The sequence below is a fragment of the Coloeus monedula genome (genome assembly GCF_965178545.1).
Source record: "Coloeus monedula genome assembly, chromosome: 14".
In the NCBI taxonomy this organism is placed as follows: domain Eukaryota; kingdom Metazoa; phylum Chordata; class Aves; order Passeriformes; family Corvidae; genus Coloeus; species Coloeus monedula.
This window is the reverse complement of record NC_138794.1, coordinates 17616093-17759793: the sequence shown is the minus strand read 5'-3', so window position 1 is coordinate 17759793 and position 143701 is coordinate 17616093. Positions and strand designations below refer to the sequence as shown.

Below are 143701 nucleotides of genomic sequence, written 5' to 3'. Positions count from 1 at the left end.
CAGCATCCTTTAACTTTGCAAAGAGCAGACCTTTTGTTCTTTTGACTTACATAAGTGACTGATAGCTCATTAATGTCCCTGACAAAAACACACAGCAACAACAAAAACATTATGAGTAGAATAAAGGGAAGAAAAGCCACTTAATGCCAGATCATAATTTCCAGACAAGCAAAGGAAATACATATTTTTGTGTTATATTCTGATCTTGATTGCTCAAATGCTAACCCAAGTATAGTTATGAATGTAGAGTTGTAAATATAGATATTCTGACTCTCTGTATGCATTACAATCCTAAAGTACAATATAAAGATACAGTCAAGACAAATAAATGTGGACTTTAGTGGGGAACTACCCTTTCCACCCTCTCTTGCTTGCACATTCCATGTAATTTTTATCTACATTGTTCAGTAATTCTAAAAATGCAGCACTCAAATCCCAGCAAGTGCATCAGATGAGATTAAACAGCTCTGATAAAAGAAGTTCCAATGCTCTAGTTTTAGATCAAAGATCTAGTTTTCAGACCATCTTTTTTCCAAAGCAGAACTTGATCCTCCTTCCCTTCCTTAGCTGAAAGAACTCTTTTTCTAACAGGATTTAGACCTACATCTGTCATTGTATGAGCCAAATATTTATTTACTAATAAGAGCAATTTCATTCTCCATGCTGCAAGGAGCTAAGGAGAACTGAAGGCAACTGAAGGTAAAGAAAACCTTTGGTAACTAAATAGTGTGTTCTCAGCATCTGTGTACCAGAGGACATGATGTGAATTGGAAGACCATCATTTTACTCCAAGGAAATATCTTTGAAGAACATAAGGAATTCTTCTGCCAGGATGGAAGAAAGATTGATAATTAAACAGTAATATGGTTTCTATTTTAGCTCTGTGGTAGTCATGGCAATTAAACACTGATTTTTTTTTTATTATATGGCATAATAAATGCATTTTATTTAATATGCTGTGTTGGAGAGAAAAATATATCCTTACACTAGGAAAATATCATAAACAAATGGGTCCCCGAAGTAATGCAGCATATTAGATCAAAATTATGTGGCAAAGCTCCAACATTTATGCAGCCAGTACTAACAGAGTAAAATTAATTCCTTACCCCCTGCCTGTTACCCCAAGCCTTTCTTCAATTCATGCCTCAGTCTAACACAGTTTAGATTCTTTCTTGCAACTTCTTTCAAACAGGGTATGACGTTTCTTGATTTCTTCTGAAAATGCTTGTAATAGCAAATAAGGAGTCTCAAGACTTCTTGAAAGATCTTTGGATAGAGAAACAGAAGCAGAGCCTTACTGAAGCACATCAGAGAGAGCAAAGGAACAGAAAACATTTCTTAGGTAGGTAGGGAGATTTGAGAAGTGTGAAGATGGGAATTTTGAAATATTTGAAGCAATATGGGCAGCAAAACTGAATGAGAATGAATTTCAGGTCCTAAAGATCCCTAAGAAAGCTCTGAGGGTGGAAGAAGAAAGAAAGGAGAAGATAAACATCTCTTTTTCTTTTCTTCATTGTGATCTTGGTTTTGAAGAAGTAAGATGTAAGTGGGGGTTTGCAGACTCAGATCCAAGGAAATTTGCCAAGCATAAAATAAAATAATCTAAGTTGAATCTTTGTTCACTGGAGTGATGAAAAACTCAAACACAGTGGAGAGGCAAGAGATCAAAAGAGTCTTCTCACTAAGGGATCTTATTCCTACCTTGTTCCCTTTTATAGCTGCTGAGCACACCTCAGCCAATCCCTTCAAATAGTTTAGCTTCTAAAGACCAGTTGTCTGTAGGAATGTTCCAGGGCTTTAAAATTAGGGACCACAGACAAGAAAATGTAGCTTATCCCCTTCTGTCTCTCTCCAAACTGTAGAACCTTTCGTTGCCTCCCAGAAGGGTTAATTTTGGCCATATCAACTTCTACAAAGGACCAGAGATCTCACACCACCATTACTCCCAGAAACACCTCATTGCTGAGATTTTGGCTGTCAGATAGTGAACCCATGTATTTCAAAGATCTGTACATTCAGTCTCATCAAATGTCAAGAGGGCTTGAAAATACTTGTCCTGAGGACCAGCTATTGTCATAATACTTAATAAAGCAAAAGAGGCCACTATGCTCAAAAAAAGAGGTAGGAGAATGAAACTGTCGATCATATTGAATAGTAAAAAACCCAGAGAGAATGATCCCAATGGATCACTCAGAAACAAATACCATATTTTCATAATGGCCACAGTAAAATCACACATTGCAACCAATGAACGTAATTCCAGCTTGCCACAGACGGGAAGGGGATCAGTGTGGGGAAATGGAAACCAGAAGAGAATTAACAAGGCCTTTGCATATAAGTCAGGATCATTTGAGATAAGAGTAGGGAGATGAGATCATTGTAACATCAGGTGCTGGAATGCTAGCAAAACATGCCATGCTGGTTTTCTTAGTTTAGGAGGGAAATTGATAAATTGGACAGGGTTAAAAAAGCACTCAAATAATGGTTCAGTGAAAGCTTTCTTTACATTGAAAGGCTCAAGGTCTTCCAGTGGTTTAGCTTAACAACCAGAAAGTTCTTCTAAGAGGTGGCTTGATCAGTGGTGTTAAGAGAAGTATTTGCAATAACAAATTTTAGGCATATTATTTAGGTTCTTTTATACACAATATGTAATGACTGGAAGTCGAATCTACACATACAATTAAAAGTAATGTGTGTATTTTAATGGCAAGGAAATTAACCACTAAATCGACTTACCAAAAGTTCTGAGTTCCTACAAATGGAAATATTTTAATAAGAAGTGAGTTGTTCTAATTTATATCCTATTTGGAAAAATAATTAATCCAATAAAGTTCAACAGGCTGTATTAAACAAGAAAAAAGGTTAGATGGCTTTAAATCTTTGAATCACTCTGGTTTCTTATCCAGCTTCATTATTCTTCCCCAGCAGGGCAAGTTCACATTGCTGCTTGCAGGAGGCAATTGTATTATGAGCAGCTTTCTTGCTTTGCTCGGAGCAGTGCACTTTATTTAACAGCTGCCTCATTAGCTTGTTGCTTAAATAATAAACTACAGAAATGTATTGTTAGAAAGCTGGAAAAGTTATAGTTGAGAATACATTTTGTACACTGCATTACATATAAAGATGCAAAGCATAGATCAAAGTACTTTGCCTCCTATAGTTTTGTGATAATATAAAGAATTCCAGTGGTTGAGTCAAAAGAAATTATGCAGCAGTGGAGTATTCATTCATTAGAAACCAGTGTGATTTCACTAACAGCATACATGTCCTCATAAGGGGTGGGTGAACAGTTCCAAGATGTCTGGAATAACATTAACACTTTAAAAGCTTTTTGTTTATACTTGGTTAGGTTTGGGTCCTGTTTCTGTTTCAGATGCAATCTTAAAAACAGAACTCCATCTGCTTTAGAGAAACACTGGGGACACTGTTAGTTTTTTAAAGTGCAGAGGTTTAGTTAGTGTGACAGTTCAAAATAAAACCTCCCTGCTTTGATGTTTTCTTACCCTCCACTCCAGGAGCCTGTCTTCCATGCCCAAACTGATGAGGCATAACAGTCTAATCAACTATTTATCTGGAATTCACTAGTAAGAACATGTGCAATGAAATGACTCTGAACTTGAGCTGAACTGTGCTACTGTGTCTTTACTCAGGTCTGGATACTGGTAAATTAATGTGGAGTGACTACTGAGGAAAGACTCAGTGAAGAGAACTCTAACAGAAGTAAGTACAATCTAAATAAATAAGCCGTGCATGATTGATGGCGGGCACGGCGAGGCAGTTGCAGAGATGCTGCTCAGAATGCCCACAGTTACCCTGCTGCCAGCTGGAAGGTCACACACAACTGGGGGGATGCTGGCTGACAGCAAATGTGCAAATCTCTGTATTTCTAAGAAACTCATGAAGACAATTCTGAATCTGACTCGGAGATGATCAGGGAATTGGGGAAGGTGGCAGAGATAGGGGAGGAAATTACATCTTTTTCATAAACAGGAGAGATTAAAGCGTATCTTTTAGGAGAGATTAATGCATATCTTTCCTGCTATATACCATGTGACCATGGATAAGAAACAATATTATGCACATGCCTAAAAAACAAGATTCTCCAGGAATGAGATGCCTTAATCTCACTTTCACCAGAGAAAATCTGCAATAAATCAAGCAAATTCTTTCATGATGTTGTGAATTTCCAGAGTAGAAGTGGCCCATTTGTGATTATTCTACCATACACGTATGGTAAAAGTTTTAACAATCAAATGCAAGTCAGAACGTGCATACATCTCCATTTGTTCTTAAAATAATAACAAGAATGGAAAAAAGCAATATATTAAATGTAAGGTAGAGGATTATGAAAATGGTAGTCTTCCAGATGAATTTAAGTAAGGAAAAATAATAACTCATGCTACATGGTAACAAAGAAACCTGTTAATATGGTGCATGTATTGAGTGGGTTCAAAGTTCTTACCAAAATCAGCTCATCATTAGCTAGTTCTCGAGTCCAGTATGTTTTGGGACCATCTCCCTCAATAAGAGTTTGTTTGCAATAGATCTTGTTTTCATTCTCCCAAGTGGCCAAACTCTGCAGGCAAGAAAACCATTAGGAAATACATTAATTATAGTCCCCAGCAGCATGAGACAGAAACAACAATGAGCAATAGTGAGAATAATTGCTCCACTAAAGGAACAACACAGAGATAGATAAAGGCAAAGGAAAAAAGTCATCAGTGGAAAGTGGTGAAATAAAAATTAAGGTGTGATGGGGCATTTTGGAAAGAGGTATATATTAATAACAAAGTAATTGCAAATGTTTTAGTCTCCATCAAATGCTTGATGTTGAAGAGTGTAATTTAGGAACATGCTAATGTAGTGCTTACATTCCCAAGCATCTTTGTAGACATATGATTTGTTCTGACATGTTATTTATCACTACAAAGTCCCCTTAGAGTAAGAGCATAAACAATTCTATATATCATGTTGTGGTCATAAATAATGCAGTATTTGTCACTTACAATCTTTCCTGCTCTATGGCACCATGCCAAGTTAACTGTGTATTAAACATATTGAGCTAACAAACTAGAATAAATCACAGCCAAATTAAAGAAATGTTGTCAGAATTCAAGTGTTTGTGGCATTACTTTTTAAAGGTTGTGAGTCTGGAGATTGAAATACCCTTGGACATTTTTCAAAGTGTTTGAATAATGAATATGAAATCACTGAAAAGTAAAAGAACCCAAAACTACAGGATTTTGTTTAACTTTCACAAACAGGCAAGCCCTGACTCTGTTGCTTTTCACTCTAGCACTGAACTATTACTCCACAGTGCAATGGAACAGCTGTGCAGAAGTATGCCCTATAATGAATGTTCAAGTAATTGCTTTATAATGACACAGGGGAGACATTTATTAGTCTGTGATTATATACATGTACATATACATACACATATACATATACATACACATATACATATACATATGCATGCATGTGTATGCATATGTATGTCTAAATTCAAGTTAACACTTTCCAGACTTTCCAAGGGAAAAAACCCCTTTACTTTGATTTAAAATTAGCTGTTTACTTTTAAAATATTTTTCAAAACAATAGATAAGCCAACAAGCCAGCTCAAATGGCAGTTGTAGAAGCTGTGTCTTGAAGTACAACGACATATGATTCCCTCTTTGTCTGCATGAACAACGTATCAAATTAGTTGGCAGTACAAAACCCTCCACCCCATAAAGTATATCAAAATCTATCACCAGTCAGCAGTTTTGCCAGATACTGGAAATTACATTCTGGAGTATTATTTTATTATCTGTCAGTTTCTGCTCTGTGGCCACATCTTGGTTATATACACACAGCAGTACAACTTATTCCTGAGAGTGGACTATAAATAATTTCACAACATATGGAAAAAATTTACTACTTCACAAAACCCATTTCTTTCAGGTTTTTCCAACTTTCATAGCTTACAGCCATAATTATTGTTTTTCCATCTGTAGCAATAAATCCTTCTCTAGAAAGCGGGTCACATTTATTGTATATGCATTATGTATGAAGACACTACAATACTACTTTTGCCGAACAGGATAAATTAACAAAGCCAGCAGCATTTCCTGAACAAACCGTTAAATATATGATAACTCATCCTAGAGAGCAAGTGGATGTTCTAAATATTCACTGACTCCCAGAATCTGCTTCCTTTTTCATAAATTTATGTTGACAGCAATTGCACTGAAGACAGTAAGTTCTGAATTTTTAGTGATGCAAACAGTCTCAAAAGCTGACCAAAGAATTAGGAGAGATTATATTTTGGAAAGTAGATTATTTCATCAGCATTGGATACTTTTAAAACGTGATCCTCATTTGAGACTACATTCTGATACTCTTTCTTTGTACTTCTTTTATAAGAATTTTATATATACTCATATGTTTTAAAATAAGCGTGAGAGTAATGTGCTCAAAGAAAGCATAACTAACCCATGCCTTCAATAATGCTTTTCAAAAGGCAGCTATGACCACAGCCCAGTTCCCCAAACCTCAGATCCCACATATCTACACCAGCAAGAACCTGGTGTCAGAGGCTGCCGAGTTACATCCCCCTCCATGGCCACAGAAGTGGTTACAAAGGTAGAGGAGCAGGGTCTCACATGCAGAATCAAGCCCAAAACACTCCAGTGAATGCCCTCTAATGCACTTCTGCTCAAGGAGATGGTATAATACCAGCTGAAAGCCTGCCTTATACTGTTAAAGAGCTATCTGATCAGTGAACTGGACACATGCACTTGCAAGGGTGTGAAAGAGGATTTCAGCCCCAAGCTGCCAACTGTCTGTGGTCCTGCTTGAGAACTCATCTGATTCAATCTAGGACAAAAGCTATGTCAGATTTGTGCACTAAATCCTGACTCTTGAGGTCTCTCTCGCTCCACCATTTCCCATCATTTCCCTCTGTCAGGGACAGAGGCTGGGGAGAGTTTTCACTGCAGCTGAGGTCTTCAGGGGAGAGAAAAGCAAAAAGAGCAGAACTAAACCCTGCCAAGCTGGCAACCAGGTATTTGAACTCCGCTTTTGGGACCTGTCATGTGCTGTTGCCTTCGGATTTCAGTTTTATCCTGCAAGAGGGACAAGAAAAGTGGTGACCATCAAGAACCCCCTTCTTCTGGCAAGAAGAGGGTGGAGGGCAGCAATGCCACTGTCTGGGGACACGAGCAGCAGATGTGTCTGTCCAGTCTAAAAAGAACTTGGTCACGCACACACACACACACACACGCCCCAGCTCTCCTCCTACCCTGCACTTTCGTCCATCCACCGTCTCCTCCTCAAAGCTCTCCCCGATTTTGAAGTTGATCTCAGTGGTACGGACAGTGGTGGAAGTTTTGATGTAGAACTGGTCCCCGTCCTGGCGGATCTCCACATGGGGTTTGGAGGCAGCTGCCACCGCCACTTTCCTGAGCATGGCATTGACACCTGGGCGAAGCGGGGAGGAAACAGAGCTTGAAGTCGCCAGAGGTACCCTGGGCTGACCTCGTCCAGCATCACGCAGATCGGGGAGCGGGCCGAGAGGCCGGGGCACCGCGCGTAGCCCTACTGCACAGCTGCGGCGCTCGGGAGCTGCGGCGCTCCGGCAGGCTCCGCACGGCCGGCACACGCGGGCTCTCTCAGACATCCCCGCGGGAGAGCGCCGGGCCAGCCGCAGCCCGGCTCCCCGGAGCAGGACTGCCGGCGCTCGCAGGTGAGGCGGGGACCGTGCCGTGCCTTGACCGCCCCTCCCCGGTTACGGCTCTCAGCCATCGCCCGCACCGGCAGGAGCTTCTCCTGCCCGCGGCTGACGCACGGAGCTCTCCCGGGAGACACCGGGCACCGGAGCGCGGCTGCAGCTGCCACTCCGTGTCCCCTCCCGCGGGACACAGCCCGTTGCCCGGCTCCCCCGCGCCTCACCCAGTGCCTTGAGTAGCTCGTCGAAATTCTCGCTGCTCCTCATCTTCCAAGTGCCGGCGAAGTTGGGCATGGCGAGGCGGGCGCTGCGGAGGGCGGCGGGGACGCGGCGCTGCTGCTCGCTCTCCGGCTCAGGCACCTTGTGAGTGGGGCGGACCGCGGCGGCAGCGCCAGGGAGAGCGGGGCACACCCACCCGGCCCCCCACCCCTTCCCCCGGGCCAGCACCACGCCGCTAGACAGCCGGCCCCCTCCCAGTCATGGCCATCCATCCATCCATCCATCCATCCATCCATCCATCCATCCTGCCCTCTCCATCCATCACTTCTTGCCACCTGCCTTGCAGCCTCCACAGCTGCCTTCTGGGGCTGCCCAAGAATGAGAGCCCGATTGTCACTTGTCCCACAAATGAGGCAGACAGTGAGGACTTGATGAAAAGCCCCAGCGGCAGGCAGAGAAGGCAGAGGGCAATCCAACCAGGCGCACTCTCTCCAGGCTCACTCCGCGTTGATCCCACCACGGCAGGGCCGAGGCACAGCAGCCCATTACAGCTCAGCCCCGGTCTCCTCGCAGGCACGGCTCTCCCAGCTGCCAACCTACCCCCAACACGGCTCACTGGGACAGCTAGCAGGTCTAAGGGGTGCCAGGGAGCACAGGCCTTTCTGGGATAGGGAACTGTTGTGAGGAAGTTGTCACGGCCCCTGAGCCGAGTCTCCCCTTTGAGAAGGGTGAAGGACAAAGGGATGCACGATGCCTACAGCATTCGCCGGCCACAGCCACGCATTCCCTCAGTGCTCTGTGGCACTGTTGGCAGCAGGAGGATGTAGGTGCAGAACTGGCATCAGAAAGAGCAGTGCCAATGGCGGTCACAAGCTTTTATGGAGAAACACAGCAAGCTATTTCACACTCACTTAAATTAACACCAGTGTGCTAAAGATTTGAGTGCTGTTCTGAGCCTCTCACAATTTCCTGACCATTTTCATTGTCTTTGCTTTGAATCCCTCAGTTTCAGGTCAAAGATGCCAGATTAAAGTTCCTTATTGCAGCTGATTTATCCACATGATAAAGTGGAACAGAATTTGACAGGTTAAGGTGCATGGAGTTTTTCTGCTGCTGTTGTGCATAAGGAAATACTCAAAACATTCAGAGGCCTGTGATTTCCCACTCAGAACAGAGCCAGATGTACTTTAATTATAGGAAAACCTTTGCTGAGACAACTTCATGGAACATTCACAACCATTCTTCACTTGTTAGACTCTGTAAAATGAACACATAAGTTACTTGAGGTATGTATAAAATGTGTTTACTCCTAGAAAATTAATAGATCTGGGAGTTACTTTAGTATGTTAGGCAGGATTCTATTTATGCTGAAATTTGCTCTCATTTTTTATTCCAGGAAGAATTTCACCTGAGTAAGAACCATAGAGCAGAACCAAGTACTTGTCTGTTGATTGTCACTCTTTTTCTACTGATTTTTGTTTCTGCCTTTTCAGAACACCCTGGAGACCTGGCATCATTCTTTAACTGAAATATTTTGATGAAAAATCTGGGTTTTTTTCCAGGAAATGAACATTTCATTGAGGAATATCTGTTTTCAATAACAGGGTTTCTCTAAAAAGAGAAACAGAACAATACAAACCAAAAGCAAAAGCCAGAGCACAAAGCATTCTTCAGTTGTTTTAGTAAATGACTATAAATTAGTCCCCATCTGAAAAACTTTCTTTAAAGATTTCAAATTGCCTCAAAGAAAAACACTGTGAAAAAAAAGACACACAAATAATTTCCTATTGCAACTAGGTTTAAGACTTTCAAATGTAAGGCTGCAGGCCCAACAAACACATACCAAGTCTGTACATTGCTATGAAACACTGAAGAAAAACCCTGCTCAGTCCCTCAGTTTCAGCTTCCCAACTGCATAACTGAAAACATGCTACCATGGTCCAGCTTTGCTTCCAGAATCCTGCAGAATGTATATACCTGCAGCCCAGTGGAAGTCCTTAGCTACCTATGACAGAGAGTATGAACAGCATAAACCAGTTGGGAAATCCTTTCTCTACCTGAGAAAAGAAACTGACTCAAAAGATTTTAGGGAAGGACAATTTATTCTTTAAAGGACCATTTAAGTTCTTTCGCTTGCTGTCCCACTCATACAAACAAGAACTATTCCAGCAGATGTCACCTGAGAGAGTGTTTCTAAGATGGAGGATGCATGTTCTAGGTGTCGGACTGTGGACATTGACCTATTCCATGAAGACCACAAGGAAGCATTCAAAATACCCTTCATCTAGAAAGTGCATCAGGCTGGAAAGAAGTGCCTTCAGACAATAAAGGCTCCATTCTGTAATGGCAGCACATTGAGCTATTTACCCTAAATACAAAGATACTGAATTACATTTTTATTTGTGTTATAATCTTACCTAAAGACCATGAGGCACTGTTCCACCTCTACAATACGGCTTCTAACACAAAAACTCAGTTCACTCTAGAGTGTCTAACTGCCTCTCTGTGTCAAAGTGTCCAGATTCACACCTCATTTATATAGAGAGGTGGTTTCCTTCCAGCACTGCATGATACAGATTTAGCAAGTATTTAGAATTAGACCTCAAAGATCAACCCCAGAAGGAGTTGCTCCTCTCTGAGAGCGAGGGTCCACTGCTGCCAGCACAGGCGGGACACAGGCATGTGCATTTCCAGAGCCAGTCTTCCCTCTCACCCGCAGTTCTTCATGTATACACAGTAGTTGAACTGATCAGCAACAGTCATTCCCTCTTACCCTTTGAGTTACACTTTTTTTGTATTCTTTCTGCATGCTGCTTCTCTTTTCTCTTAAATAATTTATGTTTTTCCTCTTTTTATAAAAAATAAGCCTTCATGTTTCTCTGGCTTTACTAATTAATTTAAAAGTCATCATGAGCTAAACTCCAAACTCAAAAGCAACCTAACTTCACTCCAACAGTTTAAAAGCAAAACATCTCTAGTATTTAACTCAATTAAGACAGCCAAAGCTCAGTGAGAAAAACAGTCTTTTTGGTTTTCCATTTGGTGTTTCATGAAAACATTGTGGATTGTAATTCCATTGCATGGTGGAACACAAATCCCCACTTAGGCTGATAAGGCAACACAGTGAAACGTAACTTAAATGGAAACAAACTTCACATGGTTATGCACTAGTTACACCAATTAATTATGCATATATTAATGATATAAAAGTCAGTAAGAGCTGAGTTTCTATTTTACAAGCTGTGATCCTATCAGTTAGCTCAATGTTATGAGATTCATTTGCATGCTGAACTGTTTGAAGGAAAGGGAAGGAAAAGATAAGGAAGAAAATATGGAAAGAAGCTTAAAGGGAAGAAAAACAGAGGTGTGGTGCAAGACCCATAAGGTATATAGCAGTGTTATAATAAAAAAAAATAAGACAGAATGTGAATTGGGATCACTTTACTGCATGTCAGATCACCCAAATGAAGGACAGAAATAATGCCACTCTGGCAGACATGACTCAAGTCTCTACTGTTATAAAGTGAAGATCAGAAAGCTATACTGATTTATATTAGCTGAGAATGTTGTCCATGGACTTTACCTTAGCCCACTTCCTAGATCCTTTTTCCTACCGCAGCAGCAATGATGTTTATCAGGTCATGCTGAAATAACCCAGACTAAATGACAGTTTTACTTTTCTTTCAATCTCCTCCTGCATGTAATTTCCCCATTAATGTTATGAAAAACAGTTTGATTTTCAAAATATGCCCCTCAGCACTTCTTCCCCTTGGCATTTATTTTATTTACCTGAATCCCCTAAGGCTGATCCTTTCCTACAGATGGACCTAATTAATCTTTCCAATGGTGCCCTAAGACAAAAGAAAGTAATATAAGTACAGATGGGACCAGGGCACTCCATCATCTATACAAATAAGTGACCAGTAATGTGACCAAAACTATCCCCTTGAGGTTATTGACTGACCACTGGGAAGTCACACAGGGCTCCGTGTAAACAATAGATTTTATTTACTAAGGTGGTACCCTAAGGGAAAAAAAAAAAAAAAAGAAAAGATTGGTTTAAGGGAGAATATAATAAATTATTTCTGACCTGAATAAATTATACAACTGGAAGGTAAATTGCCATCGTAAATTTATCCGCCAAATTAATTTACAGTGGGCCTCTAGCATGACAAGAGGTGAAATGTAATATGAATGTATGCAACATCAACAGCATTTCTGCAGTGTTGCATTGTATCTGCTACAGCACTCTCATTTCAACTCTCAAATTGAAAGAATACTGACTATTCCGAAGCTGAAATGTTAGAGGGATTTCCAATGCCAAGTTATCCTTTTTGTTTCTGAGACTTAACTAATAGGAAAGTAAATGAATTCTTGCATTGTTAGAGGCAAACAGTAAAGTGTTTGCCAGTTTTCTGTTCATTAAAAAAAAATAGATATGATAATCTTAATTCCTCCTCTATAATATTCCCTTTCATGGGGAACTAATTGATCTGTGTTCCACAAACGGGCTTTAAGCTGGCCACCTGCTCTATCTTCTGATCTGCTACAAGGATACAATAAAACTGAGAATTTTTTTCCTTAACCAAGTAAAATTTGCTACTCTGACTCTGAAAACAAAGCGAGTTTGACTGTCTTTTCACTTGGGCATTAATTCTGCAGATTGCTGAGCAATTTGATCCTGATCCAGCAATGCATAGTAGCAATGCTAGTAACACAGTCACCATGAGCTGCGCTTTAGAGGTGTTCATGGGTGTGTTTTCCTGGGCTAGTACCAGAATAAAGCCACAAATATGAGGAAAGAGGAAAATCAAGATCATTCAGTCTCAGACTAATGTACTGTCTGTAATATAAATTAATTTAGAACACTGTTTTGGAAAAGGACTTAAAAACTGGTAAATAATTTTGTAGAAGGGCCATATTGAATAACCAACAGCCAATATAGATTTTTAGTAGCTGGACCTTTTAATGTACATTTAATCATTTGTAACACAATGAATTTGAGCATTGACTGAGAGTGTAAGGAACATAAGTGACATTACCTTCTGTCCAAACTGCCCAGCTGCCTCCTGAAAGTCAGATTCTGCCTGTGGCTTGGCAGCTGAAAGAGAGTCATCAATCCCCAAACCCCTCTGGTTCAGACAAAGCAACATGGCAGAAAGTAACAGCTTAGAAGCAACATTAACAATCTGCCAATTTTAAAATACAGTATTGTATGAACAGGAAGAAAAAAATCTATTCACATTATTAAATAGAGCTTTCTGTTTTATTGGGCAAAACAATGTACTTCAGAAAGAAAAAACTAAACAAGGATTTATTGATTTCAGAATCTATGGCCTGGGGTGAAAGTCATCCTCCGTGAAGAGCATTACACAAGTTTTAATGGATTTTTTTTTGTGGAATTATTTGTCAAGGATGGCTCTCTGAAAGAAGAAGGTCCAGAAAAGTTCCAATAGGTTCTTGACAAACTAGCAAATAAGATATTAGCCTCCTTTTCTATCTCCCCAGCTTTCCTTTCCTTTATCTGAAGGAAGCTATTCATATTGATTTGACTAATTTTGGGGGTGCTTCCCTTCAGCACAATACCTTCACTTCAGACAAGATAATGAACATCTCTTTAAGCAGTCGAGTTACCACACTTGATCACAGGCAGCCTAAAACAAGGACTAAGCCAGGACAGTAGAGGATCCGAGACAGGAGCTTCCTAGGCTCCTGAGATTGGGACACACTGGTCTACATAAATCTCTAGGAAGTAAAATCAAGCAAGCTCCAAGCCAAAGAGTCTTTCATAGGTATGTCCAACAGTCAGGAACAAAGTTCCTGTTCCCCTATCGGACACTTTTAAGGAAATACCTCATAGGATGTATTTATTAGATGTCTCCAAATGTGCACTTCAGTCAGGCAAAGGATAGAGGTGTCGATAAAGCAGCTCTTAAAACCCAGCCTTTCCTTTGAGCTATGTCTGGTATGGTAGTTTGTCTGGTATGGTAGTTTCCTCATGTGGTCACTACAAAAATCTGAACAAAGCTGGAAAAGTGAGACCAGTGCTCTGGGTGTCACAGCCTTGCTTTGCTACTTCAGGCTGTGACATTGCTGAAGTTTGGTTGCTAAATTGGAAATGCTCCCTATGATCACTAATGCAGAAAAGTTGCTTCTTTTTCATTAAGGGGTTACCATGACGTTTGAAACCAGGGATTTTCATAGAGGCTTTCAGGAAACCAGCAATTCTCCTTTTCTTGAACAAAAGGCATTAATAAAGCTGTAGCTGTCAATAGAAAAGTAATCAAACTGTGTCAGCTCTCTGAAGACAATGCAGGTCTATTAAGATTGACTTACTCAGGCAGATGGGCCGAGCTGATGTGTGGTCGTTAGAGATTCTTAAAGGATCTTCGTCTCCAGGGATAGAGGACCATGGTATTTTTTCCAAATGTCCAGAAGAAGAATGAGTGAATTCAAAGGAATATATTCTCATTTAGGTCTGGACTGAACTCCCAACAGGGCCATGTCCTGAAGCTATAGAGGCCATGCCATTTGCACAACCGCAGGTTTTGCTCTGGTGCCCTGACCTTTGTGTATGTGCTAAATTCAAAAGCTTTCCACTACATCTGGCAGACAAAAAGAAGATGAAGAAACTTCATTTTCCCTTTCCTAACAAAATAGAGTATTTAGCATTCCACATAAATTAGAACCAGGAAATAGGGATCCTTTCCATTAATTCAATTTAAAATTCCAAATGTCTTTGAAAGGTTTTCCATCAGCCTGTTTTGAAGCAATAATACATCTAAGCATTTGAGCTAGTTCTTACCAATATAAACAGCTATAACTGTACCAAAGAAGACACAACGATTTATACTATGAGAAGATGAGGTCTAGAAATATGTAAGCCGTATGTGTTCTAACTCCTATCAATTCTTCTCCCAGCTTTGTTTTGTCCCGCTAAACTTTGCTCAGAAAATGACCTTGAGTACAACTGCTCCTTCTACTGTTAACCCTCTGACCTTCTAAACTAACATCCTTTGCTCTTTCTAATTCAGAAGGTTTCTGGGGCTTATTAACTGAACAGGCCAAGTGACCGTTCCCAACAGAAACCGAAGTCCCTGACAAGGAGGTCATTGTTTTCCAGGCTTCCTCCCTAGTACTAGATCTGCAGATTTCAGACTGAAAAGGAATAATGCAGACATTCTTTGTCTAAACATTATCTGGAAAGCATCAAGATAACTCAAGCCACTTCCTCGCCAATTAAGATTAGAGGGGTCATCTCTAGGGACCTAAGTGATTATGGCCAGTTTTCAAACTTGGATGATGAAATTTGTAGCAAGCTATATCATGAGGCATCTAAATAAAAGAACATCAGTCGTCAGAATTAAAAATTATTTGAACTAATGTCAGTCAAAAGAGAGGGTACTCAGCACCCCTATAAACTGGATATTTTTACTTATGTCCCTCACTATATACTTAGATGAATAGCTGAAAGCAATCAAATTTGGAAAGTGTGAACAAATTTCTCAAGAGAAGATGCTGTCATTAGGCTTCTAAGTTTAGAGTTTAAGATCCACGAGGTCCTTGTATAATACATCCTGGAAAAACAGAAATTCTGGCCGAGATATAGGGGCGTACTACTATGGGCTTCAGTCCCTTAGGAACAGCAGATCATGTTCATGCAACCCATTAGTACAAATAAGTAATTTTCTACAGCATTTGTATCACTTTTCCCAAGAGACCCTCCCTTACAAGAGGCCACTAAAAAGCTAAGAATCTAGGAAATCAATTCTCTATGTTTTAAAATATCTTTGAACCTCTCTTATTTTAAAGGTGATGGCAGTAAGTGTACTGGTTCCCTGAGGAGGCTGTAGTTTCTCCCAGCAGCACCACCTAGTGCAGAGCACGCTCCCTGTCACTGCACCCACGGAGCTCCTCCATCTGTATCCCAGATGCATTCAGCCTTGAGCAGTTTCCTGTGAGCATCTTCCATCAATAATGCTAACAGGAAAAACATGGGAGAAGGACAGGATGTTATGTCAAGAAATTTCGAGACATCAACTCACAAAGTAAGGCTAGGGGAAATACTACAGCTGAATTTCAGGAGGGTATTTTTAGAAAAGCTGACAAATAGCTCATTACATAGGTAACACTGTTAAAGGGGAATTGATAAACTTTACACTTGGTTGTGCTGATGCAATCTCTTTACTTTTGAGGAGAGCTGACAGAAAAAAGGACCACAGTGAAGCTGCAGGAACATTAAAATTTTTATTTTAATGTAATACTGGTTTATTTTGCAAAGAACAGCAACATCTTTTCATGTCAGAAACCTAAACAGCAATACCAAACCACAAATTTTTAGAGCAAAAAGTTAAATACTTCCTTTGTACCACTAATTACTGTGGGTCACTGAATAAAGACCACTCTCCTCATCTGAACTCAATTTCTGTCATATGGCTATTGCTTTCCAGGCATACAAGAGATTTTCCCTTTAGAAAAGACAAAAAGAAATGCATTGTTTTTTATAACATTTAGAGTGTTTGCGACAGGACAGATAGTTTATAAAAGCACAAATGCCATTACATGCACATTTTAAAAGCAGTAGTCTACAACCAAAAAAAAATTAATAGTTCCATGTAAACAACCAGACTTAAATCATAAAAGAGCCAATGACCACAGACAACACTCATCTTTTTCAGCTATGCACTGTTTTGTAACATTGCATTAAAGAGGCCCTCCCAAGATTAAAGTCCCCATTATGTCATATGCTATAGATGTAATTCTGTCTACATTTTCCCATTCATAAATAATGGTGAATGCTATTTTCTTGGTAGAAACAAATCAATGTCCATATCTGAGACCCAGGCTGTTAAATCTCTGCTAAAATGAAGGCTACAGGCCTAAGCAGAATCTCTGAAGAGAAACGGAGCCCATATGTCAGAGACACAACTTCAGATTATCACAGCTGGAAATGAAGAAATTGTGGTATATTGATTAATTTTGATTTTGCTTAATGAGCTATGACAGAAAGCCACTAAGATGAATGCATCTTCCTTTCTGGAACAGGAGGGGTTCTGCTCATAATACCACTGACTTTGAATGGGGTCTCGCTAATGTTTTTTTGGATTTGTTTCTGAAATTCCGTGATCTACTGCCAGTAATGAAAAGACAGACTAAGCAACTGAAAGAGTAATGGAGGCTACTTTCATGAACAAAGAGATGTTCCAGTATCAGAAGCAAGCTTACTTAGAGGCCTGTGATCTAAAGCAGCAGGAAAAGGAAATAATATCAAGGCAATTAAACTGTATTCAGGAGCTTGTTGTGCTCCAGGAATCTGAACTCACTGTCTAGTAAGGACTTGAACCACTATAGATTGTGGCATAGGTGTAGCATAGGTATGGCACAGGTGGCAGAATGCCTAAGCAGACTATGGGATACCAAATACCCCTGCTTCCAAGTGCCACATATGGGAGATGCACCTGCAAAGCAAGAAACTGAAGAGCAGAAGCCTTGATCAATGGAGGGAACTAAGAACTGGATAGGATTCAGCACCTTGTTTCAGTCGCAATGGACTCACACTCTCCAGACAAGGCACACAAGGACAGATTGTGACACCAGCTACAATTACCTTTGTCCACTGTTACACATGTGACAGGTTTGCTGGTCTAATCAAAAAAACCCAAACCTCCCTGTGAAAGAACAATACCTTGCTACTTATGATTTCGAGATGTCCCAGTTCTAGAAGCATTATTTGCCTTTGGGATGTGGGCTAAGCATCATGGACTTAATAATAAAACACTTAACACATTAGAACAATTATAATAATGAAAAAAATGTTTACCATCCCTTTGAAGGTAAACAGCATATAAACTCCAGACTTTGTGCTGTTAAATAGGATTTTCATTCTGATGATTTATTTCTTGCTTCAGAAAGACACTGAAGACACTGCCTGTAGCTGTGATTAGACAGTATATACTTTCAAAACGATCTCTAATGTGCTTCCCATGTTTTTTAGACTAATGACTGTGACAGTGTAGTTTGGTGCTGGCTAAAGGTTTCAAATTCCATTTTATCTGACAGTTGTAAAGGCTTGGTTGTACCATACTCACATACCGTGAGGGGTATGACACTGGCCATATACAGTGTGCCGCACCACGAGTCACTTTGGGCAGGAAGAAACCCCGCAAATACATGAAATGTATTAGTAGTTTAAGCCATTCTCTCCCACATCTGAAATGACCTCTATTGCCAGTTCAGCTGACACACTTTTCACATGGAGTTCCCAACCTTGGAAAAGGGTAGGCAAAATGTAGGTGAAGAATTTGACCAGTCATATTGTATGATCCTGATGAGGGAACCAGTCTGTGCAGTCAGCTCCAAAATGTCTTTCCTTCCTGTAGATGCTGTGACATTAATTACATCTGACAAGAAGAATAGGTGGGCCACCATGTTAAATACAAAACAGACTCACAATAGCAATAAAAAGTGAGACAGGAACAGGAAGGATAAGTGATATACTGAAAAGACAAACTGGCAGCTGACTACCTGTGTGGGATTCTAATTGAAGTTGTACCCAATCTATGCCTCCTCGAAGCAAGAATCAGAAGCAAGAATTAAAAGCCCTCAGTACCTTGCAGGATCTGTAAAACTTGATTTCTTTTTTTTTTTTTTTTGGTGCAGATCTTAGCTCTTCACAATAAACCCACCAGTAAACTGGAAAAAAAGATCTACAACATGGTGTCCTGATTCTAAATGTGTACCAAAAATGGAATGCAAATAGATGTAAGGCCAGCTAGAGCTCATATAGCACTAATTAAGTGTATGATAGTCCCTACTATTATATCTAGAAACCTGTTTACTGCTGCTTGTCACAGCCCAGCAGCAGCACACCAGCAGCCCTGGTTTCAGAATAGATTAAAACCTTTCATTTCCCGGCCTTGGGCACTGACAGCAAGAGAAAAGAGAAGGTCATTTACTCATGATACCACTGGTTGTTTTGGAGTAGCTATGCTGGACTGACTCTGTGATCTGTAGATACCACGAATGTTGTAGTGGATGAGAATATTAGGAGAGCACTGTGTGCATGTGTAGAAAGATTATGGGAGTATTAGAACATTTACTTCACAAAGCCATCAGGTGTACAAGCCAACACATTCAGACAGTTTTTAAGTTCTTGGCATCTCCCCCAGGCTAATTGTTTCACTTGTGGAACAAAAAGAAATAACTGATATTTGGAATATTATCAGAAAATTATGAAGAAAAATCACGCCCCTTTGCAATTTAAAAGAATCATACTGTAGGAATCTAGTGCTTTATTACTATATATCTGAATATTATGTTTACATAAAACTGATACAATTTAGAGGTGCCACAAACTAAGAAAACAAATCATATCTGTCCATGATTTTCTTGCAAATTCCTGTAAATGTAAATAATTGGAGAGAAAACATTATTCTGATATTCTTTTCAACTTGTTTACTCTGTGAAAAGTAGGCTCCAGTAAATTTTGGTGTTTTGCTCAAATACTCTCTGCAGCCAGCTCTGCCTTGTAGGATTAGTTTCAGTTTGGAGATGGGAGGGAAAATCTTAACCAGGACTATGCATGTACATATGGTCACCCATGAGCATGCAGTAGCAGTGCCACAGCATTTAGTTGTTCCACATCCCCTTTTATATCTTTACCAAATAAACAGTACAGAGAAAAGCATGTAAAAAAATAAGAGAAGTGGTAACAAAACCACAGACTTGCGGGAGAACTCCCTGCAGCACCTACTTCAGTTTTAAACTCATTGCTTTAAATTGATTTGGTTTTCTGCCAGCTATATCACACCAGGGTGCCTATTTTCAGCAATAGCATGAAAGCAAACTCACACTTTTAAGTGAGATGCCAGAGTTGGAGTTAGTAGGGAGAAAAAAAAGGAAATTAAATTTTAAAACTCCTTGTTATATCCCCATCTTCACATGAAAGTACAATGCCAGAATAACCCTCTGGATCAGGCAAAAATAGAAAATAAAGATGAGACTACTGCACTTCACACTTGTAGAGGAAGCCCTGTGGCATAAAGCTCTGCATGAGGAATGTGGCAGAAACACAGACTTTCACTGCAGATGCTAATATGATCTGCTGCTTTAGGAAATCATTATTTCTCTACCACTTGGATCAGTTCTATGAAGATTAACTCATGCCAGAATGGATATCACTGTACTGATATCTAAGAAATTCATCTGACAAAAAACCAAATTTATGTCTTTGACATACATATACTTATGTAAACCGCACTTCCTCATCATTTCTCCCTAATACACAGAACAGTGCAAGATAGAATAATAAAACTTTATCTATGAGACTGATTTATGTCCCTCACTGGAGATACTCAAAAACCATCTGAATGCAATCCTGTACAATACTCTTCAGAATGACCCTGCTTGAGCAGGGAAGTTCGACCAGATGACCCACTGTAGTGCCTTCCAATCTTAGTTATTCTGTAATCTGGTGATTTCACTGTTACACAAGCTTTTAGGAAAAGGCACTGTTTTATCAGGAACATTATGAAAATTCAGCTATTTGCTATCACTTTCATTAAATGCATGTCACATTCATTCATAAAGAGTATTTTCCAAAAAGCTTAGAAAGGCACTTTGATATGAATGCACTCCTAATGCAATTGAAAATAGAGGAATCTACTCGAAGGAAAAAGATAAGGAAAAGCAGAAAATTACTTATTTATGTCACTTTCAGAGTTTTAGATATATTTTCTTATATTGGAAACGTTTTTATACTTTTTTTTACATTTTACATTTTTGTAGAGAGAAAAACATAAAACATTGGTTTTAACCCTACAAAATTTTAAAAACAAACTATATTAATCTCCAAGTTTTTAGTTATTATCCACTCCAAAGCAGTCAGTGCTTTCTGATAAAGCATAATACACACAGAGAAAGACCTTGACACATGACACAAATAGACAAACCAAAGAAGTATTATTCTTCATCATGGCAATGAATCTCAACTGCTGTTGTAGGAAAGTCTAAATCTTGGACTTGAAAGGACCTGTTTTGTTCACTGAAACTGTTAAATCCAGTAATTTCTCTGTGGCTGCAAGAGCTGCAAGAGGTATTTGTAGTTTATTTAATGATATTTAATTAAGTCTCCATTAATGCTCATTCTAAAATAGTTTCATCATTACCAAGAACGACTGCTATTAGCTGCAAAGAGGGTAGCCCATGGCATTGAAAGATCAAAGAGTAGTAAATCAGCTTATTAGTTGAGCAAGGCACTTTTAAATCTGTCTATAACTGTCTCTGAAAACTTTCTAAACTTGCTAATAGTGCAGTATTATAGTTCTGATTGCATTTAAGTTTATTTAATTATGCTAATTATTCACAGTTTTCTTGCCCTGGTTGTTACAAACCATGAGCTGATGGATGTTACAAGAGTCAGGGCATTCATGCACAGGCATCTATTTACTTCATTTCTAATGCATGCTAACATTATGATACATCTGTTCTTGTTACTTGACTGTTTCAAAGGATACTGATTTTGACATCGATCCAATTATTTCATCTGGAGATTATTTATTATATAATAATAATTCAGAACAGATTTTCCTGGCCTACAGACTCAGGCTGGGCTGTCTGCAATCTCTCAAGCGTGCCCAATGAAACCAAAGAGGCTGCTCCAGGAGTAATATACTGTTGCCTGTGAAAAAGAGAAGCAGACTCCAGCCCATTGTTACAAGATTATTGCAGAACCTATTGTACTGAGTGCCAGATGATAAAAGAGCCAGCATTTGTAGCTAGGAATAATCTTGAGAATGACGGCAAGTAGCTTATGCCTAGCAAGATACAGTTACAAAAACAAGTGAGTCTTTGCAGATGAGTCAGAATTGTGATAGCAGAATTGTAGACAGAACAATCCAAATCAACAGGACAAAGAATAGAATACTACAGCAGCAGAGACTCAAGTCCCAGGATGAAAGTTTAGCTGCCGTGTGGCTGTCATTATCATAGAGATTTTACGAGGAAGAACTCTAAAGGCTTTAGAGATGGGGAGATAAAAACACAGGAAAGAGGAAAGTCAAAAGTGAAGTTCAAGTCTGAGAAACAAACCTGAGAAATACTCTGAATTACTATGTTTTCCTCAGTGACTGGGAAAGACATAGGGGAGATAATGAGCTCTTTTTGGCTAGCTTGAACCTCAGCTAGTTGTGAGGCCTTAACGAAGAAAGGCAGAAACAAGTACAGTGATTCCAACTGAAATTATGTGGGAAAACTACATTACTCAGAGATGTGTAAGAGAAGAGATTTACTTCAACAAATATGCTTTGATAATTACAAGCTGTTACTAATTTTACACTCATTTTACAAGGTCACTTCTACCTACAAATACAACTAAACAACTAGAGCTACACACAGGATGCATTTCCTTTGAAATAGTGGGGAATCAGAAACATCAAGGGGACATTCACCTTTACAGAGATCTCCAGAAGAAGTCTGCAGTCACCTACTACAGTGGAGTCCTTGGATTCATTCTCAATCCTCAAGTTTGTTCCTCCTTCTCTTTTCACGGATATGTTTAGAGTTCTCTTTTCTGCAATGCTTATTGTCTTGTGGTGCAGACTTTATTTACATTCCACATGAATCCTTTATCATGTACAAGACTCACATAGGATCCAAAGGGATGCCAGTTCCACATTCCTGGACCTCTCATATCAGTGTTTTTAATGATAATAATTTTGCAAGAAAATATACACCTAAACCACAAGTACTGTGCCTACAGCAATAATATTTCTGAGCGTGTGTGTTCACCTTGAATGCACTGCAATGACGGGATAAAACATGTCTGATCAGAATTCAGTACATGGTGTATGTTTCAGAACATAGGTCATGGAGACTGGTTTCATCAGAGATGACAACAAAATATATCCACTCTAAAAAGGAAAGATTATAGCTGTTCCTGAGAGGAGTTTGGCATGATATAAAAAAAATTGCTGTCTTGATTGGATTGCATTAGGGCAGAACCCTCTAGCAAACACTGGGATTTCTCATCTTTTGCAAGTAATTACCCGAAAGAGTAGAAGGGGATGAAGGAAACTCTGGAAAAAGGGTAAACATGTTCTCCAGCACCATGTATGCAGCACCATCAGTTCATGGAGAGCAAGAAGCAGCAACATCATGGATAGCAGAGAGCATCACCTCTGCCTTTCCCTCCAACCCTCCTCTCCACCACAAATGTGGTGAAGTTCCAGCTCCCTGGAGCCCAGTATCTGCCCATACTGTCCAGTTTGTCTCCTCTTGCCTCAGCAAGGAGATTTACATGGCTTGCACTAGCTGGATTTCACCACAGAGAAGCAGGTAAAGAAACAAGCAGTAGACAAGCATGTTGCCTGCCTTCTTGCACAATGCAGCAGTCTGGGAAAGTTCAGATGAGCCTGACCGGATGGTCATTTCCACACTAACTCACTGTGTATCTCAGATTTCCCTGGCTGTTTTCCCTTTGCTTATGGACTGCCTCCCAGATCTGTTTTACCAATTGAAACATAGTCCAATTAGGTTTCCAGCAGTTTGCTGAAAAGTCAGTCAATGAAGAGCCTGGAAGGACTTGAGACTGTTTTCCAGTAGATTAAATTTCTCCAAGGGCAGAGCCTTCCTTTGCTGCCTCACACCTCCCTCTTGAAAACATTGAAACATTTGGGGAACTGTCACATTGGATTTTGTTACCATACTCTAACGCAAGGAGACCGGAAAGTGACCCAATTCATACAAAAAGAAAAAAAATCAACAGACTAGCAATAACAAAAAGAATTTGTGCAGACAGCAATGCAGAGATGGCAAAACAAAAGGGATTGTGTTTACTTAGCAAGCTGATATTTTCTTGAAGGAGCTAGACAACGTAATTCCTCACAGGCAAGCTCACTATGTTAAAAACTGAGTTTTGTCCACTTGCATTTGGCAGAAATCTAGCTCTCAAATTTAAGATGATCATTACTCAAGGCAGTCAAAAACCCTTTTGCTTTTATTCAGTCTCTCTAAGGTAAAACTGTCCACTGAGACCCATGACGTACAGTCTACATGTCTTTAAATCAGCACCTTATCAGCAGTTACTATAACATATTTCTATTACCACATGTGATAAACCCAAGAACTTCCCATCTCTGGAAAAGAGGCCGTTATTGCTGTGATTTGCACAGAAGAACAGGTGGATACACAATGCAACATAACTGGCCACAGCTGCCATTGCACTGGGAATAAACAGCCAGCCAGGTTTACCACTCTTCCATACACAGGCTCAGGAGGATGATCCTAGCTATGCAGGGCTTAGGGCTCCAAAGGATATCAGATTCCAGCTCACATTACTGAGTGTCCTTTAGCTTTTGTGCATTCCTCTCCCAGAAGAGGCCTTTTCCTGGGCCTTGCTTGGTTTCTCAGAAGACAAAACCTGGCACAGGAAGCAGCATATGGAAACAAGAGATGACTGGTCCTTCATACTTACACTAGAAATCTGTAATTTGTTTTTTCTTCACATTGTAAATTATTCCAATTCTAAACACGTGCTGGAAAAGCTGCTTTTCAAAATCTAAAACTGCTGCAAAGGATCACGTGCCAATATTTAGACCACCGGCTGTGAAGCTGAATTTCCCATTTTCTTTTCTGATGTTTGATAGAGCACCTTTTATATCAAAAAGTGACTCTTCTCAGAGAGGGCCCCATAGCCCACACATATTTTGTCAAAATGTATGGAGACTCTACTAGGAGCAATCCCCTCTCAGGAACTGACATATCTGACCTAGGCAAAACATCCGTCTAAAATATCTCCTTAAAACTGATTCTTCATGATTTGGGCAACAATTTTCACTGAGACAATCTTCTCTGAGGAGATGGGAGAAGGCTTTTATTACCTTTGTCTCCTGTAATTAAGACTGAGAACCAGCAAAATACTTAAACATCATGATTCCAAATACTTGTATTTCAATGCTAAAACACTTAGTGTATGCTTAAATACCGTGCTGGATCAGGACTTGAGCACACTTCTGTGTACCCAGTTTATCAGTGCAAAAGAGCCAGAAAAATCCCTCCACTTTCTGAGCACTCTCATAAAATCCCTGTTTATAATGTCAGTCCAGACAGGACTACTGCTGTCCCTTCTCTTATCCAATACTGATCTACTGGGCCAAAACTCTAGTTCTCTGCTTTCTAAGACTGTGTTTGTATTGTCTGTTTGCACTAGACTAGTGAATGCTGTGCTGGCCAACACTCACATACTTTTACTACCACCTTACTTGGTGTTCAAACCCCTATGATACAGCTTTTGCTGTTAAACTGCCAGTTAGGGACTTGTACCACTCCCATACACTCCATCTGTGATCACTGAATGTCACAGGAACATCCAGTGGTGGCACTCAAATTGAAAATATCCCAGTTATTTTTATGATGACTGTAGCATTTCAAACAATTACCTGCTAAATCTCTGCCATTAAACAACATGCTAACAAAGACTAATAAACGAGAGCTAGTGACTGCCCTTCATGGAATCTGGTGCTGCCTTGCAAGGGCGTAAAAGATCACTCTCTTCCTGACCTCAGAAGTTTAGGGGTCAGTGAGTAATTGTTTTCATGCAGGATCAGCTCTGGCCTAGGTGTCATTACAGAGATGTGCATGACTTCCCTCCATTAGGCAGCATCAAGAGCTGTAGCTAAGTGGGTCACAGATGCAAATAGAGCTCAGTGCAGCTGCTTAAACTCATTGTTCTCTTTCAGCTGAGCACAGAAAGCACTGACTCCTGTGCACTACAAAAGCCTCTTCACTAGCACTTGTCAAACATCATACAATGAACACATTTAGGGTTCCTCACCCTTAGTACCTCTGAATCTACCCTCAAGGGCCAAGACACCACAACGAAAATTGCACTCTCAGTATTTTCAATGCATCAATCTCTGCAAGCAAACCTTCCCACAAGAGTTTCCCAACATGTTTATTGAGAATTTGCACTTCAGTGTGGAAGGGACGCTTGCATTTTAAACAGCATTTCAAAACCACCAAACTGGAAAAATCAAAAAGCACAGGGTTCCAGGTGTCACTTCAAAAATTAACTCAAATATCAAAAGTGTCAAAGGAAAGGTTTTCTTGCCACAGAAAACACAAAGAACTGAAGATTTCCTGGTATTACAGCATCCAAATTCCAGTACAGTGTTATGTGATCTCAGCAACAATCCTCCAGTCACAGCAGTTGATCTGAAGTTCACTGAAATCAGGAGTTTTCTTCCTCTTTTTTTTTTTTTTTTTTTTGGTTCTATGTCTGACTTAGAAAGCTTGAAACCCAGAAGACAATTACCTTACATACAAAATCTCTTATTTCCTCATGCCATGCTTCCGCTAATGTCAGTAACACATCACTAAACATAGGTGGACCAAAGCAGTCAAACAATCACCTCATCACACATCTGATTTTTTTTTCATTATATGAAACACCCATCACTGATACAATGTCAAATGTGAATGAAGTACTTATGATGGGAACTCAAGAAAGTGTCCAGCATTTTATATGAGGTATTTATGGAACCAACTCAGTAGAGACTTGAACATGTGTTCAGGACCTAGTAAAATCTATGAGACATGAACACATGGTCTTGCTGTGCAGAAATAGGATGTTGAATCACCACTGTAAAATGGGCTTTCACAGCCAGCAACGACACAGTGATTTAACCAACTTGTATGGTTTGAGTCAAGCATCCCATCCAGAGGTAGCTGAACATAATGTTTTATGATGTGCCATACTTAGTCCTCCTCCCTCTGACTTCCATGGGAGCCAGAGCTTGCAGAGCACTGGCATTTATCCTCCAGCACAACTCCTCTGTGTAAGGTTAATACCATCAATTTGATTCACAGGCACTTGTGAGCCAGACAGGCAAACTGAAGAAGAAGAAAAAGCCTCTCTCACAAGGAGACAAGAACACGAAAGAGGTTGCCCAGCAAAGTCATCAAAGCAAACAGCATGAATGAGACAGTGTTGATGAAGACAGAAGAGGCATTGAAGGCTGCAATAACAAAGCAGGGCAGTGACATGAAGATAAGTGGCAAAGTAATTGTCTGCTTGAGCCAAGTGTATCCATACAGTCCGTCTGCCAGCAACCCATGCAAATGGACACCAGAAGATCTAAGTACGTATTTATCTAAGTATATTCCAAATGGTGACACAAAAATACATAGGAACAAATAGTTAGTAAACACAACTACAAGTTTTTGAGAGTATCTGAGCTAATTATTATGAACATTCTTTGCATCTACTGCAAATGAACGAAGAGCTTTCTTCATGGGTTTTCTTACTAATTATTCTAAAAAGCTAGAGTTGTGTCCTTTACATTTGATCCTCTATAAGTTTTTAATATAAAAAAGAGTCTGGATGTTACAAAGGTGCCATATTGACAGGCCAGTTTTAGCAGCTAAGTGGATTATCAATTTATAAAGAGAGTCCCTAAAAAGAACAAACTTAATAATGTTTTACAGTAGAGCAAATAACATATCCAGAGACTGGATCTACAGTGCTTTCAGTGCATCCTTAGTGAATTGTAAATAGTTTGGTCAGGCAGAGAATGTCCCATAGCAGGTGAAGGAAAACCCCTTCCCTCCTGTCTGTCTCCCAGTTCAGCAACCTATTCAAGCCTTTGTCTGTATGGACCAGAAAAAGGAAAAAAAAGGTGCTCTCTCTTGTCTTCTTTACTACCACTCATCATAACCTCACATGCCTGAGATGCAAGTAGAGCCAGCATTCTGCGTAAAGTGCAGGGGATCCTTGATGCCTTCCTCTTCCTGCTTTGTGAGAACAGCATCTCACTCTGCACAGGCAGTGACTGCAGACATTCACTGGCACTTGAAGATTGAACAGCCCTTGGCTGAGGGTTGGCACAGAAGAGCCTTCCATTACACATTATGTATGGATACCAAAATAAAAAGAACACAATCAGGCTTAGAAGAGTGCCTTAGATTAGGTGATGAATACTTAGTTGCTCACAACTAAACAGCCAATTATTAATTGACAGCCAAAAGTGTTTTCCTAGAGCTCAGGTAGTTCAGTTTTGGTGCATAAGGTCATCAGGTCATCCCCAGCTATTTCATATATCTGAAGCCACAATAGCAAGGGACATACATTAATATTGGTAAAACATGTAAAATTCATCATCCTGGAGAGAAAAGTTTTACTGCTAGACTTGATGTATGGGTTGAAACTTCTGCTTTCTGTAAGTCAGTCCCAACTACATGCATGATGTTTTAAAGGGCCTTGTTTCAACCCTGATGAATGAGCACCAGATGCTTATTTTATCATAGTTGCATTCTATATGGTCATTCAACATTTTAGGCTCATGTTAAGGTCTGAGAAATTCTCTCTGATCCACGTCTTGCTCCTTAAAAAAAAGAAAGCTGTGAGGGAGAATAAAATAAAGAATAAAATATGATAATTCTGATTAAGTTAATAAATGAAGGAAGAACTGAAGTTTTTCACAAAGAGAAAGAGAAGATAGGTAGAAAATAATGTCTGGGTTCATTTATCATCAAGACCAATTGTTAGAAAATCTCTCATGAAGAACAATGACTTTTGCTGGGTTTTTGCTTATTTTTTTATTTCTTTCAAAACAACAGTGCTCTGAAAGGTTCTCTTTGACCTATACATGCCATTAGGAGGAGGTTAAAAGGTCTGTAATTACATCTAACCATTCTGGCTTCTCTGCAGGTGACACTGGGGATGAGGTTCCTTCCATGGGGAAGCAAGCCTAGCTTTTAGGATTTATTTGTTTAATTAACTGTTTCATTTTCTTCTTTTCTTCCTAGAAGCAGCTGCTCATTCACTCCAATCTCACTGCCCACCTTATCCATTCCAAAGGAACCCGATCCATTCTGAAGGAAAGTACTCTCCAGGCCAAGCTTTCCCCTGACTAGAACTCCACCAGGACACCTTGAGCAGGAACTGCATACAGTCAGCCAGAGAAAGATTTCCTTCTGCAAGTGCTAAGTATTATTTTCATTCCTGTTAGGCCAAGTCTCTGGCAGTTTTGATTTTCCTTTCCATTTTTGTCTGTCCCAAGTACTTTTCCTTGCTTGTTGAATGAATACATTGAAAAACTTCCTTTCTTGTTAGCAAAACAATTTAGTATTTAAGTGTAAACTTGAAGCAATGTCATTGTGTAGGTACACACTGAGCTAGAGCACATAGCAAGAGGCTGAGAAACTGGTTCCATTCTTCCATCTACCACTGACTAAATTCATCACCTTACTTCAGATTTCACCCATCTGTGAAATGGGATAATGATCCTTTCTCATGGGATAATGATCCTTGCACTCATAGGGCAAGAATGTCATTAATATTTGGACTTGGCTTCTTGATTCTTGAAGAAGAGATTTTCCATTATATCATTTCCCTGTTTTGGCCAGCCCTTGGACTACAGATGTGACTGTAGTTCCAATTCTGTATCCTATAAAGTGTGGTGACTGGGTTTGGTGCCATCACTTGCAACATGCAATGCCTTTACAAAGGATGTTTTTGGAAATAAGACAGGAGCTTTTTTAAAGCAAAGCTTTGATTTGAAACTCTTCAAACTTCAGGAAGGTTTATACTCGACTCCAAATCCCAATTCAGCTGCTTGGAACCATCAAAAAGAAGCTTATCAGTGAAAAAGCATATGAAGTTGCAAGAAAAGGGAAGGGGGACAGTAGCTGACAAAAAGATATAACAAAGAAATAAATGAGCAGAGGAAAACCAACAAAAGCTGAAAGTTCATCAAATCTGCATGCAAGGAACTGGAATTGTTTCAAAAGTGGAACTGAAGGCTGTATTAGGATTTGATTTTCTGTGGCTCGTCTTTTGCCTCAACTGCCCCAATGCTAATGCACTACAATGCTGACACATGCTATACAAAAAAGGTGTAGGTACTCTGAGTGACTTGATGGAGTAGACAGAGATCTGAAATGCATGAGCAAACACTGCAAACGCCATTCCAATTCACTCCCAGGAACACAGTCCCTTAATGATTTCCTAGAGACACAGTACGCAACATAAGCAGAGGATTCTTTGCTTCTGCCACAACTGTTCAGAGTCCCCAGACACAGAAGGAAGTGAAATGATCAATTTTTCATTATGAATGCCAACCTCCTGGAAAGAGGATGGAGATGCTCTTGCTGCTGCTGCCCCACAATGGCAGATGGTATATACTTACATATATATATATACACACGTGTAAATCTGCACACAGGCTCTGTGCTCTGTCACAAGTCGCCCTTTGTTTCTGCAGCACATGTGGGTGACTGATCCTACACTGAACCCCAAGATGGAAAAACAAACCCAAAATTGATGGATCAGTCCTGAATGGAGCCTGGAATTGAATCCAGCTCTCTGCAGGTACAGTTGTATTACACAGTCCCTTTTCTAAACTGTCATGGCCTGACATTAGCAACCACAAAAATACATATTCCTGTATTATCCACTTTGGCAAACACCACCACATAACTTAAGTATAATTCTCATCTTCCTCAAACCCACAAGCAAATGAATTATTTAGTGTGGAGCAGGGAGAGGAGTTGACATGTCTGGCATTTGAATGCTGCAGTGTTCATGTACCTGCAGACCTGGAGCTCCCAGTTAATTATCTAGCCTTCCTGTTTTATGGAAGTTCATGCGTCTTCAAGACCTTAACGAATCCAGGCTTACTTGGCATTCGTCTTGTGTGTGAGGCTGGTGTTGAACTGTGAATGCTGATCTGAACTGGGATTGTAGTAATCCGAACTGGGATTGTAGTAACGGGCCACAATGGCACTCAGCCTGTGTTTTTAAATTGTCTTTCTCTCAATGTGTTCTCTGCAACTGAACTTTGGGCTGGGAAATGCCTTTTGCGATGTTTATGTGGCATCCAAAGCCTTGACCTAATTCACTTCTATGTGTAAGCACAAAATGAGGGTGATCATAATGGGTTTTAATACGTCAGGTTTCTTCCCTGTAACATTGTTTTAAAAACTGTCATTTGAACCCAGAGACACTCCTACGGCATTGTTGTCATTAGGGCTGAAATATCCATACAGACACAGTGCTCCAGAACAAGGACAGACATACAGAAACCTGCTCTCAGTTACTATTCCACAGAGGCAATTTATCTGTAAATCAAACATGTGGCACACTTTGCTTCAGATTGTCCTCTTGATGCACCAAAACAGCATCTAATCAGCTTTCACTCTAACAAATACAGATGTGTGTCATAAGTAATGTAGGAAATAACCCACAATCTCACTCTGCACTCTCACAGGAGAACAGTAACAATCTTTTGCCGTGAAAGCCTAAGGTGATCAGTGTACAGAGTAAATACCAGTGCACAGAGAGAACTTTGCATGATACAAAACCTCTGGAGGGATTAGAAACACTTTGTCTGTCAAAGACTATGTTACAATACTGCAGCACTCTATAAAGAACTGCAAAACAAAGCTTGATTATTTGAACATAAGGTGAAAGTATTACATTTTAAGTGCAAATTTAAATGGAAGAATTCTTAGAAGAATCCTGGCAAGAAACAGAAATAGAACAACGTCTTTTATTGTGGAAAATGTTTACCGTTGTGTCATTAGTAACGAGAAAATAAGGATTTCTGAAATTCAAGACATTAAAGCCATATGCCTTAAAATCTTCTCAAAACTCAACCTAATCAGAGAACTAAGGATTCTGTAATTATATGTAAAAGTCTGTAATTATGTGTAAGAGTTTTACCCAGATTTTCATTCTTGACTGCAGAACTGTGTTAAGACACATTCAGAATTCCTGTTTTGGTTGTTACTCTGCTTACTCAGACAAGTTCTATTGATCTCAAAGAGCTTTGTGTACACATAAAAACTGATTAAGAGCTGTGAAAGACCACTGATCCTTTGTCTTTAATTTTAAGCCTCAGGGAATCTGATTTATTCTCCTGAACTTTAATTCTGAAATTTTTTCCGCTTCTAACTCAAGCAGAGGCAGCAACTTGAAAAAATTCAGCTTCCAAAACAAAAGTCATACCTTTTTTTCCTGGTCTGACACAGATGATCAGTAGGGAAACTTCCTTTCTGGAGCACAAGGAGTGGCTGAGGGACCTGTGGGGACTCAGCCTGGAGGATGCTCAGGGGGGACCTTCTCACTCTCTATAACTCCCTGACAGGAGGGTGTAGCCAGGTGGGGATCAGGCTCTTCTCCCATAAACAAGTGACAGGACCAGAGGAAACAGCCTCAAGTTGCGTCAAGGGAGGCACAGGCTGGACATCAGGAAGAATTTCTTCACAGAAAGGGTGGTCAGGCATTGAAATGAGCCGCCTAGGGAGGTCATGGAGTCACTATCCCTGAAGTGTTCAAGAAATGACTGGATGTGGCACTTTGTGGTCTGGCTTAGTTGACAAGGCGGTGAACTAAGGTTGGGCTTTATGATCTTGGAGGTCCTTTCCAACCTTATGATTCTGTGATTCTGTGAAGTTAAAGCCTTCTGTGCTGTGGTGAGAGCCATGGGCAGTGCTGCAGCCCCAGGAGCGTGGGGTCGGTCCGTGCTGTGCTCAGCCTGCCCCTTGCCTCCTCCACACCTCAGACAACAGGCAGCCAGCTCAGCCTTCCGTCAGGAGCTTCCTACACGGCTGGGCAGGCGGACTTGAACGCACCCCTCAGTCCTTGGTGTGTCCCACAGCTTACACCATCCCTGCCATCGCAGCACCGCAGGGCATCACTGGCAATGGTATCACACAGCGAAGATGCTGAGGGCTTCTGACAACGGCGGCGCCAGCCCCGCGCCTGGGGCTCCTGTGGGTGAGCGGGACGGATGAGTGAGAGGCGAGGATGAAGATATAAGCTGTGGGACACAACTGCGGGACGCGGGGCCGGGGACTCAGCCCCGCTGTCCCTGAGGGCGCTGAGGGTCAGGACGCGAGGCCGGGGACTCAGCCCCGCTGTCCCTGAGGGCGCTGAGGGTCAGGACGCGAGGCCGGGGAACTCAGCCTCGCTGTCCCTGAGGGCGCTGAGGGTCAGGAGCGAGGCCGGGGGACTCAGCCCTGCTGTCCCTGAGGGCGCTGCAGGCGGCGCGCGCCGTTCCCGCCGGCGGGATGTGTCCGCCTGGGCCTCCCGGCCACAGGGCGGCGATAGAGGGCGCGGGAGCCGGCGGGTACTGGGGAGTGGTGCTCTCGGTGGTCACTGAGGTCATCAAGGCGCGACGGCGGCCGGAGCTGTGTCTTTTTCCAGAGCGCTCCCGTCGGGATCGTTTTCAGAAAGACATGACCACACAGGTAATTAAAAACAGCGTTAGCTAGGCTAACTGCTGGCTTGAAGTATATATATATATATATATATGTATATATATCTATAGGGTGCTGATGTGTAATATTAATTATTTTTTCTTTTTAGTACGGTATTCTCTTCAAGCAAGAGCAAGGTGAGCAAACGCTAACGGGTATTGAGCAATGTCGGTGTTCTGGGATGATGTAAATTTGATAATGGCAGGTATCCGTGTGAGGAGACCTGATTATGTTTATATTAGGCATAAATCTGAGTAACTCAGAGGTAGCTGTGCTGCTTTTTCAGCAGTGACGTTGGTCACACAACACAGTGCATGTTTTGGAGCAAAGAAAACAGTGACAAGGCTCTCGAAGCACTCAATAGAACCGAGGAGCAGGGGGGTCTATTGCCAGCATTGCAGTTAGCCATTTCAGCATTACCAAAACTGTTTGTGGTCTTCTATCAAAAGAAAATATTTAATTCCTGTGCTTATATTCTCTTTTAGCTCACGATGATGCCATTTGGTCAGTTGCCTGGGGAAAAAATAAAAATGATGGTTCCGAAACAGTGATCTCTGGTTCTTTGGATGATCTGGTGAAGGTCTGGAAGTGGTAAGTGTTCCATGTTAACCTGTTTTAGGCCTTGGAAGTAGTCAGTGTGGAGCAGTCTTGAATTTCCACCATCTGCAGGGATGTTAGAAGTTGCCTCATGGGAGGGGTAGCCTGGCACACAGAGGTGCTTCTTTGAGCAAGCTTATCTCCAGTGGTGTGTGCTTTCTCTTGGAGTGGTGGCATTCTGGTGTGCTTTCATTTCCAAAGAATGAGAATCCTTTTGAAAATGCATGTCAGAGAATACTTGATGTATTTCTAAACCAAAGAATGAGAAATGCATCTTTTGATGACACAATGCCCTTGGAGATGTGTATTGTGAAAGCAGTAATGGGAATAGTGGAAAAGAAGAAAAGACATCTTCCTTTTTTATTGAAAAAGAAAAATCCTGATAATTCTTAAGGAAGTGTGCTTTTGCAAAGAAGTTATTCTGTCTCTTAGGCAAAGCAGTGTGAAGGATGTGCTTCACTTCAGTGACAGGTTAGCTTGGCTGTGGTGGCTGTGAAAATGTCAATCATGGCACTTTGTGCTGAGCTCACAGGTGAACATCAGCTCTGTGAGCACCCATAGACTGGTGTGTGATGGACATTTTTTGGTGGGATGAAGTACCTGCTTTGCAGGAATATGGTAAATGATTGATTTGTCAGTTCTTTGAGTACAGAGAGTTTGTGTGTAGCCCTTCACATTTCAGGGGTGGACTTGGATTGCCTTGTGTTGATCAAGTGGAGGAATGTGGATTGTTTGTTTTGTGTTTGAGTTTGAGGATGGTTCAGTACCCCCAGCTGTTCCTAATGAGGCTTTTCTTTCTCTTGCACCAAAGGAATGATGAAAAGCTGGATCTGCAGTGGACTTTGGAGGGTCACCAGCTGGGGGTGGTGTCTGTGGACATCAGCCACACGGGCGCCATTGCAGCATCCAGCTCCCTGGACGCCCACATTCGCCTCTGGGATTTAGAGACTGGCAAACAGATCAAGTCCATAGATGCTGGTCCTGGTAAGATACCAGTGCTGAGCTGGCTCTGCATGAGAACAATGCTTACTCTTCCTGGCAAATACTGAACAGTGGGGGAGTGGGGTATATGAGGGGATTAAGGTGTTTGGGGGCTTTAATCTTTCTCTATTTGCAGAAATCATAGTGGTTGGGGATTAAGGTGTTTGGGGGGTTTAATCTTTCTCTGTTTGCAGAAATCATAGTGGTTTTATGAACTCAAGACAAAGCAGCATCAGACAATTTTGCATTTATTTTTACACGCTACTTGTGCTTTCTCAGGTACACATAGATTGGCTTTTTGCTGTATGCATAAAGCAGAATGGAAACCAGCTTGCTCTTACACATGTATTGATAAAAGGATATTTGGAAGAAAGAATTCAGGTGCTTATTCAGATTGATTTACAAAGAAACTGAACATTCTTCATCACACTGCAATGAATTTGAGTCATGCATGTGATCCTTTTTTATCCAGCACATCCAATCCTGAGTGAGCAAGTTAAAACAGTTATCAATGTTAACAATGCTAATGATTTCCAAGATGGAATTAGGCTCCAAGGGCCTAAGGTCTTATTCCAAATATTTCATGAGTACATTGGAAGTCACAAATTTAAGAACAGTCTTGCAGTGTTTTAAGCAATTAATATTAAGCTTATAGAAAAAAACCTGTGAATTACATCCTGCCAGATAAATACATTGCACTGCTATAAGAAACAGTGGGTTTTTACATTCAGTTGCGGGAATGTTATCTGTGTTATGTTTGTATATCTGCATTTCTCCTGCATCTTCTATGCTTTGCTATGTATTGCTTTTTTCAGTAGTTTCAATCTTTTGGTACTAGGAGAAAAGTAAGAATTTAGGCTTAACTGATGCAGTCTTAAATTCTAGATTTATTGTTACAGGAGGGCCTCATAAGATCAAGGTCTTACTAGAAAATGTAATCTTTTACTAAGTGTAAGTAAATGGCTCAAGATATGCTCCATTAATTACATAGAAGGGGTAATGTGATAAGCTTGTACAGTCTTAGAGGGTTAAATGTCTGAACAGATGCATACAGAACTGACACTGTTGAATAAGAACTAGAAACAGGATCCAGCTAACTGGTTTTTTTCTTTTTAATACAGTTGATGCTTGGTCCCTGGCTTTTTCACCTGATTCCCAGTACCTTGCAACAGGAAGTCATGTGGGGAAAGTAAATATTTTTGGTGTTGAAACTGGAAAGAAAGAATATTCTCTGGACACCAGAGGAAAGTTCATCCTTAGCATTGCATATGTAAGAAGCACAATTGATAATTTCTTATGAGAAATTGCTACTGCTGTAATGTTGTAAATAGGTATTTTTGTTTCCATCTATCAGTTTATCTCTACAATAATACTAAGTGACAGCTGTAGGTCCAAATACAAATTGTGTGACGTTTCCCCCATGCACATCTGGAAAATACATTTTAATCTTGCTTATAGTCTTCAGGATTTTTGGAGTCCAGGTATCTTGCATAGATCATTACTTGTGAAAAGTTGGCAAGGGAATGTCAGGGGTTACACAGCATAAATGCACACAGATGTTGAATCACACTTTTTGTGTTTTATTACAGAGTCCAGATGGAAAATACTTGGCCAGTGGAGCAATAGATGGCATTATCAATATTTTTGATATTGCAACTGGAAAACTTCTGCATACGCTAGAAGGTATGGTTTGGTTATTTGCAACACCCAAATTCTGGCCTCATTTCTGGCAAAATCAAAGGATAATGCAAGTCAGAATAAGCTACAACAGCCCTGGCATCAGTGAGTTGACATTTTTGTCCATTAGACAGTATTTAGTTATTTAGTGTGCTCTAACCTAAACCACTTAAAATATTAGAGGCAAACCGTAAACTCAGGCTTGCATCATAAATGCCTTTTTTCAAAAGATCCAGTCAGTAATGCTTAACTAAATTCTTAAATTGTAGTTCCATGTATTGCAGAAAGTACAAGGGAATGAAGCTAAGCCAAATGTGGGCTGCCATGCATATGGTTTTTCTTTTTCTTATGGTATCTGTTCTATAGCAATTTATTGCTGTTTTAAAAAATAACTGAACATTTTATGTTGTAGAACGCATGCATTTTCCTAACAGATACATGGGCTTTTAATGCTCTTGCAGTTTCTGCCCAATTGTAACCAAAACCCCAACAACTTAAATATGCAATCATACTATAAAATATGACATAATTTCTAAAAAAGATCCACAGCTGAAAAAAATACGATACTCTTTGTGTTGCAGACATGTCTTAACATTCAAAATTGAGAATTGCTGTCCGTTTCCATTTTCTGTTGTAGGAAGAAGCCTCTAGAGAGGAAGAGGCTTCAGAGGCTGCTCTCTTTGAGCAGGGAGTGCTGTTGTGGTATAGCTTGCCAAACACTGGCATTAGCCAGAGTAATAGCACGTCCTAATCTGTGTCCCTGTGCCTTGCAGGCCATGCGATGCCCATCCGCTCGCTGACGTTCTCCCCAGACTCCCAATTACTCGTCACCGCGTCCGATGACGGCTACATCAAAATCTACGATGTGTGAGTGGGGACTCTGCCAGCCATGCTGGCAGGAGAACACCTGTTTAGAGAGGCTGATACTGTTAAAACTAGATCAGACCCTCTGCTCTCTAGAATTCCTTTCAGCTTTTGGTGACTTTTTATATAATAAATCATAAAATACTACATCCTTAGATAGTTTTTTAAAGTGTATAGGTAGAAGACAGCTGCAACTTGAAAACAAATTACTTTCCTCATGTTTGCCTGTAAGCAACAAGCTAATTGTTCTGTGTATCTTTCCTGTGAGCTTGTGTTCACCCTTCCTAAACATCTGTTCTGTACATAAGAAATTATATTTATGACCTATTTCTGTTGCATCTTGCAATACCTTGGAAGACCCTGGGGAGGAAAAGGCCCTGCTTCAACGGTCTTCACTCCCCTAAACCTGCATTGTTTTGACCTTGGTGAAACTATTTTGTCCTCCAGTGTATCTTCTTAGTGACTTATTCTTATGTTAACTATTTGAAATGGAAAAAACATAATCTGCTGTAAGACCAGTTCAGGTTGGGTGAACAAATGTCCAGAAGTCACCTTCCATTGAATCATTCTTGATTGCACTAGCTAGAGTATACTCCTGTTGCTTTTTCCCTGGAATTCACAAAGCAAATGTTAACATGCATTCTTTCCACAGGCAACATGCAAACTTGGCTGGCACATTAAGTGGTCATGGATCCTGGGTTTTAAACGTAGCATTTTGTCCTGATGATACCCATTTTGTTTCCAGGTATTGAGGATTTTTAATTGTTTGTGATTACTGAAGAAAAAAAATTATAAGGGAAGATGGATCATAAAAATTAAATGTGTACAAATTAATTGCAGTGGGATCTATAATGAAATAACATAAAATTTAAAGCTCAAGAGCTTCAATCTGTGATGTGATACCAGCTGTAGTGAGAGCATTCTACAGAGTAAGTCATCTCACTGCACTGTAGTTCCTGACAAGTGAAAAACACCTAAGAGAAGGGCAGTTTGATTCTAAATAGCTGAAAAATTGCTGTTGAATCAAGAAGTACAACCTAATCTAGTAGTACATTAATCTACTTGAACTTTAGTATTTATTCTTAAAACAGCTGAGGCAGTTGGGGGACCAAGTATATGTAACAGGAATTTCCTTATCCAAAGAACTTGGCCGAAAGAATTTTTTGGCCAAAATGCGGGTCTTCATTTTCACATTGCAGATGTTGGAACAGTAAATTTCTTTTAAAGGTAATGGAACCTGGCAGAAGATGCAGTCCTTTGCTACTTCATCCCTGTATTTGATGGGTCAAAGAAGGTTTCTTGTGTCTACCATATGAGACCTTTTAGTGTTTGCATTAAACTTTAGTTAATCTATTAATTTAAACATTGATCAGTATTATTTTTCTTCCAGTTCATCTGATAAAAGTGTAAAAGTTTGGGATGCTGGAACGAGAACCTGTGTCCATACCTTCTTTGACCACCAAGATCAGGTATGGCTGCTATTCCCTAAGTCACCATGTTCCCAGGAGAGCTTGTGTAGTTGTGCACATTTGTGTGTCACCTTGGTGCTGCAGCTCCAGCCTTGCAGTAATGCAGTAAATTTAGCTTGCTGTAATGACATTTTAGAAGTTGTTTGTGGTTATTTGGCACTTAATATTGAACTAGTATTCCCAAGTGTATATGCTGATCTCTTCCAAGTAATTAACGTTTTTCAGGCTCAAATAAAGGCAAGCCTGAGTGGCCAAAATCTTACCAGACTCTGTTAGCTTTGTCTCTGGTCTTACTTATTTCTGTCACTTACACAGCATATGCATGTGTAAGGGTGGAAATACTTATCTAAAAGGATGGAATTACCTAAACAGATGCTTGAAAGCAGCCTTGAAACTTGGGACTTTTTCCTCCTCCACTGTCTGTAATACTGTGGTTTTTGTATTTATTGCTGAGTGCTAGCTACTTGTGAGGGAAGGAGTTAGGTTTCTACCTATTTACTCTTTGTCCAAACATCAGGTAATAGAACAATATTATATTTTAATGGATCACTGAGTAAGAAACAAAGGCTATTCTTCTAGATTTTATTTGAACTCTTTCTTCTGTAGTACTGTTTTGCTGGTAACCTTCTTTTCAGTTACCTACAGGTATGAGGGTTTTAATACTGAAGTACCAAGTGGGATTTGATTTCCCCTGTTGTTTTAGCTGTTACCTATAATATCATTAAGTCTGTGGCAAACAGAGATGTATCAGTTATTGGGAATGCTGGGTTTTGGTATTAATGCAAAATATTAATAATACAAGAATGCCCAAAACATACTGTTGTTAATATACCCATTCTGCATTTCACATTAATGTGCTGCTGGGTAGCCTTCACCCTTCCTGATGTCATTCTGATGGAGAAGGGTGTCACTTAAGAGCTTGTGTAACTGTCGTAAATCAGAGGACTGACCTGAATTTTTCTGAGTAAGCTTTGCACTGGTAGGGAAATGGCTCTCTGAAAGAGCTCAAGGATAAACCAGATCATTCGTCAGTCTGTCATGATGTGTCAGTCTGCATGACAAATACCTCCTCTCTTGCTTTCCTGCACTGTAAAATACTATTTTCAGAAAGGGCTGCAGGATGGGCAAGAGTGAAAATGCTTGGGTTGATTTATGCAAACTGGGGCAAGTACTTTTCAGCCCTTACCAAGTATCTCTGGCTTGTGTAATCCTGTCAGTGGGAGTGGGTGTAGGAAGTCGTCAAGCTCCTAGATGGCAGTGTCCTGCTCTGGTTCAGCAGCCTTAGCTGCTGTAAAAGCAGAAGCCATATTGCACCAGCTCTAATCAGGTGACCTTTAAAATACTCCTTCCTCTTCTCCTTGTAATAAATATGACTGCTACAAAGCTCCTTTTACTTTGTCCTCTCTTGGTAAGCTTTCGTATGTCTTATTTACAGGTTTGGGGAGTGAAATACAATGGAAGTGGGTCCAAAATTGTGTCCGTTGGTGATGACCAAGAAATTCATATTTATGACTGTCCAGTTTAAATGTCTTGATTCCATTGCTTCACTAAACTTGTGTGGCAGTTGCAAGGACTACTACTGCCCTATGTAATTTTTTAGTATGAAAAAAGCATTTCATACTGAGCTGCAAAACCAGATATGTTTATATCTAATTTTGATTTTGTTTAGCATGAGAGAAAGCCTTACTTTTTTAAAATAAAAGCTACAGCTGCAAGTCCTTGTGTCTAATTCTTGGAAAAAAGTATTTTTGGAAATATGTAGTCAGGGGTTGAAGTAACTGCTCAGTTAATCGCCCCTGCCTTTAACCGTAAATAGAGCAGAGCTGGAAAGCACAGGCCAAGGCTCACAGCAGCTTATTTTAGCAGAAGGAAAGTGACTGAGGCTGTTATAAACGTGGGAAATGACAGCCTGGGCTTGTCTTGATGTGAGCCCAGTGAGTGCATGAGGAGCACTTAAGCTGAACACCTGTTTCAACAATTGTGTGGTACATGGAGATCATGCATCATGGTTTAATTTCACTAAAGGGGACCAGTTGTTTCTAAGCCTGACTTAATACAAACACTACAAAAAAAATAGGTAAAAGTGAAAAAAGCTTTAATGGTATCTGTGTGGTATCACGTGTGTTTATAAAACAGCAGCAGCATAGCCAATGCATGTGATTTTGGTTTATTCATTTTAGTTAAGGCACAAGTATACAATGCCTAGCAGGAAGTAAAAACCCTTTCTAGGGATGGCTGAAATACAAAGCTTGAGCTTCTGAAAGGTCAAACTTTTATTTGGAAGTATTTGCCTGTTGGTAACACATTAGAGGACAGCTTGTAACCTTAAGTCACACTTACACAGAGAAGCAGCTGAAGGAATGCTACTGTAAATCCACAGAACACAGGAAGAGGGCTGTGAGGCAGAGAGGGGGGCATGCACAAAATGCTTCTGAAATACAAAATGAAGACAGGTAGTAGTGGTGCAACTAACACAAAGTTGATATTGAGAAAAATCTTGACTAGGTAAGATGAATCTGAGCTTAGAAAAACTTATTTAAATAAAGAGGGTTCCAGAGTGGCTTACAAAGTACAAGAGAAGCATGAGTAAAGGTGAAGTACTATTTATTAGAAGTTATTCTGCTATGTTTTATTCTATGAAATTAATTTTCCAGTATGAAAGTATTTACATAAGACACTCCACTTAGCCTCTACCAATATTGCCAAAGTCTTATAGAAATAGCATAGGTGAAATAAATTGAGAACCTTCACAGCAAGAAAAATGTATACCAACTCAGTTGGTTCTCAGCTGTATGACATTTGGTTTATATAGAAAGACTACAAGAACACAATATAAATTAGTTACAAAAAGGTGATACTGACAGCGCAGCAACTCAATTTGCTGAACACAAAAACCACAAGCAGTGGCTATTACAGCCATGCAGTTTTCATTGTGAAAATTTACATCTTGGATGACATCCACTGCCCCTTGCTTTAAGATGTCTGACATTGTACTCCTGTTCTTGGACCCTCATCATCTTCTTCATAGGCTTCTCCCACACTGTTACGGTAGGTTTGCTCATTTGGATCAAAATCTTCAAGGTCTACCTGATCCATCTCATCTGTAACCATAACATCTTCTCGTGAAGGAAGCAGAGCCTCCAGCAGAGACAGTTTCTCCCTTGGGAGCCAGTAGTGCTCTGGAAACTGGACCTACAATTTTACACATTTTTTAATGAATATTTATTCATGTGCAAACACAAGTATATTGGCTACAGAAAAGCATGCAGCTTACCAAAAATTGTATAATCAGGCTGCCTTTGTCCATTGGAGATTTGTAGACAGGCATCCCTTCATTGTAGATACACTTTAGGTCACCATGTTTTATCACTTCACCTATGGAGGCAAGAGCTGTAAGTAAGCTGATGTGATGTGACAGGCATTCAGTGCCCCACAAGGCACAGCTGTACACGAGGAGTGTTCCCATGGCACCTCAGGGAGATTGTAACCAATTCATAGAAAAGAGCTAAACCCAAGCAGTACAGAACTAAGGTCATTTAGACTATTTCCCCTGCTATAAGAGAAATCAGCTTTTCTTGGCACAGCCTTCAGGCTGAATGAACAGAATTTAGTAGAATTTTAGATTCTTGCCTCCTAAATTTATTTTCCTGGCTATCCACCAGCTGGGGCTGAGGTTTATTACGACATATTTGACAGCTTTAACTGTAACTCTGCATGTTTTAGAGTAACAACAAAGAACCAATTAAATTAAGTGACTACCTCGTGAATCTGTTGTATCATAGTTAGATATGTTGTATCATAGTTAGATAATCTGTTGTACCTGTAGTTAGGAAAAACCCCCCAAACAGAACAAACTCCCCCAAAAATGCCAGTCCAGGCAAGTAGTTGATACAGTCTACACAGTATTAGAATTCTTTAAGACCTACCTGGCCTAGTAGATATGACAAGAACTCTGTTGTCCAGCGTTTCAATTGTCTTTCTGAAACCACATAAAGCCTCCGAGAGTTGAATTCTCATTTTTGTGATTAAGTCATGCCCTCGTCTCTGAAAAACACTGTGATCCTTTTGATCAAGCACAATTATAACATCACCAGGCTCCAAATCAGGCTCCTGGTCACCTTCTCCATGAAATACTATCTTCTGACCATCTTTCATACCTGAAGAAAAGAAACCCATTTATTCTCTACAGAACTATAGACTTTTACTAGGGAACCAGTAAAAATATACAGTTCTTACCTTTATCAACATGAACTTCTATGATCTTTTTCTCTCTTACAACCTTACAGCCATTGCAGTTGTCACATCTGTCCTTTGGATTTATTCTTTCACCTTGGCCTTTGCATTCTGGACACACAGTTTGGATTTGCTGCACCATGCCAGGTCCAATCTGCTGAACTATAACTTGCATCCCTCTTCCTTTACACACTGGACATTTTTCTACTGCCCCTCTCTTTCCGCCATAACCTATGACAAAAGAGTTAAGTTGGATCTCAGTCTCAAAAAATTACAGTAGTCAGGCTGGAAGTTCAGTCATGGAATTTAGTTGCTATCATGAAACATGCCCCACAAGCTGGATGTTTCTACAAACAAAATGTTTATACAGCTTGTTGTATTAGCCTCTGCCCCACCCCCCAGTAAATCCTGGTTTCCAAGGAACTGTCAGCATACCAGATTCAAGACATAAACATTCCATTAATACTTGGAAAAGAATCTGCTTACTAAATATTTAACAGAGTACTAAGATACAAGACTTTATTAAAATTTACCTCGAAGAAGTAAATTCATTAGGGAATACTTAATAACTGTAAAATTAGTAACATAACACAAGCTAGACGTCCACCCACAGCAATTTAAAAAGTTTTACAGAATAGACATTTACATCCAAGTTCTGGGTGAAGATAGTTTTAATTTAGGTACCCCTAACAGTAACTCACAGTGAGTTTTAGTCTGCCATTAGAACAATCACTTTGTAACATTGTGGTCGAGAGACTTATTCTTGGACAAGCGTTAAGTAGAACTAAATAACCCTGGCAGACTTTCAGGAATCAGGCAAAGAAAAAGGAAAGAGAAAAGTAAGAAAGCCTTCACACTTTTTTCTCAGCCCAGACAATCCACACAAACACACACAAAAAACTTGAAGAGGGGTTTGAAACCACTACTTGTTTTTTACCTTCACACTTTCCACAAATGACATTCTTTTGCAGTGCCAGTTTCCTTGTAATACCATTATATAGGTCTTCAAGAGATACACCTAACTGGTGCACAACATTTTTGCCTTTAAAAAAAAACCAAAAGGGAAATATTAGTACTTGTTCAGCTGTTGTGAAGACAAATGTTCATGCACAGTCTCAATGAAGAAATGCAGAGTTCATTCCAAACTTTGAACACAACTCAGCCCCCTTAAAAGAATATGCAGTTCCATCAGCTTCCACTAAGCTCCACCCATTTATGTCCAAACATAAAAGTTGAGCTGTAATTAGGCAAAGCATCATTAAAGCCACCCTGTCCCTGCTCCTACTCCTAATTTTATAAGCTTAACTGAAACAGCAAGATGCAAGGACACTACCAGCTTCAGCTCTGTTGATTTAGAAGTTGCTATTATGCCTGCGTATGAATTTCCATGCCACTTCATATTATAATTTCAATGATTTTACAGCAAGTTACTATTTGCTCCTTTAACAGGCACTGGGCATGGAAAAGACAAAAATCATACTGTGCTTTGGCAGCACACTGCACTCAGTTTCACATTATTTCTCCCAAATATTTTCATGAGATTTAAAATTATTGAAGTTTAAGTTGATGGTGTCCTTTGAAGCAAGTTGCCCAAAAGCATATGAGCAAGTGAGGCACAGATTTGGAAAACAGGTAACTTAAACAGGTGTAATTCAACTTCTGACTTACTAACGTTTCCCCCTCCCCTACAGGCTACCCAGTCCCCCTTCAACAAAAAATAAACAGAACTTAGCAGAAAGATGGCTATGGCTAAGTCATGTTATCTACTTTATTAGAATCTTAATGCTAGAGTAACTAGAAAAATCATAGTTTACTTATTCTATTGTTGCAACAAGTAATATCCACACTATGTGCACTTAGCAGAACAGCAGTACCATAGCACAGGTGTTTTATGCTTAAGTGCATGGTTAGAGTTTCTAGAACTTGTTTAGAACTGTGTACCTCTTCTCTCTCTATTCATTCGGCCTCCACCACCAAAGAACATGTCAAAGATGTCCATGGGTGAAGAGAAGCTGCCGCCACTCAGGCCTCCTTCTTTAATAGCCTGCTCCCCACCCTGGTCATAGAGGTCCCTTTTCTTTGGGTCCGACAGAACTTCATATGCCTGGGATATAAGTTTAAACTAAAAAGAAAAAAGAAGCTCTGAACAACTATGACCAAGAGGAAAAGTAGCCCTCTCATATACAACTCCATCTACAGATCGAGCCACTACAGCACCCTCTTGAAGTATTTGTCTGTTTCCAAAAGGAAACTCCCTAAACAAATGGGTAACCGACTATAACAGTACACTTTTGTCCAGGAAAACCACCCCTTTCCTCCCTCTCCCCCCTCCTCCCATGTTTTAAGTGGGCTTAATTCAGAGTCACATCCACCTTACAAGTATATGCCAACTGCATTTTGTTGATTGTGGTAGTTGCAACAACCATTATAACCTCTAACAAATCCATTTAGAAAGGAATATGGTACTATCCCTGAAGTCCCCAATTGCTCATGGCCACAGCAGTGCTAGTCAGCCTAGAGCTACACAGGGATCCTCCATGCCTGCTGAGCTGGTACATCCAGCTACAACAGAGATTTATGTGACCAGACACTGGTGTTGCTTACTCATCACAAACACAAGGACTTAGAAACAAATCAAAACACATACTTTAAAAAAACAATTAAGGAATTTTCTTAAATAGCTATAAAGAATTTCCTATTACTAAGATTACCAACTCAATTTTTAAACATAATTTGCTATTGCTGGAATGACCACTTCCATTTTAAACTTAATTTACTCATGGCCATGTAAAGTGGTGTAAGCAAAAAAAGCAGGCCCAAAATAAAAGCAGGAAAGGTTACCTTTGACTAGGCTACTGTTTGTCTTGAGTTCTGTAAATTAGTATTCTAGAGACAGAAATATGGGTCTTCTATTCCTATATTAAGGTATTAGCAGACCAGCTTTTAGATAAACAATCCCATCATTCATGTTTTCCATAGTTCTCCAATTGCGGTGCTCATTTATGATCCAAGCCAACACAGGGAGCAGAGCAGGTCTGTGGTGATAGCTTGTAAAATAGTTCTGTTGTAAGCAGTCCACTCATGTGCAGCCCAGTGATTCCCTGGGAATAGTTACCTCGGACATCTGCATTAACATTTTTCTCTGAAGAAAACCCATCCAGTTCAGGAACACAAATCCATCCAGCACAACAACGCTGGCAGCTGGATCCACTACCAGCCTTTTCAACATCTGACAGCACAATGGCCACTGGAGCACTAGAAATCCTTCCAGCTTTGCCTGTTTTAACCAGCACCTTTAAGGACGATTTTTCTACTGCAACTACAGGGAAACTGGTAAGCACTACATCCAAAAACAAATGCCGCATCCCCTTTGCCACAGCTGGGCCGTCAGGCCTGCTCCCAGGTTCACAGGTCTGAATAGAGATCTGGAAGTAGGGGAGCCTTCACATACTGGCACTACGCCGCAGGAAGGGCAAAGCAGAATTTAAACTACGATTGCGTGCACGCCGGATATAACAACAGCCTATCTATGGGGGATCCGGTGCCCCTCGTGGGCGGCCCTGTGCCAGTTCCCGGTTCTCCCTGCAGGGCCGCCCATCCCGCGGCCCAGCAGCGCCTGCAGTGAGCCCGGCTCAGCCCCGGCCCGCCAGAAAGGCCAGACAGGGCCTGCGCCGCGCAGGGGCCGCAGGTGCCACTGGGTGCGCGGCCGCCTCACGGAGGGTGGGCGGCCCAGGGGCCCCGGCCCAGCCCCGGCCCCCAGCCCCGCGTACCCGCTCGCCCTCGCTGGGGTTCTTGTCGGGGTGGTACTTCAGCGCCAGCTTGCGGTAGGCCCGCTTGATCTCTTCGGAGGAGGCATTGGGCTTCACCTGCAGGATGTCGTAGTACTCCGTCTCCTTCACCATGGTGGGTGCCTGTGGGAGGACGCACCGCGTTAGCACCGCGTTATCCTTGAGTTACCCCCGCGTTACTCCGCCCGGCGCCCCACCGGCCGCGCTCACCGCCGCTGTCCCTCCGGTGCCGCCACTGCCCGCTCACCGATCCCGGCAGCCCCGCCTCTTCCGCGAGCTTTATACGGGCCCCGGCCGAATCTTCTGGAATGACGCCGCGCGTGACGTCACGGGGCTGGAACGGTCTAGAACTGCGGCGCGTGACGTCACCGCCGGCGCGCGCGGGGGGAGGAGCCTCGGGCCGGGCCCGAGGCTTGCGCTTGGTGTTTAATTTGGGGTTTTACGTCCGAGTGTCTTGATTGTCTTTAAGCCCACCGTCCGTACAGCTGAGGTTCCCCAGGGGTCGTGCCTGGCATTCCCTGAGTACAGCTCACACAAATCGGTACTCGGGCAGTGGAGTTGGCATTGAATGTGAGCTGAAAAATGGTTATCTATGCTAATGTGGTCAGGCAGGTCTATTCTTACCTCTTCTTTATTGCTTTTAGACTTACATGTAATACCATTTCTTAGTAGTTTATTATAGGGAAGCTTTAGATGTGCTTTCTATTAGGGTTAAAATGCGACTATTCTGTGGGGCTAAAAATACATCAAAACCACCCCATATTTTATACCTTTGTATTGTAGAAACAGTATTTTCAGCCTAATTTAGAAAGCTTCTACCTATGTCAGCTTTAGACTAATCTAAAATAACGTGGGCCTGGCTGGGCTGAGGGGTCCCTCCTGAGGGGTCCCTGCCGAGGTACCGGGGTTTAGCGTGAGGGGGCCCCTCACTGGCGCCGGTTTCTCTCCCTGCTCTGTGAAATCTATTAATTCACCTCTGGGAGAGCCTGGCGAGCACCCTGGTACGACCTGCCCCACGCTGTGTGTTAGATCTTGTTCTGGTTAATTAATAGGTGGCTTTCTTGATGCCTTATTCCTCAGTATTTTGAGCCTTTTAAATCAACTGGGCTAATGCTGTGCCCCTGCTCTCCCTGTTTGGTATTTGCCCTTTCCTCAAGCAGGCCTGCCTGGAGCAGACTTGGAAGCTGGGCTAGTTTTCATCTTTCTCCAGGTAACCAAAGGTTCTCAATTAATTATTTGCTGCTTAGGGGAAAGGAGATAACTGGTACTGGTGTGGACCTGACCAGAAGCATATTTTCATAGAAGATGGCAACTAATGCTGAAAAATCTTAAGTGAAAAATACAGAAAAGCTGCGTGAACTGTGAAGAGATTTTGTTCAAACTTAAGTTGAATAGAAATGCTTACAAGCTGCTTTTTAATTCCAGGAAACAGTTCCTTATCCCTATAAATAGTTTTATGAAACCAGAGCATCTCCTGTGGTTATGATAACCCAAAGGTTCCAATGTCCTGTGCTGCCAACCACAGCCCAGGTAACGAGTCGGGATGACTCTGAAGGAGAGGGCCCTCTTGTGTTGTTTAACAGTGGGAAATGGGGAAAAAGGGGAAGGAAAAGCAGCAGTGTGGGATTTGAATGAAAAATTTTCGTTTTTTAGAGCTCTGTTATAATGAACTTCCTACTGTATTTCAGGTAAATACTATTAGAAGATTAAATTAATACAATCTGCTTATATTAAGCATGTAAACTTGCTGAAGGAGAGGGAGCTCGGAAATCAATAGAAAATATCAATGAAAGGAGCAGTTCAAAACCCCAAGAAAGAAATCAGTGTTGGTAACTTTTACTTTCTCTAAGCATAATTATCAGCAGCTGAACATGTAAATCTGTGTTTTGCAATTGTGAAATTACATTGACAAGTAAATACAGAAACTTTTCTAAAAATAACTATGGTAAGTTACTCTGTAAACTTGTAGGCCAAGAACTAAATATCCCCTTTTTAAGGCAAAAAAAGGTTTATTCTCATAATGGTCTTCACCTTAAAGATAGATGAGCTATAATCTGTAGTTCTGAATGTAATATTTCCATTTAAGAAGAAGCAATAAATCTGCTTGTAGCTTTGTAGCAGCTGAATGTTTCAACAGATGAGAAGCTTTTGAAGCACATAATGAATTTTAGAGTTCAATTTTTAGTATGTCATAAAAAGAGTATATAATTTCTGTGAGTAGAAATCTTCATGTAGGTGTGTGTAGATATTGGTAAATATAATAAGAACTCACACTGGTGGGTGGTTTCTTACTGTTAACATTTGTTACTAGTAATAACAGCCAAAAATTTGGTTGGTATGGATCTTTGCTTAAGAGGATTGAGCCTCCTGCTTCATTTATTTTTATTTTATTAGGGAGACCTATCAGGTTATATTTACTTTAATATGCAGTATTTGTTTTCTCCATCTTTGGTTCCAGTTGGTACAATCAAAGTCCTTGTTTATTCAAAGAATTAGTGAGACAAGTAGTAAGGGTTGGTGCTTGGGATTAGAAAAACAGGAGAGATACCAGGCTGCATATATGATTTGCATCATCATGCACATCTCCTACATCACTCTAGCCTGAGTGATGCACTCATTCTGATACCTGAGAGGAATACAGTCCTATAGGTGTCTGAAGCAAAACATTTCATATTTATCAATACTGTATTTATGGAACAGAGTTTGAATCCTCAGCAGCTGATTTTGTCGTAATTAGTAATAAATGTCATACAGCCTTTACACATGCAGCCATATTTCTCAGCAACTACAGTGGTGGTTCCTGTACTCAACCAGCCTGGTGATCAAGGGTGTATATGCCCAACTCTGTTTCTTTTGGTGCACACCTTGCCTCCTTAAATCTGTGGTTGTTGCTAACCAGCAGTTGCTTACGCATTTTTGAGATGAACAGCTAATTTCTTTTAATGTTTTTTTCCTCTCTTCCCTCCTGCTACATGTAACATGAATCACCTTGTCACTTTTTACTTGCGCAGTATCAAGCTTGCGTGTGGGTGTCAACAGGAAAACAAGCAGAGAATTTCTGTTCTCTGCAAGGAGGCAGGACTGGACTGGGAATGGGGAGTAACTGGATCTGGTGCCCGTTTCATTTAACCACCAGAGGACTCTGGTTCTGAAACAGGCATTGCACTGTTAGCACAAAACAAGAGTTAAAACTGCTTCCCACTGACCTTGGGACCATGCAGTATCTTTATATGCTACAAGAATTATGCATGTATCTTTTAATCCCGTTATATAAACCACTGTTGGAATCTCCTTGTTTGCATTTCTCTCTCTTATATTACTATTGCTCATTCTTGTTGAAAGCAGCATACTGGAGACACAGGTAAGAGTACAATCTGCTGAACTGCAGCTGCATCTTCTTGCAGCACCCTTGATTTTTGTAAAGAAGTATCAAGAGTAACTTTTATTACAAACACTGGAAAAAAAAAAAGTCAGGAATCTGCGGGATTGAAACTTGTGTTTCTTTTCAGTCACACTAAATTTGCATAAAGAGCTTCAGTAGTTCCTCTATAAGGTGAAGTTAGAATTACAGCAGACTTTCCTTGGTGCTGAGGTGGATTCTTTCAAGCATCCAGGCCTCAAAAGTTATCACAATTTCTACAAACCTCTTAGGAAAATACCTTTTAAATAATATTTTTAGGCTATGATTTTTAGTCTTTTTAAAAATATATGTTAAACAGTAAAGTATGACAGTTTAATTTAATGAACCTTTAATGGTCCTGGGCCCATAATTGATATACGAAAAAGATATTTCGTACAGAAACGAGCTCTTAGGAAAATCTTTTTGCTACAGATAGAAAGTAAAAGGTCTGTATCTGCAAGAAAATTTAAATGATGGCATTTGTTTTGAGCTATTTTAGGGTAGTGTATAGTGAGTGAGTAGCAGTCACAGCTTTCTCTAACTTGAATTCCTTCAATAGAAATGAATTAGTATAAAAAGCATATGTGAATTTAAAAAGTTATTGCTTGTCTCGAGCTTTTAATTCTGGAATCTACCCTCAGCATCGTCTCCTTGGCCCAAGGTAGCATAAATTGATTGATCCTTAAGGTATGTGTTGAGACTCACTTGTTTAGTAAGACTTAATGGAGGCTTTGCCACAGTAATGTTTGAAGATATGTTTGGATTTAGAATTTTGCATAAACCCGGAAACCTACTCTCATTTAGTAGTATCTGTGGAGTTTAATTTTTTTTTTTACTTTAGCAAAAATGTTTTAGACACCAAGTGAAGTCTTTTATGAGAAAGTGGGAAAAAGAAAGCTATATATAATCACAGTAAATGCAGTTAACAGAACATAGCAGGCAGAGGGCTGCAATTAGTAGCAAGTTGAAAAGTTGACAAGAACACTGATTTGAAATAATGAAAGAAAGATTAGAAGTAGTGCCATTTATGTAAAGACATGTAACAAAGCCTTTGAAATAGGAAACATAAAGGTTATTAGATGTTTGGCTGATGGTTGTTGTGGGGTAAGGCTTTTTTTGTTTTGGTTTAGACTCAGTGCTGAAAGATAAGGATAACAATAGGACTACCAGTTTAATGTCATGTTTGTACCAGAAAATATTGTTTTACACTATTTGTTACCAGTTACGTAACTAAAAAAAAGAAAAAAGGGAACCTATCATACAGTTGCTTAAACTAATTGGGATGAGTAGCAAGGAGCATCCAGAATTAGTACACTCATCCATTCATTTTAAGTAAATACAAGTTTTGTGGTGAAACATTCACTTTCTTGCCTTACACATAAAAAGATGGGGGAGCGCAGCACAGCCCTGGGTTGTTTCATTTTGCCATAATGTTATTGTAAATTAACCCTGAAACATTCTGTCCCAAACATGCTCCACCCATGCCGAGGCTGGTCTGCCTTGTGGTTCTTATTGGTTACTGACCTTAGTAACAACACGGCTTTGTTTTAACCTCTCTGATATTTCTATTTGGGATCTTGTGACAGTGCAAATTTATAGTGACAGTGTCTTCAACTCTGAGGTATCAGTTGCAAATTTCTGAAAGATACCAGTCCTAATTGCAGAGCAAAGGATGTAAGTAGTATGTGAGCTTTATTTGGCTTTTCTGTTCCTTCATAACTTTGTAAGCCTGTCAACACCCAGAAATCTTAACCTGTAGCTGCAAAAAGCAGCCCATCCCACCACAAAAATTCAGTCTGAGTCTAGTACAGTCTTGTGCAACTTGCGTGCAGGTAGATCTAGGCATAAAAGAAAAGGATCATAGCATCTTGTAAGGTGCAGAATGTAAAAATCATTTCAAGATGAAGGTCTTTTCTGCTGAACTCTATATAAGTTGCTGGCCTGGTTTAATAGGATTTATTTCTTGAAACTTGAAGACAACGTAGAAATGTACTAGAACTGCAAAGGCGGGTTCTGTGTAGAACTAGAACTACAAAGGCAAGGTCTGCATAGAACTATTACAGCTTGACATTCATGAGCCTACTGTTAAAGTGGCAAGACTGTAGCTGACAGTTGCAGGTAACACAGTTTATCACAATCATGTGAGTTTTCTGTTACAGTCACACAATAAAGAGTCCAAAAGCAACTCTTCTCCACCAACTCCCCCTGATAAATTCCCCTTGCTTCACAGCCTGGCTTCCCTGCAGCTGCCCTTGTTACTGGGGGGGAGATTTATCATTGGAGAAGGCTTGATTGTGTCAAAAAAATTGCTAACCATCAGTAAGTTTAAAGAAAATTATAGGAAAAACAAAACAAAAACCCCTTCATAAACACAGTGTGTATAGAAGACACGTATATTTGAGGTTTTCTGTTTATTTACTGTAAGTACAAGTCTTAGAGAGTGAGCAGCCATTTCCTTCTGTGAGACCAGCCTATTATCCAGCTACTAAACACCCAAGAAGCAACTCAAGCAAAGTAATTAGCAGTTCTCTAATTGGATTCTTTCATATAGCACCTAAAACACTTTAGATGACCTGAAGAAGAAAAATAAGAGTTTTCTTGCAGCAGAGTTTTCTTTATTCTATTACTGGAAAGTTGGTTGCAAGGAAGAGACCTTGTAGCTTTCTGCAAAGAATCTTTGGAACAAAGAGTTTGGAGAATTATCCCAAAATGAAGGAGCTAAATAAATCTTACAAATACGGAGTTTTGCTGCATATGAGGATCTATTTTTACGATTGAAATATCCTCCATTTTGTGTTCAGATATTTTCAAATCAAGTTTCTGGTGTTGAGAATAGATCCCTTAGAATCTCACTTCGAAGTTTTCTTTCATTTCAGATTGCATTGTCTACAATTACACATTTATCTATGGTGCAAGACACTCTGGAATAAAATCCACACTTTCTATAAAGTTAATATTTGCTGATCTTACATGCTCCTGATCACTATGGCTGTCTTTGTACCAGTAAGCAAAACATTTTAGATTATGTTCTCTGGCTCTGAAGTCTATGACATGGCATGGCTTGCATCTGTCTTCCTCTTCCAGACAGGGTAGTCATTAATATCATCTCCAGTGACAGCCTCTGGCCTGGGTTGTCCCAGGGAAATGCCTGTTCATACAGATCAAAACCATGCCAGGGAAGGTGCTCACAGTGAGTGGCTTGAGCCATTCTCTGGATTGTTTACCAGTACAGAAGTAGCCTAAGTAGCTGAACTGGACTCTCTTACATCCTGGGAAGTAATTTGTTCAGCTGTGTGTAGAAACTTTCACATTACACCATAGGCCTGCTCTGATGAGGTGCAGGAAGTGCTGCTGTAATTGTGGTGCTGGGGGAGGTGCTTGGCTGTTGCAGTACTGGGTTTTATAGGTATAATTGACTTGAAGGCATTTCCTAATGTAATTAATCTGTGTTTTCCTTAAGAAAATAGCTTCATTGAATGTTCTTTTTTGTAACTAGACTTAGTAAAGTTAGAATTGCTTCAACTTGTGTGAACAAATTTGTTGAAATCTTGGCAAAAGAAAAGATTTGCATCTTAAAGCATTGTAAACTCATTAAAATTCTTCTCATGGATAATTAAAGAAAAGTGAATTAAAAGGAAAGTTTAACAGTAAGCAGCTCACAAGCACTGCGACATTTCAAGCATGTTAAAATCAGAAAGAAATAGCTTTTGTAGCAGTAGTCTCCTCCTCTTGTATTACGTGTTGTTTTTTCTAACAAATAACAAGTTACTGTTGGTTTCTTTGGTTCTCCAAGTAGCTCATTTAGGCCTGACCTGCACAGTTCTTTAGCATATTTGTGACCAGTTTTGGAGGGTTTGTCAGCATGCCTAACAGTGGAGAGACTCTCACAAAACAATTGCAGGATGAAAATGCAAGGAATGTTTCAGGAAGCTGTGAAAATGGGTAAAGTATCTTGAGCATTTATTTTAACAAACTGATCTACCAGTTTTTCATAGCTTAAGTTTGTCTTGTACTACTGTGCAGATGCACAAGAATTTTGATTGGTGTCTACTATCTAATGAAGAATAAGGTGTATCTTTTGAGGCTAGAATGAGAGAAAATTGTTGATGAAGATTCTAAATAGGTTTATTCTCCTATGCTAAATTCTGCTTTGACACTAAACCTAATAGCCATCATTGAGTCTGGACTATGTTGCTTGTATCCTATTGGCATAGAGGATATATCTGTATAGTGTTTATTTTATAGCACAGAGGCTATTTAGCCTCTTCTGGATTTGGGGGAGTAATGCTTAGATAATAATTGATCCTTATGATAGACCATCTTCTTCCTGTCAAAGGCAACAGAACTTTACCAGGTAACTCATTTCTTAGAGACAGGAGTGGGGAAGTGAATTTTAGAAGAGTGTATTTTAATGTTTATGTTACATTTTACATGTAAAATAATCCCACTGGCTGCTCTCTCCTTTGTGCCCCAGGCAGCACAAAAAGAAGGCATTATTTCTTCTACCTGTTGATCTGTCACTGGAATGCTATCTTCTGATAGAGAAATCTTCCCATCTCTAGAGTTTTTGGAAGTACTTAAGATTAGAACAAGACATCTCACAGGAAATATTTTAGCTTCTGATTGTTAGAAGTTTGTCAGTTTTGCTAAGTACTAATATACATTTCCAGAGACTGAACTATTGTATGATATTTAGTCTTCTGTTACATCTAACTTCACATTTGTTTAGGGAACAACTTGCATGTTAGTCTCTTGAAAGATTTGCTTGATCCCTTCAGGTAAAGGTTTGGTTGGGATAATTTCTGCCATAATGGTTTCTTCTGTTCTGGGCTTTGTAATCCTGGATAAGAATCATGAGGAGCAATCCAAAGACTTAAGGTTTTCAGAACAGGAAGAAGTTTAAGAAATCTTTGAAAACTTTTGAATATATTGTTGTTGCTTCTGGAATCCTAATGTAGTTGGTAGTAGAATTGTCACTTTTTGGTTTAATCTGTCCAAAGATCATAAAACACGTATTTGATTTATGGTCAATATAGGTATATGTACACTCTGACTCATGAAAGTTAGGTTTTGCTAAGTTAGTAATAATGCCTCTCTTTTAGTCCATGTATGCTTCTATTTGTGACATGCTTAAGTAAAAAAAAAAAAAAAAAGTTCCTGTGTTTTCTTCATTAAAGAGAAAAGTTATAGGAGAATTTAAAAGTACAGTGGTTTGGGTCCACTGCAAACAGGAAGTTTAAGCTTAAACTTGCTGTATTAGAAAGATGTTTTTTCTGAATTTGTTTTTTTTCTGTATTTCTAATGAAAGAATATCAGACCCTAGAACTCTAAATACTTTTGATGCATTCAAAGTCCTTGACATAAAACTTGTGTGTTTTGTTTGTGTTTTTTGAAGTAGCCAGTGCATGTTGTCCTGTTAAATGCTGTTGTTTACCTGGTAGTGATTTGAAGTTAGGTAACAAACTTTATCATACCTTTTTTAGTATGCTGGCAGTAGGATTCCAGGTGGAAAGGACTAGACAAAGAAAATAAAATTGTATCAAATGGAAATAGGAAAAAAAAGACCTTTTATAAGGCTGAAATTGAATCTGTGTGAGCTAAAAAATGAGGAACAGATGAAATAATGAGTTCTGTGTGACCTAACTTTGCTGCTTTCCCTGCAAATAGCCATACAGAGCCAGCTACTGGAAGATTTCTGCTTCAGGTCTAGGTTTTTGCTGTGCAGGGGAGAACAGAGCCAGAAAATCTGTACCAAGGTCAGGGCAGGGTTGTAGTTTGCTCCCAACTGCTGAATAGAGCCTTTTTGGGGGGAGAATAAAAAAGGCTCGTTACATTGTTCATTTCTTCCCATTCAACCATGTAGTTCTCAGCTATCCATAAAACCGGTCTGCTCACCAAAATAAATGACCTGATTTTTGAGAATATTTATTCTTAACAAGAGAAAAAAAGACTTCAGATCTATTTTTTGCAAGTAAAGAGATAGGTTTTGCTACAAGGTGTATGACAACTGTGTTATATGGTAAAATAGATCTTAGCTGTTAACTTTATCACTAGTAATTTGTTCTTTTTTATTTATTAAAGCATTTTTTTAGCTTTTAAATATATCTTTGTGAGAGAAGAAGTTGTATGAGTAATTTGACAAAGAGTGGTTTCTTGTGCACTGTGAAAAGCAAAGGAATTGTCGAATCAGCTGGGCCTTTTTGCAAGAGTAGGAACATATCTGGGCTGATCCGTGGCCCTGTTTTTAAGTCTCATGAGGGCATGGAAACCAATTAACAGCTAAATCTAACTTGTTTTTCAGGGACAAATGGGAACTTTTAAATAGAATCAATAAGGAATGTATTATAATATTGCCCTCATTTGAATAGAGGAGTAATTAGTAAATAAGATGACCAGTCATAGTAGACAGCAATGTCTAAAGGGCCATGGGGAACTCCTGTGACTCTACTCGTTATAGGAAAAATATTGCATGACAGAAAATGTGGATTTATAGAACTAATGTGGTGCATCATTACTGTTGGTTTTTTTTCTCTTATGTCATAAAAAATGAGAAAACATCTTCAGAATGTCTTAGGTAACAGTTGACAGCACCTCAGAGTCTGGAGATGCAGTATTTGCTTGGCTATTTCTGTGCCAGTCACACGTTTCTATTTAGCTGCTGAGCTATCAAAGTTGCAGTGCTATGTTGACTTAAATCAGAGTGACTTTATTGTCTTTGTCTAGAATTCTAGGATATATTTGTGATTCTAAATTTATTGTCTTGTGCTCATTCCTACAATCTGTCCGCAGAGTTCTGTTTTAACATACTGGATTTGGCTCTTGCAGGATACATGGGGATTTGGGAAAGGATTTCAAATGAATGGGATCCAGATGATGATATTTAGTTTCTAAAGTTCCTAGGCAAAATGCCAGAATCATTACAGTTTTCGGAGGTTACCTCTAGGTAATTTAAGCCATTGCTTTTTGCTGCCAGAAGAGTTGTCGGATGAATACTTAATGGTTTCATCTTGAATTCAAATGCCACAATGAGCTGTTGAAAATGTCTGACACCCAATGAAAAGTTTTTAAGAATGTGCAGATGTAGACCCAAAGCAGCTCTAATGGAGAGTAATGCTGTTGGAATGTATATAGCCTGGAGAACATGCAACAAAAGCTTGGAGGGGGGAATTTCTCACTGTTGGAACAGAGATCAATATTTAGGACGCTTGTCACCAAGACTAAGACAGCAAAAGATGGACACTTGATTGGAAGAAGAATGTTTTATCATCCACTTTATAATGGATTCCATAAATAATCAAACCACCAAGATGGAGTAGTTTAGAGAAGGAATTCATTAAGTTGTCCTCATGAGAAGCAAGTAGTGAAAAATAAAAACAAAATTTATGAAAAAGTTCTGTGTTGGAAAAATGCATATTTTCCACTTCAGTCTATTTTTTTGTGTATATTAAATAGGATTAATATTTAATAGTTAGGAAAACCCATTCAACAAAGAAGTGTTTGGGAAAAAAAATACTTGTGCATATGGGGATCTGCACATGTTGCTCCCTAAGATAAACACCTGTGACTTACAAAATATTTCTTTGGGCAAGGCAAGCAGAGAAAGGAGTTTAATTAAAAGGTGGGGACTGTGTTGTAAGAAGTATGAAGTAACATGCCTACTGCCACATGAATGCAGCCTGGTGGTGGGTGAGCTTGTAGGTGATATGCTCGGAGGAACAGCAAGTCAGAGGAAGGAGCTGCACTGCTTTGGATCATCGCAGCGAGGGCAGAACACCAGTGAGCCTTCCTGAGAGCCACTGAGTCTGGAAGCAGTGCCATGAGAGCACTCCCAGGAGCAGCTAAATGGGATTGCTTTTTGGAAAAACCATGTAAGTGACAGAGAAATTGTATGCACTCAGCAGACACTGTAACTGAGCATTCCCTCCTTATTGGCTGTGTTCTCTGTTGCAGACATTCTGCAAGATAATTTTTTTTGAAAGGATGAAAGCAGAAAAATCATGCAATAGTTTTATATTAAAAGCTTTGGAATTTAAGTGGACCTGAACTGCAGTAACATGGTTGACCACAGCCAGAGCTTTGCACCTTGAACATACTGTTCTTCTAAAATTAGACGTCACATAAACCTCATCTTATCTAATAATGTATATTATGAATGCAGTATCTTCAAAAGTGCATATGTCTCATACATTAAACCAGAATAGAAATAATTAATTAATAAAAATAATTTTGCTGTATGGTAATCTCACATATGTGGTACAACAGTATCCAGGAGCAGGGTGGGAGTGGAGAAGCTGTGTAATGGAGAAGCCTCTGCAACAGGAATACCAAGAAAGGGAGGAGAAGATGGTATCTTCATTGTGAATCTGACAGCACAGGTCTGGAAGCTCAGAATATGGCTCTGGGTGAATGTGTAGTCTGAACTACCTACTGGTTTCATGGCAAAAAAAATGTTTATTTGAGTCTTCTTCATGAGCAGTTGTGAATGTGATTTCCAGACTTCAAAGTACTTTGACTTGCTATATGTGTGTAGAGGGTTATCAGTAAATATCCTGAAGTCTAAAGGAACACCTTGTGCTGAATAATGTACTAACAGTTTATGTATGTAATTATTTGTTAAACAGCTTATTTTTGCAACTTTACAGAAAGTCTCTCTTTCTATAGGAAGGTTGATCTTTTAAAATTTTTAATAATCCCTGTAGAGAGCCAAGTGGTAAAAACTTTATATTGACAAGGTTACAAGAATTGAACAACAGTGATCAGGAATAGGAATACCAGAAGAGTGAGATCTCTTTTTACTTGTTCCCATACATAATCTGTTTAATGAATAGGTTCCCCTTAAATTTCATATTAATATGATGGCTGCATAACAGTGTTCGTTTGGTCCAGTTTGTGATAGTAGAAATCCCTCTGCAGAAACAAGGCCAAAATGTATCCTAGAACATAAATTTCATAGTTTTTAAATTTGAGAGAAAAGCTGCTAACCTAATTATACAGGACAATCAGTGTGTCCTGTAGGACTTATTTGAGTGAGAATTTCTGTAAAATATTTTCCCCATAGAAGAAATGGTTTATTGTCATATTAAAGACTGACTTCATAGATTCTCTTCAGTTTTATTGTTTGTATTTTCACCAGATTTTACTATGAGGAAATAATTTAGAGGACAGCAAATATCTGACTGTATTTGGCCTAGAGTATGAGGTGTAAGCAGAAATTCTAATTGCCAGACCAGGAAACAGAGCCTGTGGAAGGAAAAGGCTAATTCCGAAGTCCCTTAAAACAACAACAAAAAATTATGGAAATTAGTATCGCAGTAAGTAGTGCCATAAAGCACTAAGCATCATTATGGTAACAGAACAAACAGTTTTTCTAGTGTGCAATTAGCAAAAGAGCACTGTCATTTTGCAATGATAAAAGCAGAGAGATTTAGCTGTGGCATTCAGTTTCTGTAGCTACAATAAGAAATGATACTGTATTCAGTGGTTGCTATCAAATACACTCAGATAAAACCAGTAATTGCTATGCCAGCAAATCCAGATTGGATGCTTCTCCTCTGGTGACTCACACCCAGCAGGAAGGGCTGTCAGTTACATCAGTTCATTATTTTACCTCACACACACATTGCTTCCACGGGGTTGCAAAGATAAATCTCACTAGAGCTGTTACAATCATGGAAAGACAGACGGAAAGGAAGCTGTCCCTTTGTTAATCCAGTATAGAGAGCATTCAGATTCTTGCTTTTCAGGTTGGCCTGGTGTGTGAGAACAGCTTCAGTGTGAAATAGCATCCAAGGGGCACAGGGGAGTGGTGGGAGCTGCGGGTGGGTTGGGCTTTGTCCCAGACCTTTGGATAAGCTGGTCAGCCTAAGCTGTGCTTCTGTCTCAGGTGAGGGCGGTGTGTTGAATTCAGGCAGCAGATGAGGTCGTGTTTGCTAGAATGGTACCTTGAAATTAAAGTCCAAATTACATCAGGAAATACTGTCATTCAAAAATCACCCATGCTAATGGAGTTATACAGAAATATGCTTTGGATAGTTCTAGCTGGTCAATGTTTTGTAACATGATCTCATTTTGGTCTAATTGACTTGTTGAAGTGACCTCTACTGTTAAATTCTTGCTCTGTGTGATTCGTAGAGGTTTTTGCATATTATCTTTGGAACTATAAACTTGCAGGAATCAGACATAGAAAATCAACTTTTAAACTGGTAGTTGGATTTTGGAAGATGCTGGCCCTGCATTAATAACACTGAATAATTTATGCAGAACCTCAGTCTTAATAAAAAATTTAAGAGCCAAAGTCCAGATCTCCAAAGCATTTTGGTTTTGCTGGGGCATCTTGGCACCACGCCGTGGTTCTGCAGTGCCTTTCCTCCTTGCTGCAGTATATGTTCAGTAAGCTCTTGATCAGGCAGCCCCACCAAATTCTGCTCAGTTCAGTCTTGAACAATTCCAGATACCATAACCATTCTTGGATATTTACTTAATTTTTAAAGAACAAGTCCTAATAGGAGGTAAAAGTAAGGACATCAAAACCACATTCTTTCAATCAGAAACGATGGTTCTGAATATACACAGGAATTGTTGTTGGAAGAGAAAATTTCTTAATTGTATTTTCAGGGCAAAAAACTTCACTCTCAAACGAGCTGCTTAATTCATGGGGACAGGTAGCAACTTTATTGCATGGAGTGTTACCAACTTTAACGTTCATGTAGATACTGAACATGTAGGACTCCTCACGGAATGTCTGCACATTGAAGCATTACCAGAGGAAGTTCAGAAGTTCAGGTGTTGGTTGGCTGGTTTTCTATAAAGGGAACATAATGTAAGCTGAACCAGTATCCTATAACAGATAAGACTAAAGCAAACTAAAGAGGTAATAATCTGGGAAAAGACATTAATGATGTTTATTAAAGTTTTGAGTATCTTCAAATGAGGCTCCTCTGATACATTACTAATCAGAGTTGTTTTATTCTGAAGGCTTTTCTGCTCTTTGTTTTCATCAAAAGGGATGTTCAGTTATCTTTAGACCAAGACTTCGGTTTATTTGTTTTGTAAAATAGTAATATTTAAAAAGCTTTATTATTCCCAAGATATTTAAAGGAAAAGATTCCACTGGATTACTAAACATCAAATGTAGGTTTTCTTTAAAATAGGAAAAGAATCAAGAATTATATCAAGTGCTTTGAGATAGCAGACAAACACATTTTTTTAGGTTATTTCAGATGTTTTGTTTTGGTTTTATTGCCAAATAAGTCTTCCTGGTCTTTCATTCTGTCTTTGCAATCCCACTTCATTAAGTCACCATTTCTTCCACATATCAAACACAGGCTTACCTTTCAAAGTGCAGGATAATCCCCTTCTATATTTAAATTACTCAGTTTCTCATCAGCATCTGCCTTCACCAAGCCAGTGACTATTTTCAGAGCCTCATTTTGCTTATCAGACAAGCCCTTTCATGTTTTGTCCTATTATGCCATTAGCAAGAGAGGAAATATCCTCACAGGCAACATTAGTGATGACTCCTTGTTTTCCTTCAGCTGCTTTTGTGACCTATGCCGCCCTCCGAGAGGACCTGCGGGGCGGAGTGAGGCAGGAAAAGAGCTGTGGTTGTCACTTCTGAGGGGTGAAGAGTTACGCAGTCTGCTGCATTCTTGTAAAAGGGATACAAATTGGTTAGGGCTTTTTTGCAGTTTTATTTCATTGTGACTAACAATAATAAATTCTAGGAGTGTCCCACATATGAGTATTTTACAAGTGTAGTTGTTAATATGAAATAGGTGATAATGTCTGATGTAGTGTTTGGTCCTGCCATTTGCTCCCCGTCACCACTGTGTAAAAAACTGCTTTTGAGGTTGTTATTTATTTGAGCTGTGAAGAGCATTGTTTCAGCTTTCTTTTTATATGTTTTGAGTTAATTTATTGCACTGTGGAGGGGAAGGACTTCCTGAGCTTCACTCAGGACTCTTCTGTTGTACCTATGGAGATGGAATGAAGGAAATCTTAACTTCTTAGCTTCTAAAGGCTGCTGATTTCCACTTGTTCTATGAAATGGAATTAGTTAAATTAAAAAATCTTTCTGCTGCTATTCATTAATAATCTGCAGTGCATTGCTATATGCAGTCATTTCTAAATGCTGATTGTTAGGTATTTTGCTGATGGAATTCTTTGCAGTCTGTCACCTTACAGACTTTTTGGGTTGGAATTTGTTTTTGTGCTTTAAACTTGGTTTGTTTACTTTTAGCCAGGAAAAGTTAATTTCATCCATGTGTTAATGATAATTTGTTGTGCTGGTGAAATTTTTGAGAAACTTCATTATTATTGTTATTGTTATTATTATTATTAACTAAATTGCCTTCTCTTCCTGGCCTAGAATAACCCCCCCTGACTTCAGAGCTTCAACAGGTATTAACAGTGGCAATTTACAAGGTGTTGTGATATTAGTAGTGGCAGTGTGATCAGGTTTAAGATTGGTAACTCATTTTTCATACTTGTATTGTTCACGGCCTCTTTGTCGAGGTTCAAAGTTAGTGTCTTCATCTGGTATATTCCATGATGTTAAAACCAAAAGTGTGAAATAAAGAACTTCATCCTTAGAGTGAAGACATTTCCATTTAACTGGGTTGTAGTGGAGTTTGCAACAGAGTCAAAATGTATTTGATAGCTCTGAGCTTTCTGGTTCCACCTGCTTGAATTTCAAAGTGCTTGCAAGCTGTGTTTTTGTTTCCCTTTTGATACTTATATTGCATATTGTATGTTGATTGTAGTAGATCCTACTCCTGGATAACATCTTAATAGTTCTGTTTGCTTTTAGAACCTTTGTAGATGCACAGACTGTCTGCAGAGATCTGCTGCCTCATTTGGAGGAGGCCCAGGGTGAAGGCATAGAGCCAGCAGGTAAGCATGTAAAAGGTGATCCTTGGAAATTCGAGCTCTTCTTAGAATTTTTTTTAATGTAATTTTTGTGTCTATTCTAACAGGTTATGACTGAAAGTTTCTCAGATAATGTAAGACAAAATTAAAATAAAACTGAAGTGAGTCAGGGCAGCTGAAAAAATTTCAGGAGTTGTCTGTAAATTTGCATGGATTTAATAGTTTCTGCCAGTGTTTGTCTGTATTTGAGATGATGACTAGATTAAAATGAAAAATAGCTTGATCCCATTGAGAATCATGCAAATTGTTGGGTTACCTTTGGCATCACAGCCTACTCACCAGCTGTCGACTGGGGAGGATTTGGTGTGCAGTGTAATGACTGGAGGCTTTAAAGGAATATCTGTGCTTTGGTCAGTTCTGTGTTGCGTTAGAGCATGTGCACAGCGGTGTCATTTAATGCAACTGCAGCGGTGAATGACTTGCCTGAATGTGCTATCATGTGGCTTAAAAGAGGTTTGCTCGCAGAACTTTCTGAGGTTCTTTGGAAGGTTTGCAGCCCTAAGGGAGCTCCCTGTTGCCTTGGTGAGGCTGTTACTTTTATCTAAATATGCTCATTGAAACAGAATATTTGTTCTAGGAGAAAACTGAAGCAATGAGTACACAGATCTCAGATCTATGTAGGAGTCTTGCATGCAGACTTTATACATGTGTATAAATCTATCTGTGTGGCTATATAGTTGCTTTTCAAAAGGCAGTTCTTTGATACACAGTTGGGTTCTTTCCAAGAAGTGAACTGCTAGCTGTATGCTTTCAGTGAGCAGGAAATAAATGTGGATATAAATGAATAAAGGTGATAACAAATGCCTGTTTTCAAATTTTCAGGGTATCTTATTGAACTATTTGAGCCACACGTTCTATATGTAGATTATCACTGAGGCTGTGATTCTGCAGAATACTTGCTTGTGTGCTTGTGAAGGCTCTGACCTATTTTTCTAAGAATTTATCTGGGACAGTGGTTAATGCTGTCAGCTGCCTACCTGCTTCTCTCCCAGAGGTTGCTGCTGGCTGCAGTTTAGAGAAGTAAGCTGGGTTGTAAAGCAGTGCTCTGGAAGGAATGCACATGCCATTCAGCCACTCCTACAGAGGTGACCACAGCTTCTGCCACAAAGGTGAGGTGAACAGCTAAGGGTAGAAGCCATTCCAGCTGTTCCATCATAATTTTCCTGCAAACACAAGTCACACCTCATCCATTTTAATTAAGCAGTTCCTTTATTGGTGTTTAGATATGTTTCTAAGTTGATGAATCAGGAACTTACAATTTGTTAGACTTTGTCTTCTATTTGGCTTTGGGAATCTGTGGCACTACTTGTTATCCATTTAAATGAGAAGCAGTGTTTAACTTGAAAACATCACACTGCTATGCAGATGCTGTGTGGTGAAGTGAGGGCTGAATTTCAAAAACTCCTCTCAAAAAATACTCTATGAGAAGGAAGTTCAGTGTCTGGTTGCAGGGGGTCTACATTGTATATAAAGAATAAAGAAGGAGATTCTGGTATTTTGTAGTTGTGCGGAACTGTCTTCCTCACTTTATAATTGGTTCATTCTGCAACCTCAGGAGTAAATTTTTCTGATGAAGACCACAGGTTGTTCTGGAATTTTTTCCTCATTCCTTTCCACCAATGTATGGAAGCTCATTCCTGTGGAAGCAGGCCAGATTTTGTGGTTTCTAATGGATATGTAAATCCAGAGTATCCTTACTATTGGCAGCAAGGATTATATTGACTTAAAACCAGTGTGAGGTTAGAAGAGAACTCATCCATGCTGGTTTTATACTGATGGAATCAACAAAATAATTTATGTTGGAAAAGACCAATGGAGGGCAACTAGGACATCATTCTGCTCATAGGAAGCCTTGTGGCTTTGTTCAGCTGAGTTTTGAAAACCTCCAGGGATGGATATTGTACAGTCTCTCAGTCCCTCTTCTTAGGCTGAGTCACCTACATTGTGAAATTCTTGATCCAGCAAGAATTTTCCTCGCTGCAGCTCATGTCCATGGCCTCTTGTTCTTCTGATGTGTGCCTCTGAGAAGAATTTGTTTTCCGTGTAACACCTGCTTTAGTCTTTGGCAAACTGCAGGTAGATTCATACTTTGTCTCCTCCAGACTGGAGAAACACAGTTCCTGCATGGGCTTCTCGTACATGGTGTGCACTGGGCCCCTGACTGCCTGGGAGTCCCTCTTTTGGGCTTGTGCCAGTTTGTTTGTCAGGATCTCTCTCTTGCACTGAGGCTGCCAAAGCTGCACACTGCTTCAGGTGCAGCCTCAGGAGCACTGAGTAGGGGCAAATAATCACTTTCCTTGGTCTGCTGGCTATGATCTTGCCAATGCAGCCAGGGGTGTAGTTAGCCCCCATTGGGGCATACAGCTGACTCGCAGCCAACCTGTCCACCACAAACCTCAGGGGCTTTTCTGCTGAGCCAGCTGGCATCCAGCCCATGCTGGGCCATGGGGTTATCCTCCCCAGAGTGCAAGACTTGGCTGCAAGTTTGTCGAGCTTTCAGGTTATACCAGCCCATTCTTCCAGTGTGCTGAGGTCCATCTGGATGGCTGCCCTGCCTTTTGTCCTGTCAGTCACTTCCTCAAGTTTGGTGTCGTCATTGAAGCTGGTGAGGTTGCATTCTATTGTCCAGGACAACAGTGCCATCGTTGAACAGTGTCATTCTCACAAGTAACCCCTGATGAATGTCACTTGGAATTGACTGGTAATTAGACTTAGAGTTGTTGATCACTGTTCTCAAAGACTACTTATCCAGTCAATTTTTTATCCACCTGTTCCTCCAATTCCAGCTGGTTCAAACCTTCCTGGAATGCTGAACTATATAGAAATTGTCAAAGACCTTGTTAAAGGTAAAGTAAGCAATGTTCCACTGCTCTCACCGTGTCAGAGCCATGATGTAAGCCAGGTGAGTTAGATTTACCAGGGCCAAGTCAAGTCGGTCCGTTCTGGCTGTTGTCAGTCACCATTTTATGGCTCAAAATGATTTATAGGAGAGTCCTATAGCATTTCCAATGGACTGAGGTGAGGCTGATTGGCCCTTAGTTGTCTGAATCCTCTTTCTTCTGCTTTTTGAAGACAGGTGTGACATTTGCCTTTTTTCTTATGATGGGAACCTTAGCAGATTGCTGTGCTTTCTCAAAGATGACAGAGAACAGCCTTGCGATGGCTTTGACCTGGTTTCTTAGTGTCCACTCTGAAGGATCCCATGTGGTCCCATCAACTCTTTTGTATGTGTCTCACATGCCACTAGGCATGGAACTTGGCAAGCCTGACCTTGCCAGTAAATACCAAGGTGAAAAAGGCACTGAGAGCATCAGCCCTTTGCATGTCCTGTGCCAGTGAGTTGCCCACAGTATCACTGGTTATCCTTTTGGCTGTCACTGTACCTGTAGAAGCCCTTCTTGTGCTTTGTCACATTACTCACCAATTTCAATTCTAAGTTTTGATTTTCTATTCCTGCATGCCTGGGCAATGTTTCTGTAGTGATGTTTCCTCCTGATTACACCCTCTACACACTTTCATTTTGGTGCATCGTAATCAGTTTTAGAAGCGTCCGTATTGTTATGAAGCTTATTTTGTACTTGTCGTGGTGCACCACTCCCTCCACGTCAGCTTGTGAAGGCATTCTTTGGACCATATCTTATTTCTCTGATCCACACTGGTAGGGGTTTTCGCTGATGTGAAGAGCAGAGTATTTTATTGCAATTAATAATTGTTCCCTTTTCCTCCAGTGGAAAAAGTATAAGTTTCCATTAAGTGAAATATTTTTGTGTGTTTTGGCTAATTTAAAAAGATTCCCTCTATTTATTGTCTTTTCTGTTACTGAGGGTAAAATTACATGTTTATTGTGGAAAACTGGTAATATAGAAGAAAACCCTTTTCCTCCCCAAGCTGTTGAAAGGCAAGCCACAGGAGCTGGTTTGTGTATTTTATTGGAAGAATCACCATGTGTTTAGGCTGGCTGAGACTTTCAGGTTCACTTGAAATTGCAAAGTTCTGTACTTTTGTTTAATCTGTTTCTTGGCACAAGGAGAAGTTTGACACAGATACTAAGCTTTCAGACTCTAAGCAGTGTATACTTGGCTAGAGCTTCTACTAAAAAGAAGTTAATGTTTCAGGGTCCCAAACATCTTGAAGAAAAGTAAAAAATAGTGGGTGAGAGGAGGAATTATGTATTTCTGTTGTCAGCAGAATGTGATGACATCATAGCTGTGGAATCTTGCATGATGACTGTCTGTCAGGAATGCCTCCAGCAAAAAGCTGAATTCCTTCTCTCATCATTAGGGCAGAGTGTTGTTTTGCAGCATCTGGCATATAATCAAGACACTGTTTTGTGAGTTAAATCTGATTCATTTTCAAGCAGAAGTTAAATTACTGGTTTAGTTCTTGCTTCGCAGGGCATATCTATGGAATATCACTTGGAGTGGCTCAGGTCATGCAGCAGGGCCATTCCACAATCAGCCTGTCTGTTTGTTTATCTGTCTGAAAGGTGACCTTGGGTCTTCTGCATTTTATATGACTCTCAAAGCTGTTCCTCCATAAACATCTGAATTAATTTACATTCTCAAATCCTTTTTGGCAGTCACCAGAATACTTGTGGGTCAGGTAGTGAACAGAGAAAAGGTTTCACTAATTATATTAGCTTTAAGCTGTAGATTAGTGTATTTCTCTTGTCTTTGTTTTTTAACTACTACAGAGTCTCCTTCATATATCCCAGAGGCCCAGCAGTTTCAGCCAGACTGAGTATTCATGAAAAAACCCCCAAAACTAACAAACAAAAAACCAAACAAAAACCCAAACAAACGAACAAAAACCCCCAAAACCCAAACAAATAACAATTCCTTTATTTGTTTAAAGTAATTTTTGATATCTGAGCTTGTACCATGTCAAAACTTCCCATTGTACATGGTAGAAGGAATAAACTGGCTGTTAAAAATACAAAATGTGTTTTATGTTGTGTATCATTTCCAACTTGGTAGAAAATGTCTGAGTAACAAATGTACTTTTATAAGTCAGTATTCACATGTAAATGGTTCCTAATTTTAGGATTGTATTGTAAAAGATCAGTTGAAAACTGCAAGTGTATCTTCCAAGTGGTTCTTAACTACTTTTTTTCTCCTGTAAAGTTCCTTGTTGAAAATTTATGCCTAAGTTTTCACCTTAGGGGGAAAACTGCCCACCTGAAATCCCAGGTATTTAGAACAGTTCCCAAGACAAGTTGCAGTACAATCATCCTGATATAACTTATGTGTGAGACTACCCCGAGCCATCTCTTTCTTTAGTAGTGAAGACAGTGAAACATGTAAAATGCAGTTGGATCATGGAGTTTTTGGCCTTGGAGGAGAACGACATGGGGAAAAAAGTGTACTTCAAGGGTCTCAAACAGTGACAGTCAAGATTTTATTACCTGGATAAAATCTCTGCTCTTTTTGTTTTACCTTACAATATAGCCTTCTTTAAGCAGAAATCTTTTTGCAACATACCTGCCCTTCAGAATTCACATGAAGGACGAGCCAAAGTCACATAGTAGTGGATGGAGAAGTATTTGGGGTCTGAAGTATAATGCAGGTAGCAGGAGTTAGTGGAAGAAAGAGGAAAGGAACAACTTTCATGCATACAGAAAACTTTCAGTGGCATTGAGTGCTTTGAGCTGGAATGCTGGTTTTTTTCCTTGTACTCTGTGAAGCTACAGTTGTATAATGAACCAATGATAATAGTGTATTTAGAGGGGTCTTATTCTGATTTCCACTTTGGTTTCAGGAGGTACTGAGTTGATTTCCAGCCTGGACGTTGCAGTTTAACTTTCAGACGCTACTGAGGCAGAGCACCTGTTTTGCTTCTCCCAACATTTATAATTGATTCATTTAGTATTTAGCCAGGCATTCCTTCCCAGGCACTTTCTGCAAAGAATGAGCCCTCTGCTCAAAATCCCTCTGCAAACTGACAGAGGAATATATTGTTCATGTTGTTTTTACTAGCTCTGGGAACAGACTAATTAGATTTTTAGAATTATTTGGCTTATTGAGATTTCAGAACAGTTTTTGAGATTTAAGTTCTACCTGCAAAAACATGCAAAAGTGGACGCTGAATGGGCATTCAAGTTTATATTTATTTGCACTGTATCTTGAGTATTATTAAGGTGGTGCACACAGTCTCTGAAACCAATTCTGTTCTTTGTCTTTTATATGAATCAAATATGCTTTTTTAATGCTGGAAAAACCTGAATAAGGAAAACAAAAGGAAACCCAGTTTTCAAGTACATTTTTGGTTTCTATGTCTATTTCAGGCATTTGATTGATTTTCATTCTTCTCTGGGAACTGTGCAGTTATCTGCTGCACATCTGAGATGAAAATCACTATTAATGCAATTTCTGTAATGTTATTGTAGGAATGTTGCTAATATTTTGTTTCCTTCAAGAGAGGTACCCTTTATTCAGGAGCATTTTTAATACATGGACCAGAATGTTGTATTTTAGTTCTGTATGGTATGATTTTGTTTTGAACAGAACAGTCACCCACCTGTGTCCAAGCACGCCTGCAATCCCTGACACCTTTGTTGTTTTAGAAGCCAGAACATCTCTATATAGAGTTTTTCATCTGGGCTTTGGTGTGTCACTGCAGACAGTAAACCTTTGGATTAACAATAGATTCTGTGTCTGACCGGTCTTACCTTTCAACCTTTTCACACCTGCATTGGGGTTAAGTGTGCAAACACCTGCTTTGCCTTCTCAACTCATAAAGTATTTATTGGGTGCTACTGCTTACACTTTGATAAAGTCTATTACCTAATATCCTTCAGAGCTATTTGTTTTCTAAACTGTCTGGATTTATGATGCCCTTTCTCCACTGACCTCAGCACAGCTCCACCTGTTTTGAAAATCACTATGTGCAATTTACACATGAGAAAATGAAGGCACGTGGAGATGAAGCAGCTTTATTTGAACTTATTGTTGTCATTAGCACCTTCTATTTGGCAAATCTGCCAGCCAGGAGCAGGAATGGAATGAAATGTTTGTGAGCTTACAACATCTTGCTGTGCCTCTGGCTCTTGGTGCAGATTGCTAGCCTGACTTGAGGGAGGCTGCAAGTGTGTTCTAAAGCACTGGTGTGGCTCCAGCTATGGCTGATGTATTCATATATTGTCAGAAGTGCTCAGAGAGGCAGTTCCCAGACTTCTGAAGCAACTAGAATAGCATTGGAGAGGGATGTGATGCATGTTGTACTTTTAACACTCCAAAACTGCTCTTTTTCAGCCACTGAGGTGGCAGGAAACAGCACAGATACTAACTGAGCTTGCTTTACAACTTTTGCTTTCTGTAAGTGTAGTAAAAGACAGTTATGCTTATTAACTTGTATTAGGAACTTCAAAAAGTGCTGTTTTCTGTTGCTCTTAATTCTGACAAACCCAAGCACTTTGGTCTAAAATTTTTTCATCAGCTCACTGTAGAGTATATATTTTTTTATGTCTATGCTAGAAATATTGCTTCGTTTATGGAAGTAAATCTAAGGAAAAAAATGTTGTTAAAATGTTCTTATACTATTCTGTTCATAAGTATACGAACTGTTTGACCAGGGAGTTATGGGAATGTTTGTGCTTTGCATGTGAGAATTCACCTGAATTTTGCCAACTTGATAACCCCTAGGTTCTCCAAGGAATGTATTCATACTCAGCCTTTTGCAGGTTTGCAAGAACCAAGGAGAGTCTTTGAGACACATATTTCTTGTGAATGCCAGGGACTGTCCCAGTCCTTGGCACCAGTGGTGAGAGCCAAGTGACATTTGTTGGTGCTCTGCGTCTTTGTCCTGTCAAGGAAGGGGAGAAAAAATACAAGGAGAAAAAAGTGGGTGGTATAAAGACAGGGGGAGGAAGACAAGAGCAGAAGATGAAAAATGGAGGCATGGAACCAGGGTGAGACAGGAGTGAGTGGAAGGGACACATTAGAACGAGGGAAAAACTGTGGGAAGTAGTGAGGAACAGGGACAGGATGAAGGAGAACAGCTGGAGGGGCAGGAGGGAGGGAAGAGTTATAACAAGCAAAAGGAGCTTGGATATTGAGCAGGGGCAGAGGTTTCATGTCTTTTGGATCTCTTTAGCCTCCTGATTCACCAGCTACTCCATTGGCACGAGGGGGAGTGCAGAGCTGAGTACAGGCAAACAGATTCTTCTGGAACTGGTGGTGTGCCTGTAACACACAGAATCATCAGCATAATTCTGTATGGCACTTTTATGCAGAACAAAGAATAGGAAATAAAGATTTCTCTTTCTACATGGTCTATTTGATAATATAAAATTGGAAAGCCCTTCTCTCAAGAGCTGGGAAGTGCCAGAGTTGTGCTTAGTCCTGTGGTCTTTATTCAATCCTCTTGTCGTCTGGTACGCAGTCCGGTAATTTTCAATTATAGATTACCTTGACAACGGTGCTTTACCTTCCAGAGTCCCTGTGGACTTCGTTTGCTGATGGCAGAGTCAGACTGAGAATAGATAACTCATGTCCACAGACTCCCATAACAGTTCATCAGATGTTCAAGGAGAGCCTGGAAAAATATGGATCCCTTAATGCTTTGGCCAGCAAAAAGAATGGAAAATGGGAGAAAATAACTTTTTCAGAATATTATTCCCTCTCTAGGAAAGCGGCCAAGAGCTTCTTGAAGGTAGGTACAGGAAACAAAACCAATTCCTTGAATCCTTTTGTCTCCTTCAAAAACCCAAAAAACAAATAAAACAAAAAAACCCCAACCTCAAAACCCACAATGTAAGAGGCTTTTTGCATTACTTGAAGATCAGTAGTCATATTCTTTATTGAAATGATAGTGATGAAAGTGAGTTTTGGTCAGAGGTAACACTGCTCTCAGGGAACCTTGACTGCAAGTGAGGAGCTGCTGTGTTCCACTTTCTCGGTGGGACATAGGTGCAGAGCTCAGCTTGAGGCCTTGAGAAAAATAGGGGAAAACTACTATCATGAATTTGGTGAGATAAAGACAATCTTTAAAACATTCTAAACATAGGGTGATATTAGTACTCATTAGGCTCTTATTCATATGAAATATTCTGGGTTTTAGGCCTTTCTGGGCAGCAGAGTTCAACTAGACAGGAGAAGGTAGTAGAAAATTCACATCCTGTTAATTGCTGATAAATACCACGTTTGTTATGGATACCAAAATGTGCCTTCACATGCCTTGTCAATACTGTAATAATAAATCAAAGGTTTCCATGGTTTATATTTGTGTATGTTTCTCTCCAGTGTGCCTGTATTATATAACCTTATGTATATTATTTTTAAGCTTGGTCTTGAGCGATTCCATAGTGTAGCAATCCTTGGATTTAATTCTCCAGAATGGTTCATCTCAGCTGTTGGAGCTGTTTTTGCTGGGTAAGACATTTTGGGGGGGGTTAATTTTCGAAGGGGATTTGGGGATTTCTGTTTTGCTAGGTCTGGAAATGTAGCAAATCAGTATTATGTGTCATATCTTGGAAGTTGTGTTGCTATCGATTAACATATTCGGCAACCTTCTGGAGTCTCATATCCCAAATAGTCCAGGCATTTATAAATGGATCCTGTTTGCCATGGGCTTAACCGTGACAGTTACAGAGAGGCTGTTGTTCAGGATCTGATCCATGGAGGATGTGGGAAACAGATGAGAATCACAGTTTTATATTAATGATACTTGTCTACAGTGAGCAGATGAAGTAACATATGAATACTAGCTACCCTGATTTCTTCTGTTCTGATACCTGTTATTTTGGATTTTAGTTCTTAAGCTGTTTTGTACCAATGAAATCCAAATTAGTATCTGTACAGCTTGAACAAAAAAAGGACCTAAGTGGGGATTTTTTTACCACTTCCTGAGCTAACTCCTGTGTAGCCTTAAGTGGGTTAAAACACTGTGTCCTAGCCTACAGCATCTTTTGATGAATAGTTCAAAGATTAGTTTTTGCAATGTGCATAAATCAGAGATTCGTGTATATCTGAATATGTGAAACAAACATTAGAGCTGTCCTGCTGTTTGTTTCCACGTCTTCATACCCCTTCAGGTTTCATCTGATCTTTGATTATTATTCTCTTTTGATACTACGTGCATGTGTATGTGTGTGTATGTATGTAAATATATGTTCTTATATATATAAATTTTCTGATGCAGAGGAATTGTCACAGGAATATATACAACCAATTCTCCAGAGGCCTGTCACTACATTGCTCATGACAGCAAGACTGATATCATGGTTGTGGAAAATCAAAAACAGCTGGACAAGATAATGCAGGTAATGAGGTGGCTGAATGGTTACTGAAAAGCCACAATTTTTTCATTTCTCAATGCTGTATTGGTCCCAAATACCATGTACACTCCCTGTATCACAAAAACTTTCTTTGTGAGGTGTGTGTTATTACTCAGAAATCTGGTATCTGGTGTTAAAGCTTGTGGGTGGCTCTGACCTACAGTGTCTGTGGCTCCAGCAGAGAGCTCACTGGATGGTTCGCTGCAGGCTTACCTGAAAAAACCCCACATTTTAATCCCATGTTTTTACTGTCACCACATGATTCTGTTTGGAAAAGCACAGTCCACTTGAATGGAAGAGATTATGCTGATGCAGGTTTGGAAAGGTTTGCTATTAAAATATTAAGGATGTCAGTGTTCAGAATTTCCTCTTTCCAAGGTATTATCTTTTCCTGCGTGTAATATCAGCCATTAAGGCTCTTGAGTTTACTGCACTTTGATAGCATGATTGTTAACGTCAGATAGACCTTAGTGAGAAAAGAGGAGCTTCCTGAAGTGAACAGCCACAATTTTGACAAAACTCTTGGGCAGCTGGGACTGCCTGTCAGCAATAGTGCCAGATGGAAAGACCAATTAGATGGAAAGATGACTTGGGAGAGGGGCACAGGCAGCTCCTTGGGAAGGGCTTGTCTGTCTGTCAGATATCGAGGGACACCTGTTGCCTCACCAAACTCGCACCAAATAGCACTCTTTGCTGAAGGAAGAGGGGCCTCCATGATGGAGTTTTCTGCCAAAACCATGTACCTGCCAGAGAGAAAATACGCAGTGGTTTTTTTCAAATGTATTTCATATAAGCTGTTCATTAATTACTTTGTATTCTGTAGTTTTGTTTTACATGCAATATGGAGGAAGAGGGGGTTTTTTTAAGTATTCTATAAAAACACACAATCAGACAAGCCTTCTTACAGGGTCATTGACACAATAGCAGGCTATGCTATTGTGAACATGGAGAGAAGAATCCAAATGGAGGAACTCGAGGGGTTTGGTTCATACTCAACTATGTAGAAAAAGAGAGCTCTGGCCAGCACTGCTTTATCCAGCAGAGGATTTTTTGAAACTTTTTTTTTCTGGGACCCAAGACTGAAATAATAACATAACATTTCAATTGCTGTCCTTCTAATAATATGTACATAGTGGCTACCATCAAGCCACTGCTTTTGTATTGGCAAAATTCAGTTCAAAATGTGATCAATTGAAAGGCGTCTGTGAGGCACTGGGTCCCCCAGTATTCAGTGAAATCAATGCTTTCTGCAGGCCATGCAAAGCATACAAAGAGCTGCTGAAAGCAGCAGCCACTGCTGTCTGCCTGTAAGCCTGCAGCTTTATATTTTTATTTATCCTTACAATGTGCATACAGCTTCCTTTTCTTTTTTCCTTAAGGAAGTAGAGCTTTTTTTAGCACTTGAATGGCAGTTTTTGCTGAGGGACTTTATCTCTATTGGTAATCACAGCCAGGGTCAGCTTCTAGCTTGACCTGCACTGTTCCTTGATGTGCCCTTTTGTGCATTATGAGAAAGGATGCTGAGGAGCCATTTCTGGTGTATTTTTCATTTTTTTTAAACTTTTGACTGAAACCAGATTTCCTAGAGCAGTCTGTGTAGATTGTGTAGTTCCCTCCTCCTTCCCACCTCCTCTAGTTGAGCTAGGTGGTGATGAGTTTAGGGGAAAATATTTGGGGGTGGAGGGAAATGGGAGGATTTTTGTGCCTGTCAAGCCATTACAGTTTTGGCAGCATTTGAGTGGATAAAAGCCTACACAAGGTATGAGTAATAAATCATAATTTTGCTTTAAAAAATCCAACAGATCTGGAATTGTTTGCCACACTTGAAGGCTGTGGTGCTATATAAGGACTCCATTGCAGAGAGACATCCAAATATGTACACGGTGAGTGAATACTAGAACAGAGGCATAACCAAATAATACATGGAGTTATGCCCTTGTATTACCAGTTAATACGTGGGGTATTATTTATTTGATAAATTTCTACTGTGAGTATCTACCATTTAGAAGGCATTGCTGTGTTCCAGCAAACATGTTCAAAAGTTTCATCAGAATTTTTTTTTTTTAATTTACCTTTGATTCTTCACATTTAAAAAAAGAGCTACCTTGCTTAACTGTTTGTCTTGTGTCTTCCTGATCTCTAACTTGACTGGGTTATTAAAACACCTGTAGGTTTTAGGTGGGAATGTGTACTCTCAAATAGTTAAAAATAAAAGTTGTCCCCTGATGCCCGTGAATTCGGTAACTTTTTTTTAAATCCAGTATTTTAACTGGACTACAGATTATCAGATTTTAGGCTGAAAAACTTCAACTGCGGAAAAAATATATTGAAGAGAAGTATAATGTATTCAGTATATAAAAATATAATGAAGGAGGAGTGAACAGCATAGAAATATTTTAAAATACTTGCAATTTTGATAATCTGATAAGAAAAAGGTTTTCGGTGATTTTTTTTCATATCATGCATATAACTTAATAATAAACCATTACTGTTCTGATACGGTACATATTGGTATAGAGCATGCCTTGCATCTTGTACAATAAAAACGTTAATACAAAGATGATCTTACTATTTTAAAAGATTAAGTGCTAGCATTTAATTCTTGAACAACCTGCAGTTGCTGAAATCTAAATGTCTGAGAATTGCAATATTTTTAAACACTGGTTCGGTGTTCAGGTGTCATGTTGGACATGTTCTCAAAGGAGCAGGGTAGCTGTTGAGTGTCTGACAGTTGCCACAGTTTGTCATCTAAAGAAAAAATTAGAGATCAGATCAGCAAAGGCAGAAATGATTGTTGATACGGTGTGATGTAGAGCAAACCACCAGCCCACATGGTGTTTGAAAAAAGGGATTTGTGCCATGTAATGAGCGGCTGCAGGGGCAGAGCTGGCTGAGCAGTGTGTGTTTCCAGAAGGCAAATGCAAAGTCAGGAGTGTGGTGTGACTGTTCTGTACCTTCCACAGTCGCTGGAAGGCCAACACCATCTGTTGCAGGTGCTGTTCAGTAAACAAGGCCTGGGCAACAGATTCTCAGTGATCAATGCATTCCACTGTGTGAATACAGTAAAGGTCAGGAAAACAGGAACGACTGCTTTAGTGACATACAAACAACTACATCCTTGACACCTCAGGCTTTCCAGGAGCTTGTGAAATTGATGCAGCCACATTCTGTGGGAAGGGATAGAATGTGACAAATCCTCTACTTGCTACAGAGCTGTGCAGTGCCTTTCTTTTCAGAGGTGTGGTTTGTTGGAAGAAAGCATAAAACTGATGAATAATCCTTAGGACAGCCTTGCCACCCAAGAAAAGGAAGTTAAGGTGGCCCAGAGGCTGACTATTGTAATCTTAGTAGCCAAGTGGCAATGCCAGAGGTCTAAAAGAAGCAATGAACTACCCTCAAGCAGAGACTCTCCTTTTTTACCTCTGTCTTTCTCATCATGCCCATTACTGCTTTATGGTCCTAGATACAGCCCCAAGAAGTCACTGAAAAATGAAGGTGCTGCACCTTGCATTTAAACAAGACAGTTCTATAGCACAGTATAAATCACATGATTGCAATGGGAAACTGACAGTTTGGTTATCAATTTTCTTCCAGTTAGCATTGAAATCAATGGTACACTTGGCGGCATATCAGGGGTGTGCAACAGAAGTATCTGGGAGCAACAATATAATACAGAGAATCAGGTTCGGGATTCTTCTGGGCCAATTTATGTGGCACAAAAGTCCAGTGTCATAAAAGTTTTATCTCTAGAATGAGACAAATTTGAATGAAAGTTGTGACCAGCATCATATGCTGTTTCCTATAAAATAGCACATGTTTTGGGCAAACATTCACACATCTAGATAATGATGCTTTTGCAAAGGAGCATTCATCCAATTGCTTTATAGTTATATTTATATAGTGTACGATGAATTATAGATGAGCTGTCACAAGTGTACTCTTAAAAATGATGCATCCAGATTCCTTTAAGCAGACACAAAATCATTCTTAAAGTGTGAGATGGTAACAGAATTTTAGCCTCCATGACTTACCCATAGTATCCACGTTGGAGGATATTACTATTACTATTCCCTTCTTAGACACTGAAAAGACTCTTGGCAGCACAATTAGAGATAGTCTGTTTGCAATTCTCACATTAAGCTCTAAGATAGACTTACCATATTTCTTACATAGCCAAGGTCTGGGGAAACTTGCCTTGGATACATGTTCAGACCAAGGCACGGAAATGTTCTAACATTTTTGAGACAGGAAAGATGCAGTACTGAGTCAATTTGTAAGAAGCCATTTGATATCCTGAATTTTCTGTTCCGTGCTCTAGATGGAAGAGTTTCTGGAGCTGGGAGGTGACGTCTCTGACATTACTTTGGATGACATTATTAACTCCCAAAAGCCAAATCAGTGCTGTGTTCTGATATACACCTCCGGAACAACTGGGAAGCCAAAAGGAGCCATGCTGAGTCACGACAATGTAGGTACTTCAGGTTCTTCCTGTAGCAGAGAAACAGCAAAGTGTGAGGGTATTTATTCCTGTGATTTGAAATGGCTGGTACATCCTAGAGCCCTGAAATGCTTTTGCTTTTACAGCATGGATGCTGTACTGCAAAGCAATGTCCAAGTGCAGTCAGCTGCTTGTGGTAAAGTACAAGCGTGGTAAAGTACAAGCAAGGTAAAGAATGAAACTCCATTCAAACAGCACTTCACAAAGTTGAACAGTTCATTATGAACAAATCATACACATCGGCGAGCTGCTATCAAAGCAGCCCGATGGACTGCTTTTGCAGATTTTATTAAAATTGAGGGTGGATGTGTGGGTTATTTACTGTGGTGTTTTTTGTTCCTGGACTTGTATGCAGTTTTCTGCATCTGTCCCTGGAGGATAATACAGCTCCAGTGCTCAGTGCTGGTACTTACAGTAGCCCTACCTGCATTGCTGCAAACAGAAAATTTTCAGTTATAGAGAAAAGCAAAGTTGTTTGCTAAAAGGACTTCGCGAGAGAAAAGCAAAGTTGTTTGCTAAAAGGACTTCGCGAGAGGTTTGCTAGGAAAGATATGTGGTTGGTGGCTGAGCAGGAGTGGAAGGTGGTAGGGAGCCTTTCTGAAAACACAGAGAATCTGTGAATGGGATGGTCTAAGTTGAGGCCTCACCCCTTAAAATAAAGCAGAAATTATTACAGACATGCACACTGTGAACAGCAATTCACCCAAATGTAGGGAATTAGTGCAGTGGTACCTGGAAGCAGAACATAATGAACTTGGGAGACAAAAAGACTGATCTGATGTTCAAATCTATGCTCTTCTATCTCAAAGAAGTCTGGTGTCATTTCCATGCCAGCTGCCAAGCTATTCTTGGCTGCTGATCACAAACAGGCTATTTTTATGTTGACAAACAGTGGAAAGCATGCCATGCCTGTAGCTCTGCTGCTGCCTTGTTTAGTCAAAGATGTTTGCCACTGTTCATATGCAAAACCAGTGCTGAATAGGTCCTGTATGACCCACACAGATCTGCTGTGAGTGTGCCTGTGTGCTGTGAGGCCTAGAGTACAAGCAATGAATACAGACACATCTTAAACACATCCCATTCTTCCTACTGTGTACATCTCCCATAGCCACTTGTCCAATGCTGCCATCTAAACTTGGGGTGGTCTGGCCTGGCAGCACGCTGCTCCTTAAAACCCTCTCTTGAGAATCTCTGTTTCCTTAGGCCAAGCCTACACTTGCACCTTCTAATTTATTACAAAGGAGCTGGCAGGAACATACTGTGATAACAGGAATACATGTGATTTGTGTCCGTGCTTTGCCATCTTGAATACTCTCATTTCTGTATCCTGCACTACCAGTTTAGATTACAGACTCCTCTGAGAAAGAGCTGTTTCTTTTTGTAGGTTGGGGTTTTTTTGGGAGATGTTGTTTGTTTTGGTTTTTATTTTTGTGCACATATATCTTTTCTATCACCTCTCACACCATCACATATATTTATGGGTCTTCCCTATGCTGTGTTCTGATAATGAAGCTATGCCTATTTAACATCCTTGAACTGCATCTTCTGAGATAAAGTGGGAAATGGGAAGAAGGAAGGGGGAACATCATCCAGCTTCACTAAGAAGTCAAGCAACACAACTTCAAAACTATTCATATATGTGCTACCTCTCATGAGGGGGGTGTGTGTGTGTGTCACTTGGGAACCACTGCAGTGAATATCCCAGAGGCTTCCAGCTCATATCTTCCTCCTTAGTGCTTAGCCAGGGGATGATCAGTACAAGGCAATGAGCTTGTGGCTGATACTAAATTGTCCTTTGAGCTCACTGATCACTGAATATTTATTGTTCTTTTTCTAACTTGTAGATACAGCACTGGTGCAAGGTGCCAGTTTAATAGAAAGCCTGCAGAGCAGGAGAGTTGCAAAGGAAGGGACAGATCAATTTGTTGCTTGTCCATCCAGCCCATGGCTGCCCAACTCAGTGTGTCACTAGGGCATGGGGAGCTGCTAGCATTCATAGCCCAGTCAGGCAGCCCAAATGCTGTTATTTACTTATGTCACCTGCACTTCTGTATTGCTGCAAAGGTCATCTGGCTTTTCGCAGAGTGTCCCCAGGGAACTGACAGTCTGGTGTGTTGCCAATATTGCAGTGTCTTCAGCAATTTCTGTGAGCACAGATTTTTCAGTTTCATTAACAAAGCAAGAGGATCCTTAGTTTGTATCAAGAGGAAAAAAGGAAAAAAATCCCAAACCAAAATCCCCACCATACCTAATGCATTTAATTATTTATTTAAACAGATAACTTGGACATCAGCCCATTGCAGCAGAGCAGGAGATATGCAACCTGCAGAGGTCCAACAGGAGTCTATAGTCAGTTATCTCCCACTCAGCCACATAGCTGCACAGATCTATGACCTGTGGACTGGAATCAAATGGGGAGAGCAAGTTTACTTTGCTGAACCAGATGCTCTAAAGGTACCTTGTCTTGCATTACATCTAATTAAGATTGCACTTCTTTCTCTTAGAAAACATCCCAATGAGACAATATGATATTTGAGAAGTTGTAGAGGATGAAGAATGAGAGTCCATTATTGTAAGAGTTATGGAAAAATAAAGTTCATTATATTTGTGATCCAGTGCTCTAGATTCCAATTAAAATATATAATTCATATCCATAAGGTTCTTTTAAGGCAAAAAAAATATAAGAAGTTTTGGAGGAAAGGGATGCAGGAGGAACTAAACCATGTGTGTTTTTCCTCCTTGTGTACATACCTCCCCTGAAGTGTCAGACCTGACACATGTTAGTGCATATGGCTGACTCAAGTGGGCTTAGCAGCCCTTCTGTGTATCTTACATATTTAGTGATATTCTACATCACTAAAGATGCAGGTTTTACTTCACCAAACTTCTTTATCTCTGCTGTGTGCCTTTTGTTGAAATTATTTTATGATTATTACAGGGCAGCTTGATTAACACACTGAAAGAAGTGCAGCCAACATCTCACATGGGAGTTCCCCGAGTATGGGAGAAAATCATGGAGAAATTAAAGGATGCTTCTGCTCAGTCAGGATTTTTGAAGAAGAAAATGCTGTCATGGGCTATGTCTCTTAGCTTAGAGACGAACCTGAACAGCTCAAGCAGGTATGTAGTACAATGAGTGAGATTTCCAGCAACCTGGAAGTAGCAATTTGCTACTGTAATAAGCTGTGAAGCCTCAGTGAGACTCTTTGTATAAGTGGGTAAAATTTGGCTTGGCGACACAGCAAATATAGTGCAAGGGGGAGGGGGTAGTTGTCAATTATTATTGATGTCACTTATTTCACAATGAAGTGTAAAAATTTCTTATGCAGAATGGTATTCCAAAAGATCATTCCATGATACTGCTTTGCTTGTCTGATCATTCAGCTTCTCAGATAGATCTTGCAGATTTCAGATTTCAATGATGTAAGTTCTCAAAGTCACATTTAACTGATAAAAAATCAGGAATACAAGAGCCATGTTGTATGCAATATGTTTTTATAGATTCTTTATTATTTGTTGAATTCAGATACCTCAAGAGTTGGAGATAGGAAAGCTGGAGAAATGAAAGAAACTGAATAAATGAAGAAAGGATGAATGTGTCACCTTACTTATGTTCAAACTTCTGTCAACACCCAAAACCAAATGACAAATACATCTCTAAGCAAAATCTGTGCCTGATTTTGTTTTGAAAATTTCCTAGGTTGCTCTGACTTACTTGTGTATTTTGTACTCAGCAGTGATCTAAAGCAGCTCTGGACAAGATTAGCAGACTACTTAGTGCTTGCAAAAATACGCAATGCACTGGGGTTTTCTTCCTGTCAGAAGCACTTTTCTGGTGCTGCTCCTCTCAATACAGAAACACTGTATTTCTTCCTGGGTCTGAACATCACCCTGTATGAGGCCTATGGGATGAGTGAGACCACAGGCCCACATTGCCTGTCTGGGCCTTATATTTACAGGCAGCACAGGTAATTTTGCTCTTTTTTATTGCTATTTTTTTAATATGATCTGTTCCATTTTATCTATGAAAAGAGTATTTACTAAGGTCAGCAAAGATATTACAACTTATTTTATTTTCTCTGAGTGCACTGCCACTCTGTTGTGACTTTGGGAGTCAGAATAATTTCCAGGTCAGAATTTGAACACGTTGACTCCATAGCACACCATGCCAGGAGCACTGAAACTGAGCTACAACATTCTAGGCAAACACAGTGACTACATCTGACATATACCCTAGCCCTGGCCCAGGGGAGGAATGCAAGACCTCAAAGACAACAGTAGTTTTATGCCTGAAGATACAGGGGGGAAGCAAGCAGCAAGCACAGGGCAAGACAGACTGCCAGAAAGTACTCAGACACCCTGACAAATCTGCCCTAGTGAGCAAATATTCCATAGCTGTGGGACCACTACAGCACAGTGATATTTGCAGTCATGGATACTTTGACAGTTTCAGGGATCTGGCACGTTGGCCAACTTATCAGTATTATGTTTGATGTTTCTGTGATCCTGTGGGGTTTTTCTGCTCTTCTCTGGTAGCTGTGGTAAACCAGCACCTGGATGCAGAGTGAAACTGGTGGACAAAGATGCAGAAGGCAATGGAGAAATCTGTTTCTGGGGAAGGACTGTTTTCATGGGTTATTTAAATATGGAAGACAGAACAAAAGAAGCCTTTGATGAGGAGGGGTGGCTGCATTCTGGAGATTTAGGAAAGCTAGACAAGGATGGCTTTCTCTATGTCACTGGAAGAATTAAAGGTAATAGGCAAAATCTTGCTGTATGTTTATGGTAAATGTTCAGCACTATTCAGTCATGTCTCAGATGTGGTCCATCTAAATGAAGTGTCTTTCCTCTAATGCCAGCAGTATTGCCCTAACAGAAAGGTAAAATAAACTTTCCTATGAGAAAACCACAGTGTGCTCTGTGTTCAGGGAAGGTTTCCCTCTAGTCTGCAATAGATGGAGATGATTCAGTTCCTACAATGAGGCCTTTTATCTCCCAGACCGTTACTCAGTATCAATTACAATTAGCAGTATAAACTACTAACGCAGGTTTAATGTGTCTTGTTTGATTTGAATGATACCATTAAGCTGTCCAGTCTCCCTCTGAATCTTGTCAAATTGTCTTAATTGCACTTTAGAATGTTTAGACAGAAAGGAGAGGCATCCTCTGTTATACAGACATTGTTGCTGTAGGTCAGAGGTAGGTTCCTCTGGTGCCTTAGGTGAAGTGTTTGCAGAGACCAGAGCTGAAGCTTGAGAGCAGAAGGGAAAGCTAAAGCTAAAGCCATGAACTTAGGCGTTATTACAGGACATTGAGTAAAGTCTCACGAGACTGAGACTGGTCACTTGTTTACTTGGAGGCCTTTTTCATGATACTTATTCAGACAGTGGGATTGGTCACAGGCAAGATGTAACTGAGGAAGATTTAAGAACTGAGTAAATATCTTAGAACGTAAGACGAATCACTAGGGAGATAACACAAAGGAGTGAATTTGTCACAGGTGGCATCATGTCCTGCTGGGAGTCAGGACTGAAGTTGGTACTATTAATAGCCTGCACCAAATGCAGCTGTCTTGCTTTTAACTTGTTTTCTTGTCTGATTCATTTTCCTTTAGTACAGCAGTAACAACCCCTTGTCTCAATCCATCTGAACATTTGTGTTTCTCTTATATCTGTCTTGATTGCTGAACTAATAGGAATTACCCTAAATTACAGGAAAGGTAGACAATCTGGGATAAAATGACCATATGTCCAATATCATTGAAGTTTTAAATTCAAGTCCAAATCAGGACAATGAAAAACTAAGGGCCAGAGAGATTGGTAGAGGATCTGAGACAAAGACAGGACTATTGCAAAAGGAGGGTGGAATGAAAGGGAAAGTTAGACCTAGGAAAGTATGTCTGTGCTATTTGTTGAAGCATGTTCTGAAATGCTGCAAAGACAATTATTTAAGGACAATGAGAAGTCACCAATGCAACAAAAGCAAAGAACTGGAATTTACTTAGAGAATACTCAAGTTTGTAATAATTTCATTGAATATATGTATTACACTTCAGAACAAATGTTGCTTTTATGGAGGCTTCCTGCAGTATTAACTTATTTTTGTCTGACCCCTCTTGGTAGATTTAAGAATTGGTTTTACTCATGATGTTAACAATGAACTTGCTTTTTGGTGAGATAGCAACAATAGAATAGAGGGTGAATCCTTTGCTAATTTGGAAGAGATGATCTCTCACAGAAAAATTCCGGTTACGTAACAGTCCCTTGAGGATAACCTGTTACTGGATTATGTAAAAAATACCTGGAGCAGATATACTGAAGGAGATCTGAGAACTTGAGTATGTTTGGAAAATAGTAGCATTTTTATTTTGAAGATAATTAATAGGATTATCTTGGAAAAAAAATCTCTTATTTTTTATGTCAGACTAAGAAAAGCAGGTTGAGCCAGACATTAACCCGATTTTTGGAATTTATTTGGAATTTATTTACCTTTCTTTTTTTGCCTAGATTTGATTATTACAGCTGGAGGTGAAAACGTGCCTCCAATTCCAATCGAAGATGCTGTTAAAAAAGAACTCCCAATTGTTAGTAATGCTATGGTGATTGGAGATAAAAAGAAGTTTTTGTCAATGTTCCTGACCCTAAAGGTAAACCAGTTTTAATATCGCCTTCAGTGAAGTTATACATGTGCACCTAAAAAAAGAATAATAATTTTGAACCATTTGTAAAAAGACCTAAAATTAGATAGGAGGATGTTTTGTTAGCAGAGGGAAAAAACGTATGGCAACTACAGACCAAATCCTGCTGGGTCTAAACTCAGGGTTACCTGCTCTGCTAACCATCCACGTATTTACTGCTGTTTCTCCTACATATACAATAAGAAGTATTTTCTATTTAAATGCAAATTTTTATATAAAAAATGCTGGAATATTGGGAAGTCTCTGTAACAGAACAACAAAAGCTTTCATGCTTACAGATGAGCAAAACCAATAAATGTTTCTGTTATGGGCAAACCCAGAAACTTTCTAACAGAAACATTTCTTTACAATTTGTTATTTTTATTACACAAGAAGGATGACTGTGGAACAAAATAATTAATAGCCTTGCTGTGGTATAAGCTTCAATTGAGAAATCACTGTTTTCCTAAAACATTTGCGCTTCAGTTCTGTGTACACACCAAGAGAATGCCACTTCAGGTGTTTTTAAGTTGTTTGTCTCTATGACTGATACTCCCTTATATTCAGGTAGAATAGAAATACTAATTTAAGAAGTCTAAGGAACACTTCTATCTCAAGCTGTTCACGTTACACCATAGTAATTCCACTGAATGATGAGCTAAATGCTTCCCTGTAACAATGGAGTCATTTGGAAAATATGGCAGAAATTCAAGGTCAGAGATGGACTCTACTGCGTAATTCATTCACACGTTTTAAGTCTGTTCATGACATCTGCATATAAGCCAAAAATATTTGCATTTGGTAGCCAAGTGGAAAGAAAAGCCCTTTATGATCTGTAGGTGTTTCTGCTTTTTAAGGCTTACAGAATGTTTGTGTATTTATCCTGTAAGGGGGAGGGCCTGGTCAGAGAACTTGTTAATGCCTTTTAGGAGTGAGCGTTTGATGATTCACTTCATTTGATATTTTAGAGTGTGGTGGACCCAGATACATCTGATCCCACTGACATTCTCACAGAGCAAGCTAGAGACTTCTGCCAGAGGAGTGGCAGTAAAGCCACGAAAGTGTCCGAGATTGTAGCTACGAGAGACCCGGCAATCTACAGGGCCATCCAGGAGGGAATCAACAGAGTCAACAGCAATGCTACCAACAGGGTTCATTGCATTCAAAAATGGAAAGTCCTGCCGAGAGATTTTTCCATTTCTGGGGGAGAACTAGGTAAGACTTACTGATTTATCTTGAGGTACACAAAGTTAAGAGGCTGCTGATCTAAGAATATTCAGTACAGGGAAAGGAAAAATGCTTATGCAGTGTGTGGTAATGAATACAAAAATTGGACTTTTAGCTGTGCACACATTTATGAATCTGTGCTCATTTGCAAGTAGAGCTCATAAATTTCAGATTGCTTTGGGTAATTAATCAATTTTGGTTAATTCCTTGTGCATTATATATAACTTCCAGTAATAATACTGAAAGTTTCTCTTTAAAAAAAAAACCAGACGCAGCAAGAGAGTGAAAGCCTGGTAATGGAGCACAAAGTACATTACCAGGCTCTTTGAATAAACTGGGAATTGTTTAAAAGCTTTCAAAAATATATTTTATGAAAAAATACTAGCCAGTTACCACGCTCTTATGTGCAGCTCACTTTGAAGTCCTCATGCTTATGTGGAGGCAACCTCACATACCACGCTTGCTTCTCACTTTTAGCATTTATCTGTGCTTAGAGTGGGGCATGTTCTTCCCAACAGGCTCTTCAATAAAAAACTTAGGCTCCAAAGCTCAAACTGAGTAGGAATTTTTGTTCCAATTTCTGGAACTGACTCTCCCTCTTTTAAGGTCCCACAATGAAGCTGAAGCGGCTCACCGTGCTTGAGAAATACCGAAATGAAGTAGACTCCTTCTACGAAGAATAAGAAGTGTTTCCTCCAAGCATTAAGAAAGTTCTGTGAGCAAAAGGAAATGCTTTCTAATCAAAAGCATTAATGAGGATTTATGCTTTGAGTTTGTAGTCTATTGAACCAAACCACTAGAAAGCTGCTGCCAGTTTAGTTGTTCCTGATACTCACCTGATCATTTGTCCTCTTTTTACAGAAGCATCTACAGTATGTCCGTTCTCTAATGCTGCTTTTATTTTATGACCTAAATGACTAAAAAAATCCTTCTGTGTTGTATAAAGCAGATATAACTAATTCCTCTAGACTGAAACATAAAATTTTTATACAGTGCTCTTCCTTTTTTTTTTTTTTCCTTTTGTTCTACAGGATGTTTCCTGTAGCTCATGATATATTTTGGTAGATAGCAGCACTGTTTAGTGCAACTGCCATACCACTCCAGTGATAATTATTTTAAAAATATATAAAAATCAAAAGGGCTGGGATTTTTTTCCCCTCCCAGAGAACAACTTTCTTGTTCACTAATATATTTGAGAACATGAAGACACTCCTCTCCTATTTTTGTAGTGCCTAGAATTCAGACTTCTGGGAAAACAGCAGTTCGTTTCTTAAGTCCATGTTGGAATAAGCGTTACTACTTCTCCTAAAAACAAATAATCAGAAAAAGCAGGGGAACATCTCCCTAAGACTGAAAAACACAAAGCAGTAACCACAGGAGCTCTCACATGAAAATGCTGCTACAGAAATTTCTTTTAAATGGTTTACAGTGCTTTTCTTTGAGCAGTGTTTGTCAGTGTGTATCTGCATGTTTCAGTATTCACATTGCACTAATTCTGACAAATGTGGGCTGCATTTCTTCTTACCCATATGCAAAATAAATCACATTATGTGAAGGAAATGCGTGGCACAAAGTTGTCTAAAGGGTGTGCTGTAAGTGATCTTTGGCAGACAGCTCTAGTAGCTCACACACGCAGGCAGGCCACAGCCACTGTTATTGAGACAAAAGAAATTATGCAGAACAGGGTAAGGTTTCCATAAAAGTTACATTACCAGTCTCACACATCTTACAGACTTAAAATTTGTTGCAAGTACCAATAATCAGCTCAACACATAAGACAAAGCAGCAGCCTAGGATTATAAAAACAAAACAAGCAATAGGACTTTGAAAAGTTTATTCTTCCCCATTTTGTGCGCAATGGTAATTCAGAATTTCTTTAACAATATTAATCTGAAGGAAACAAGGAAGCAGCAGCTTGTAAAACACGGAAAGAAATGTTGCCCTATTCACCAAAAGCAGAGTGTGGGAGGAATAAAGCTCCTCCAGCATGTTGTTAGACTGTATAAAAAAGCTGGGGTGCTTACTTTAGAGTGATGCAAGAAGTCGTTACTCCAAAGTTGTTTCACTTCTGAAACAGCCAGCCCAAAACAGTCTTAATAGATATTACTCCACTTAGTTACTTTCTATGAATAGAACTAAGCTGTAAGAAGCCTGCTCCTGGCAGTAGGGATAATCCTGTGCTATACTAACGAGTTTGAAAATATATCTTTTCTTGTCAGGTGCAGGAATGGAAGCAATACCTTTATACCTACAGATCAGAGCAACTCAAGTGATGATCTGCATCTGATGGGGAGGGGAGGGCAAAGAGTTGCTTTTGCACCCATTAAGCTTAGTAAGCAAGGAGAAAATAGATTCAGATCCCCTTGAATAGGGATGAAATGTATTTCTGGAACACAGGCACCAGAGCCAAACCGCTGATCTGTCTTAATCCATTTAGGACTAGTCCCTTCGATTCAGAGTTTCTAGAATAAAATTACTAGTCAATACAGGAAGACACGCTCAACAGACTGTGCAGAAAACTACAACACAAAAAGCATTCTAGCAGAAGTCATGAAATATTTAGTATAAATTTGCAAAGTTAATACTTTCCCCTCACATGGGGGGGAATTTTGCAGAATGTAACTCCCCCTCACATGGGGGGGTAATGGCAGAAGTAATTTTGTATAGTTTGCCCTCATTAGAACTCTATTGTAAAGTGTGTTTCAGAGAGGAAAACTGGTAAGAATTATTTTGGTATATAGATTTGAAAAATAACTTCACTTTAGCATTAATTCTCACCCCTTGTTAATGGTTGTAGGTTTTTTAACCTACAGAAATAGAGTAAATCTCTAGAATTTTGTATTTCTTAATTCATGCCTTTGGTGGGCAGGGCTGTATTTCATGAATCACCAGAGTATCTAAAATGGTTTTCTAGTTGCTTCTAACACAAAATTGCTATTTTAAGTTATTTTATACCCGTCTCTGTTTATGAAGATCATCTTGTGCTACTCTTAGGCTGAAAACCTATCTTTTCAAACATTAAGGTGCTTTTATATTTCACTAATTCTGTTACTGGTTTGTTTGCATAATTTTTCTATTTGGAAAGTAAAACCCTCTAATTGAAATGAAAAAGATTCGACAGTTACAGTGCCAATAAAAGAATTCACTTACATAAAAATGTTCACCAGATAGAAAAAAAATAAATAACACAAAGCACTTGGAAAAGTCCACCAAAAGCAGGCACAAGCATCATTTGTAGCCATTTGGACTAGATTTATTAATGGAGAGGCCTCAGCTAAAAAGTTTGCTCTCAAGAGATAAGCAAACTATATGCATGTAGATATCAGGTTACATATATTGTACTCTGTGTGACATGTCCTTCCAGAGTTATCAGCAGGAGTATGAAGGAAGTTTAGTCTTTGTCCCGTACTCGGCGGCAGATCTCCTCTGTGAATTCTGAACACTTGGCATTGCCTCCCAAGTCTTTTGTCAAGACCTGAAAGAAAGAAAGAAAGAAAAAATAATATTACTGAATTGTGTTATGGGGCCAGTCTTGTCTCTGAACAGTTCTAGATGATCTCGTGGTATGTTGTGTATGGATAGTAAATAAGGTGAGCAAGAATACATCAAGTTTGAGTTCTGCATCCCATACAGACTTCATCAATAAGGACTGTGCAGGTAGAGAAGACCTGAGTATACATGAAGTACTTTTAATGTTATCAGATTTGAACATGATTTTATCTTAACTACAGGAAGAAAGTGTGTGGTCAAAGCTCTACAAAGTCCTTTAATGGTGTAATTAATGGTTAAGTATTTACATCTTCAGTAAGAAGTTTGTCCTTCGGAGGTAAAATTCATATATGAAGGCTCAGCACAAGGACAACTAATGAGAGTCATTCAGAAAGATTGGGTCTTTTTTAAAAGAAACCCACACAGAACAAGCACACATAACTCTTAATGCTACATGTTAACAATTCTCAAAGTTTGCTTAATTTAGTTAATAGATAGAAAATGTAGAGTTAAAAGTCTCTGTCATCAAGTACAACTGTCTGGCATCATGAAGACAGTAAAATAAAAATTAAAAAGTGGGCAACATTGCTTGTGCAACCTATCTAGATTAAAGCACTCTAGGAGATAATTAAAATCATTAGTTTCCCCACCTACATGGCACTCACACAGATCTTAATTACTGCTTATGGGGAAGGGAGGAATAGCAAGCGATCAAGGTCACTATTTTAGGATCTTGCAATTTAAATTGCATTATGGGGTATTTTCAATTAAAAAGATTCTCTCCATTGTGAGCATATGACATTATAAGTAACTAGTAAACAAGTAGCCATGTCACAAAACTTGCACCGTTATCTTCCAAGGAACTACTGACCTGCAGATGGATTTCATTTCCAGAGCAGTAAATGGGAACTTTACTGGAGCACCTCTTTATTCAGTTGTAAGTTTAGATTTTTTTTAACTGGCCCCTATACACAGCAAGATAGCTGCAAACTTACAAAATGATAACAACTTTTGGTTTCAGCATTCTTGTTACATTTAATTACAAAGCAGCCTCTCATGATCCTGCCTAACATAACTGAAACGGCATGACTGGCTGCTAATCCTCTTTAACTGCAATCTTCAGGATCTTTCCAACTATGTTTTCAAGAGATGGACATCAATGTAGAGGAGTGAACCAATAATGGTAAGACCACAAATTTGTCAAATTACAGAGCATAAGCCCCCCTCCCTCCAATATCCCATTTGAGTCATGAATCTGAAGACACTCACTTCCAAAAGGAAACATATATAATCTTAAGAGAAAAAGTTAATACTGGATAAAAACTGTTCTTCTGTAGTCAAAAATGAGTGAAAGCAGTTAAGAATTAAAAAAAGAAGATAATTGAGCTGAAAAAACAGAAACAGAAGTATTACAGTCAGGACTGAAATGCTATGAGCAAAGTGGATGATTTAGCTTGTGAAAGGCAAATGAGTGTCCTTCAGGATCCAGATTTCATTAGATATGCTTTGTATGTTTTATAAACTTCATAAGTTACTTAAAACTCTCATTCCCTTCCTGAAAAACAGCCATCCAGTTCACTATTTTGGAGTTCATAAAGCTGTGGAAATGTAAGATGAGCATTGCTGAGACAAAAGGAATGCTACAGCCTATCCCCTTATTACTGAGCTGGGCAGATTTAATATCATCAAAGATAATATAATTACTATCAGAGAAGGACAGTGACACTGCTCATGCAACAGGCCAGCTCAGCAGGCCATCCCTCGCTCTGGTGTGACTCTTCCAACTTAATTCTTGCGTTGATACAATGATTTTAATTCACTGCATTTCTTTGCACACCCTCATGTTACCTTTCCATCTTTAATTGTATCGAAGCAAGCTGACTCAATTTTTGTGGCATGTTTGTGTAGTCCCATGTGGCGCAGCATCATCACAGCACTCAGAAGGAGGGCAGTTGGATTTGCCATGTCTTTTCCTGCAATGTCTGGTGCTGTTCCGTGAACCTAGAAATGAGAATTAACCCATCTGTTATAATGTCATTAGGTTGATTAAAATGTCTTAGGCAGTTCAAGTGTGTGCAAGTAACCTGAGCCATAGGTCTTCATGCAGCAGCATGTTAAAACAGGACTGGCTTTGCTGTGATACAGTCAGTGGAAAGAAGATACCAAGGACCAAAACAATTCAGTTCAAAGACATCAGAAAGGGAAAACTAGATCACTTAATAATTTAAATTGTGCCCCTCAGGTTCTATTTCATGGGGAGTATTTATCTTATGAAAAAGTGGGAAAATAAAGTATCTGTCAAAAAAAGGACATGCGAAAAACCTATGTGTAATATTTACTTTAACCGGTCTCTCAGGCTAAAGCTTGAGCATCTTCCCAGTAAAAAAGAGTTCTACAAAGAACTCTGTTAGATAAATGTCAGCCACAGTGTATGGCACGGAAAAGTTTTAGATTCTCAAGTTGAGACAAAGTTATTACTGCTCTGCCTTGTATAACAAGACTTACCGATTCAAAAATGGCCACTCCATTGGCACCAATGTTTCCACTGGGTGTTACTCCAAGACCCCCAATGAGTCCAGCACACAAATCACTGAAAAAAACCCAACCATCAAATAAAAAACCCCACAAGTTTGTCCATATACAGTTGCCTCTCTGCAAGGTATTAAAATATTTTAATCAATTGCAACTAAATTTATACACCTGCAGAGTCTGAGAATAATATGGAGAAAGAACAGATGCTGTTGGCCACCTGTACCCCATCAGAACATTTGAAAATTCTTAGAACTACTAGCAGAAGACAATGTAATAAAGGAAAATTAAAAGGAAATTCCAAATACTAGAATAAACCTGATAAGACATAGGCACAACAAGAAGTACTAGAAGCACAGAATATGTGTAGAAGTCTCAAAAACTAGTTGTTATGTACAGTTCTCTGTAACTATACAAAAATCTTATTTCTTCTTAAGGGGTCCAGAACAACTTTTCCTATGTAAAGTCCTTCTAAAAAATGTGGAAGAATTTTGCTCAGGTAGGTAAGTTACTGGTGGTTTTGTAGTGTATTGTGTGCACCTTAAGGAACACTTCCCAAGTGACACTAGACTAGCTTTTTCCCCCTCTCTTTACTCAACAGCCTGCAGGTCACAAATCTGACATTAGATATCAGATATAAGCAATCTGCATTTGGTTTCCACCAAAATTACCATGGGGAAGGACAAACCAACTGTGCCTATTGTCATCATATTGTCCCCTCAGAACTGAACACATTGATGAACAAAGCTGGTATATTCAAAACTCTGGTATTTTCACATCCATCCATAATTATTGCCCACAACTTAGCTCATACTAAGCTAAGTTAATCCTTAGCTTAGGACTACCAATGAGAAAAGTTTGGATGACTTTGCAGAATAATATTTTAAGCTAAAATAAACCAATTATCTTAAGTTGCATAGAGCCTGGGGAAAAACTGCATACAGTCTGCATTTGTCACTCTAGGTATTTAATGCTTAAACAGATTGTCTTCTGCCTATTCAGACCTATACAGTCTAAGGAACCTGCTTGGCATTTTGTTCATACTTCTAGACCAACAGGTGAGACCTCATCCAGTGGTGACAGCGCCCTCTTGAAGAACAGAATCAAATTTGTTGAAAAGTCTTAGAATGATGAAATTTTTTACGGAATTTCTATGAGAACTTTAAAATGGGTGATAATGAACTCAGTGAAATGGTATTGATGATGAGACTCCTGATTTCACCTCTTTCAGTTAACCGTGTACGAGCTGCTATGAGGGCCCTGTTCACTCCTTTACCAATTCTTAAAGCAAGAAACATCAGTTAGAATCTGATTTTTCTTAGAGTGGATAGACAGCCTTATCACAGAGAGAGTGCTGTTTTAAAAGAAGCTTAAGAACCATTTCTTCTTATACATAAGTTACCTTTAAATTTATTATCTGTACAAAACCAGGAGATGGATTCTAAGAAGTAAATAGTTGAACATTTAAATAAAAATTCCGATTCAGGCTCTTTTCTCAATCTCTCCTTAGAGATGTGAGGAGAAACTACGTTACATTTTACACATATGAGTTTGGATCAAAACACTTCATTTTACAAGTGTTTAATGGAATTTACACTCTACCTAATAATTTTACAGAATAGAAAATGCGTGTTGATGGGTTTTGCCTTCAAGACATAAAGTACCTCTAGTATTAATGTTATTCAAATATAAAATTTAATTTGAAGGTAAGGAAAAGTAATACATAAACCAAGAGCTAGCAGAATATTATGGGGCCACATATTTAATTCTTCAGTGACTATGCAGACTCATTTAACTGGATGATGAGCTCCCTGTGTTCATCATGGTCCCACAGTCACCCTACACAATCTATTTTAGTGCTGAGGATGAGAAAGTTTTTGTCTAATATCTAACCAGGAATTCATTCTCTATTACAATGTAAGCCATTATATTCTTCACACATTTGGAGAAATTTCTCTTCTGCCCCATCTGAACAATATGCATAGCCTCCATAGGCAGAAACAGATTTTTTTCAATAATAAGTACATTATCATTATATAGCCCCTCCCATCAGTATATTAATAATTGAAGCGTAATAATGCCATCCTTTCTGCCCAGTTAGTGTCTGATTTATGCAGTTTTAAAGTCTGAATGCATAAGATGATCACCCATCTGGCTTGCATATGACCTCAGTGATGGTTGGGAAAGTATTAGTATTTTATATGTTGGGAGTTTAAATGAAAATCTCCATACCTGAGGATGTCACCGTACAAGTTTGGCATAACAAGCACATCAAATTGAGATGGATCTTGAACCATCTAGAAGGAAGTATATTTTCATTAAGGTTAAGAATTTAAATAAAAAAAAATAACCACAACTAAAACATGTAAATACTCACATTCAGACATACAGTATCCAGATACATTTCATTAAATTTAATATCTTTACAGTTTTCTGCTGCCTCTCTGCATTTTCTCAAGAAAAGCCCATCAGACATTCTCCTGCAATTAGATAAGCAAGAGAATATTGCAGTTATTGTAAGGAAGCAGTACCAAAGATAAAACTGCATGCAACAGAGGTTTAATTAGAGTTCAGAAACTTAATTGTGACCATTTATCCCTCTTAAAATATTTCTGTATCAGTGGTTTAACAGGCATACAATAATTCTCAGAATGACTTCTATTCATTTATGAGAGGTTTACTGAATTTGTGAAGGTTGTGTCACATAGGATCACACATGTTAGGACTCAGTTCATATAAAGTGGTATGGAAACTGCAAAAGACACTAGCCACTTTCATCCTCAGTTTTAAAATTCATTTTCCTTATGTAAAAGCTTCTAAAATAAGAGCTTTGGAAGGAAGAATTACTACCAACTTGCTAGTAAGAACATTGGTACATAATTATCTCAGCCCTGTCAATACCAGGTCAGTACTGCCCATTCTACTTAGGAGGCATTTACTTGACTTTTTTCCCATTTTACTGACTCCTGGTGCCATCAACAGAAGTTTCACATTTGAGTAAGACTTAATAAGAAGTTATTTGTAATTAAATGTTTGGGGATTTTTGTTTTGTTTTGTTTTTCTCAAAAGAAGTGTCAACATACATAATATTTGCCTTGTGCACAGCAGTCACGTGGCTTCTCTGATTGTTTCTGGCATATTCAAAAGCAAACTCTGCAATGCGCTTGCTGGCTTCCTCTGTGATCAGCTTGATGCTTTGCACAACCCCATCAACAATCTGAAAGAGAGGAGTTGCATCAACAGTGTAAGTGTAATTCTTCCCATTTGGAACCAAGCAGCAGAATTCTGAGTGAGGCAGAATGCATTTCACAACAAAGGAACTTTTTTATGGGTGCCAAATGTAAAAATCCCACTGAGCCCCAGTGAGATAGGCAAAGTTAGCAGTGCTGAAGCAGAAAAGGCAGCAGGAAGGCAGCAGCTGAGGAACCTACCACGTGCTCGATGCCGCTGTACTCGCCCTCGGTGTTCTCGCGGATGGTGACGATGTTCACGTCTGTGTAGGGGGTTTTGTAGCCCTCAATGGACACGCAGGGACGCACGTTGGCATAAAGGTCAAAGGTTCTACGCAGCAGCAGATTCATCGACGGGTGCCCTGCAGCAATTGGAGTCTTCAAAGGCCCTAAAGAAAAAAAAATATACACAAGGATGAACAAGAAAATAAACCCCTCCATGGATCTGAGAGCTGAAACTCTAGGTCAAGTGGGATTCCTACAGAGGATCTCCAAATTCCTGTTTAACCCTTATGCTGGAATACCATGGGAATTCTCCGTGCTGTCAAATACTGCACAGGCACATTAATCAGCTGGTTAAAGGCCAAATTGCAACCCTTACCTGGAAGAGATTTTACAAAATGTTTTCATTAAACACATATAAAGATACTACTCATTATAGGAATATAGTTATTGCATACTATTGTGTACCTTAGAAATGCCTTCTGCAGAGAGTCCAAAGGTTGGTATGTACTCACCTTCAACTACAAAAACTATCAAACTTATGGCTTGGAAATGAAAGACTATTTCAAGATTACAGACAACTGCCTGACAGGCTGTCCCCTATAATTACCCATTTTATTGTGCTACAGATGAAGAACTTTGGCCTTACATCAGACTCATGATAAACACAACAGTATTTAATATCTCTATATTAACCCCTAAAATACCTTTTAATCCCATTTTGTTTTTATCCATGGATTCTTTGGCATCTGGAGGTATCATCCACTTCCCTCCTGGTCCTTGGATAGCCGTAACATTCCTCTCTTCCCACTGAATAGGTGCCTAAACATACACACTGTATGTTAACTTAAACGTAATGGTTTTGCTTCAAGTTTTAACCTTCTTTCCACAAAAAGGCGAGTAAGGAATTTTGTTCAGGCCTTCCTGGATTTTCTCTGGTGAGTAAGGGTAAGCATGAGATGTTTGAATTAAAGTAATTTTTTAAAAATGTAATTAAGTGAAAATGAAATAGTGTGAGCAGCAAATTATCATAAACTTGAATGCCACCCTAGATGTCATACACACAGAATTTGTTAGAATTGCAACACATGCCCAATTTCTTTCAAGATTTTAGAGCTGTTGAGCTCCTTGTATACAAGATACAACGTTTTAAAGCTGTATTCGTTGAAAACTCATCATCCCTACTGCCTGGAAGACAGTACATGACATAGATATGTATCTGTTATCAGCACATGCTCCACAATGCTTTCTGAATTTGCATTCACCACAGGAATCTAAGTGGAGACTGCTACCCATTCATTTCATCAGGAATGATCATAAAGGAAAAGATATAACATAATTAAAGAGAACTTCACATTTTCAAATCCAAGTTGGATAGTTGTAATAAAAAGGGAAGATGCCTGGGTGCTGTTAATAATGTGGAACAATTTAACAGGCATCTTGCCTGAAGAGCTGTATTTCCTTTCCAGGAAACTTGACAAGTTCTGGTGAAGTGTCTCAGATAGGTAAGAGAACTGTTCTTGGGTACAGTCAGTTTTCATATCACTGAAGTTAACGTGTTTGGCAGCACAGCAGCTGGATTGCTAAAATGAGCCAGTCCTTTCACACACACTTCTGACCTGCACTGGAAGTCATAATGAATGAAAGAACATCCTCTATCAGTTGTTCAGGATTACTACATCAACAAGATGATCTCACATGACATTGAGTTCATATTTCCAAAAATTAAACACAGCATTTGCTCTCAAGTCTCTACTCTTCTGTCAGCTAACAGTTTCAAGCCCTGCCTTGGTATCACATTCCTGTCTTTTATTAGCTGAAGCTTCAAACTCTTTCTGCTGGAAAGAAGTTTTAATAGTTTAAATATGACTTAATCTCTTGGACGCTAAAGATAAAGCTTTTCTTAATACGCCTAATTAATATTTCTTCTTGCAGTTAAATTTACAATGCTTATAGCAAGACAAATACGACTTACTTTGGCAGCATCAAAGATCTTCATGACAGCAGCAGAAATCTCAGGTCCTATGCCATCTCCTGGGATTAAAGTTACTGTTTGTACCTAGATGAAGAAATATCAGTAGTACAACAAATGAATGTTTGTTTTCTACATAGAAAACATTTTCATGTGTTGTAGGAACAAAGTAACTATTGGAAAACAAAAAAAAATTTCCTTTTCCAAATATTCACTATGAAGAACAGCATCCTGGACAGAAGTGAGAAGGACTAGCTTGCTTTCCAAAGGAGAGTGCAAATGTTTTGAGAGAATTGTTTAAAAATTTGCCTACTACCTATTCCTATTTCAAAACAGAGGCTGAATGTGAAAGGCAGATTCCTGCTCAGTACTCCTTGAAATTAATGAACTTAGCATCCTTTCCTCTGGAAATCTGGAGAGAAAGTTCCATTACCTAGTTATGGCTCCGTTCCACATATGTCTACAATATTATCAACATGCCGCATAACACTGGCACATGCTAGAAATGATTACATGTATGAAAAGCTACATTCACCTTAAAAAAAACGGTCATGCCAAGCTAAACTTCTCAAGTGACCTCCTAAAAATCTCAGACACATTTTTAACAATACCAACTTATTTTCCTCTCATAATGTCCTTGGTCTTGTTTGTTTTATCATCATCAAACAGGTAAAAAAAAATGCACAGCCCAAGCTCAATGAATAGCAAGGGAAGAATATATTCTGCTTTGAAGAAAAAAAAATATGATCACTGCTTTAAGGATATGTGCTCCAGCTCATTTTGTTTTATTTAAAGAGTTCCAACAGTTTTTAAGGGCTCATTATTACCTACAAAAAAAGCAGCTCACATACATTATTTGGAAAACCCCCAAAAGAACCAACTCACAAGGCAGAATTTCAATATATATTGACTGATTTTTTAACTTTTGAGCCAAAGAAATTCACTGTGCACAACAAAAAAACTGAGCTTCAGATAAAAGAATACTGCTGCTGAGCAAGCTGTCACTGACGGAATGCCTCCAGAGTAGTTTTGTGCTGTCTGACAGCACTACAGGGCTCCACCTGAGTGTGAAACAGTTGTGTGAAACAGAACCAGGGGTGCCTCACCTTCTGATTTTTATACTGTATAAGTGACCCTTCAGTTTCTTTTCTAACTGTTGTACCTGCTGTTCTACAAAACTTAAAATTGAAAAGCCACAGTTCCTCTTTAAGATTAAGTCCTGCTTAGGGGTGCTGAGCCCTGCTTCTGCCCTCATTGAAAAGAAGGCCCATGGGCACTTCAAAACATACACATAAAGAAGGTAAAACATCTACAGGGAACTACACAATCAATGTCTAAGATAGTTTAAAGAGGACCTTGAAAAGGCAGAATTTTAGATGCAAGGAATTCTACAAGCAGCAGTAAAGTAAATCTAGTGCTTAGAGGGAAGTCTGCAAAAGAAAGAAAATGAGAAGGTTCTCAACAATTTTTCTACTTTGCCCAATATTTGCCCATTCCCAGATGAATTTCAGAAGACTGGCTTATGTCCATATTTTGTGAAAACTTTCCATGCCACTTCTGTCTTTTGCTAGAGCCTTTTGTATTCCCACATTCATATGCAATTGCCAATGACAGTGATTAACTGATATAAATCCAGGATGGCATTAAGAGCATGCATGTTCACTTGTTTGGCCCTTATTTTTTGGGAACATAAGAATAACAACAGTGATCTTATAAATTTCCAAACCCGTTTATTGAGAAACTTCTTAAAAGAAAAAAATGGGACTATTATACTCACAGCATTACCAAAACTTCTGGTCACCTTTTTTTGGTTTTTGAAAGCACCTAGCAATCGAGAAACCTGCAAAAGTACAAACCAAAAAGATCCTGTTTTACTGCACAAATGGGATTTTAAAAGTTTAACAATGTTGCAACAAATCTGCCTTTTAAAGTCATATTGCTTTAAATCTCCTATCTCAAACTAGTATAAAAGTCCAAGTGAAACCAGAGTACCCAGTGCTTTGCCAAGTTGCAGTGCAGCATTGCCTCGTGGGTATTCTTAGCACAAGGTGATCCTGGGACAGCCACACTTTGCCCTGCGCCTCGTTCCCCTCCTGCCTAGGGGTCACTGCACCCTACCTGAAGTCCTCACACACAACATGTTGGAAGCCAGGCTGCAGGAACTCTAACTAAATACATGATACACTACAGATGAAGATTTGTGGAAAGCAAAGTGAAAAATTAAATGCTTTGTTGGTAGCAGTTGGGTGGACAGTATCTTTACACATTTTAGGTAATGTTTCCAAAACTACATTAGTGTCACTTCTTCCATTCAAACTGTGGTGGATTTTATTCTTCTACCTTTTATATCTGTAGGTGTTGTACTGTTGCCTTCTGCTTGCCTGACGGTTTTTTAAAAGTGGAACTGAAATGCACATTAAAGACGAAATTCACCATAGCAACAAGTTTACACAGCATAGTCAAAGAATTACATTTTCTGAGTATTCTGAACTGGCATTAAGCTTCAAAACTGGGATGTTATTTAAGCCTGGGCTCTTGCCCAACTGAGCACCATGGACAAAATCCCTAATCTGCAGAAAAATCACAGCCTCCCAATCCTACCCTCCTCTCTAGGAATATTGATGCCTCTGTGACTTAAGAGCCAGAAGACTTCTAACTGCAGAGACTTACACTACTTCAATTCTGCCATACTCACATATGCAGGCTGTCTGCAGCTATCAGGCTAGAAATGACTTTGACAATTTGTATTCCTCTCCTGTCCCACTTGTATTTGTTATTTCTTATCTTTACTGATGGGTATGGTGTATGGCAAAAGGAACAAACTATGTTGGCACCAACAGAAACAACTAGAAACAATATAATTCTCATGTATATTGTAATGAACGCTGGGGGAGAAGTAATCTAAGATAGATCTATTTTTACTTGTAGCCCCACATGAGATGTACAAGGTCACTGCAACAGGCAAGCAGTGTTTACCAAAGCAAGCCATATGGTTGAGGATAAAGGCAGAGCAATCAAACGGAAACGTGAAGTGGACTGTAGAGTGCAAGTGTTCTCATGGTACAGTTCCTGCATACAGAATCAGGATTCACATTTCAGGGTAACCCTGGAAAGGGCACAGTCTGTCTTGTCAGAAATCATGGGCCTAGTACGTTATACAGTTCAACACTGGTAACACCAACGAAGAATCCACCTAAGGAAAACTGATCCATTCTGACCTTAAAGTCATGTGTTGTGATTAGCTCTTGACAGATCTTCCTTTTTTAGCAGATAGGTTAAATGGGGCGGCCTCAATGACTTTGCCTCTAGCAAGCTGTTATTTAAAGGTGCAAAAGAAATTTCATTTACTCAAAGCAAAAAGCAGCATCTCCGTGACAGCCCCGGGATAAGGCCTGCATTTCCGAATGGTTCAAGAGCAGTAAATCCCAGAGGACAGGTGTGGGGGCTAGAAAGCCGCCAGCCAGAGCCCGGTAGCAGTTCTCCCCATCCGGATCTGCAGTGCCTGGTACCGCGGGAATGGCGTTTCCAGGCTGCGCTGTCTGTCAGCCGCGCATCGGGAGCTGCCCGCAGCCGCGGTGGTCCCGCCGCTGCTGTGACCTCTACGGCGCGACCTCCCCGCAGGCCGCTCCGAGGGATGGCGCGGCGCACCCCCGGCCCGGCCCGGCCCGGCCCGCTCGAGTAACGGCCCCCACGGCCCCTTCCCGCCGCCGCCCCGGGGAGGAGGAAGAGAGAGAACCCGCGAGCGCCGCGGAGCCGCCATTCAGCCCAAGCCCCGCGGCCCTTCACCCTCGGAGCGCTGCCAGGGCCCGGCGGCACCGCGACCTTGCGGCCAGGCGGCCGCGCCTCAGGCGCCACCAAGCTCCGGGGCGCGTCCCGGGCGCCGTGGGGCAGAGTCCGGACCGTCCCCCTGCCTACCGTGGGCATCCACGCGGTCGCAGCCATGATGCGCCTGGGCACCGCGGCTGCCGAGGCCCAAGAGCTCCGCGCCAGCCGCTAAACCGGAACCGGCGCGCGGGGAGCGGCGGCCCCGCCCCGCCTCGCGAGGCCCCGCCCCGGGACCGCCGCTGCGGCAGTGTCCGCGGCCCCGCAGCTCCCGTCCGCCTCTGCCTGAGGCGGTCCGAGCCTCCTCCCCCGGCCCTCAGCCCATGGCCCCGCAGCTCCCGTCCGCCGCTGCCTGAGGCGGTCCAAGCCTCCTCCCCTGGCCCTCAACCCTCATCCGTCCGCCCGGCGAGGGTGATACCGGGGAGACCTCGCTCGCGGCGGTGCGGGAGGTGCCGGGGTGGACGGCCCGGTTGCCGCCGGAGGACGCGGGAGCTCCAGGTGTGGTGCGTGAGGAGGTACCGTTGTGGCATCTGTGTGGAGACAACCAAGCAGTTCTCAAAGACGCCCCAGTTTTGAAGCGTTCGATGGTTTTGTAAAATCTCAGCCTCTAGAACTGGGTTGTTCATGGGAAAAAAGTAGTTCTTGTTAAGAAAGACGTCAGACTTTTGTTGAAGTAGATAAGAAGCCTCATAAGCCTATGTAGTTTAAAGTGTTAAAGCTGTTCAAATCGGGACAATTTAAGACTTCTATTTGCCTTCATTTCTGAGGTACTTGTCTCATTATTTTTAAAACCTGCTGCCATATCAGTTCGAGGAGCGGCGGAGGCCGTGGGAGGCCCTGAGGGCGCAGTGCCCCTTCCCAAGCAGCGCCGGCTGAGGGCCGCACCACGGAGCTGTTCGAAAGTCCCGCCCAGGGCAGCTCGCTCCTACCGATCGCTCGCGCTGAAGGGTGGCCGGAGAGCCTGGCGTGTTCCGCGGGGTAAAGCACCAAACCAGAACTAAGGCAGTTTGAGCTCATACCTCTGGGAATGACCGCTTTAAAAAACTTTTCCTATCTTTCTTACACTTGGCAACATTAAAATTTGGGGTTTGTCTCAGAGTAATTTCGTACCGGTTTTTGGTGATAGAGTTATCAGATTACTTGCAGCCTTTCCAGTTACTTAGCTCAGTCCTGGGTGTGCTTGAAAGCTGAGGACTAAGACTGTGTGTTTAGTTTCCTATTATCTTAAATGTGTGAGTAGAAATTCTTAGAATTGATATTTGATTTTATACAGCACTAGTAGCCTCTATTTTCTGAGAATCATTGCTTGCTTTTTTTTTTTTTTTTTAGTGACAGGACACAAGAGGTACTTACAACATTTCCTCTGTTGGTGTTTTATCTTGGTTTTGATGTTGCTTTGAATTGAGAATTGTTATTCAGATATCTGTAATGGCAGATGTGCTGAATTCTCTTAATACTGATTTTCTTCTGGTAACTATATACATAGTTAACAGATATATTCATGTTGCTTTCTTGTGTTGTGACTATATCTGCATCTACATTGTTGGGTCGCTCTTGGATTGTAAATTGAGGGGAGATATTGTGGAGAATTTTTTTACACATTTTCAACACCCATTTGTCCATGTCTTGTGGGTGTTACCATAATAATGCTACAGTAATAAGGTGTTAACAGTGGCTGGTTTGGATCTGTTCTGAGAAGGGCTGAACAACACAGTAATAACCCATGAGCAGTTATTTTGCCTGAGAAAACGATGCCTGTGTGGAGACAGCAGCAGTGTCTTTCCCCTAGTGATCACTATACTGAGACTCCCTACAGGGAAATTCATTATATGACGTTTAGTCTGCTTAGACAACCATTACTTATTTTTTTATGATTATTTTGTCCCTGAGGCTGGACACTGTCTTGTGTAAAACATCTTAAGAAAAAAAAAGGTAATTTCTATTAGATTTATTATGGATAAATTAGGCTTAATGAAATGCAGTCAGAAATCACCCTTTTCTAAGATAGTGTATTTTTTAAGATAGATAAGATCATGAAACCAACAATTTTTCACACAAGGTTTTCCTTTCTGTTTATTTTCTTTAGCAATACAACTCCCTAGAAAATTCCTGCTCCTCATAGCGAATGCAATTTAGTCACACAGTTGGCAGCATTTCCTGGTTTGAGAGACATGAGTCTTGCATCTTTCTCAAGCTGTTTATTCATTCCTTGAGCAGGGCTCAGACCCATGAAGCCTTCTCTCAGAGGATAGCACTTCCAGACAAATTTAGTGGGGTCTGAGCATCCTCCCATCCACCATGTGTTGGAAAAGCAACTTTTTAACCCATTGAAGTAGCAAAAAACTGTCATTTTCCATATATTTTACCTTTTCATAACTGTGTATTTACAGTTCATTTTTTATTTAGAGCTCACAATAAGTATTAAATAGGGGGCAAGTTATAACAGTCAGTGTAGCATATTGCAATTGTAATGTTTTGTAGCTCTGTAGCATCTTTAAGGAACTTTTTTTTTAGCTCCACAGTAGCTGTAGTAGGTGAATGTTATTATTCCTTGTTTATCTGTATGCAAACAGATTTGTGAATAGCTTTCCAGTAAATAAAACAAGTCCCAAGTACCAGGGGGAATTTCTACAGCACCAGTGGAGGATAGAACTTCTCCCATTGCAAGTAGCGATCACTGTTACTCACACCTGCAGTAGCAGTGGGCCCTAAGGACTCATAAAAGGTTACAACAAAATAAATGTACAGGCAGCCCCTCTGGATCAAAACCGTTTGTTTTGCTAACAGAGTAATTCTTTATGAACAGTTATTCTGCAAGGACACCTCTGTGTGAGAGGGAAGTTGTTGGAATACTTGGTATAATGGGTATGAAATTTCTTAGATTCTTTTCTCCCCTATTAAAAGCTGTAGCAAACCAGCACGTGAAGGCAGCAGATGTGTGGCATGATTGTTAAAACTCTGTGTGGATCCTCTCATGAACAGGTAAAGTGATCTGTTCTGAGTAGCTTGATCTTCCTTTGCTGAGGAGGAAGAGTTTTCATACTTAAACCACCATCGCATTCTCACTGCATAATTTACAGAGGCAATTTAAGGTACTCTGACCTGGCTGTTGGAGGTCGTTAAACTTACACCTCTCCTAATAAATCAAAGCAGTCACTTGCTGTAGCAGCCAGGGCTTGCAACACTTCAGAGCAGGGAAACTTGCACCAAAGGCTGTCTGGAGCTGCCAGTCTGGTGTGTCCCACTCCCTTGAGCTGTGGCTGTGGAAACAAACTCCTGCAGCTGTGGTCAGGTGAGGCCATTGCAGCTGACAGCCATCTTGCTATCAAATACTAAATTGGGGGGTGTGAGTAACTGTGTTTTCTGCTCTGGGATTTAAACTTCTAGAGCAGATGAGCAGCTGCTATTTAACTATTGTCTCTAGTATAATGGGCAGTGAAATGGCAAGACTATTCTATATATACTGTCCTCCTTATTAAACTTTATCTGCAACTGATTGCAAGATGTATATATGTTATGTATTCCTAATAGCTTAAAACCACTTGGTTTGGCAAACAGTTTTTAAAAACTGAAACACAGTGAAATGTGGTGGTGCTGGTAGTATTTAAGGTCAGTTCTTGTTGTGCACATTGAAAAGTATTGATTTGTTGCTGCAACATGCTGGGAGTAAGTTTGCTTAACACCCAACTGGCAAATACAACTAATCTTTGATAAATATGAACAGATAGAAGAAGTGCAGAAGAGTAAACTGGAAGATCGTCTGAACTTTGACATGTACAAACAAATAGGAGTGAAGAAGACTTTGTGCGTTATACTGTCTTTAAATTTTACCCAGTTAGTATAGCAAGATAATTATGCATTGAAATATAGTTACCACTAACTGTGATATGCTTGAGAAGAGCTAGCTGGTGTAGTGTAAGCCTCAACAGTTAAATCTGAATTGTCTTTTTTAAAATGTGTACTTTAATTCTATTTACTAAAAAAAAAATACTCTTTAGAGTATGGCAAGAAGAATTTGAGAAACTGTTTCTTTTCAGTCCATATACTCAGAGGATGCTGTTCCCTTGGTAAGCTGAGTCTTTCTTTTAAAGCAATTAACTCCTTCAGCCATACAGGTTTCCCTGCATACTTTCTCTACAACAGAATAAACCCAAGGCATTCCTAATACGCAAGAGAAACTGGAGGTGGCAGCGTGGAAATCCAGGCCCAAAGGAAGAAACAGGAGTACGTCTGTGAACCTCAGGAACTCTACCTCTGGCCTACAGTGTAACCACAAGTACGCCTTACCTGGTTAATGCTTTCCATTAAGCTCTGCTGCTGTTTTTCTGCTGTTATTCTGATTCAAAAGATAGAGACTTCCTGATGTGTGTGTCTTCTGGGGTACAGTGGGACCAAGCAGCCAGGGACATAAAAGCAGGGTGAAGAACGAAGAGATGTGCTATCAGCTTTTCACTGTAGGAGTCCCATTAAGTGTACAGAATCACAAGATTAAAAGATACGGAGCCAAGTCCTGCTGTCAATTAACTTCCGTATAATGACATTAGAGGTAATTTGGCCGTTTATATTTAATCTGATTTGCATAGATGGGCAGCTTGAAGTAGGTGGCTGTGAATGGAATGCTATTTCATGCAAATCACTTGCCTAAATATTGGTCTGGTGTGATTGAGAACAGCTGTTATCTTTTGTGTTTCAGTAGCACCAGATCAGAAATATTAACCATGCTTCATTATACATATAGCCACTAAAGCCAGCGATGGAGCTCATTCACAGTTGAGGACAGGTAAGAACTTTCAGAACTGTGCAAGTTCTTAATTTCAAGGGGCCTTTATAGATTGTTGTTTTCTGGTTTAAAAGAAATTTAAATACTGTATTTTGTGGATTTTTTACAATTGTTTTTAATGTTCTGACTTACCTATTGCGAGCTTTTTGGAACATAATAAGAATCCAATGCCACTGCACAACAGGGAAAAGAAAAAAACCCACTGGTGGCTGGGACAACAGAGATCAGTTTGACCATGTAATGGTCAGTACAACTGTATGATATTTGAACAGGTGCGTCTTGCACTCTTGATTTGATGGTAAATAATTCAGTTTGTATTTTCCTTACTACTGTAGCTTCTTCCTTCTTATTCTGAAACTGTACTGCAATATGCTCTGTTGCTAGAATCCACTTCTTTGATGTTACAATTCTGATGTTTGCTTATTACTAATAAGCCTTGTTGCCTACATTCTCATCCCAAGGCATTTATTTTGTGTATGTGATATACCTTGTAATTTTTGTAGCTCAGGGCAGTGCTGGTTTGCAGCTAATCAAACCTGCATTTCTAAATGTTATAATTTGAATAAGCCATCTCTTACAACAGTCTGTGGTTCAGCACTTTGTAGAATGTTTTTACTATATATCCAACACACTTCATAGGATATTTTTACTACGTATACAATATATTTGCTTTCACTATTACTTTTAAATGGTTGTTCTTTGTTGTTATATGCCAAAGTAAAGTGAACTCCTATTATCCAATCCTGCTATCAGGCCAGGATCATTAGAAGCTGTAGGGAAAAGCACAAGATAATTCTCCAAGTGTTTTTTTTAAACTTGCTATCTTGATGAGGAAATAATGACCATTGGTAGACTGTAAATAAAGAAGTTAGGAATTTTACCCTCTCCTGTTCCTATGTGCATGAATGGAAAGTGAACTTATAACGGGTCCTTCTTCCCCGTTGCCATCCTTTCTCACTTAGACTTCTTCCTGCTGTTGTTAAAAGAGCTTATCCTTCTGCAGATGTTAGATAATATAATTTTGTCTGTCTGCTTCTCATAGATTCTCTAATTTTTTTTTATTTTCCCGTCGGTAGGGTTGTGGTGCGCTAAAACACCCCGTGAGCCCTCTACTGGCCCTTTCTGCTTTCGCCTTAGGCTGTGGTAGTGTTTTTTCCTTCCCAGCTGTTCTTGCTAGAGCCTAAGGAGTCAGGTTAGCGTCTGTTAAACTGCTTTAATCTTGCTGACTTTTAAAAAAATTTAGTTAGTGTGCGAAGGAGTCCTTGCGTTCACTGCTGTACCCGGGAGTTTGGTACCTTTGGTAGTGAACTCACATCCTCGATAGGCACAGTGCAGACATGAGCGTTTACTGCGGAGCCCCCGCGGCACCTGGTGCTGGAGTGGGGCCTCTCAGGACACCGTGAGGCTGCACCCGGCCGCGCGTCTCCTGGCAGCCTGGGGCAAGGGCAGCTCGCAGAGCTGCTGGGGTCTGTGTGCGGTGCCCCTGCACTCCCCAGTTCCCAGGCTGGCTGTGGGTGCCTGGCAATACGGCTGCGCTGCCCAGCGCCACCGGCTGACGCAGAGCTGCTCCAAAACCTGGAGGTGCCGTGAGGAGCGCCCTGAGTGGGACCCCGAGGCAAGAGAGAGCTGCGTTCTGCTTGGAGCGGCTGCTTGGGGTTTGGGTTATAAAAGCTCCGTATGCCTCTTAGAAAAGCATCTGAAAAGGGGCAGATTGGTATCCCTGTTTTTGCACGAGACCCGCCTGTGATTTTAACACTTTCTTTCCTGGCACGCTCCAGTCAAGCCTTTACAAAGATTTCCCAGACTTTGTCCTTCTTCACTGGGCAGGTACAGTCAAAACCAGTTCAATGCAGGCTCTGGGATTTTTTCAGCACACTCACGGAGTATACGTGCTCTAAATGCCTACAATACAGAGGAATCCAGCTACTTCTAATGGGATGCATTTGCAGAGAGGAAGAATTCCTCATTTAAGATGGGTAATAAGCAAACGATATTTACTGATGAACAGCTAGATGCCTATCAGGTAAGATATCTTGGTTTGCCTTAGGGGATGGAAGGGAGTAATCTACATATGTTTATGATTTGGGTTTTTGTTTGGTTTGGGGAGTGTTTTTTTCTAATATAATTGAAAGCTTCCTTTGTAACCTGCATGCATATATTCTACTGCTCCTTCCAGCAGCTGTAATAATATTCTAAGGCTGGGTTGTTGAATATACTCATTTAATTCCCTCTCTATATAGAGGGAGAAGAGTTACATCCTCAATGTCTGAACTAGGAAGCAGAATAAAGATTGTGACTAGCTTGACAAAAGTGTAGCACCTTCTCTCCCTGATGCCTTTGCTGACAATAGAGTAGAAAGGAAAAAAAGAGATCTTGTCTAAATTCACTTCTAAGGATAAGTCACAGAAATAGGCTTAACGTAATCCCAGGATAGGTGTCGTTATGCTTGCATCCACTCCTGGAAAGCAGTTTCTTACCTGAACATAAGTAAGTGTGCATTTATGTCAGGAGTAACTGGGTACTTCTTTATTTGCTTAACATTGAATCAACTGCTTTTAAATAGGGAAAAAAAAAAAAAAAAAAAAGAATTGCCAGGTTTTAGTCATGTTTCAGCACACTGCAAATCTCACTGAAATGGATTGCAGGGAGTTCTGTGCACAGTGGGCATCTTGAACAAGTTTCTGAAAATACAGTGAGGCAAAGCATTGAGTAGAAGTGTGCCAAAGAAGGAGGCAGCTGACTACTTAAGAGAGGCAGCCAGGCTGGCTGCATTGCTCTGTTCTCCTACATGAAGTGACAAGCATTGAGTTAGCAGCACAGGAGATCAAGATTTAGTTTATCTTGTGATAACCAATGGACAGACGCAGACCCTCAAGGGACTGGGTAACTTAATAACATTTTACCCTTGTGATCTCTGATGAAAGCCATTGAGATAGAAACTATAAATTTAGTTACTAATTTTATTTCGAGTTACTTCTAGCATGGACTTGTCACAGGTGTAAATATTGAGCCACAGAGTGAGGCCAGGTGTATATGCTAAAATGCCTTGAACCATTATCCCATGCTGAAAATAAGGCACAAATTAAATGATTTTATAAATACCTAGTCTTTTTTTGTCATTGTAGGAAACGTGACAATGGACCTTCTTTAATTACCACTTTGTCATGCTTCTCACCAGCAGTCTGTAATGTATTAATCTAAGCTAATGGTCTTAGACTTAACAGTCCAAGATCCAAAAAAGCTTTTTCACATTCCTGCTGGATAGGCAAGAGAGAAATCAAAGATCTGTAAAGCACCAGTGTCTGTCTTCCTACTAACAATAAAAGTGAACACAGAACAGAGCACAACTGCAGCAAAACAAAACAAAATCCAAATGTAATTAATGTTATCTTCTTGACATAAACTGGCAAATGCAAGAGCTGAAATGTCATCCCTAATTCAGTGCTCTTCATGTAGAAATTGCCTCTCTCTAATGGCTTCTGCAGCCCCTGCCTTTCATAATGCTGGGTAATTGATCTCGAAGCCTGGCAGGAGTTGGGCCCAGTGGATTGAGTCGCCTTTGGGATTTCTCTGTTACAGGCAGACTTGCAGTTCATTAGTGCAGAGCTAATTTTTGCCTGGTAATAGCACTTGTGATATTTGGAAAGTACCATAAAATAACAGGTTTCAGGACAATAACTGACCTGCTGAATTTGTTAGGAAGGAACGTTAGCCTCGTGCTCCGAAGAATCAGACAAAGATGTCATTTTGATGGTGATTTGCCTCTGATCCATTAGTTCTGCATCCTTCTTGAGTCTTTTAAACAAAAAGATCCTGGGCTGACTGCTGGAGCCACCCACACAGAGAGCTCTTGCATCTCCACTGCATCCTGGCGGAGAAGGCAGTTTGTATAACACAAGTGGAGCTATTTGATTTGGAGTTTGCCATCTTACCTGCCTGTTTCTCATTCGTGGAATTTCTTCAGAATAGAAAAGAGAAGAATGCGGCAATGTTTCCATAATTTTTTTAATGCAGGTTTTTCATGTCTTGGGCCAGCACTAAGTTACCAGGGCCTCTAAACCCTGGGCCAAAGTAAAACACTGTGTACCAGTCCACTTTGCAACAGTCTGTTGTTCACATCTGTACCCCAGTGACCAGGAAAGGTTCTACATATAAATTGCTTTTATAAATGGATCTTTTTTTTTTTTCCCCCTTGAACAGTTTCTTGTGAATTTATGTGTCTGTGAGTTAGTACTGTACTCCTTACAGTAGTAGTCCAGGGTACAGTGTTCATAGTATCAGCATGCAGAAGCAAAAGAGTCAGTCTTTCTTGTGAAATATATCTTGGTTTTTTACTTCCTCCCAGTTCCTGTTGGAAGAGTGTTCAAAACCTCACTCACCTCATGGTTAGACCTATAATTTCTTTACTGAAATATATTTCTGGACATTGTATTATCCAGTTGTAACTTCTGCTATTTCTGTCTTTAGCACAAATTGCTTTGTGCTTATAACACCTAAATATTGTTTCAGGAGGAAGATTTTTATAATTTTTTAAAAATTCATTATGTTTTACGTGCTTGTTCATAGAAAACACTATGAGATGGAAAAGTGAGGACTTTATGGGCTTAAAGTATGGTAAAACCTGTGCAAGTGGCTTTGACTTTAGAGAGTGGAGATTAAGCTGCAGAAAAATCACCTGCTTGAAGAACTAGCATACATAAATCTCAGATCATTAGTATGATATTAATGAAATAAAATAAATATGTTTGATTTATCTAAGGCTTTCTGAAAAGCATGTGTATGCACCTTTTTTGCCTGTAAATGTGATATTGAAGAGCCACTTTTTAGCAGTACCTTTAAATTTAAATTAAAGAGTTGTAAATCTGGTCACCCACAGGGATGACCTCAGTATTGTCGGTGGACAAATTTTTTAAGTGCTCTTTATTAAGACTCGTGATGGGTAGCCAGTTGAAACTGTAAAAGAGACCTCTAACAGAACTTGATAATACTAAACCTTTCAGCTTTTCTTTAAAATTAAAGTAGGTAGAGGCAAATTAAAGAAAGGAAATTTGCAGCTTTCCAGTTTAACACCTTGCCGTAGCATCTGCTGTTAAGATCATATCACCTGTTATTACGATAGTGTTCTAGTTGGCACCTCTTTACATTTTCATAAGATTAGTGAATTGTTCTGCAAAGTAGGCTTTTGCTAGCACTGGTTTGCTCATAGAGATTCACGTCATTTAAAGTGCTGGCCTTGTAAGAAAAGGAATTTTACTGGGCATTGGTGATTCTTATGCCCTTAGAGTTCTGGTTGTGGTTTTTTGGGGGTTTTGTGCATGGGGGTTTTGGTTGTTTGTTGAGGTTTTTTTATACAGAAAATGTGAAATCTAACCAAGATCTGGTGAGGGAAAAGGTGAGTATTGATAGGCAAGAAAGATGGATTTCGTTGTAATAAACGAACATTTTAAAATAAAGGTTTTAAAAGTTGCCTACAGATTTTGGTCAAGTCTCATATTGAGAAAAGAAAATGAACTGAAATTTTAGGGGGTCTTGAGTGATGCTGTGTAGAGATGCTTGAAGCAATGGAAAATACAGGTATGCAGTAGAGCAACATCAGGGCCATATATTCACCTCAATGCACAGCATTTCTAACTGAAAAACAATTGTATTGAGTAGGAAATGCAGATTGTATTGAGTAGGAAACTGCACTTGGGCTATGGACAAACTCCTGCACTGTTCAGTCAATCTCATTCCCTTTTCTGGGATTACTTGAATAAGGGATCTGAATTTGATACAAATTCAGTGGTTCTTCTTATTTGTTTGTTTAGGGTTTTTTTCCCTTATGGAACCTAGAGATTATAGGGCATATTACTGATTTTATTGCTAGTCATTTGTATTTGTTCATTAGCGGTATTGTTTACTCTGCATTATTTAATGCAGTCTCAAAACTGATGTTTACCCTGGCAGTCTTATAGGCAATATTGCAATACAATACAGTACTATGAAATAATGACTGGCTTCTTTTACACAAGAATTTCTCCATTACAGAGCTCACTTTTTTCCTTTTATCAAAATTGAAGTCAAAGTGCAATTCAACTGTATTTCATGAGAATTATGCAAAACCAGATGAAACAAGTTATGTTATGATCTGTCAAGAAACACCATTTGTAAAGTAAAACAAGTTCCTCAAGCTCTCTTTTAAAAAGCCATGCTTGACTTCATCCATGGTCTTGGAAAATTAACCCTTTGCAAGAATACAAAAAGTGCATTCGCAGATTCCCCAGCATCTTCTGCAAAAAGTATTTTCCACTTGATAGAGTATTGCTGTTACTATGCAAGTAAAAGTAGCATAATAATGGAGCAAGTTTTTTGTGAAAATATCCTTTGGTCAGGTTCTGGTTTCACGTTACCATTTGGTGGATACATAGATTGAGTGAAATTACTTTAGTTGGCAGTTTGCTTCTTCTCAGACCTTGCTGAAGTCTGACTTGTTTTTACTTCCCTGTTGCAGTATGAATATATAGACTGCTTCTTACAGCTGCAGATTTTTTCCTTCTGAAACTCAGTGGGTGTTTTGGTTGGCTGGGGGTAATTGTAAGGTATATATGATGACAAATAAAGATGAGCTGTATGGTAAATTTTTCATTGGTGGTCTGATGCAAACAGCATTTTTAACTCATTAACTCTGTTAACTCTTCATACACTCACAGTGATGAAAATATGTAAAAATCTGTCTGACTCAGTCTTGCACAATTCTATGCCAGTCTTAGTTGTATGGAATGTAGAATAAAAGTATTGCATTTGTAAAACACTACCAGAATAGAGTTAATAATAGATCTTAATTGAAAGTTCATTTGCTTCTGTCTGGTACCAGATTCTTGGTTGCTTCACAGGATGATGTTTTAATGGTGTTTTGATTAAATGCTCTTACACGCATTTTGTACTTTGGCACAGTACAAAACATCATTTGTGATTTTCAAAATGAAACCTCAGAAGTAATTTGCTTGAAATATTACATTTTAAAGTGCTGCAGCATCCAGTAGTTAATATTTTTTAAGAGCTGGTCTCCCAGATAGCTATAAGGTTTACAGTTGTCTGCATTATCTGTAGTTTGCTGGCTTTTGTTTGAGACTTTTTTTAAAAATTTGCACTGATTGTGTAAGACTGATTTATATTATTTTCTTATTTATAAAACTTTCCAGTGAAGCTGCTGCAGGATCAGAATAAACCTGACCTTATGAAACTATACATATATAAAGCAGAATATATATATATTGCCTTAGAAGAGAAATATGCATTTAATGGCTTTAAGAAATACTGTTTCACAGCATACTTGAATATTTCTATTCTTTCATTCCGTTGTTCATTTCTCCAGTTTTTGTTCTGTAGTGAAGCGTTTTGCATACCCCCATGAAATTAGCTTTATTTCAGAGCTGTGCTTTATGCACAATACTTGTTTCTGGAAGTGGTGATTGGTCACCTCCCATTCACTGGGCGCTGCTGCCATTCATAAACTGTGTGCTGCCCTCGGGAATTGGCAATCCATCCCCCAGAAGAGCTGACGTGTGAGCAGAGGGTGGAGCCACACCTCCTGCTGGGTATGGACACTACAGACAGTTAAGCAGCAGCATTGTCAGCGCAGTTCTCTGTCTCTCCCTATTTTTGTTCTAATCACTGTAGAAATCAATGTGAAGCAGAACCAACCTAGGAGTTTGCAGTGAAGTCCTACAGACAAGTGGAGAAGGTGGTGGACCACCATATTTCAGTCTGTTCTGTCCTAAATCTTCATTCATCTGACATAGGAAATAAAAGAATAGAACTAACAGCATGTGCATGCTGCTCTTCTATAAAAATGAGTTTTAAGAGCAGAGATCGTTAACTGTGCTTTACAAGCAATGCTGAGTGACTTGCAGAAAGTCCCAATACCAGCCATGAGCCAAGCTACCCATGGAACCTAAATACACCAGCTGTCTGCCTCTTCTCTCTTCCAAGTACTTTAAGAAGCAGTTAAGCTATCTAAACGCTAAATTTGAGAATCAGGTCTGATTATACAAGGTCATGATCTCATGAAAATCAACGGGAAATTTATTTTCTGTATACTTGATTTTATTCACTTTGCTATAAGACATTAAGTAGATAATTGCGGATTTTAGTATCTTACCTCCAAACAACCATCAGTGATCCCACATTGGACTTCTAATGAACTTGGTTATTAAGGGCACAAGGATAGACCGAGTGGGACAGTTGATCTTGGAAAAGGGGCATGTATGTTCTCAGGGGCTGGAATAGGTGACCTGTCAAGGCAGAGCCTCTGTTCTAAACAGGCTAAAATCGCCAGGGCCCTGCTGTTAGCAGAAGCCTTTCACAGGCATGTGTATCACACTAGAAATAAAGGCAATGATTCCCAGGATCAATTCTTGCCAGAACTGTTGAACTAATAAGAATTATGAAAACTCTGGTAATGTTTATTTGTTCAGTATTTAGTTTGTGCTTTTCTAGGGGGACTCCCAGTTGCTTTAGTGTCCAAACAGACCAGACAGGATGCTTTTTGGGTTCATAGCAAACCCAAATACAGTCCACAAAATAACAAATGTGTTCCATGATACCTCTGGCTTGCAGGAAAATCAAAGTTGTGTGCATAAATGACAAATGCATTCCAGAGCCCACTTCACCTTTCCTTATGAGAGAGTGAATTTAACATGTTAATTTACTATTTACTGTCCTTCGTTGTGTATTTTCTGTATGAATGAAGTAGCCAGAAGAAAATTGGATGATTCACTGTTGGCATTCAGTTAGAGGATCAGGGGCATGGATCACTGATAGAATTATGGGATCAATAAAAGAACTATACAAGCAATAGGCCTGCAAGCAAAAGGCCTGTGTGTGAGAAAATCTCTCCATGAGAAAATCCCTGTGTGAAAAAAACAGGGCTGGGAACAAAAAGGGAGTTTTGAAGACTTACAGCTGTGTAGATAAGACCTGGAGAAGGGGAGGTGAACTCTGAATTCTTTTAATCATAACATAACTGTAGAAGCTTGCCAATGTAAGTCCAATTATGTAGAAGTAGAAATGTGCTTTGATAAGTTTTAAGCCACTTAAGAGTTAACAAGCTGGTATACTATATAAGTGCCTCTGGATTGCTAATAAACAGAATTTGCTCTTATCAACCACATTGGTTTTGGACTGCAATTTCTCCTCTCGCCGGAGTTGTCAGACTTTTTTTTCCTTTCCGACAATTCACCTCCATGTTTCTTTGGTCAAAAGTCTTTAATTAAATTGGAATTAAATTGCTGAAGTTGCAGCAACTATAAAATGTAATTATGTTATTTAGACCTCTTTTCCATTGTGATTTTAATCCAAATGAGGGCTGTGCTTTCCAAAAAGAAAAAAAAAAAAAAAAAAGGGAAAATAGTCAGTTCTGCACCCTCTTTCCTGCCATCGATCGATACTTGATTCACCTTCATCTCTTGTACCAGCACTGCCAGCACTATATTCTAAGTCACTAAAAGGAAATGATCCAAGCTGGAAAGACATCCATTATTTCATTTACAAACACATTAGTTCCTTCCTTCAGAGTTCTCTGATGCAGTTACTCTGTTCATCAAGGTGAAGTCTGCATAAAGGAAAAGGCAGAAATAAGAAGGTGGGAGGAGCAAGAGGGATGGCTGGACTTCCCTATCAGAGGTCACGTGGAGCTGTGGCTTTTGCATTTGCCATTTGCCACCAGCCAGGCTTTTTAATGGTAAATCCTTTCATAAGTGGTATCATCTGGCTGGATCAGAAGTAGAGGCCAGGTCACAATGAATTTGTGGTACTTTGACCCTGAGCAGCTTTAAGATCTCTCTTAAGAGTGAGACCACTCTTAAATTTTTTTTTGACATCCCTCATCCCTGACAATTCCATGCAATTGGCAGGCGTGCTTGGAATAGTGCTGTCAGTAACAGTGGTCAGGCAGATAGCTGCAACTACTTCTGCTATAGAGGTTTTCAATATTATTGGGGTTTAGATTATAGTAGTAAAAATTTTGTTGATTAAAAAACAGGCAGGCAGCAGTGTTGTCAATGTCATGAAGCAACTCAGAATAAAATATAAAAAAATGTGTGGACTGTCAGCAAAAATGGTTAATTATTTGACCTCCTAGTTTGTCTTCCATAGCATTTTGCAGGACTTCTACAAGGCAAAGGGTAACTTTTCTTTTTAATCTTTGTCTCCATTTGTGTATCGCTTCCCTGTCACCCTTCTAGTTAAGTGGCTGGCTGTTTTCCCCAGCCTGTATAGTGACACATGGTTGCTGCTGAGAGCATTACAATTATTTGCGAGATTACACCTGCCCTTTCTTAGTAAATGAAGCATCCTTAAGTGACAGTTTGACTGTGTTGATTGTGTGGAATTAAGGAAGACTTGAGCACCTGGCTCCAGTGTCACTTTGTGCAGTTCCAGACAATGTGACATCAATGTCAGCAGCTCCCAAGGTGCTTCCTCCTGGGTTCTGTAACTGCACAATCCACTGAAGGAAGAGCTGCTGCTCCTGCCACTTTGGATGGAGGAGAGCAAGTCAGCTCAATAATTGATACCCTGTGGGACTGATAGTGTTCCTGGACACCTGAGACGGGCTGTTTGCTTCAGCCAGCTGGGATCCTTTGCTTCTCCCCTCCTTGGAAGAAGCAGGCACATTTAGCCCAAATGAGTCTCAGCTTGGGAAATAAATACTTTTCACTGTTTGAAGAGCAGGACTGGGAGAGTCAAAGTAGTTGTTTGTACCCTTTAAGTATGACTTACCAAGTGTGATATTGTCATCTTGTCACAAGCTGATTTTCAAAGATGATATATTCTAAGTATCTTTACATTAAAGGGGGAAAACTACAGAGCTGAATTGTTAGGCAAATGCCTTGCCACATCACATCACATAATCAGGAAAAATTTTCTGTGTTGGTGGTTGTTCCCTATATATATACACTCTCACGAGGTGGCTCTGAGATCAAGTTGCATATTCTCTAAATTGATGAATATGTTCTCAACTGATTATCAAATATTTCATTACTACTAGTGTTCCTAGTCTTGGATGAAGGGCAGAATTTCCATTAAATACATGCTAGGTAAGATAGTGGAGGTTAGGGGATTATTTTTGAATGGGATAGGACTGATTATTATGTTTCCTCACAGCCCCTGAAATTATTACTTTTTTTGTGACTGATGTAGAAATGCATGAAATGCAAACTCTTCCACTGCTCACGTTCTGGTTCTTTGGTGAAGTATTTGAATTCTAGTATGACACAGCTGTTCATGAGGTGAATTAAACCAGCGTACATTCAATCACATCACAGAGCCATTTAGAATGCAAGTGCTTGTATGCACTTCTCTCATGTTCAGCAAGCTCTACTTTGCATTTTAGTAAGTTATTTCTAACTCTGTGACAGCACAGAGAGAGCTGTATAGTTTTTTGCTGTTCAGAGCAGGGGCTGTCTGTTTATCCCTGCTCCTAATATAGAGGAGTTTGCGGCCTTCACCAAAGTGACCATAGTGCAAACTGATAGTTAGCAAAAAGAGTTAATAACTAAAAAATAACCACATAATTTTATTATTAAACCAGTTTTCTCTAGTAGGGGGATACTTCAAGTTAGAAGACGGTTTTTGTCATCTATTTGTTGTTTATAGTTTTCCATATTCATTTATTGAATACTTTTGGCATATACCTTATTTTTTGGATTTAATTTTGTTTCTGGTCTGGTTATTCCACATTGGAGAAGTGTCTCAGCAACCTGGTTTTTTTTTTCCTCCTGAACTATCACATTGCCAATATCTTCTTTTTCACTGATAGGCCTGTCCTTGGAATATTTCTGTTATTTTATAGTGTATATTGCTTTCTGAGTGAAAAGTAGATGGCACCCAAATGGCATCTTTAACGTTTCTCTGTCAGATCTGAGTTTCCTTCCGAAAGCTTGAGAAATAATTCTTTGCAATTGTTTTTGATATTTCTGCAGTACAATGACACATTTTGTTTCTTTAACAGGATTGCACGTTCTTCACTCGGAAGGAAATCCTTCGGTAAGTAAATTGTTTTAAACTTCTCCTTTGTGATCCATGTGGAAGAGGCTAAATCTTTTTATCTGGCATGTGAGGAAACCAGATAAAGCCAGTTATTCTGTAGGAACTAATGAGAGTAGGATTTGACTTAAGATACACTTATAATGTGTAATTGTCATAAGGAGATTGATGGTGGTGATTAGCTTAAGGTGAATATCATAGACTTTTTTAGGGTTGAGCCAGTGACTTGTATGAAAGGGATTTGCTGCTTTTCTGCTCAGTGATACCAGTGAGGGCACGTCCTACAGTCAGTGTAGAATCCAGAGGTGTTTCTACATGTCTGAGGTGAAATTTTACTGAGCAGGAATAAAATGGGTTATGACCCCCTGGTTAATTAGCACTTACTGATTTAGAATCTCTCTGTCTCATTGAAGGGGCAGCCAGGTACTGCTGGGCACTTATTTATGCACTGCAAGATACTCACAGGGGTGAGATGGAGGAAGTGCACGTCCAGTCCTTTTTTAGGCTCAACTGAATTTCTTGTGCAGCTGCTGAATTCAGTGAGATGATCCAGCAAGGAGCAACCTTACGAAAAGAAAAAAAGAAAGCCCTGTCTGGCTCATCATCCATTTGCATGACTGTTAATGACCGTTAGTGAGGAAGAGGTACTGTTGTGTAGATGGGAATGAAGGGATTAATATGGCAGCTTCAATTTAAATTGCTATAAACTGATGTAAACCAGCATGAGATTGCAATTAGGTGAAATAAGCTAAGTGTTTTTATCTGTCCCTACAGGGAAAGTAGCCCATCAAAACCCCAAACAAGAGTAAATCTATTTTCTGCTGGTTTAATAAGCTGAATCAGCTCTCTGAAGGATCAGATGAGTGCCAAAGCTGGCATAAGAGCCAGAGCAAGAAAATGCAACTGAAAATGAGGAAAGGAGAGGAGAGCAAGACTTAGCGTTTCCCTACCAGTAAGGTCTTAGATTGACTTACACACTGTGCAAGGCTTTAGTGTCAGCGTCAGCTTAAGTCAACATAAATGCAGGCTGTGGTCAGAGGGATTGAGGACACATTCTTTTGATTAGTAATCTGAGTGTGGATAATTTGCAAATTATTAGAAAATAATATAACTTCTTAATTTAAAGTGAAGAGAAAATTTTCACAAAATGCTGAAAATGGATCTAGGAAAAAATATAAAGTAAGACTGCGCCAGAGGCAAGAGTGCCTGGTAAAAGAGAAAAATAGAAACCATAGCTCACTATTGGTGTTTGATAGCTGTTTATCACCAGAAAACCTAAACACATTCCTAAGTATTTATTAAAGATGGTTAATTTTGGGAAGTGCCGATCACAGCTGCAAGCATTTAGTCATGGGCCCAGGGCAAGAACATATTCAAGAATGCTGGCTATTGTAGACATACTTACGTTATCACTGACTCAAAACATTATCTAAAATACTCATAGGACAGCTGACAAATTTTTAGAGCTGTTACTGATTGCTTTGGTGGTGTTAGGCCTTTGAAAACATGCCCCGGTTTTCTTAAGGAGAGTGTGGAAATGAGACCAGTGTGTGCAGCTTCAGGATACAACTTTTCTGTGTGGAAAGATGCCAGAACACACTGGTAGACAATCAGACTGTAAGTTAATACATGCTCAGAGGCAGCCACTGTGGATTTGTTAAAAGCAAATCTTCCTGTGAGTGTCTGCTTTTGTAAACCAGAGAAAAGAAGCAGCTGCAACATATCTTTATTTTGGTAAAGGCTTTTGCATATTCCAGTTTGTGTTAGTCCTTTTCTACTTGTGTAAGTGCACTGACCTCTTGGTCAAGGTACTCCTGAACATAGAAGATTGGTGAGAATGGTAAGAAGTATTGAGGAGAAGAGAGTTGCAGATGCTATGAAGATCAAGATTAGCTTTTTCAGCAGTACTCAGTACGTTAGAGAAATTACTAGAGTCAAAGTGAATAAAAGGAAATTCACACACTCAAGTCCTAAGAAGTGAGGAAAAATTTGCAAGTGCAGAATGCAATGTATTTAAAAAAATGGCCTGGGGGTTAGTGATCTAAGCAAAGTGAGCATAATTTTAACAACACCACCCCCGCAATGCTCTTGCAAAAAAGGGAAATTAATTTCTATGATGCATTAGCGTCAGCAGTGTTTATAAAATGGGAGAATTCCAGTCAGCTGTACTGGGACCTCAGTAGGAGTAGACTGTCCAGTTTTGGGCATCACCATTCAAAAAAGATTTGTTATCCTGGAAAACATCCTGTAGAGAGGAACAGGAATAAAAAGAAAAAAATGGCATGAAGAAAAGTTGGAAAACCACTTTAGTCATAGCAATGAATCTGTTTGTATAACGTGCTTCTCTTGTGATTGTAAATGGCTAGGTTGTCTCTTATAAGGCATTATTTCTCTTACTCAGTGTTACAAATCTGATTTTCTGGCAGACAAGCTTTTACTCCAGCAATAATGCTTATCGGCTCGCCAGCCCATCTGTTTCTGCTTCTCTCAGTAGACTGGTACTGTTTGGCACCCAAACAAGCATTCAAACGCCGGTGTTCCTGGATATCTGTCCTAGCCAAAAAGCACAAAGTATTACTTGAAATGGACTTAACCTAGTTAGACAACTGCCAGAGGAGTATGGCACTAAATGATCAAGCTGGACACTGGCTGGGATGTCAGCAAACCTTTGAACCTTTTTGTAGAAGAAAATTAATTCTTCTGTTGCCTTCTCTTCTCTGTCTGTTCCTTGGCTTGTTCTTGATGGATGAAAGGTGAGGTGAGAGGAGCCCTTGTAGCTAATCCACCCAAATGCTGGATTTTAAATCTGAAATCTGCCAGAGAATTAAGCAGTGGTTTCCTTCGAGTGTCTGCAAAGCTTCCTTATAAGGGCACAAATGCAGCAAACTGCTTGGGATGCAGCTGCCTGTAGAGCAACTTGCTACATAAATGGAAGGAGGAGTTAGAACACAGCTCCTCTTTTTCTTTTAAAGAGTTTGAAGTTTTGTATGCAGAAACGGGGACTTGCCCTATGTCAGCTTTGTGGGAAAAAACACCAGCCAAAAGAATGAAGTTGAGGGGAACTCTATACCCTTGGGAATTTTCCTGAGTTTTAGGCAAGAAACTACATACACGAAGAACATATATCCTGAAGCGACTATTGATCTTGTTAATTATGTTACTATTCTTGTTGTTAAAAATGTTTCTGCATCCTCTGTGAATGAAAAAAAAAAAAAGACTTATAGGCAGTTCCTGCATTTCTGTTTGATAAACTTTTCCTATATTATATTTTAGTCAGATTGTACCTGTTTTGCTAAGGCTTCTGAGAGGACAGGATCCCTGTCAGCGTTGATCTGTCTGGAGTGCTGGTGTACTGTGTCCCGTTCTGGGCTCCCCAGTACAGGAGAAATAAGGAGCTGCTCCAGGGTCTGGCAAAGGGCCATTGAGAGGACTGAGGCCATAAAGGACTGAGGACTTTCTCATGTGAGGAAAGGCTGAGAGAGCTGAGATCAGGAGGGTGCAAAGGAGACAGATGCCTGTGCCAGGAAAAGGGGTGGTGGGTACAGACAGAAACACAGGAAGTTCTGGCTGAACATACGGAAACACTGTGAGGGTGACCAAGCGCCGAACAGGCTGCCCAGAGAGGTTGTGGAGTCTCCAGCCTTGGAGATACTCAAAAGCCATCTGCACGTGGCAGCCTGCTCCAGGTGCCCTTGCTGGGCAGCAGGTTGGACCAGATCATCTCCAGGAGTTCCTTGCAACCTCAGTCCTTCTGTGATTCTTTGAATCCCCAGCAGAAAAGAGGCCTGTGAGCAGGGCTTTGAGTGCTGCTTCAAGGAAGGGAAAACATTATAAAGTGTTTTTATCTATACTTAGTATGCATCACATAATTCTGGGAACAGTAGAGTACATGTACTGAAAGTCAGAGGTTTCCTAACTATGACTAGACTTAGAATAAATGTATTATAAATTGTCTGCCAAAAGCATTTATTGCAATTTCTTTTAAATTTTACTGCAGATGATTTGGGAGGATATTTATCTAGTGTTCTTTTGAATTATTTTTGAATTAATTTGTGCTGATTCATTTTGAATTGCAAAGATGAATAAATATTTTACATGCTAACTAAAAACTAGCAAAAGACTCATCTATCCACTTTTTCTCATCTTATGCTGCCTTTTTATAAATCTGATTTCTGTGTCCAGTTATTGTATTTTATTGATACAATGAAAATAACTTAAGTGGAAAACATAAAAGGGACAAGGCATATCAGTAACAGAATTCCTTCAGCTTTCAACTCTTCCTGCTTGTGTTTCTCATTGCTCTCTGTTCTTTATCTGTTTGTTGAACTGTGGCGATTTAGTGAGTTGTGGTTTCAGTTTCTGTCTGTATTTCCTTGTATCATGTTTCCTGTCATTTTGCTTCACATGGTAGACCCCCCTTCTCTAATAGACTATTCTAACCTCTTGCAATCCTTGGAAGCAATAATTCACTAAGGAATTGGTGCAGTACAGAGATTTATGCCTCAGTTATCATGTGCAACATTTTACATTTGTTCTTGCAAAAACAGTTTGTGCAAGTATGGCATAAATCTGAGACCCTGAAAGTACTTTCTTTATCAGTTGCTGACAGCCCCAAAGGCCCTTCCTTCCTCAGGTTTTCAGGCCCAGATTAAGGGACCTCCTTCTCTTTGAGCTATAGAAGCTTTTTCTCCCTGTGTGGCAGACTTGTAGATTTTGGTCTGTCTGGCCCTGTTCCCCATCTGTCCATTAAAGCACTGCAGGACAAGAGAGCATGTGCAGTTCACTGATTTGCATCAGTACAGTGCTACAGCCTCTGTAGCAAGGATTGTAAATCAGTTCCCATTTGTGCATTCTGTCCTGCATTCCATGCAATCCCATCTTCAATGTTGTTGCTTCTTTTACTTCTAGCCATCTCAGTCTCCAGGTGGTTGGACAGGCTGATTGTTGAGACCTGCCTCTTTCCAGGGCTTTGGGTTGACTTGTCAGTTTTCCTGCTTGTCTCTGGAGTGGTGAATTCTTCTCTGTGTATTATAGAAAGTCCTTCTCCAGCTGTTCTGTTCAGCTCTGGCATCTGGACCGGAGCCTATAGCTCTGGTTATGGTGAATAACCAAAAGTGCAGCTGAACTGCAGCTGAACAGCAGCTGGGCGCTTCTGGTCCTGCTGCTGGCACAGGTTATTCTGTCCTCTGTGTGGTCAGATCATACCACAGCTGCTGTGAACCCCTAGTGCGAATGTCCATCAGCACTCACTGTCTGGTTTCATTGCTCTAGTTAAGCCATTTTTTATTTCTTTTCTGAGCATGCAGAACAATTCTGAGCAATCTAGAATTTACTCTTTGAGGTGGTCTTGATTGTAATGTACAAGTCTTTGAATACATCCCTTTTATTTAGGAATAAATAGGATATATATTGCTGAATAAAAATGTTTTCCCCTTGCATCATAAATCAAGTGACTGTTTCTGTGGGACCAGAACTGGGGAGATGTTTATTCATTTCTAAAGGCCACTTTAAAGCCTTTACTTATTTCTAATCAGTGAGCCATTGCAAGCTTTTATCTTTTGTTTTCAGCAGTGTGCCTGTTAAAAAGGCAGCCCAGCCAGCTATATAATGTGTTGTCACTACATTTAATGGTGGAGATGAATGCACACCAAGCCAAGGAAGAGCTGTTTTGTTTTAACACACACACTGGTGACCTTGGGTACAGTCTAACTTCTTCCCAAAGCTCAATAGTGAACTTAAATGGTTGCTGCAGGGTGTAAGCTTAGAAATATTTTTTTTCAGATCTATTCAGGTAGAGCTGGAGGCTCTGTTGTAAGTTTGGAGACATCCCAAACTGTGTCCAGCAAATACCCACAGTGCCACCCTCGCTGACTCCAGGATGCTTCACACTTGAGAAGTGAGAACAGACTCTGACCCACCTTTTTTGCCATGTAAAAAGTGGTAGAATGAAAATTAGCGTCAACCAAAAGTAGGCTGTGGGGAGAAAACTGTTTTGAGGATTTTTTTTCTGAACACAGCTTTTTTTGTTTTCACTGGTTGATGGGCAGCTGAGTTGATTTTAAAACTACTGCTCTCTACAGGGGTAAGTCTTGTTCTGCCTTTATTGATTAATTTAATAGAAAATTAAACCCTCATTTTCTTCCACTGCTGTTGCAACTGCTTCAGTAAGCTCAAGGAGCTGACTGTGAAAACTTCTATATTTTCAAACACATCAGATTCCCGAACTTCACTGCACATTCTTAAGTGTTAGTGCTTATACAAGGGACATGAGTGCCTGGTGGGTTTCAAATTTCTGCAAGGGCAGATCAGCAGTCTGGGTTTAGACTGGATTAAAGTGATACAGAATCACAGCCTTAATCCTTGAGTGTTGTACATGATGCATAAACATATACCAGCACCTGTGGGGACAGAGCATCATAAGTAAATGAAATTTGCCATTGAATTTATCACCACATTCCCTCCCACCCTCGTTTGTGGTGGGGAAGATGCTGCCAATTTTTCCTTTCCTACTTCCATGCAAAGTAAATAAGGAATCCTGCTGACAAAGAGAGCACATCCAGGAATGGGAAAATGCTTCTGCATGCATCCAGAAGAATCTTTTAAAGGAAATACAGCTGCAGGATCTGTAGTAGTTACTGCTGCAAAGACAGTAAGATTGGTCTTGGGCTTCTGAATATACATGATGGTCTCTGCATGATAATGGCAACTTTTCCAAATCTGCGTGTGTTCAGACAGGACTGACAAGAAATAAATGTTTCTGTGTCTAGAACAGATAGAGAAAGCAGCTTTAGGTTGTCTTCAGATACCCTTCTTGTGAAGGGCATGCTGAGTAAAATGACAAGAAGCCTTTCCTCTAAGTCACAACAGCTCTGATATGTTCAGGTCACCTGAAGAGCCTTCTGCTTCTACAAAAACAGGAGAAGTATCAGAGCCTTTACCAGAGCTTTGTTTCTTTTCTATTTGCAGTTAGTAATTAATGTTATTGAGAGATGTGAGAGAACAGTCAGTAATGAGAGCAGCATTTGGGAACTGGTAACTGAGTCTGACTCACAGGATTTGTCATAGTGCACAACACTACAAGGTGTAGTGAGGTATTGCATACAGGCAGGAGGATTATGGGTGTAAATAACCCAAATGTCTACTGAGCTTTACATTGTCTTACAGAGTAATTGATCAGACATGCATTGTTTCCTTGCCAAAATGTAACATAAGTTATTCAACCAAATGGGAGTGTTGGTGGAATTCCTGCACAAAGGACTGTGTTCCTTGTGATGGGTGGTTTTCTTAGCATCCGTTTAAGAGGCTGAAGCAGGTCTGTTATTTTTTTCTACAAAGTCCAGCATTTGATATTGGCAATCCGGTTTATTATAAAACAGTACATAGTGTCCCTGAAGAACCTTTCAGCATAACGATCTTCCAGTGGGAAGAGATGTTACTGTATTTTGTGGTTGTTCGGTTGGTTGGAGTTTTTTGGTTTTTATTTCAAAGGATGATGGAGCAAGTGCAACATACTATATGTTGGGTATAGAGAAATCTTATGGCCCTTTACACTGTCGTAAATGTTAATCATGCCATGTGATAAGGCTATTACAAATAGAGTTGCTGGATCCTTGCAGATAAAAGCATGTGAACGATGTATTTTATTGCTGTAATTTAGTTTGCAAGAGCTAGATCAGAGCCACTTCCTACAGACTCATTTGGATGCTTTAGTGTGAAATCCACTCAGGTGGAAAGGTCTTACATCTACAGATCTTTGACTGATTTGGTGAATTAATGGCAGAGTTAGCTGGGAGGAAAACAGGATATGAGATCTGCCCTCAAATCTGCAGTTAATTACCTTCACGTTTCTGTGGCCAGTGCCTGTCTCCCAGACAACTCTAGCGGAGTCTAGTCTAGAGTTGGAAACAGTATCCTTCTTTCAGCTGCTGAAGGGTATGGCAGAACTTCAGTATAAATAGATTGACAAGATAGTGAATTCTGTCAGCAAGAAGTGACAGGTGTACTTTGTGTTGGTATTGCATGTTATAAAGAGACAAATCTAATATTAGATAAAGTATAGAAGCAAATCTTGGCGGTTAAAATAAGCAGGGATTGTCAGCTCCTGAATTCGAAGTGTTGTCCACAACGATCAAGTTTTGCCAATAATGAGTGCTTAATTTTGTTGAAGACTAGAACACCATTTCAGTATTCTAGATTTTAAAAAAGAAGGTAGCCCTTAGATGGATATTTGACTTGAAAGGTTTGCTTTCTTTTAAATGCTTTTAAGCTGCTTTTTCTGTTGTATTTAGAAGCATCTTTGTAGCTGTTATTTACAATGGAGAAATCAGTTGCTAGCGAGGGAAATGGCTATTGCATCTTGAATTACACAGTATTTATGAAATGTCAGGGTGAGCTGTGGTGAGCAGCTGAAATGTGCTTAGATCAGTGGATATCCAGTTTCCGGTATGGCACAAAATATTGCTGTGCAGGGAGAAGACATCAGTTTCCTACGATGCAGAAAAAATGTGTTTCTGTGTTTCATTTCATGTGTTCTTTGTGGCACATCATAATAATGAGAAAACGGATGCCTGTAGATTATTTTCTCATAGCTTTTGAGTTTATTTACACACAGGAATCTGAAGTAGTTGAGTGTGGGGCTGGCTGTGGGGCTGCTGCATCTAAAGCTGGAAAATGAAGGGGTTGCTGAGGCATTGCTTTCTGTATTACTGCTTTCTTTATGTTCTGCTGTCACAACATGGTAATCTCTATATCTAATCATTAGTATGCCTAGTGAGCAGGCAGGATTTTTTGTTAAAAGGAAAAGAAGTCACAAAATACAGCTTTTTAATATATACAAGTAGTGCATGTGATGTACTGAGAGATCAGAATACACTCTGTTAATACATAGGACACAACAAAGGAACCACTTTCTGCCCTAAGCAGTTTATGATTTAGGTGTAAGGCTAAGCTTCCACATATGATAAGAATTGCATTTTATAGTACATGCCTTGGTTCAGGCCTTCTGTGCACATGCCTAGGCAGTGCCTAAACGTTACATACACATAGTGTGAAACACTGCTCAGTTACACACCTCAGGGAACACATGGCTGTTGGTAGCAATTATGCTGGATACTGCATCAAAGCCCTCTTCTTTTCAAAAAGATGGGAATTTGGTGGGCTCAGACTTGTGCACTGAAAACAACAATTAGAGCTGCAAGACAAATTTGTATCTGATTACTGTCTGAATGGAATTGGTTATTTAAAATTGGTTATTGGCTGTTTGTTTCTGCTTGTTTACAGGTTGCACGGCCGATACCATGAAATGGCACCAAACGTTGTGCCCATGGACTATACAAAGGACCCAGATGTTAAACTACCTATGCAGCTTATAATAAACATGCCTGAGCTAAAGGTATCACTTCTGACTGCTTACAAACGGTATATTAACTTCTGTAGCTCGTCTGCCAGACTTTTTGCCAAGATTGATATCCAGAAGCACTCTGGCATGCTGAGGTCTTCCCCTTCCTGCTACTGTTCAAGGGCAAAACCAAACCCAGAAACTGGAAAATATTTAGGTGAATGTCTTTCTTGCAGAGATAGTTGGGGTAGATGTTAAAGGAAATGAATAGGAAACAGAATTAAATTTAGCTATCGTTGCCCTTTGTGTGTATCCCCCATAGAAGCCACGTCCCCCCAGGGATCTCTGTGTGAAGAACTGGTTAGAAATCGGAAGTTCTTATCTCAGTGTGTTCATAGGAAATTTGCTAGCAGCATGCAGAATATTGCTAATAAAAAGTAAAGGTTTTCCCCTTTTTTCTCAGCTACCTAAGCACAATTAATATTATTTTTCTTAATTATCAGGAGTTTTCATTTTCATGGAGACATTACATGATAGGAAGTGGAGAAACAGTCCATGTAACTGCAAATGAGAGAAGCAGTAGGTATAAAGCAATCAGTGCAAAAAAAATTGAGACAATATTTGTTTTTATTCTCAATTCAACAATTTAATATGGTTTTAACAGGACAAATGTGGATTTTTAGCATTTATTTTTTAAACAGTTCATTGAATTGTGTTTTGTCACACAGTCTATTTTTTATGTATGCTAATCAATTGATAGCTATGAATTACTATTATGTGGAAACAACTATGTGTTCAATCTGATAGCTGCATGAAGAATTATTAAGCTTTTTAAGAACAATGCGATAAAAACCTTGCAATTGATACAAGGTCACATAATTTTAATGATCTAGAAATTCTTCCTTAGTGTTGTATTTTTTTTTCAAATATCTGATATTTTACAAGCAGAAACAGTGCTTTAGAAATTCAGTTGTGGAGGACGCTAAGTCAACATGAAATGAAAAACATTTAAATTAGATTTCAAGTTGAAGTTCACGGAACTTCTTGTTCCTTTAATACCACACTTGTTGTGTGTTTGATTCTGAGACAACATAATTCATTGAACAAGAAGCACATTTTGTTAATTTATGTTTGTTAAAAAGTGCTTGACCAGCATTTCATATAAATGGAAACATTAAACACATACAAGCATTTAATTCAATAGAAAACCTTGGAAAAGTTTTATCCTTCAGTTATTCTTCAGACTCTGATTCAGCAGATGCCTATGGACAGCTTATGTTTCTGAAGAAGCTGAGAAATAATTTAGAATTCTTTTTACAGTAAGCACGGGCTTCTTCAGCAAAATATGTTTATGCTTTTTCTAATGGCATTGGTATTCCTTAGGGTTTACATTATCATCTATGGGATCTTGATAGCACAATATGAAATCCTTTGGCACAGTTCTTTGATTCCTCGGAGTTTAACTGCCAGATGGCAGAGATTTGCTTTGTGACAAATCAAGGCTAAGCTTAGAAAAGGAAGTGAGAAATTATGATCACACAGAGTCTTTCTGGTTTCAGTGATACAGGACTGAACACTTAAGGAACAGTTCATTCTATGAGAACTTTAGAGATGGAAGGTCTGGTACTTAAGCTGATGTACAAACCAGAAATTTTATACAGGATCATATTTAGATTGAGATACAGGAGCATATCTTGCTAGCTTAGCAAATTTAGGTGGTAATGATAGACTTCCTAAGAGACTTCCATACATGAAGTGGATCATAATCTATCTTCTCACACCACAAGTCTATGAGCCTTTCTGACACTGCTTTAGAAGATATCTCCAGGGTAATGGAACTTGACTTTATGAAAATAACAGGACAAATTTAGTGTTGAATTTTGTACAGATCCTCTCTCAGGTCTCATAAGCCTGTAGAGGAACCTTAGAAATATTGGTGTCAAACCACTCAATTTATTTCAGGAATTCTAGGAGCTCACAGAGAAAAGGGCTTTCAATAGCTACTGAGCTTGTTTTCAGTAAAATCACAGTAAGAGGAGACTAGGTCTTATTCCATAACTCTTTCAAAGCATTGACACTAAAAGATACTAAAATGCCTGGGATCTTTGTTATAAACTGGGGTCCATCTTGGTCATGAAGCATTTTGTGTGCACCTGTGCAGATGGGGGTGAGGGGGAAGAGTTTGGTTTTTTTTTTTTTTTTATATGAGCTACATACTAACTCCAGCTCATATACCAAGAAAAAGAAAATATTTAACCTTTGCAACTTGACCAGACTGCCTAAAAAATCATTATGGTGTTTCATTTCTTCAGTAAATTTTCATCAAGGTGAAGACAAAGCCAACATTTACATCTTACAATAGAAATAAATGACCTGAATGTCTATTGAATTCTAATAAAATTAGTGCTAATTTCAATGCACCTGGTTTTTTTCATATACACATTACATTTCTAGTTACTGGCAATGTTGAGCTCAATACCACTGCAGGTTCTGACAAACGGATAGAATCAATAATGCACTTTTCTAAATTAGATTCTGCTACAATAAAGAAAGGTCTTTACCTCATGCATTAATGTTTTGAGCCAGGTTTTTTGTGTTTCAAGGAAAAAAAATGCTGATGGTCATTCACTTTAATTGGTAATGAATTATTCACTAACTTCTGATTCTTAAAAGTTGAAAGTCAGGACAAGAAATAAATAAGTAAAGAAGGGAAAGGTACTTTAAGTTGATTAGGTCTACCATTACACTGAAGTTAACAGAGCTACTTTAGTCCATCAGTTTCATTGCAGTCTCTGTTCTCTAATTTGGACAATCTTGGTTACACAGGCACCAGTCTAATAAATTAACTTTGGGGCATCTGGACACCTGTGAGATTGCAGTAATTAATATTGCAAAACTGTAGCCATGATATTGGCTGTTCAGTGTGGGATCAGTGAGAAAGCAAAAGTGATATTTTTTTCAAATTAAAACTGATTTCAGTCACATTATGCCTGTCATTTCCACAGAGCTGCAGGTGGCAATATAACCTGGTGCCAGAGACCCCTGTGACTGGTAGCAGTGGGTGGGTGTCCATACCCACATCTCAAATTGTCTGCCTCTTCCCCCAGAGTGTGGGCTGTCTGTGGGTATTGCAGCGCTGAGCAATCCTTCTCTCAGGAGTTGGGCAGCAAAGGGCTCCTGGAGGGGAACCATTTTTGTTTCACTCCCTTTACAGTCTGTTGCTTTCTGGGTTTTGGCTCACACAGGAACTTCATTGATCCTCACAGGCCTTGTCATTAGCTGGGGAGTGAGGGAGGCAGTTCATAAATCCACTGCTGAAATGCGATGGGCAGCAGGCACAGGAATCAGACAGGAGACGGGAAGGACACAAAGGGAACAGTGACTCCACTGCACATTTCAGAACTAATGTTAGCACCCTATTTTTAGTAAGGTTAAACATGAATGCATGCAAGTTGCTTCAAAATAAAACTACTTCCTACAGTGTTAATAGGATGAGGTTTTAGAAGTGATTTCAGTGAGTCTTCAGGTTCAAAGCTTTCCATGTAATGGGAAATGACACCTGAGAGAGTAGGGTGCTATTCTTCCCAAGCCCCAGCCCTACTCTGGCCAATCTTTGCCTCTAGCTCATCTTAACATCCTTGGCTGCATTCTGTTAGCTGTTTCTAGTTATGATGGGATGTTTTACTCCCTTCAGACCACTCTCCTTGCTTCTCTGAAGTCCCTTTTTACCCAAGCATCTCAACTGTGTGTGCTCCAGGTGTCATAAGTGAGGGCTGTTTTCTCTCTGTTGAACCCCAGACCTGCACCTCCCTGAGAATCTGCAGCATTGTCTGTGCAGTTCCCTGACACAGTTAGGAATCAGTTCTTGTCACAATGCCTTATCATCCCATGACGTACTGTTAAGTTCTGTAATATTCAAGCAATTCTGTACACAGCCAGAATCGTTCATTATTTGGCTGTTTTGACTTCAGTAAAGAGTCACTGCTGAGCTTGTGCTTCTGTCTTCTGACAGAACGAAATGGTCTTTGCTCTTAAGACATTAACATATCAATTTAGCTCTATCTTAGCCTTAGTTTCTGCAGGAGTTTCTTAAACAGTACCCTGCAGGCACTGCAGAGAAGTTTGATGACGTTAATATAATCACAGACACATAAAACCCAAGTTATTGATTTTGAGGAAGAAGAAAATTAAGAAAAAAAAACCCTGCAAAGAAACTTGCTTTTATCTGCTCCAGGAACAATTTGCTATTGGATTTATTATTCTTCCCTTCTAAAGCACCAGTGTTTCCTATGGAGCTTTGGTAATGAACAATTTAGCCATTTTTATATTAATGTTTGTCTAATAGCAGTTAATGTTTGGGGGTTTTTTTAATAACTCCTGAAATTTGAGAAAGGTTAGCTTTTTACTGTTGCTGAAAAAGTCCTGATTAAAGCATCCAAAAGGATTCAGACTTTCAGTAGTCTGCAAAACAGACTGCTTTGTGCTTTGAGATATGTTCTCTAAAGTCAGTGGGGACTTACATTCAAATACAAAAGAGAATATCATCATTGTGTTTCTGTGGATATGAGAATTAAGTAGCATTTTGTAATGACTCTCCATATCTCCAACCTAATTATTTTGGCCTATCTTCAAACTTCACTTGAAACCTTTTATTTCCAAAATGCAGTCAGCTTGTGGGAATAGGACTGGATGCTTGAAATTATTTCCTGAAGCTACAAAACAGATAAGGCAAAAGGCCACTGAAGTGCTTTCCTAGAGTCTGGGATGGAAACTAGAGGACAGGGGAATATAACAGGTGATTTAGCTGCAATCTCAGGAATAAACTCTCTAATAGCTTGTTAGAAAACAAATGGTTGTGTTTTCTTGTAAGGTGTTATAAGTCTATATGTTGGAATAGATGCTGTGTGAGATTTAAAAATGCACAGAAACACAACTATCTGAGTAAAAGAAGTATTTCTTACAAAGATGGATGGCACAACATCAATCTGCAAAACAGCAGAGTTGTTTTTCAGTTATAGCAATTTATTATTGCAACCCTAGGGTATATCACCGTGTCTCACAGCCGTAGGGAGGAGGAGGAGACAAGATCCAGCAGGCAGGAATTGTGCAGCAAGATTGATTTATTTAATTATTTTACAAACTCTTTTATAGACTTTTTTCTTCATAGTCTAATTGGACAAAGGATCAGCCACCCCTTGGGGTGATTGGCTAAAATCCTAAAACACCCATTGTCAAAATATTTTTCTACTGTACCATAAACAAGAATTTTCAAGGCTGCAGGTGTTTGGTTGCTTACATACTCTGCTACCTCTTCTGTGAGAGAGAGAAGTCTCTCACGGGCTTAGAAAATAGCAAGAAAATCCTTGCTAGCAGCATTTTTGTATCTACAGCAATTCTTTATTGTTTCTGTCTCCTCTCTCATTTTTATCATGAAAGTACAGTAAAAGATTTCTAAGACAAGTGTAAGTTTCTAGTTTTAAAAGGATTCTTTTTTCAACAATTAGTGCTTATGGGAAAGCAATCTAGGAAAGAACAATATCATTTTCTCCTTTGCTCCCTTCCCCCATGGCTCTTCCTTTAAATATGATGGAATCCTAATCTGTGCTCTTTAGAGTAGAGGTAATGAAATTACAGAAAGGATGTGAAAAGTATCTGTGAAGGTAAGCTAATACTTTCCATTGTGTAAGCCACAGATATACTGCCTGAAGACACATAATATGAGAAAGTTAAAGGAAAGAAATCAATATGAGGAAAGATTTTATTTTTCATTTTGGTTTTAGAGATCCATTTGGCAAAGAGTTACTTAAGAAGTATGCTTAGGTCCATTTAATTCATTCTTAATTTTCATCTGTATTTTCAAGATCTCTGACATGCCAAATAAATAACTCATCTTTTGCAACTGCAATATGCTTATTGAGTCAGTGAGATCCTGCCTTTCTAATGCACAAAGTCCTGGGCTTGATATTCACTGCTGATAGGGATATTTGCATCTGTGTGCACCTGGTTGGTTACCCAATGCTGCCTCTAAGATGTCAGTTTACTATTGTTACCATGCCACCTCCTTCTGATCAGGTTTGTTCCAAAGAAAGCTATACAGCATTTTAGAAATGAAAAATAAATTTCTAACATGTTTTGATGTCCATTCTGTTATTTGGCATTCTCAAATATTAAACATATAACACACCATTTTTGTGTGCTTTTAGGAAGAAAATGGGCCTTTTCATATATTTCAACCCAAATGAATCTTACTTTGGCTTATTTTTAAACTGACATTTTGAAACAATAGAAGCAATTGTTCTTGTCTGCTTGTCACTGTGTGTGTATCTCACAAACAGGTACACGTGTATCCTACACACAGGTAAATATATATTCCACAAACATTTCCAGGCACATTTCCAGGCATTTAAGTGAGATACTTTAACCAGAGCAGTACCCACAGATGCACACCTGCTGTACCTACACATCATTCATGAGACATGAGTGATCACTGCATATCCTCTTACAGTGAGGTTCTCTCAGCCATCTGCCTGGTTCTGGGGTGTTGTTTTTCATTCTGAGGCTCTGGAGAGATGTGCCCCTGCTGTTTTTTGAGGCAGCTGTCTTTTTATTTTCAGGAACCCCTCTTTTCTATTCTATTTTTGTTTCATCTGGCCTGGTTTTGTCTTCATCTGAACAGTGAACTTATTAATCTCCTATCCTTTGAAATCTGTACGCCTTTTCCCTATCATGGAATTTCTTCAGTCATCAAACCCTGCAGGAGAATTTGTATTTAGTATTGACTACTTTAATGGGCTGTCATTTGAGCCTACGGTTCCATGGTCCCTACTTCACCTGTCCATTAAAACAGTCTTGTTCCTGGCCATTATTTTTTCAGTCTCCACAGTTATGCCAAAAATGTATTCTATAGATGCTTTTGTTCTATGTGTGAATTATCAAGAAAGAATTCAAGTAAACTGAAAAATAACATTTTCTGGTCATTTGTCTCTCAAATACAGCTGGTTTTTGAAATTTCACTTAAAATAATTGGATGGTTTATGAATACCTGTTGGGTAATTAAATTTACAGGAAAAAAAAAGAAATTAAATGGATATATGATTGAACTTCTGAGCTTTCACAGTACTTCTCATTTTAAAGCCAAACAAAATGCTGTATGCATATTAAAAATAGTGAACTTGATATGCACCACAACAGCTGCTTATATTTATGGATCAATATGTTAATCAGTGTCTTGGCTTCAGATAAGATCTGTAGCACAGCTTTGATGAGATGCTGCTCACAGCCCAAGTGATGTTTGTGTTCTGTTCCTATTCAACTGAATTGAATTGATTTTCAGAGTTTTATAGATACAGTTACAAATTAGTGTTAGGCTTTTTACATAGCTGTGAGAAAGATGTTGGGTTTTTACTATAAAAACATTTGGTTTGGCTTTCGGCGTAATAAAGCAGCTTTTCTTATGCTTGCTTGTGTGTTTGTTGTTTTAGAATATTGTTGTATTCTAGGGTGCTAGAAATGATCTCAGGATCATCTCCTGTGGAAATTAAATTCATTTAAATCTCTGGAATTTTTAGTAGTCCAACCACAGGTTGGACATTGACGTGTACCAGAGAAAATAAAAGGCCAGAAGTGCTACTATGCAGCAGCAAGGACTGCTGAAACTTCCTGCCAAAGCATACAAATGTAAATTTTTTGATGCATTTTTGGGAAAAAAAAAGAAAAAGTTGTCTTCAAAGAGCCAACCATGCAATTAAATATTCATTATCAGGAAGTCTGCAGGGTTTTTTATCTTCCAAATACCCATCTATATATGTCTTTCACAGGAGAATCCCTTCAAAGAAAGGATTGTGGAGTCTTTCTCAGAAGATGGAGAGGGGAGCCTGAGCTTCAATGACTTTGTGGATATGTTCTCCGTGCTCAGTGAAATGGCTCCCCGAGAGCTTAAAGCAATCTATGCCTTTAAGATCTACGGTACTGTATGGGGGTGCTCTGGTGTGCTTTTTGTGCTTTTTGTGTTTGGAGTAAAACAAGTAGGACTCTTGGTGATCTTTGGTTCTTCTGTTGTTTAGATTTTAACACAGATAACTTCATTTGTAAAGCAGACTTGGAAAAAACCCTCAATAAGCTGACCCGGGAAGAGCTGACAGCAGAGGAAATCACTCTGGTTTGCGAGAAAGTGATAGAAGAAGCTGACATGGATGGTGATGGGAAATTAGGATTTGCAGATTTTGAAAACATGATTTCCAAGGCACCGGACTTTCTCAGGTATTATTTTAAGAAAAAGGGAGTCTCTTGCATACTTCCAGGTATTTTTCTAGGATATCACTGTGCAGTCTAATACAAGAAGTGTCAGACATAAGTATTTTACTAGAGATCTGACTAGGGGATGACATCTTACCTAACTCAGTTTACTTTTATAGGGCATATTCCAGTTCTCTCCTAATTTAAGACTAAGAATTCAATGACTTTTAATTATCACCTTCCCTGCCCCTCCACCCCTGTTGCTGTGGTTCAGGAAAATATTTTGATCTGTTATCAGCTCAAATTCGTTTTTTTCTTAAGCCCATAGCAAGGATCCCAGCTGTCTGCATAGGAATGTGTGTAAATATTGTATACATGTTACAAATATACACGGAAACACATTGAACTGTTTGATCTGAGAGAGTGAGAGTGGTTTTTGAAGAACTTTAAAGTGTCCTGCAGAACACAGAATAGTATTTCTTTCATGAATGAAGTTTCTGAGAAAAGACGTTAAAGGGTTTGACAACAAAGCCAGGAGCCCATGATTCCTGTGAACCTTGAGAAACATCAGCTTCTGGAAAGGAGACGCTCAAAGTTAATGTGAAAGTCTTTTATACATTTCAGGTGTTCCTTGACTAATCAAGTGTATCAATGGAAACCCTTTTAGAACAAGATACACATCATCATTATGGTGAGGCTCAGCTCAGTAGGTATTCTAGTATTTTGTTTACAGATATTTCCAGCTAAGAAAACATTTCCTTTATACTGCTATTTGTGTAGAAGCTGCTGGGGTCAGGTAGGGTTTCCTTTAATCAATCAAAAGGCTCTGCTGCACCTACAAATCCAGTAGAGAACAGTGATCAAATGTGAAGAATTGAAGGCAGATCTGAAGATTCAGCAGAAGTTGCAATTTCAGAAGTTTCCTGTGCCATTTACTGCTGTGTTGTAGAGGCTTGCAAACTGCTGACTGAGAATTCCAAGCTGAGGATGCTATGCAGTCCAGTCATTTCCTGAGAAAGTTGCAGAGAGGAATGTTTGCCAGTGGAATGACTGTCACAATTATTCTTCTTTTCCAGTTTTGTGATGTTTTGAGAAGATGAGGAAATGAGTGAAAATCACTGAGTGTTTTCCCACTGGTTTAGCCACTGATCTGGGTATTCATCAGGGCAACATGATGAGTAAAAAGTGGGATGAACTGAGATGTGAAGTACTATAGATTAGGTAAGAGAAAGTGGAAAGTACCAACGAAATCAAAGGATGAGGCTGCCAAGGGTTGGAAGACTGAGCATCCAGTTGCTCAGTTTAAACACACATACTTGGATCCATGTTTGTGACAAGACACCTCCTTCATGTCTGAGATGGCAATGTGCATGTTTAAGGCAGATGTTTTGCATCCCTGGCTTCAAGAGAAATCTTCTCCCTCTTTTCAGGTTCAGGAGTTTAGCCGGGTCATGGAATTCATCTCTGAAGTCCTCAGGCCTAAGAGCTCCTGATGACATAAAAAAGGGTCTCCTTCCACCTCCTAACCAAAATACTGGTTTAGAGCCTCTGACCAGGCAGCTTCTGTATAACAGCAGCTTCTATGGGGATAACAGTACAAAGAAAACCATTTCTTAGCTGGAAATATATGTAAAGAAAATATTAGAATCTCTGAAGAATCTGATGCTTCTCATGGTTCAGCAACATGTGTCTTTGAAGCTATATTGGAAAATGAGAGTGTAATGAAAAAAAGTCTCAGAGTTGAGAAGAGAACATGTAGGTTCTCTAGTTTGGTTTCTGTTTTAAACCGTTAACAGCTGCAGGAAAAGAAAGTGACAGGATCATGAGACTACTTTTATCCAAACCAATCTATATGGAAGATTTGATACCTCTGCCTTACTGTGGTTTACTCTTCATTTTGCCTGTAAAGGTATTTTATTTTTTCAGAACATTGTTAGTCCTATTTTTCCTGTATGCAGTGCATCACAGACTGACATATTTGTTAGTACTGAACTTCATGTTCTGAGGAACTTATTCTAATTTTTAAAATACTGTGTAAATGTTGTACTCTAAAGAGAGAGAGTGATTTGACTTTTGGAATGGATTCATTGAAATTTATTGCCACAATAGGTACACCAAAGTCTGACTGGGACTGAACCTAAACAAGCATTCTGTGGCAATAGCCAGTGCCTGCCAGCATGTGACAGACTTTGTGACATGGGACAAGAGTGCAATTCCTGTAGCTGATCTCTCACTACAAAAAACCCAGTTCCTGTTCATGAAGTTCAATTGTGCCATAACAGTCTCGGACACTTTTCCTATTCAGTTACTGAAACAATGCTTTCTTATATCTTTGTGAATTAAGCTCCAGCTCTATTCCTGGCCTCTCATGTTCTTCTCTTCTGAGTCTTCAGCTGTAATGGTTGTCTTAAGTGATAGTCTAGGGCTGTGTGCAGCCAAAGGGCAGGCAGGGCTGTGCAGCTTCACTGCATAATCTAATACAGAGCATGCAAAGCATAGGAAGTGTCTTAATAGCAGACCTGTCACCAGCCCTATATGTCAGTGGTAAACTGAACTAGCTTCTTACTATTGCAAAAATATATAAAAACATGTTTTCACCTACAATAAATTGTCCACTTGAAATCTTAAGCAGACATGTGGAAGAAATACCAACCCAGCAGCGTCCAGAGACAGTCACAATTTCATTTGTTTTTGCATATCTCCACTTTTTGTGCCCAGTTGAATGCACTCCAGAATTTAAATTCAAGGAAGCACAGGAGTCTAATGATTTACACTTCCAGCCGCTTAGCAGCTGTTAAAATAGAACACCTAGGAACCAAAGCAATAGCCACATTGAAAATGATTGCCAGTAAGCAATTGGAGATGCTGAGTAATTGCAGTTTGCAGGGATTTTGCTGTGAAGCCTTGGACAGTCAATATTTCTGAATATCTGATCCCAGAATACCCTCCTGTCAGCTGGTATGTGAGCCCTTTGAAAATGCTGAATAACTTACAAGGCCCTGGATGATTTTTTTCTGTAGTAAAGGATTTCTTACTCTGTTTTTTTCCTTTTCTCCCCACCAAAACCACCTCTTCATATTGTAAAAGGAGGAAATGTAGGATTCCAGGCAGTTAAGTTTTATCCCTGGCTCTGCCATTGCTTGAGCAGGTGATCTGTACAAAGCCATAGAATGCTTTGTTCTCTCTCCTCCCTTACATAGGACTGGTGCTCACCCAGCTTGTGACAAACAGTGAGAGCTTTCATCCAGCTGTAAATTATCATCATCATTAACATGAGATTGGAAGTTGCTGAGGAGGAATACCTTCTTTACTCTGTGGAAAACCTTTGAAGGCCAGATTCTTATAGCAATGTGTACTCAGGTTTTAAAGCACTTTTTTTTACACACATTGGGGTTCTTTTAAGCTGTCAAATTATCATGCCTACTTAACATACACAGCAGGCGTTAACTTTGGCACCATGATCCAGACTTTGACCTGGTATGAGCTGAAATTCATCCACTCTACATTGACTGATTTTTCTTATCTCATCGCTCCTTTCTCAAACCTTTACTTAATGACCCTGTGTAGGTTTAATCTCCTACAGACATCCTTTGCCAGTTTTGTGCTGCTGTCAGGCAAATGAAGATGCAGTAAAGTCTGTTGCTTGATTTGCACTGCTGTTGTTGAGGAATTTTTTCCAGACTAGAAGAAAACACTGTTAATCATTAACCAGGGAAGATCTATGCAGCTGGCTGTTATCCCAGAAGCTGGACTAAGCCGTAAATGATAATGACAGTTACTAGTTCAGAAAATTTGATCCCAGTAGTTTTATTTCACTCAAAATTGTTATCATCAAGAAGCTGCTTGTAGTTTAATGGAAGCACTGGCAGTTTGAGCTGGCACTAGCTGAGTGTTCTGTTCTACAAGACTGGTTACGTTTTGCACAGGAAATTGTTTTATAAATCATCCTGGAAGTTTCAGCTTATTTGAATGCCTGAGGGTGAAGCATGCTGTAACAGTATGTAATGGGGTTTGAGAGGAATATGGCATCAGTAATACCTGGGAGCTGCCAGAACTAGACAGGGAAACAACACATTAAACAAGATGATGGCATTGGAAATGCAGCATTTCTGAAACCTTTGTGGGCCTTGGCCCATACACCAGTTCATGTTGTGACTCCAATCCTACCAAATGCTGAAGTAAAGGAAGGTCCCTTATAGGGAATGTGCATCTCATGAGACTGTCCCAACATACAGATTAATTAGTTCTTAAGGGCTAATAGTAGAACTGGCGACAAACTGGCAAGAGATGCTTAGCAATGAAACAGTGGAAGGAAATAATTTTTGTCCATATTTTTCACAGAGTATTTCAGCTGCTTCTTAGTAAAAAGCTGAATCTTCAAAGGCCAAAGTGACACTCTGATAAAAAAATAGAATTTTTTAATCTGAACAGCTTGCTGTTCAGATTAGACACTATGAATAAAGGAGAAATATTTTTCTAATTGTATGGTTGTACACTAAAAGTTTCAACGGAAATTTTGGCTATTCAAAATAGAAATAGATTTCCAGTTAGGTGGATTTTGATGGATTTTTTTGAGGAGTCATGCCTCAAATATTTTCACATACAATGTTATGGATTTTCAGCTCCTAGATATTACCTGTATGGGTGTTATTTTTTTAAGAGCTTGGATTAATATAGTCCCTAAACATTTCTTGAATTGTGAACAAGATATTTATAATTCTTTTATTTAAAAAACCTTAGTGCTAGTAAACTATTTGCATCACTATCTGCTTTCTCTCACAGTACTTAGGCTGGTGTGCCAGGCTGTATACAGCATATCTTTTACTGTCACCCAGATTGAATAAATTCCTGGAGACAAAGGTCCCTATAGTGAATATGAAATTTTATCTCCTCCAAATACACACCACAAGTTTCCTTTAGTGAATTTCTGATTCAAATCTAATAGCTGTAATTAAGTTAGAGTATTCTTTTGGTAAAACAAAATCCAAAAAGTGTGCATCCAGAACCCTTCAGCCTCTCAAATGTTCCAAAAAGGTTTTCTTTCAGAGTAGGCAACAAGATTGCAGAATTTACATACAAAAATACATAATAGTCTCTTCTCATTTTAGTCACTCAGGAAAGAAACTTACAGTTGATACTGTCATGACAGAGAACAGAGCTTGCTGCCTATAGGCAGTGAGGTTTCAGCACACCCTCTTTAAATTGTCTCTCCCTGTCCTTCTGAGATGCTCAGGAGCTCTTCTGAAGACTTGTGGCAGATGTAAGACATTCTGCTTGCCTGTATCACAGAGCAAATAGAGGATAACAATCAGGATCTCTTTGTCCCAACAAGAGAAAAAACTTTACCTGCCTAATTTGTCTTGTTTAGAACCCAAGAGCTGTGCCATAGCAAAAGTACCATTGGGAAACATTTAGCTCTACTTGACATCCAATAAATTGGGCAATTTACACCTGATTTAATCCGGTATTGAGCTTGGCCCCTGAGCTAAAATTTTTAGAAGATGAAATTTTCTCGCATGAAATTTAAATCTCCTCAAAGTGTGAAAGAAGAAAGTAAAATTTTTTTACACAACACCTTCCTTTGTGTACTTAAAGGAAAATGTTGTGCATAGTGACAGATGTGTTTGTATGTCTTAATATTTTTCTTTCTTTTGCAGTACTTTCCACATAAGAATCTGAAGATGTTTCTGCCAGCCCAGCCTTTCTGAATCTCAGGCACTCCAGGGCCTTTGGTCCTCTAATGAGGGCTTCTTAGAACTTAGCAGAAAGTACTGAAATAATTCTGGTCCGCAAAGAGACAGAAGCATCATGTGATCTAATGGATATTTGGAACAGTCACATTTTTATCTTCACTGCTGGCCAAGCACTCTGGCAAAGATGGTTGGTTGTTGGATTGTGGTTTTTCTTCCCCCCTCCCCCCCTTTTTTTAACAGTCAGAATCAGAATATTATTAAAGGTATTTCCACGTAGTTTTTATATTTATGAATATTTAATACTGCTCTTAAAAGTGCAAAAAAACCCAAAAAAAGATTGAGAGAAAGATTAGCTTTGGTGTGTTTTCCAAGAGTATTTGAAAGAAAGCATGGGCCTTAAATAATGAGATGCCTCTATCACTGTGTCATACTGCTGGGGATCTTGCATGGAGAATATCTGAGGTGAAAGAACTGCAGTCAAGATCAAGCTCCTGGTGTTGAAGACAACCACAGCCCAGGTTTGCCTTTCAGCCACCGAAATGGCAACTGCTGGGTTTGGTGCTTACCTTCAACCAATATTTTATGGATTGTTGTGTCCTTATAAAACTTGAAATATTTGCCTTTTGTATATGATAACTGCATATGTGAGTCATTTCTTCCCAAGATAAATGTTTAAATTGTGTCCTTATTCTCCAAGGGACTCCTGCATTTTACTCATTCTATGGGCTGATAATGTTGAATGGAGGAACACAGTCATCTGTAACTCATGAAGAAGTTGAAGAAGCACAGAACTACTATTAAGGACATGAAAAGACATTTTCTTTCTAAACAAGCTATGCAATCTCTCCCATAAAATGCATGAATGCAGTTCTATGTTTCTCTTTCCCCTCCAGCTGGAAATCAGCTAGATCATTTTGTTTGGGTTTTTTTTACTTCCAGTATTGTTTAGGTACTGGGGCCTGAAGACAATCATATGTGTATTAATTACTGTTCTAACAGTCAACAGAAGGGCTCTGTCACTTACATGGCTTCTGTATCAAAGTCATCACAATTAAAACTTTTGAAGCATTCTGTTGTGCTTTGAGAATTTTTAGGCAGACCACAAACTAATTTCCTTTCTGATCATTTTTCCAATTACAATAAAGTTAAATCTTTCAAAGGATGAAATGTGTTATATAGAAAGTTGTTAAAGTAGAGAACCTAACCCTTTTATTATTTCTGTAGGGATGGAGATGCTTATCTACCTTGGAAACTCTTCTGTGTGGTGAGCTTGCAGGGCAGCTTGCTGTTCAGATTACGCACTATGAATAAAGAAGAAATATTTCTCTAGCTGTATGATTGTACAGTAAAAGTTTCAATGGAAATTTTGGATATTCAAGGTATACAGCACAGTGAAAATGACACTTGTATGTTAGTAATAACATTTATTTTTAATATATATCTTAGACCAATCATGTTCAGTGATGTTTATGGCATTTTAATGCTTCCTCCTACTGATTTCTGTTTGGTTAAAGGAATTAAAAACTGAATTCCCTCACCCAAGTTAAAATTAACAGAAATCAATTCTACTATTAATTTCTGATTGAGTAAAAAGAGATTCAAGCCTCTTTTTCATTTTGAGCAGATTGTTAGATATATTGGCTGATTCAAACTATCTGCAGGACATTGGTATTAAGGGAGATTATGTTAAAATAACTTCCTATTAATTGAAGTATCAACCTAATTTTTATTAAATTTATTTCAAGAGAGACATTTAATCCTGGAAGCATTGTGAGGTGTGTAGGAGGATGCGATTAGGATATATTGTAAAATACCAAGTTGCAAGATTCTGGATCAGATTTTCCAGACAAAAAGGATCTGGTGCTGATGACATAGGTCAGTTCCTTTTGACATCGACCTTCTTCTGTGTTTTAAGATTGTTATTAGTTAAAATTCCTGTTTTCCTGGCACTGTGTGTCATTCCTTGGTTGCATCATACTCCCCTCTAAAAGGAAGAGTTGCCTTGGAATGTGCTCACTGTGTTGTTTTCCTGTGTCCTCCCTGACCTAAATGTCACAAAGCAGTTAAGAGACACTTGAGCTCACAGCCAGATGTTTGACCTCGAAGTCATCCACCTGAGCTGAGAAACAAAGAGAAAAAGAAATTAGGAGCACATTGTGAAGAAATGTTCCTGTCCATAGAGACGAGTTCTTGCAGAATACTGCAGGCACAAATGTGTGCAGCTGTCCTAACTGCCTTTATTTTTTTGACTTACGTTCATGTCCTGTAACAAAAACCAGAGCAACATTGTGTGTCCCCGTCCGTGCACTAAATACTTCAGCATTGCCTAGTGGTGGGTGAGCAGTTACGGCAGCTGATGGCAAAGGTAAGGGATAGATTTCTGAAGAGCTTCGTATTTGCACTTTCTTAGTTGTCTGTAGTTGGATGTCTTGTGACTGAAAGTTTTCTTACAGCAAGACTGTTGAATGAGTAGTTCAGCATGATGCAAATTTAATCCTGTCAGGAGGTACCAAACCAGCTGGCTTTTGGCAATTGTATTACTGGCACAATCTAACAGATTCTCTAGCAAGTGTGTCT

General features: G+C 39.6%; 6 protein-coding genes across 23 annotated transcripts in view; 3 read left to right on the top strand and 3 right to left on the bottom strand.

The window, feature by feature from the left end:
* The window catches only part of CRABP1 (cellular retinoic acid binding protein 1), a gene marked incomplete at both ends in the record, with an annotated part of 12853 nt that extends 4854 nt beyond the window's left edge, over nt 1-7999 (bottom strand). Inside the window, 3 exons of the mRNA XM_082291107.1 lie at nt 4463-4576; nt 7280-7458; nt 7930-7999. Coding sequence (XP_082147233.1) covers nt 4463-4576; nt 7280-7458; nt 7930-7999 — 363 coding nt within the window. The remainder of the gene's footprint in view (nt 1-4462; nt 4577-7279; nt 7459-7929) is intronic.
* Nucleotides 8000-33106: 25107 nt separating this feature from the next.
* Nucleotides 33107-40487, top strand: SKIC8 (SKI8 subunit of superkiller complex). The gene is made up of 10 exons (XM_082291050.1): nt 33107-33172; nt 33291-33318; nt 33667-33772; nt 34590-34762; nt 35881-36029; nt 36349-36442; nt 37210-37303; nt 37953-38045; nt 38691-38769; nt 40205-40487. The coding sequence occupies exons 1-10, from the start codon at nt 33161-33163 to the stop codon at nt 40292-40294; spliced, it is 918 nt and encodes a 305-aa protein (XP_082147176.1). The 5' UTR covers nt 33107-33160; the 3' UTR covers nt 40295-40487.
* A 537-nt stretch (nt 40488-41024) lies between these two features.
* On the bottom strand, nt 41025-47079 carry DNAJA4 (DnaJ heat shock protein family (Hsp40) member A4). The gene is made up of 8 exons (XM_082290863.1): nt 47001-47079; nt 46773-46913; nt 44944-45124; nt 43940-44044; nt 43006-43233; nt 42696-42926; nt 42044-42144; nt 41025-41961 (listed from the first exon to the last, which is right to left on the bottom strand). Exons 2-8 carry the CDS (start codon nt 46902-46904, stop codon nt 41743-41745), a joined length of 1197 nt encoding a protein of 398 aa, XP_082146989.1. The 5' UTR covers nt 46905-46913; nt 47001-47079; the 3' UTR covers nt 41025-41742.
* A 6973-nt stretch (nt 47080-54052) lies between these two features.
* Nucleotides 54053-88845, top strand: ACSBG1 (acyl-CoA synthetase bubblegum family member 1; the record flags this gene model as incomplete). Its single annotated transcript, XM_082290780.1, has 14 exons — nt 54053-54132; nt 62999-63081; nt 71549-71766; nt 72397-72485; nt 73255-73375; nt 75193-75273; nt 77709-77858; nt 80166-80342; nt 80827-81008; nt 81623-81856; nt 82425-82642; nt 84395-84534; nt 85533-85779; nt 86398-88845. The coding sequence occupies 14 exons, from the start codon at nt 54053-54055 to the stop codon at nt 86472-86474; spliced, it is 2097 nt and encodes a 698-aa protein (XP_082146906.1). The 3' UTR covers nt 86475-88845.
* Nucleotides 88846-89022: 177 nt separating this feature from the next.
* Nucleotides 89023-101297, bottom strand: IDH3A (isocitrate dehydrogenase (NAD(+)) 3 catalytic subunit alpha). Its single transcript, XM_082290781.1, has 11 exons — nt 101149-101297; nt 99011-99073; nt 97237-97320; nt 95969-96083; nt 95241-95428; nt 94893-95026; nt 94187-94289; nt 94042-94106; nt 91786-91870; nt 91129-91281; nt 89023-89266 (listed from the first exon to the last, which is right to left on the bottom strand). The coding sequence occupies exons 1-11, from the start codon at nt 101173-101175 to the stop codon at nt 89183-89185; spliced, it is 1101 nt and encodes a 366-aa protein (XP_082146907.1). The 5' UTR covers nt 101176-101297; the 3' UTR covers nt 89023-89182.
* A 102-nt stretch (nt 101298-101399) lies between these two features.
* CIB2 (calcium and integrin binding family member 2) lies at nt 101400-142193 on the top strand. Of its 18 annotated transcripts, none has more exons than XR_014226816.1 (9): nt 101400-104347; nt 105163-105331; nt 105794-105835; nt 117825-117859; nt 127139-127250; nt 135014-135161; nt 135260-135455; nt 141089-141311; nt 141822-142193. XR_014226816.1 is itself a non-coding variant. In XM_082290804.1 (9 exons), exons 6-9 carry the CDS (start codon nt 127161-127163, stop codon nt 141108-141110), a joined length of 456 nt encoding a protein of 151 aa, XP_082146930.1. In that variant the 5' UTR covers nt 101400-102033; nt 103960-104037; nt 105199-105331; nt 105794-105835; nt 117825-117859; nt 127139-127160; the 3' UTR covers nt 141111-142193. The 18 variants fall into 18 exon arrangements, 17 of the variants coding, with proteins under 17 accessions (XP_082146930.1, XP_082146917.1, XP_082146929.1 ...); XM_082290804.1 differs by having other exon boundaries at nt 101400-102033; nt 103960-104037; nt 105199-105331; nt 141089-142193; XM_082290791.1 differs by having other exon boundaries at nt 101400-102033; nt 103960-104037; nt 141089-142193.
* Nucleotides 142194-143701: the final 1508 nt, after the last annotated feature.

What these genes read in the sequence shown, in the direction of transcription:
- SKIC8 (XM_082291050.1), top strand. An exon ending in TCATCCTTAGCATTGCATAT is followed by an intron (nt 36,030 to 36,348) that starts GTAAGAAGCACA and finishes GTTTTATTACAG; the next exon opens with AGTCCAGATGGAAAATACTT. An exon ending in GATACCCATTTTGTTTCCAG is followed by an intron (nt 38,046 to 38,690) that starts GTATTGAGGATT and finishes TTTTTCTTCCAG; the next exon opens with TTCATCTGATAAAAGTGTAA.
- DNAJA4 (XM_082290863.1), bottom strand. Translation starts at nt 46,904, where the DNA reads ATGGTGAAGGAGACGGAGTACTACGACATCCTGCAGGTGAAGCCCAAT. An exon ending in ACCCCAGCGAGGGCGAGCGG is followed by an intron (nt 45,125 to 46,772) that starts GTACGCGGGGCT and finishes TTTTCTTTTTAG; the next exon opens with TTTAAACTTATATCCCAGGC. An exon ending in TGTCATATCTACTAGGCCAG is followed by an intron (nt 42,145 to 42,695) that starts GTAGGTCTTAAA and finishes TTGCCTCCATAG; the next exon opens with GTGAAGTGATAAAACATGGT.
- IDH3A (XM_082290781.1), bottom strand. Translation starts at nt 101,175, where the DNA reads ATGGCTGCGACCGCGTGGATGCCCACG. An exon ending in CCAGAAGTTTTGGTAATGCT is followed by an intron (nt 97,321 to 99,010) that starts GTGAGTATAATA and finishes TTCTTCATCTAG; the next exon opens with GTACAAACAGTAACTTTAAT. An exon ending in GAGTGGCCATTTTTGAATCG is followed by an intron (nt 91,282 to 91,785) that starts GTAAGTCTTGTT and finishes TCTCATTTCTAG; the next exon opens with GTTCACGGAACAGCACCAGA.
- CIB2 (XM_082290797.1), top strand. Translation starts at nt 107,808, where the DNA reads ATGGGTAATAAGCAAACGATATTTACTGATGAACAGCTAGATGCCTAT. An exon ending in TAAACATGCCTGAGCTAAAG is followed by an intron (nt 127,251 to 135,013) that starts GTATCACTTCTG and finishes TGTCTTTCACAG; the next exon opens with GAGAATCCCTTCAAAGAAAG. An exon ending in AAGGCACCGGACTTTCTCAG is followed by an intron (nt 135,456 to 141,088) that starts GTATTATTTTAA and finishes TTTCTTTTGCAG; the next exon opens with TACTTTCCACATAAGAATCT.